We start from the raw sequence: 124,922 nt of genomic DNA, 5'->3' as shown, positions 1-124,922 counted from the left end.
AGGTGGAGGGAGACGCTCTCATCTGGGGACAGGTGTACAGGTGGAGGGAGACGCTCTCATCTGGGGACAGGTGTAGAGGTGGAGGGAGACGCTCTCACCTGGGGACAGGTGTAGAGGTGGAGGGAGATGCTCTCACCTGGGGACAGGTGTAGAGGTGGAGGGAGATGCTCTCACCTGGGGACAGGTGTAGAGGTGTGGAGACCAGCTCTCGCCTGGGGACAGGTGTAGAGGTGGAGGGAGATGCTCTCACCTGGGGACAGGTGTAGAGGTGGAGGGAGATGCTCTCCCCTGTGGACAGGTATAGAGGTGGAGGGAGATGCTCCCACCTGGGGACAGGTGTAGAGGTGGAGAGTCATGCAACTCAGCTGGAGTCAGGCCTCTCCACCTGAATCCAGGTGCGAACAGGTGCGAAGCCCTTCGCCTCAAGCGACATCACGTGGTGTGAGGATATTCAGACGCCCTGCTGGGTGACACCACGTTCTGCTGCACTGGATTGTCAGCATTGCCGTCATAGCTACTCGGGGTGTGACGACGTCATTGTCAAAAGCAGTTGGGAGCAAAATCTGAAAAGGCCGGGAGGTGCTTGCAATCACAGGGACAGGAAGAGGGACACGCGCTAGGGAGAGGCGTCACGTTGACTACATCATCATCGTCGTCGTCGTCATCATCGACGATCATCACAATCAGTGATGATCAATCCACCGCGGGATGAAGGCGTTCCCCGAGAACGTCGTCATCTCTGATGGGGCTCTGCGTCGGTGGCAGTCGACCTGGATCCTGCGCACGAGATGACTCCATCGCACACGTCTCATTGCTTGATCAAGTGATGTCCTCTCAAGACGCGCCTCGCTCCTTGGCTTCCCACTCCATCGCTGTCCATCACCATTCCTGACCGTCATTGATCCCTTTTGGCCACGTGGCCACGTTTATCGACGGCTGTAACTGTCTGTCACTTGCGATTTGTTCTCCCCAGTTTAGCGCGTCGCAGGCTTTCGCGCCCAATATTATTCAAAATAAAGGGGTTTTTTTTGTTTGGGTTAGATCGCGTAAGTATGAATGTGCCGTGACCCTCCACCACCCGACACAACCAATTAGCAAGAGATCTGTCACGTTAACAAAACGCCAATTAGTGACTACTTCAGCCCACCGGTGTGTTGGAGAGCAAATCCACAACATTTACAATCTGAGCACCGTGACGTCTCGCCGGTAATTACATCAACCAGCATCATCGGGCGATTTGCCAGAATAGCGAAGCCGTCCGCCTGCTTCCGGCCTTAAATAGAGCAACAGGAGAAGATCGTCACTGAACCCAATCAGCTGCAGAGATCTCCCCAGTGGCGATGTTGACACGCCGTACCAGATATTAGTGTGAGGTTCAGGACCGATAAAGACAATCGTCACTGGCGTTGGCCGTGAGCGGGAATTTAATTCGGGGCTCCGGGTTCGTAGTGCAGCACAGCTAACCGCTCCACTACCGCTGAAAGCTGATCTCACCTGGGGACAGGTGTAGAAGTGGAGAGACCAGCTCTCACCTGGGGACAGGTGTAGAGGTGGAGAGACCAGCTCTCACCTGGGGACAGGTGTAGAGGTGGAGAGACCAGCTCTCACCTGGGGACAGGTGTAGAGGTGGAGAGACCAGCTCTCACCTGGGGACAGGTGTAGAGGTGGAGAGACCAGCTCTCACCTGGGGACAGGTGTAGAGGTGGAGAGACCAGCTCTCACCTGGAAACAGGTGTAGAGGTGGAGAGACCAGCTCTCACCTGGGGACAGGTGTAGAGGTGGAGAGATCAGCTCTCACCTGGGGACAGGTGTTTGAGAGCTAACCGCTCCACTACCGCCCCCCGACATCACCTACACACACACACAGCCACCACGTGCACCGCTAACGCAAGCAAGACACGTGTTGTGTGTGTGTGTCTACGCGTCGTGTCACTCGGGTAGCGAGTGGCCCAGTCGCTCTGACCCACGTCCCCTGTGGCTGTGCCCCCCCCCCCCCCACCTTGCCGCACGAGGCCAATGAAACTCGTGGGGCAGGGGGCACCGGCGGACACGAGAGGGCTTGGCGCAAAGAAGTTCGGGGGCGAGGCGTCGCTCGCCGCGCAAAGGGCAAGGGGAGAAGACGCCACGCGCATCGCTCTGCACGTAATGCCACGGCGCGCACGAAAACCCAAGACGCGAATATCCCCGCACCCTCCCCCACCCCCCCTTTTGTAGCCTTTCCGGGCAGACTGCTGCCCGGTGGGTGGCCAGCACCACGCCCGTCCGTCCGTCCGCATTTGTCTCCCCCAGCGCCGCCTTCATGCAACACCACAGCGCGTTCCGAGGTCCGAGGCGACCCCCGGGTTACGCGCGCCCAAGGGATCGATTGACAATTCGGCATCGGGTTTTGTCAGCAAGCGGGAATCGAATTCAAATCGCCGGGTTCGTAACGCGGCGCGCGCTGACCACCGCGGTGCACTGCCGATGCCTATAGAGGATATGTAAAGGCAAAGGTCACCCGTGTAGCCTGCGACAGGCTGGTGGGGCAAGTGCTGTTAGCGAGTATAGCACCTATGAAGGCCGGCACGGCACACGAGGGGGTGGGTGGCCAACGCCACGCCCGGCCGCCTTTGTCTCCCCCAGTGGTGATGTTTACACACCGCACCAGGTACTCATTTGAGGCCGAGTCAAGCTTGTATATATAAATACAAAGATCTCCCGTATAGCCTCAACAGACTGTTTGGGCAAGTGCTGTTAGCGAGTAGCACCTATGAAGGCCGGAACGTCACTCGAGGGGGTGGGTGGCCAGCATTGACAACAACAACAACCGCCATTCGCCACTAAGTGGCGGTGACGTCACCACGACGCTTGTGCCAGGCCAAGTGCACCTTGACATCCATATACACACACGTGGAGTGACATCGCGGCCACCACGTGGATGTGGGTGCAGTACCGGCCCTAGAGGGGCTCGGTGAGCGCTGACTGGCAGCGCTGGATGGCACCATGCTCTGCGTGCAGTGCCGACCCCTACAGGATAGGGTGTGAGAGTGCCGGCCACGGGATTGGGGTGACTAAGGGCCATGGCACTCTGGTTGACCCCGAAGAACACGTGACCGGTAAAGTCTACACAGGGCCCCCCAGGTGGGGGCTTGGGGTGGTCACGTGTCAGGGTCGAGATCCTGCTCGAGGGTTCTCGAAGGTGGGCGTGGCTAAGGGCGGAGCCAGCCACGCCGCGGAGGATATAAGCCGGGTCCCCCAGAGGGACCGGCTGATGTTGTTCATCCTGAAGGAATCTTCGTCTACGTCCTACAGAGTCTCCAACACGTGGACCCGGACCCAAGCTGGGGTCCGGGTCCATTGTAGGGAGTCACTGTATAATTGGCGCAGCTCTAGCCTGGTGGTCCACCACCATAGGTGAATGTGTTAAGGGGAAGTTACCCCTTTGTGTTGGTATTAATACATGTGTTGCCTCCAAAGAGTATGTCTGGGACTCCGTTGAACTCACTACACACACACTATACTTGTGATCAAAATAATTCGCGTGGCTATGTATTGGGCCCCTCATGTAACGGGTGTTTTTTTTTGGAGGGGTCCCCTCCAATAGGAATGTTATTGGGGGGGGGGGTATGAGAATCGCACTCTCAAAACTCGGATACAGGGCGCAGTGCAAAGTTGTCAATCGGATATCTCCACGCTGTCCACGTAACGAATGGAACGTGGCCAAGGCAGGCCGAGTTGACGTCTTGTTACAGCGACGATTGTGGGATTCCAGAATGGGCTGGCGTGATTTTCAGTGCATCGTGATGTGTTTGTTTTCTTTTCACGGTAGTTGTCTTTTAAATCGCTTTAATAATGTGGATGTAATACACACGATGCACGATAGAAAGCGCTATACAAATCACATTGCATGCCGTCATTGCCCCAAAATGTGGCCTTCATGGAAATAACGGGGTTTTATTCAAACGTAATGAGGGCGCGTGATGTTAACTACCTCGCCTGGTACACAGTAGGTCGTGGGTTCGATCCCGGTCTTGACGCCTGCTGCTGTATATTTGGAGTTTACGTGTCTCTCTCCCCGTGGTCACGTGGGTATTTCTCCGGGTCCTCCGGGTTCTCTCTCCACGTTTAGAATCAACATCACGCGTTCAGAGTATTCGGCTGCTGCACATTTCCACGCGATATGCCACTTCGTTGAGCCATCATTTGTGGCAAGGTCGTCTCTGAACACAAACTGTATCGCTAAGTGGGCCTCACCTGGTCAAATAACATCGTAAACCAAAATAGAAATCGTAATTACTGGGGCACCCCAAACTCTAAATCAGCCCAATATTTCTAGGAGACACATTGTGTACTCGGATGCACGTGTGCCCACACGCATACTGCCCAAATACGAAGACGCCCCCCCCCCCCGTATAGCCTTCACAAGACTGTTGGGGTAAATGCTGTTGGCAAGCACCTATGAAGGCCGGCACGGCACACGAGAGGGTGGCCGCTTTTGTCTCCTTCGAGGCAATGTTTACACACCGCACTAGGTACTCATTTGAGGCTGAGTCGACCTAGGAGAGGCCCAGGACCGGTTCAGATAATCGCCACTGGTGTTGGCCGTGAGCGGGAATCGAACCCGGGTTGCCAGGTTCATAGCGCAGTGTAGCGCTAACCGCTACACGACAGCAAATCGTCGAATTTCCGTACCGCCAGCACTCACTCACACACACTCACCCGTCGTGAACCGCAGGGACAGAATGCTTTTTGATTCACCCCTCTTCTCCACATTTTATTAGTTTGCATATTTTTTTTTATTGTTGTTGTTGTCGTCGTTTCAAAGTGGCAGGAGCAGATGTCGACATCCACCACAAACCAAACCCGCGCTCGCGCGCACGATCATCACATTCGATCGGAATGCGAATCTAAAACACGTCACAATCATAACATTTCATATATATATAGATTTGATTTTGCTCTCCCTCCCACCCACGCACCGTCACATAACACCTATATGTATATCTATACAGAGGCTAGTCGCGCACACGTTCGATGTTGACGACGAATATCAAAAGACCAGTACTCAACAAACGCCTGCACTCCCCAACAGCGGTGCGTGCATCCCGTGGCTGGCTACACAAGAGGTGGGTGTAATCGAAAAAGCATCGGGGTGTTTTTTTGCGAATAAACCGCGTTCCTTCACGAGAAACGCATCGGTTGTGGTTTCAATGTCAACAGCTCTTCACCGGTGGCGCGAACCGGTGGCTCGAGCGACGACACGTCACTGCAGATTTGTCGAAGTGAACCGATTACAGTACTTTAACAAAAAGGTAACCCTCCCCCCACCACCACCAACATTTGACATGCCATCTTCGCCCCTATTATAGGTATGGCTTGTAAATGTACAAGCTTTTTTTAATAACACGTCCACCTGTCCATGCATGCCCCTTACTCCAGATAATATGCAGTCGACTAAAAAAATACTTCACTGCCCCTTCACCAATTCAGCACTGGCCGAGAGGGCCCCGCCACACCGGACGGAACGTGTGGCACATTTGACAATACTTCACCACGCTGGTCAGTGAAGGTTGGTGAAGGCGGGGGGGAGCATCGCGCAGAAGAATTCTGCTGCACTGCCCTCTGCTGCCCATAACGTAGATTGCAAGTAGCGAGTCAAACATTCTGGTCGGTGAATAGGGTGGGCGGAGGAAAGTCGATTCAGCCATTCATGTGCTTGGCGTGAGGATCAAAACGCCAGGCACCGCCGTTGGAAAGAATACAATGCTCGCCGTTGTACAACGAGATTTGGCCACTGGCAAGAGAATGTGGAATTTCCACCACCGGTCCGGTGAGCCACCTGTGGAAAAGGACAACGCCTCGGTCTACATTGGTTTTGTATCTGCAATGTACGTGAGCAAAGGCGTGGGTGCCACCTACACGGGGTTCACGAAACCAGCCACAGCTAACCCGAATCAACCCGGCGTTTAACGTAGAGAGCGGCCCAGCATCCCAATGTTCTCAGGCGATGCACAGTATCGATGCAACCAAATCACGACTCCTTCACACGTCGGATCCTCCCCGCGTATTGCCTGGCACTGACGGGCGAAACACCGATGGCTCCGCAAACAAAAAAACATTTCTGCAGCCAATCAGAAACGGCGAACAAATAAAATCACCAACACCAAACCTCTACTCTCGCTCGTCTATTTTACGATTTATAAAAGCCCCGTGGGACCCAAACCGATCGCGATTGGCGTCAGCCGTATTTTTCACTGCCGTGCTCGCCGCAACACCCCGGTGGTGGTGCAGCAGTCACTTGAACCACATCCCTTCAGACTTTAGAGGACGAACGCCATTCACGTCCCACAGCCTCCCCTCTCACCACCACCACCCCGAGCAAGAACACCATCGTTGAGGCTGTATCCGCTAACGTGAGCAAAACAAAAAAAAAACCCGAATCCCGACCGGAGCAAAACGCAGTTATGGACTGCCATCAACGGTGAAGTTGAAATACCTCAAAAGATTGGTTGTGTTCCTTGGCATTCCCAGAAATAAAATAAAAAAAATCTGTAAACCCGATGACTGTACTCGAGAAGATAACGCGTGCTTTGCCTCCGATTACACACGCTCTGTGTGACCGCATCAGCGATGCACGATCGACATCCACGAGGGGGCAGGAGTATGGACGGACAACGATTGCGGAGACACTGAGATGACGACAAGGGGACGACAGTGGAAGAGATGCGAAGCGTTGGATACAAACACGTGCGTTTCCAGTTATACCGTTCGACTTTAAACACGACACAAACCTATGGAGTCTTCATATTTTATTCTAGCGAAGCGCAGGAGATGAGAAAAACAAAACAAATTGCAACGCAAATCCGCTGCCGCTATACACACTGGTCTTCGGCACACCCCCCCCCCCCCACAACGTTGTCACAGGAGTTGTTTGACCATACTTCACCATGCCGATACGTGCGGGTTGGTAAAGGGGGGGTGGGAGGGGTGTGCACAAGACCAGTGGCCATATCTCACTCAACACTGGCGTCAGCCATGACTGGGAAGAAGACTCAAGGTCGCTGGTTTCAAAACACAGTAACGAACGTACCATCCGCGCCCTTTATCAAAAAAAATAACTTACATCGTACGTGATGACTTCGTTGAACGCACTTTGGCCGAAGCGAATGAGCAGGATTTGTATGCGTGCAGGTGAAATAATTTCCTCGTACTTCTAACTGTAAACCATGCGAGCAGCAGGTGACGGGACACTACGAAACGATGAATGCAGAGAGAGATAATCGAGACACGCGTACATATGCACGGAGAGAGAGGACCTTGCACGACCACGACCGGTACTCACAGCACCACCACCACCACCACCAATCACGAAGACGACGACACGGCACGACTCACAACCACGCCAGCAAGAACACGGCTCCACGGGGAGGAGACCAGCAAGGGGGGTGGGGGGGGGACTGCCACTGACGGACGAACACCACAACATCACCACACGGGGCAGCCGGTAACGCGCACACCGTGCTACGCAAGTGACCCTGCAAAATTCTGAAATAAGCGGCCAAAAAGACTGAAAAGGTCTTACGCTGCAACGGGGAAGGAAGGGCAATTGGTGTTGGGGCACAGCACTTTAGCCAATCAAACGTTAGGCATACCCACTATCACTAGAACCATCCCTAACCAACCAGCAAATGTAGTAGCTATTACTTACCAAATTCCGACCCAACTCGCTAGGCAATCTCCATTTTATAGTTCTCCCAATTACCACAATCCTACCCAACGACAAGTACTGCACTATTCATCCTCCCAATTACTCCCATCCTACCCAACCAGCCACGAGCACGAGCCCAATCCACCTAGCCAACCATACACCAAGTCGTAATCCTCCAGCTCTACCACACCTTACTCAAGTAGATACTTGTATTAGTGCCTCAACCCCACCCCCCATTAACCACAATCCTACCCAACTAGCTGCTGGTAGTGTGCTCGATCAATCCCTACCCAACTGGCCATCCGGCCACGATCCTCCTCCCCCCCCCCACTGACCCCCAATCTCGGTGCTTCACCAGCAGATCTTTCACATTTTTGTTTTCCGCTTTTCAATTTTGGTGTTCACAACGCCACCTGCATAGCACGTGAGTCCGGGCTGCCGCATTGTACACACAAGAAACTCTTACAACCGCCCGCCTGCACATTCTAAAGTGCACTCACACAAGAAACATTTATACCCACAAAGCAAACCAAAAAAAATGCACTTAAGAGAATAATTCGCACGTACCAGATGTGAGGTTATGCCCCTGGTCGTATTTTAAAGATGGCACGTGGACACACACAGGTTCTACTTCATCAATCTATGGTTTGATTGTGCAGTGAAGTGGACTTTTCTTGAACTTTCAAATCTCGAAGTCTTGGTTAATCCAAGTGGCACCTACCGCTACCGTGTTCCCAGGTGCCGACACTTAACAGAACACGACAACCTTACCAAGTTTACAGAACCTGCATAAACAATCCAAAGTTTGGATGACACACGCAAACCAGACATTGGCAATAATCACAGAGTGCAAATATAAAACGTACATTCAAAATTAAAATGCATATAATTATTGATAATTAAAATGTCATCGTCAAAAGGAAAACAAATATTTTAAGATTTGAAAAAAAAACCGGCACAGGTTTTTGCTGTTGAAACAGAGGATCAAAATGAAAACCATGCTTTGCCAGCAGCCCTTGATAAAGAAAAGGCGAACAAAGTTTGCAAAAAACACAACGAAAATTACCATGAAAAATACATGGCACTGCAACGAAATTCAGCCGCTTATTCTGCGACAACCATAAGAGTGGCCGCGCTGCTGACACAAAGGGGGCCCCTCCCCCACCTTCAGGTTTCCCCGGCTAGAAGGTTGCGACAAAGTCGCATCGCTGCAAGCGGACACTTTCGCTTGGCAGACTTGGAACGCGCATGTCGGTGTACAGAGCTGGCACGGCCGAGATCCTGCGTTGGCATCCGGGTTTCATCCGGCCGTGATTAAACCAGACTGCGAAGCGCAACGAGTTTGAGAATCTTGGTAAAGTCGCCAACGGCAGCAGGAGGGGGAATAATAAAAACACCACCTTGTACAAATTTGGCATTGCGCTTAATTGTTCTGTCCGACCGAGGAACCGACAGGTAATGCGACGGAAATACTCGCTCAATTGCACAGCTGAAGAGAACGGTCTTCACAGCTGCGGCGAGATAGACCCTTGGTGGACAGGTTGGTGTAGAAAACCGACGATGTCATTTTTCTGGGTTGTTGCTCGGCCAGAAGTGCGAATCATCGCGGCGAGTTTTCCGAACTGTGAAACGCTTCACTCGGAGCGCAGATTGGCTTCCCGCTCAATTTTAATGTAACTTGTAAAAAAAAGTAAACTACAGGCAAATAGAATGTATAATTGTGTATATATTTATGGACTCTTTTTATACATCAAAATACTGCCTTGTGCCAGCTCGGAACATTTTTCACCCCCATCTCTGGGTGGTATACGTCATAAGTGATATAGTAAACAGTATTTGGTTTTACTTTCTTTTGTAATTGCTCGCTCACGCCACTGGTGGCAGAAGGGCCTCCCCCCCACTTGAGAGTGCTCTACAGCCCCTCTCGTGCGTATTTGGCCTACTCTTCCACGCTGGCAAAAGTATTACTTTTGTACAGTGGAAAAAAACCACAAAACTCATCCACCCTGTAGTACATTTGGCAAAGAGACTTAACATTGCTTATAGTGGTATAAAGAGTATTTAAACAACCACCAATCCATATAATCTGCTGTGCTGTAAATTCCATGCGTGCATTGGCACCAGAGCCCACATTTGCAATAATGATGTAAGCCAGGGCAAGTTTTTTAAGAGTTGTCGTTGGCTTTTTAAAATAAAGTGTTTAGATTTTTAAGAATCCCGCAGTTTCGATTCATGTTACAATGAAAACCAGTAATCGCACGTTTACTGCAAACAATCACGAAAACTATACACAGTGTTTTGTGTATCACCACATTGTATAAATATCAGATGGGGTTGCTGGACACGAGGCAAAGGTTGTAAAACTACAGCTGGGGTACAATGGGCCGAGCGAGTCCACCAATCGACTAAAAATTGCAGCAGGCTTCTAAAATTTTGCGTTATCCAATTATTCGAGTAATCAAACTGATAATCGGCGGAGTTCTATCAAACACTTGAATGGGATAGTCCAGCTCTCGTGAAAACAACAACTGAGGTGTATTAGGTGATATAAGAAATTCAAGAAGGGCACTGTTTTTCGAGAAAACATCCCCCGGATGGCATAACCAGCACCATCACCACCTTCCACAGCTTCATGGCATGGGAGTGTCTGAGGATCCCCATATATCTTGGACTGCGTCAGTCCTCCATTCACGGCACCGCCACCCCCACGCTGCTGTATTCTGCGTGAGCAAGGCGTGCCCCAGGTGAGGGTCTGACACACCTGACGATGACAACAACAGGGATGACCCCCTTGTGCCATGTTAAAGTTGTGAGCCGAAGAAAGGGGGTGGTGGGGATTGACAGGTAGGCGCGACACCCCAGGGATCAGGTACCCCTTTTCCACTGTACAACCGAGACATGCCGGGGCCATGCCGAGGCAGCCGGACAAGACTCAGAGGAGGTGCCAGATTGCTTTTTCCACTTCAGAATCTGATCCGTGCTGCCGACGTCACACGCAACGCACGAATGCTCACACACAATGTACTGAACAAGACAACGTGTGACAAAACTCATGACCTCCAATCCAGGGGCCTTGCTTGGCTGGTACTCGGGCAGATTCGCACGTCTTGTGAGGCCAGGCTTTTGCAGTTGAGGGCCCTGGCTCAGATGTACCAGTGGAAATGGGGTTAGAGGGTTAGGGAGGGTGGCATGGGTAAGGGGAGTGGCCCGGCCAGCTGGGGGGCCCCGTCAGTACGACGGGTCCTGGTAGCCACGTGCAGTGCCGGCCTCGGTGAAGGGGCCCTGCTGGTAGGAGTCGCGCGAGTCGACGCCGCTGCCGGCCGTGTAGGGCGCGTATGGCGTGCCGCTGGGGTCCGCGTAGGATTGGGAAAACGGGTCGGACAACACCTGGTAGCGTTTGTAGGCGTTGTACGTCAGGGAACCCTGCACACGTTGCAATTGAAAAACACACACGATCGTTTTTCACAATGACATAAAATTTCACGACATTAACATCACTTTATCAGTTTCCCATAATTTTTTTGCCTTTTTACTGGAAAGCTTTTGCAATGTGGAGGTCGCCGGTTCCATCTCCCAGCATGACAGCTGCAACATCTGGGAAGTTTCTTAAATCCCGCCGCCTTTGTCCACTCAGGAGTATAACGGGAAAACTGCAGATAGCGGCACGGGAGACTGCTTGTGGTGGGGTATAACGTGGGGTACTCGTATATTTCCCAATAAGTACAGCCAGCGTCCAAGTGTAGGGTCAAACACCCATTCAATAAATCTCTTGAGCTGCCTCTAGTGGAGGCCCTTCTGCCAGCAGTGGCACGAGTAATTCGTTGCAGGGCTGCACCTTTATCCCTTTTTAAAGATAGTCAATGAACTTTTTTTTTTTACATTGTAACGTCCACTGAGCTATGTAGCTCTTTTTCAGAAGCGACCTGGCCACAAATAATGGCTCAACGAAGTGGCTTATCACGTGGGGAAATGAATAGCAGCCAAATACTCTAAAACGGATGTTTCTAAATCGAGACTTAAAGCCTTCGTGACTACAGGAATTCATACTCTTTGGGTCTTTCGGTAGAGTCACGTAGATTTATTCCTGCTTCAGCAGTCCGCCTGCTGTATTTTTTCACCTGAAGACGATTGCTCGTGTTGCGATCGAAACGTCATGATTTTTTTAAATTATTTTTCCAAAACCACATCGGAAGCGATACCCAGCAGTCTCGAAAACCAAAGCAGCGGCACACTCCCTAGATCGCTCTCGTGTGTCACGCAGTGTTGGGGGGGGGGGGGGGGGGGGGGAGGTCACCGTGGCGGGCTTGAATTTTCGGGAGTAAAAAAAAACACTTTCATCTGGGTCACGGTCATGACTTCTGTGCAGATGTCACGCGTCTGCTCACCCAAATGAAGATGGAGAAGAACGCGAAGCTGATGGATGCACGCGCCGCGTCGCCGTTCTTTTGAGTCGATGTTTTCGACCACTGATTGGTCAAGAAGCAGAAGCCCACGAACCACATGAACGTCCACAGCACTGCACCACACGACAACAACAGCACATGGCCGAGCCGTTAACACCTCTGGCAAGCAACCCCCACTGTTTCCGCGCCTCAGTTTATACTCGCACAGTTGCCACCCGCAAGGCCCCCCCCCCCCCCTTCCTAAGACGAGACAGGTGCCACGGCAAGTGCGCACCGAATCATGCGCGCGTCGTCGTTTCAGATTCATAGATTCCACGTGCACCGCACGAGAAGAAATTAAGTGGCGAACCGTGACCCCCCCCCCCATATATTACGTGACAAATCAAGCGCACAAAAACATGACGTAGATTTACGGCGTCCAAGTGCGACGACATCTTTGCAAGAATGTGCTGCGCAGAGAGTCGGTGTTGGCGGTTCGTGGCCATAAATCTATCACCCTGTAGGACGCAAAGTCGACTAACGCAGCATCTAAATGCGAAGCATTTTAAGAATGGGCCGTGCTAAAGCGGCGGGCGATGAGTGCACAGGTGCCATCGGTAGGGCGTGGGAGCGCTCACCGGAGAAGACGACCTCGACGCGCAGAATGTTTTTGCGGTCCAGCGGGCCCGCCATGCTTGGCACGTACAGGTCCAACACAAGTAGCAGTGTGGCCGCCAGGAAGGCGATGACGCCTATGGCGACGCCGTAGCGGCACGCGTCGCCGTTCATGTTGAAGATGCACTGGGTCGGGGGCCCTTTTGCATCGAAGTTGGCGTAGCCCTCATTAGTGATGCAGGCGAGCACAACCACTGCGAAGATCTGCAACAAGCGGGCGGCCACACGCACGCACACACCAACCAGTGTTAATGTAACCAGCATTTGTTATTTCACTTAGTCTTAGTCTATTTGACAACCTGCGACCGCCCGCACTTCTGATTAGGACGTTGGCTACGTGCGGTACACGAAAGAGGTTCAACATACGTACATACCGTGAAATTTTCGTCAAGTCTTAACCTGTGGCTCTCATGTAGTTATTCTCCTAGTATCGTTGGTAAAGCAGTCAAACATTTAGTAAAACTCTTAGTCATCAAATGTTGGTGTGAGAGGTGAGTAACCCCCCCCCCTTCCCCCATTATTATTAGGTCAGCCAATTATGGAAATATTACATAATCATTTCTACCCAATTCTCGTTTTTTTGTCTTCAGTGTGCTGAATTATCTAATGTTTCGAGATTGTCTGCGTCTTCATTCAGGTTAGTTAATGTCATCTCGCCTTAGTCATGCTTTGTTCTTGAGTGGGTAATCGTAGGTGTGATACCGCCGCAACGAAGCCGTTCGGCAGGCACCCCACCCCCGACCTCGCCACCACCAAGCAACGGAGCCAACCCCTCGTCCCCCTCACCTCACCTCACATGAACACACCCGCACGCATTCCCCCCCCCCCCCATAGAGCTGGAAGGGAAGGTCACCTGATCGACCGGTTTTTATCCGAGAAACCCTTATCGGGATTAACTCTCACGGTTTCCGGCGATCAGGGAATTGGACGGCCTCCCCCGACGCTACGTTGCACCGCGGCGCTGCGACCTGCCTTAAGATGGTATGGCCGCGGCGAGGGGCATTCGGCCACCGCGGTTGAAGCGCATCCCCCACACACACCACCCACGTGTCGACGGGGCAAGCAGGGGAGGGACGGGACAGCATGAGTAGCGGGACCGCAGGGGCTCTTGCGCATAGTCACGGATGGTTGGGATAATTACGCTTGAGCGCGCAGGCACCATTGTTAGGGAGGGAAAGGGATTAATTAGAATGTACGCCGCGCAACGCCGCACATTGATTAGCATATCACAGGCGCCCGGAACCGCGGTGCGCGTGCTAGAGGACGCGAGCCCATTGTTAAGGAAAAGCTGAGGGCCACCGTCCGGCGCGGAGCCGCATCCCTTTGATGTAGGGAGGATAAAGAGGGGGGCAAAGGAGAGATCGGGCTCTCTTACTCCAGCGCCAGGCAACCAGACGCAGCTCCAGCCAGCGACCCGGACGTCCGTGCGACGCACCGAGGTACGCTGTTAGCACAAGGATCAGCGGACCGCCGTGGACACTTAACGGTGAGTAAGGAGGTAAAAGTAGGATCATAGCCGATAAATAGAGAATAGATTCAGGGGTGGTAGAATAGGCTAGCCTCGTCGACTCAAACTGATTTAACATCAATTCGCAGGTAGCAAATAATAAATCATTAATAGCGAAGCGTGGCCTCGCGTGATCTTGTGGAGCAGTGTGAACGTGTGGGTGCGTGTGTGTACACAGTGGTTCGCCACGTGAGTGAGCGCTGCGTAGAGCGGCGCACGAGTGGGTGTCGCGTGTGTGCAGGTGTGTGCGCTCGTAGTGTGGGGGAAGGGGTCGGTGCGTCCGCAGGCCCCCGCTCCGTTTGTCGCCGCCGGGACTCGCGCAGTGTGAGGGCAGCGTCGTTCGCCCTCCGACCCCTGACCCCCGTTTAATAGCGCGTGATCCGTGGAGAGACAACGCAGCGTCTGTAGGTGAACGAGGGCGTGCGGCGAGCTATGCCTCTCACACGAGCTCGCGGAGGGACGGACCAGGGAGGGGAGCCGTCGGGCGATGAGCCCAGCGACGGCAGCAGCTGCTCGCAGAGCAGCGAGGGGTCGGCGCACGGCGGAGCCCCTGCCATAGGCACGGAGCAGGGAGGGACTTCGGGGACCAGCGGCCCCAACATAGGCATCACCATGCCTGACGATTTTTATCCTCCCAAGTCATTGTTGACTAAAGAAAAAAAAACTTTTCGTGTGCACGCTCGTGCAAAACAAAGGTCGCCATATAGCCTTAACAGACATTAGGGGCAAGTGTTGTTACCGAGCACATGTGAAGGTTAACCCGGCACACGAGAGGGCTGGACAGGCCAGCGTCATGCCCGGCAGCCTTTGTCTCCCGAGTGGCAATGTTTACACATCGGATCAGGTACTCATTTGAGACCAATTCGACCCAAGTGATGCCCATGACCGCTCTCACACACACACACGCGCTTCACTAATTAAACAGACTACATGCCGGGTGCGGCGCATGCCACTTCGGAGGTTCGAAATTGTGGAGGACGCGCAAAACATTTTTGAGTGCTAATCTCACCGGGGTCTGCAAGGAGATCATTGAGGTGGCAGTACAGCGAGTGGGGTTAACCTACAATGGTAGAACTTTATCATCTCGTATACGTGGACATCGTCTGGGTTCTCCGAGTTACCTCCCACAAGCAAAATACTCCTAAAATAGAATTGTGCCTAAATACCATAATGTGGCACGATCCAGAAAAAAGTTTTGCGAATCATGTAAGTTTTTTTTTAGATATAAATAGTCACATTATTTACTACTGTTTACAAATGTCAACAAAGCCTCTCCCACAGCATTTGTTTAAACCAAGTATGCAGTTACGCCAAAGGTAAATGTGTGAAATGTACAATGATTGATGGAATTAGATATCCGAGTAGGTGTATGTGTACAAAACCACACCCAAAACAAGCACATGACATTTAACGAGGGTTTGTCGTCAAAATTAAAAGGTTGACTTGAAGGTGAAGGAGAAGATGTGGGTGTTGAGTGTCAGTTGTAAAAGGGTCCCCCTCCCACCGATTACCAAATCACCCTGAGTGCATCTCGTCATATCTTAGAAGCGAAGCAGGGATACGCTTAGCTGGTACTTGGATGCATAACCCCCATGCAGCCTACAACAACCGGACGTGTTGTCGCAGACTGCCGTGCTACGCGGTGGGCAGCTAAGGAGAGCGCAGAAATGTCCATCGCTGTATCGTACTTCTATGCTCCCACATCGACGCTCTCCACCTTCACCAACCCACATCAACCAGCATGGTTAAGGCGTGGTCAAAAGCCCACATTGTGAGCGGGGCAGCCTGTGTTATTGTGGGATTGCATGGTGGGCATCAGAAGGCAGTGCAGCGAAATCAAGTGCTGTACAGCAGAGCTTCTTAACCTTTTTCAATCCAAAGCACACTTTCAAGCTAGCTCAATCTTGGCGGCACAGCGAACCACAACATCACTGTGAGCCCGGGTGGGTCAGTCAGAATGCGTTGTAGTCGCGACAGAATTTACAATCCCCTGGTCGCTTTGCAAGCGTGACACGAATTTGCCCAACTGCACGAGTGTGTTCGTGTCTGCGCGAGTGGCTCTGTCTCCGTGTCCCTGCGTCTCTCTCTCTCCATGTCTGTGTGCGAGTGTATTCTTGTCCGTGTCTCTGCATTCACTGTGTGTTTTCCCAACTGCGCATGCACGACCAAGGGAGTTGAGAGGGCCGGGGGTGGGGGCTGACGTCTGTGTGCCGTGTTGCACCGACCAAGAGAGGGGAGGTGGGACACGAGGGTTGTCTTCTCCTATAATTCCAAATGTAACACGGCACACGTTTGCAAAACACTGCTGCTACACGACTTCACCAACCTACACTGACCAACGTGGAGAAGCGTGGTTCAATAACCCCCACAACACTCGCGGCGTGAATCAGAATCTTGATTTAGACTGGAGGAATCGGATGAGCTATAAAGTAATTTTTTCAGAGATGAGTATGGGGGGGGGGGGTTAGCAAGTCACAACAACAAAAACAATAGCAAGCCCTCATCAGCAGCAACACATTGACGAAAACGTCTGCTCATGGGCACTTTGTACAAAGTGGCCCTCCATTACAGGGAATGAGTCAGGAAAGCCTGTGGCATCATCAGCCTTACGGGAGGCCGAGCTGGTACGGTCACATGAGAACAGGTCACGCGGGACACCCGCAGAGAAGTGGGGGGGGGGAGGGTGCCAGGAACTCACATCACAAGACACTCACATGAGCCACCCTCACTGCTTGTGGCGCAATGCCAGGGTGGTAGTAGCAGCACACACCTCGCCGACACTCTATTGATTTATATATTTTTCTCCTGCAGAACATTCTTGTTCGAAGAGAGGACACCCCCGTCACTAGAGAGTGATGCTGAGAGTTGTGTCTGATAAGCAGTAAGCCCCCCACCTCCACCCCCGAGTCAAGTTTCATCACGGTGGAATTCCTTTTCCTCGTCTGTTTACTTGTGAACCCAAAGCACATGACTTGCCAGCAGCCATATGGCTGCCACTTTCTAGAATTGTCAAACAGAATCCATCCTTGATTTCCCCCACCCTGCAACTCCATTTTAAACGAGTCGGGGACACACCACCTGAGTCTACAGATATTTTCGTCCGGTTTTTAGTCAGTCTGCGGACATCATGTAGTTATTCTCTTCGTATAGGCGACTCAACGCAGTCAAACTTTTAAACCTTTCCCCCTGCTCATTCCCCATCGCATTCGCTCATGGTTTTTTTCCCATATTAAATGTTGCACTCTTGAGACGTGTCGATAGGTTATGGGAACATTACAAATTTAAGTTGCTGATGTTGTTAAATCGAAGGAGGCAGAAGTTGATTTCTCAGTGGAGGTAGAGAGTCGATTTGTTCTATTTGTAGACTCGGAAAGCGATAGCACGGCTCATAGCAGGGTTAAAGGGCTACTGAAGCCGTGCATTAGTACAAGTTGATCAATGTCCTGGGTCTTAGAGCGATGGATATAACCGATGATGAAATATATAAAACACACAAAAAACAGGAAACACATCTTGGTCGTTTTGCAAGCGGAATTATTTTCACGCAATTTCCCTTTTTGAAAAATAACTATGATTCATACTTAATACTATATCAGACAAATATCTGATATAGTAGGAGTAATTATAGTACGAGGGAGGGACGGATACGTCCAAAAGATGCGGGGGCCGATAAATTAATAAAATAATTATGACAAACACGACATTAGTTTTCAAATCAAACTTCAGACCCAGGCGTGTTAGCGGACTTTGACAATGGTCAGATGCACCCAGTGTGCTACCACGTCGACCTTGCTGTGTTATACAGCATGTCTGAAGCAAACAAAACCGGTCCTGGAGACTAATTTGACATTCAGGGGGATAGGATCTGTGCAATTACAACGATGGAGGTGCCACGATCATAATGATGACGTGAACCGTTCGCAAGCAACGTCGAGCGGCGGCGCTCCGGGTTGTTGATTAACGAAAGCAAACACAATTAGTGCGCAGCTTGAGTCGACGTGGCTCTTTCTGGAGGAGATAAAGGCGTCTCTGTCGCGGGCGTGGTGAGCATGGGACGTTCGCAAAAACACTCGACCATTTTATTGGGAGTGAAATTCGAAATAATAATAATTTCAACTTGTAACGCGCACAGTTATTCGTTCACTCCTTTTAGATGCACTGCACTTCCGTGAGGATTCCACGCACACTGACATTCGATAAAAATTAACCCGTAAAAACAAAGTTTTTCACTATAAATCCTTTATATGCGTGGCATCGGTTTTATTTTATTATTCATTTCAGTTTTTCTTGAGTAAGAGTTTCATTTTTATCGCATTGGTATTTTAAATTAAATATGAAAAAAAGTCCTAAAAAGTGGAACATTTTGGAAAAAAATTTTCACGAAAATAAATTGTCACGCACAACGAGTCTGTGTGCAAAATGTCAGCTCGATCGGATCACGGGAAGTGGGTTAAAAAACGACCGAAAGATTTGCACGGTCGTAAGCGCGCAAGCAAGCAAGTGAACTTAATATAAAGGATTTAATAATCCCATCGGGAGAGAGAGAGGAGAAAAAAAACCCAACATAGTGCCTGCCACAGATAACGAAAACCACGGACGGACAGACGCGAAGAGGCCAAGGGGCAGGCCTGACCGGCCGGCCTGGCTGCCACGCCGTACTCTGCCAAAATCACGGCGGTTCCGCGAGATGAAGTATCAATCAAGGCCGTGGGACCGCCGCTTTAACCCACAGCGACCACGTCCTTGTTTGGGTGCAGATTACCCCCTCCCCCCCCCCCCAGAAGAGAAAACATAAAAGGCCAGGCTTTTAATGATGATGGTGGTGTGCCAGAAAATCAGGGAACACGCCCGGGTTATGTTACGCCGCCAAGATGGAGCGATGAAATCGGATCGTGCGATGGTACGACGGTATCTTGGGGTGGGGCCTTCATCCAGCAGTGGATCGATAATGAACGACGATGACCGGTAACCCACACCGACACGTTCCTCATAACCATCAACCATTGTCGTCAGCACAACCCACGGGCACTCTCGTCCATGAATGATCACTCCACACGACCTTCAACGTCGTTCGTTAATCATCCAACGTCCACGAAGTTGTGCATCAGCCATTATCACCAGCCTCACGCGACACGATAATCACAACCAGCAACAGTGACTCATCAACACAAACGTGCCAACATGTCCATCATCCGCAACAGCTGCCGACATTAAAAAGGAAATCATCCGCCCCGCTTTTATGCCGTGATGCCTACAGATCGAGAAACGCAGGCTCGTCGCCAAAACACCAAGTCAATCAACAACACAAACATGCCCACAAGTGAGAATAAGTTTTTCCCTTTTTCTGGCAACAAAACAGGTGTTGAGATGTTAAAGCACCAAACTGAAACCTTTTACGAGGAATCATATCTGAAATTAACCACAATATTTGTGGTCAGAATGCAAAAAACACGGATAATAGGGGTTTTCCCTTTATTCTGGCAACAAAACAGGTTATAAGATGTTAAAACACCAAACTGAAATCTTTTACAAGGAATCGTGCCTGCATTAACCACAATAATTGTGATCAGAACGCAAAAACACACTGGTAATATATGCATTGTCCTTGAAACCGATTGGTCCACACCAGAGAGCTTTCTTTTGAGTCTCGTCTCAAACACCGAGTAAAAAAAACGTAACATAGTGCCTGCCACGGATAACGAAAAACTGGGACGGACAGACGCGAACAGGCCAAGGCAGGCCCGCCCGGCCTGGCTGCCCGCATCAAGAACGCGCCGCTGCCACGTTTCAGTTTCTTTTATTTATTAGGTATAACCCTGTGAGCCATGCGGCTCTTGACTCAGGTGCAACAAAACAAAAACATGAACAAGAAACATCTTAAAGTGACTACACGCAACAGAAAAAAAATCCTGGAAAAACAGCAAAGTCTTCCAGAAAAAAACACCGCATTTCAACGCTGTGTGCAAAAATCCCAGTGGGATGCAAGTCAAAGAGTAACAACCATAAGACAATGTAGATTAAAGTTATCAGGCCAACTCTGTACTACAACAAACAAGCATGGCCAGACCAAACCGTCCTCAAAATCACCAAAATAAAGCCACAAAAACAATGGAACAGTGATCATAGGAACTGTGATTGAAATCCAACAACAAACGATATACATAACATGTACGACCAAACCCCGCAGCCATAGCTGGCTGCCTGAGTCACTCCATAACACGTACTCTGCCAAAATCACGGCGGTCCCGCGAGATTAATGATCAATTAAGGCCGTGGGACCGCCGCTTTAACCCACAACGACTGCGTCCTTCTTTGGGTGCAGATTTCCACCACCCCCCCACCCCCAAGACGAGGCTCAAAAGAAAGCTGTCTATGGTGTGGACCAATCAGTTTCAAGGACAATGGCAATATATTATCAGAGTTTTTTGTTTCAATTCTGACCACAAGCATTGTGGTTCATGCAGACATGATTACTTGGTGTTTTAACATCTCAGCACCTGTTTTGTGGCCAGAGAAAAAGGGGAAAACGTATTCTCATATTTTGGTACTGGCAAAGGAGGTCCCATGATATACCCACAACAAGTGCATCATCATAATCCACCATGACCAACCATGATCACCGCCATCATAACAAACAAAAATGCTCACCACCCTGCCCCGGATATCGCCACTATTTAAAGCCATGGCCTCGCAACATCATCTTTGCTGTAATTACACACGGGCCCTTCGAAAACGCCACGGGGTTGTTGTGGTTGTTGACAAGCGTAAACGCGCTCGACTTAGCCGCGTGACAGCGGGCCATGGAGGCAACGTGCAAAACCACGCTGACAAATGTGGGCCGTTGCAGAGAAGCGTGTAACGAAAGTAGCGTTAACAGCCGCCAAATGTAATAAACATCACAGGGCAATACACTGAGTACAGCACTTATAACGTTATGTATAAACGTGATAACATCTTCAGGGATTCTATATATTTTTGACACTTTTTTTTTACTGTAAAATGACAATATACGACTAAATGTGACGATATTTTTGCTTTAAAACGCTGTAAAAAAATCGGGCGGTGTACAATTGACGAGACATCTTCAGCGCTCCGGGTCTCCGGGATTAAGGGAAATGTTTTCCGGCTTAAGATGCCTTCACAGAGCCTCGCCATCGCTTCCTTCAATCCTTTAAAGACTTTCTGAAGCAGTGGTTGGAAGGCTACGTTCGTGACCCGAATCAAAGCTACGCTGGAAAATACCACGATAAAACCATTAACACCCGAGGTGGCGATTTTGCAGTGTTAGAAAATAAAAATCCGTACAAGCAGGACGGGTGACCCCCACCCCCCTCGTGCGCGCACCGTGAGCCGACCCAGAGAGCCACCTTCCGGGCAGTCACTCAGGCTAGACCGAGGCGCCGGCCTAAGCACTCGGTCTTTCCCCTCGCACCGCTACGCCGCCGTGTCAACGCCATCCCCTCTCCTCTCTTCATGCATCTACCGCGCTCACCCAGCTCAGCAGCCTGAGGATGGTGAGCGGCTTTTTCAAGAAGGCCACGATGTCGAAGACGCCACCCGCTCTGCCCGCGCCGAAACCGCTCTCCTCCGCTCCCTCCATTTTAAGTCAAACGACGTCTCTGGGCTCTGTGGCGTGACGTCACGACGTCGCTGCGCGTGGGCTCGTGACGTCACCGCGCAACGCCGTCTCGTCGGCGCGTGGGTTTGCGACGTCATCACGCAACGGCTCGTAATATTTATTTATATCTGGAGGAATCCGATGAGCTATAAAACTCTTACTCTTAGGTTTTTTTCGGTAGTCACGTAGGTAAAAATAAATAATGAAAATAAAAATAATATAAATAATAATAGAAATACAATTACTATAACAAATAATATTATTTATTATAATATACAAATATAATAGGTGGCAGGTCAGAACGTTACAACAACAAACACTAAAAAAAGCACGATAGGAGTGCAAAAGTATAGGAAAGGTAAATAAATCACTTAAAAATGAATATAAACAAAACTAAACAATGTGTTTTTTTTCATTCTTACCTGGTTAAGCTCACTGCGCTCTTAGGGGCCGTCCATAAATGACGTCACGCACCTAGGGGGGGGGGGGGGGTCAGACATTTGTGACGATGTGTGACGAGGGGGGTAGGGGGGGTTGAGAAATGTGACGTCACATCAAAATGCGCAACTTTAAATAAATATAGAGAACACGTTCTACTTAATTGAATATATTTTTTCATAAATGTTTTCTCCCACAACATCAAAGTGCAGCGGCACATTAAATACGCACTACAATGACAATAGTTTTAATCGATTTGAAGCATGTTTTTTTGGGGGGAAGGGGGGGCAGAGCTTTATGACGTCATAAACTGAGTTTTCAGGTCCATACGGCGTACAGCCGTTTCAATACGGGCAACAAACATTGTTCTGTCTATTTGTTTGTGTTTCTCCCTTGTGGTGATGGGACTTTTGAGGATGAACGTTGAGATGTTTAAGGGGCACGGGATGACCAAAAAGGTCTGAATTGGTCTGTAACCAGGTAGGGCGCTGATAAGGGGTTGACAGGTATGTGCTCTGGATGACCGCAGTCCCACACTGGACAATTTACATTTTCCATTTTGTGCGTCAGGTACCCGCATCTGCCATGATCACGAAGGTAAAGATGATTTTTTTTTATAACCCAACTCCAGCGAATTTCCATGGCGCGGGGCTTTAAAACGGCTTCACGCCACTCACCGCAAAATCTACAAACACTCTTAACACCACAAGCATCGCAAACAGCCCCACAATCGATTCGAAGCTTTCGTCACTGCAGGAATTACTCTTTGGTTCTTTCGGTAAAGGTACGTACACATTTAAATAAATAAATAATAGAATACGACGTTTCTACTGCAACACAAGCAACCGTCATCAGGTAAGAATGAATGAGAAAAAAACCCACAGTAAACTTACGAATACAATGCAACACAACACAGAGAGCCGGCCAACACAACAGCCAACACCCCACCAGGCCGACCAACGGCGCCTCCAAAGAATGACAAACAGAAAGACAGCGACACTGTGTTCCACTATAAGATAAATACGGCCCCACGAGGGGGTAGTATGGCTATCAGCACGCCCGACCGCCTTTGTCTCCCCCAGTGGCGATGTTTATACACACCGCACCAGGTGCGAATTTGAGGCTGAGTCGACCTAGAGGAGGCCCATAACCGGTTCAGATAATCGCCACCGGTGTTGGCCGTGAGCGGGAATCGAACTCCGATCGCCGGGTTCGTAGCGCAGCGTAGCGCTGACCGACTGTGGCACCGATACCTGCAACAGCGACCCACAACAACAGCCGTCATTCGCCACGTCGTGGAGGTGACGTCAACCACGTCGCATGTGCCAGGTTAGGTGCACCTCGAGGCCACGTGAAGTGTCGAAGGCTCGCTGGCAGGAGGTCACGGGACAGACCCTGCAGGTGCCACGGGTCGACTGAATTCGGTGACTGGCAGATACGCCAGCTGTGCTCCCCACGACCTTGCTGCGTTTTATCCGCCTGGCGCTCCGCACATTGTTGTGAGCGTCGCTTCTCCGGCCTCCGCTGTGTTGTTTGGAGGGCGACTGCCTCCAACTGTCCAGTAACGTCCTTCACGGACCTCCTCCATAGAGGCCGATCTTGACATGGCACCACTGGTATCAGTATAGCGGCAAGTCCACGCAGCTTCGCATCCTCCTGTATCACATCAGCCCATCTCTTTTCTAGCCCGTGCCGTGCCCGTCAAGCCCCCTCTATTCATCCAAAACAGAAGCTGCTTGGATATGCGTTTGGCTGGGCATGTGTTGCTGTGACGGTTTCACCTGAAGACGGAAGCTTGTGTTGTCTCCGAAGCGTCGTGATTTTATTGTTTTATTTTTATTAATTTAAATTTAAAATTTTACCTAAGTGACTTTACCGAAATAACTAAGAGTATGGGCATGTGTTGGCTGGGCATGCGGGCTACGTGACCCAGCCAACGCAGCCTTGTCTGTAGAAAGAGCTCACCGATGGGAATGTGTCCAGATCTCTCAAGGATTTGCGAGCTCCTGACACAACCCAGCCCGGTTAAATCCAGGATGGTTCGCAGGTAGGCCACCCTGAATGTTTTAAACCGGCACGGATGTTCCTTCAGAAGGCTCCACGTATCGCAAGCATAGATAAGGGAAGGGTATAACTGTGCTCTTTGGTTATTTCGGTAAAGTCACGTCGGTATAAAATAAAATAAATTAAATCACGACGTTTCGGGCGCAACACAAGCGTGATGACGGACGCTTGTGTTGCGCCCGAAACGTCGTGATTGAATTTATTTTATTTTGTACCTACGTGACTTTACCGAAAGAACCAAAGAGTACGGATCTCTGCAGTCACAAAAACTTCAAAGGTATAACTGTGACCGAGAAGAAATGAAACCACCGTTGCTACCTAACCACACCGCTTCCCACACACACGCGCGCGCGCACACACACACAGACAGATGTTCGGTCGGCTCAACACGACCGCATCTGTCGCACAAATCTCGGCTTTATTTTGCTGTGAAAGCTCTCGGCGCGTTATCAGATTTGGGTTTCGTCTTGTATTCCGCAGGCCCATAATCCGTGCATTACGAATATTGTTGTCATAATTCCCCCCCTCCCCCCCCAAAAAAAAAAGAAATCCACATCAAAAACGCCACCTCTCGGCAACCAACGAGCGATCGTCCATCCATCCGCCTGACTCCGCCCCGGACCACGAATCGTGATAAAAGCCAGCAGTGGAGAATTAACATCGCATAGCAGCACACCTGGGCTACAAGTGAGTTGACTGTGTTGTGAGTGTGCGCTACGTGGTGCGGTTTTTTCTTTCTTCCACTCGTGCGCCGCGCCACCCTTCTTAATAGGTGCTCACTGACAAGCCCTTGTTCACACCTGTGCGCGTAGGCTTTACGCGGGGACCTCTCTGTCTTCTGTGTGCTATGTGATCACACGCATCCATCAAACTCGCGTCTCGCCACTCAGACACGTGGACGAGACCGCGTCGTGCAGGTAAGTCTCGATGAACACGTGGAGTTGCGCGCGCGCGCACGCACGACTTCCGCGATATACAAGCGCCGACGTTAATATCGTTCACGATATATGGTTCACGATAATCGTTTCGTTAGTTCGACAAAACGGTATCGTTACATCGTGATTGTCGTTGCTCGTTTCATGAAAACGAATATGTTTCATTTACTGGACAAGATACGCATTTGAAAAATATGATTCCACTTTTCAATGTGATAGTTATGGCCCCGTGAAATGAGTGCCTCGTTAAACATAGTCCAGAGTTAGTGACGGCATGGTGGTTATTATTATTATAAGACGTCATCGTATTCGCAGTCGGGATACTCTAATTGCTTAAATATATACTCTTTGGTTCTTTCGGTAAAGTCACGTGGGTAGAAAAATAAAACAAAATACAAAATAATATTTAACGACGTTTCGATCGCAACACAAGCGGCCGTCCTCAGGCGGAAAATAATAATCCAGCAGTGGAACTGCTGAACCAGCGAGAGAGCTGTTTCAACACGAGGTTTTATATACATTTTGATTTAAAGCTTTCGTGACTGCAGGGATTCATATTCTTGGTTCTTTCGGTAAAGTCACGTAGAAGGGAAACACTAAAATAATAAAACATATAAAACAATAAAATTCTCACGACGTTTAGACTGCAACACAAGCAATCATCATCATGTTATATATACTTAAAGATAACGGTCTTCTGTGTCACGGTGGCGTAGTGGTTAGAGCGCCACGCTACGAACCTGGAGTGACATCGCGGATGTCACTGTGCAATGCCGACCCCTACAGGATAGGGTGCGAGAGTGCCGGCCAAGGGAATGGGGTTACTAAGGGCCATGGCACTCTGGTTGACCCCAAAGGAAACGTGACCGCTAAAGTCTACACAGGGCCCCTCAGGTGGGGGCTTGGGGTGGTCACGTGTCAGGGTCGAGATCCTGCTCGAGTGTTCTCGAATGTGGGCGTGGCTAAGGGCGGAGCCAGCCACACCACAGAGGATACAAGCCGGGTCCCCCAGAGGGTCCGGCTGATGTGGTTATCACAATCTACGTGGCTTTACCGAAAGATCCAAATAATATCCTGAAGAATCTACGTTCTACGTCCGAGAAGAGTCACACCTGGACCCAAGCTGGGTGGTCCATAAATGACGTCACGCACCTGGGGGGGGGGGGGGGTCAGACATTTGTGACAATGTGTGACGAGGGGGGGGGGGGTGAGAAATGTGACGTCACATCAAAATGCGCAACTTTAAATAAATATAAACAACACGTTCTACTTAATTAAATAGACTTTTTTAAATAAATGTTTTCTCCTACAACATCAGAGTGCAGCGGCAATTGAAATACGCACTCATTTATGGACGGCCCCCTACTCCCAGTGTAACTATAGTGTAGTTAGCCTGGTGGTCAGAACCGGCCCTAGACCTTTGGGGGCCCTAAGCAAAATTTGGTTGGAGGCCCCTTTGATGTATGATTTGTTTCACCCACTAGCTAGCAGTGACTCTAGGGGGCCCTCTGCTGGCCACGGGGCCCTTTGCAATTGCAAGGGTCGCTTAGTGGCTGGGCCGGCTCTGCTGGTGGTCCACCACCATAGGTTCTTATCTGGTGAAGGGGCAGTTACCCCTTTGTGTTGGTATCAATAAATGTGTTGGCTCCAAAGAGTACGTCTGTGACTCAGTTGAACCCACTACAAGCCCAACCGACCCGAGTTTGATTCCCACTCGCAGCCAACACCAGTGACGGGTAACTGAACGAGTCCTGGGATTAGTCCTGGGATACACCTAGGTCGACTTAGCCCCCAATGAGTACCCGATACGATGCGTACAAATCTACACCAGGGAGACAAAGGCGGCCGGGCGTGGTGTTGGCCAGATTACTCTTCGTGTGACGTCCCGGCCTTCATCGGTGCTCGTTAACAGCACTTGCCCCAACAGTCTGTTGAGGCTGCACGTGGGATCTTTTGTCTTTGTCTTTGATTTGTGCATGTGAGCGCGTCTTTGTGTCACACTGACAGCTCTGTGCGTCACAAGGCAGTAACATATTGTAAAGTTGCAATGATTCTAGATTTGAAGCTTTCGTGACTGCAAGGATTCATGTTCTTAGGTTTTTTCGGTAAAGTCACGTAGGTAAAAACATGAAAATTAATAAAAGTAAAATAAAATAAAAATCACGACGTTTCGGAGGCAACACAAGCTTCCGTCTTCAGGTGGAACCGTCACAGCCACGACAGCTGTATCAAGTAAATGAGAGATTGCAGGAGCTACCACTCCGTTTATATAATGGTTGGAGAAAGTTGCAATGGTTAGGGAAATAACTCATGGCAGACTTGGAATGTAGTCGGGTGAAGTGCAGTTAAAAAAATACCTGAGCTTTTAAGTCTGCCATGCCTACTGGAGGCACTAAACCCATAAACATTACGACCGCAATGCACAATTACAAAGCAACGCGCATCTCATATCGCGAAATTTGACATCATCACCCGAGTCGATCACGTGCTAAAAAAAATTCCAAAGGTAGTGGCGATTCCACGTGGCTGGATGCCCGCTTCTCTGCAGAACCTAATGCACAGCGCGTGATCGGAGCGAGACACGTGGAAGCCAACTTGTGAACGATACCCTTGTGAACGGCACGTTTATTTAGCACAGCGTTCACGTGCTATGAAATAGGTAACATTGCTCGAAACGTCGCCTATGATGTACGGTTCTTCTTTTAAGGCCACAGTGTTATTGACGAACGTGTTGAGTTGTTTTTACATTTAGTTCGGATCTATTTGGAGACGATGTGGAACTGCTGTTGTTGGGGTCGAGAGGTGTGGCGCAGTGGTTAGCGCACGGCATCGTGAATTACCGCATAGGACCATTGGAACCTTATTTGCCAGTAAAAAATATGATAATTGTTTTTTTACCCTTCTATCTGGCAACAAAACTGACACCTTTTGGCGTCATCTGGTCCAACCCATGTGAGACTAGGCTCTAAGGAAAGCTGTCTCGGGTGTGGACCAATCAACTTCAAGGACAGTGCATACATTATTAGAGTTATGTTTTTTGTTTGCATTATGATTGCAGGTATTGTGGTCTATGCAAACATGACTCCTTGTAAAAAAGGTGTCAGTTTTGTTGCCAGATAGAAGGGTAAAAAAACAATTTAATACCGCATAGGACACAAGCAATTCGAAAACTTGGGGATGCGTCTTATAATGTGGAGAATACGTGGGAGACAAGCGTTTAACACGCGCCCATTATTGTTTCAGCTCACCTGTAAGTTGAAGAATAATACCGAAACAAGCCTTTCTCCCGTTAAACGCTTGTACGCGCGACAAATAGTTACTTTGGCTGTGTCGTGTGGTGGAGGAGGGGCTTCACCAGTGCCGGATTATCTTATAGTAGCAAAAGTAGCTACTACATATGCTACGGGCCCCGCACTTTCAAAGGACCCGCGCTAAATGCTTTCAAGCTATCAATTCCGGTGCAGTGATTCTGCACTTGCTCTATTACTATAGTACTATACCGCCTTCAACTTTTACAAACGACTGGGTGTTTAAGGTTAGCGATTTGTCGTATTATCTGGCTGTATAGCAAATACAATAATACAATTACTTTACTATGCAAGTTAAAAATGTATGTGTTTTCATGTTTTTTTTCCGGGCCCCTTTATAACATATGCTACAGGCCCCGCACTAGCTCAATCCAACACTGGTCTTCACAACAACTCACATTTGAACCAGAACGTTACGTGGCCCGTCCTAAAATTCAAAATACGAATCATAACATTGGCTGCGAAAACCAAACGTCTCTCGCGTCTCTCCCAGTGCCGCAAACTCCTCCTCCTCTTGCGCGTGCAACTCTCTTGCCCGGCTGAAAGCGCGAGCACAGAGGTCCGTGAGCTCCACCTGGAGCCACCATGGAAGACGAAGACGATGACGAGATGGACGAGCCGCGGATGCAGTTGGAGGTGGAGAGCCTCCAGTATCAGCTCGAGTACGCGCGGGAGCTCTCGTCCGTCACCATCCCCGCGTGCGTTTTCCTTCACTCCCGCGCGCACACACACACACAACAAAGATAAACAAAGATCCCCCGTATAGCCTTAACAGACTGTAGGGGCAAGTGCTGTTTGCGAGCACCTATGAAGGCCAGAACGGTACACGAGGGGGTTGGGTGGCCAGCACCACGCCCGACCGCCTTTGTCTCCCCAGTGGCGATGTTTACACACCGCACCAGGTACTCATTTAAGGCTGAGTCGACCTAGGGGAGGCCCAGGACCGGGACCGGTTCAGATAATCGTCACTGGTGTTAGCCGTGAGCGGGAATCGAACCCTGGTCGCCAGGTTCATAGCGCAGCGCGCTAACCGCTACACTACCGCGCACACACACACACGCTCACCTGAGCATTCAGTTGCATTACAACCGACTGGTTTACGCGTAGACGTCTCTAACCAGACGCGCAACCGGCTGCCTACGGTCTTGGCAACACTTGGCTTGCTCCGGATTGCTGAAAAAGCCAAATCGATTGGCGTGACAACTTGATTTGATTTTTCGATTTAAAGCTTTCGTGGCTGCAGGGATTCATGTTCTTGGTTCTTTCGGTAAAGTCACGTAGAAGGGAAATAATAAAATATTAAAGCAATACAATTCTCACGTTTCGATTGCAACACAAGCAATCATCATCAAGTGTGAAAACCACAGCAAGAAAATTTGAAAAAAGTGGCGGTTTTTTCTTCTTAACGTTAGCACCCTTCTACGTGACTTTACCGAAAGAACCAACAATATTTGATTTGTTCGGCCGGATGGTGGAGGGTGTAGCTGACAATGTATTATCGTGAAAACGAAAAGCTATCAAGTGAATTCAGTTTTTATTTGCGAATAATTCAGATAAGTTCATACACGAGACAATTAAAGTCACACGTTTTTTTTTATTGACGCGTTACAAGATGTGTCACGAATATGGATACAAACGTCTGATCAAGTTACTTAAGTATAATCGTTGTCAATGCCTGTTCTCCAACACAAGGTGCTGTTGCACTGTTAGCTACATCGCTTCTCAAATGACATTTTTTCCATTCACCACAGCACCATAGTGATATATTTTTTTTACAAAGGTACTATTGCTCCTTTAAGTCACCAAGGTGGAAGAGTAGTACAGCGATTTGAGCACTGCACACCGAGACCCGAGTTTGATTCCCGTTAAACAATCCACACAACCAACAGTGGCGAGGTCTGTGAATTGACAAAAGTTGAGCAAATTATCATTTAAATCACATACAGCAATTGCATTTGTTTGAAAATTAAGGATGTTGCCAGTGTTTGCCCGGCAAAGGCAGTACAGGAGTTGGGACGCTACACCCATCAGTCAGCCACGGTTTATCCACTGCTGGAGGTATATTGTTTAATCTATTTTTCCAAACTTGTTCTGTTCTAACTGCAAACATCCCAAGCAGAAAGCCAAAAATAACTGACACATTTCAGGGACGGACTCCTTATATACAACGACATAAGGGCCAGGGCCTGCATGCCATAGGAGTGGCAGTTGGTGCAAAATAAAATACAGCCCTTTGTTAATCTACTGCTAGAAGGCCTCCTCCTCCCCATGTCGTGTCGGTCATGCAGCTTGAATGACCATACTTCATCACGCCGGTCAACGCAGGTTGGTGACGGTGGCACCCAGGACCTTGCCCACTGATGTTAACCGTGACCGGGAACTGAACTCGGGTCACAGAGTTCACAGTGCACTTGTTTTTCTTTTAATGAAAAACCAAGGGAAAAGAAAGCCCCTCAAGGGGGTGCATGTCACATCACGTTGGATTGAAGTTTTCGGCTCGGAGGAGGGCTGCCTTGACGGAGCCAGCTGGATAACATACAGAAGAGTGTTTCACGAGGATTCTAAATGTCCTGCAAATACGTAAATTCCACACGGTGTTCTACGCAATCAGCCACTGGCCAGTGAGCTGAACGAGCAAGAGTGCTTTTTCTGCAAAGATTAATCGCAATCTGGTATTACCGGCCGGCTCTTTCCCTATGAACCCCTTCCACAACAGCGTTCATTGTTTGCAACTGGAAGGCCCTTTTGTGAACAGTACACAAAAAAATTGAGCTCATTGATTGCGCTCGCAGAGTGAAACGTCAGACATCAAACCGAACGGCACCCGGTAAAGACAAAAAAAAACAAGTCGGAGAGCGACACGGAACGACCACGAAAAACTACGCAAGCATTTGAACACAGAGCAGTTGGTTTAGCGATAGAACCAATACAAACTTTTATTGTGAAGATCTCGGCTTACACACACACAAAAAATCAAATACCAGATGTACACGTACACACATACACTATGTACAGCATGTTGCATGCATGTGTTGTATGCAAGTAACGCGGGGGCGCGTACGTATGTGTTGAACCTTCTTTCGCAGTGTATGTAGCAGACCGTGGTCATCGGAGGGGTGTGCTGTGTGGGTGTGCTGCGTGGGGACAGTCTGGTGGGCTGGGTGCAGGAGGGGGAAAAAACGGACCCCATCCTCAACGCCGAGCTCATGAAGGAAAACCCCTGGGTGGACAAGGGCAAGTGCGTCATCCTGTGACCCCGGAAACCCGGGGGCTCGTGTCGCTCAACCGTTTCACAATGACCCCTTCGCTTTCCCTCGTGGGAATCGCTGTTAAGAGTCATGTCAGTCACCCGTCCCTGTGAATTTTTATAACTGTGAAGATTAAACAAGGTGATGGCTGTCAGTATTTTACCCGTGAAATACACCCGTTGTATTGCATACGTTCTCTTTCCAAATAAAAAGTTCACATCTCGTTCCCACACGGTAACGCAGAGCACTTTCATCCGGGCATCGTTTGCTTCGACCTTTGGAGAACAAGATGAGATGCGCGCACGGATCGGTCCTCGTTGTGTTACGAAGGTGATGATATTTTACGAGTTCCACGTCAAACGGTGCTCATCGGTTGTTCAAGTCTTCGCCGAGTCCTGGAGAATCACGCCCGCCGACGCTTGCGATAGGCAAAACGTTCACAGGAGGTCCTTCACGTGCAGGTTGCGGCGCACGGCGTTGGAGAAGCCCTCGTTGAAGCGGAACCACACGTCACTGGCACCCACCGCCCTCCCAATGCGCCGCTCGATGGACTCCGGCTCCGGCACGCCGTCCACTGCGCCAGCCACGTGAATGGGTGGCACAGTGAGGATGGTGGGGGGGGGGAAGTGGGGGTGGGGTAGCGGCATCGTTAATTAAACGACTGAGGGTCAATAGCCAAAATAACCCAAAAATCCGTTCTATGCCTCCAAACAACATTTAATTAGTCTATCGGGCCCATTGGCATTCCAGTTAAATATCCATCCCAGGAGCATTTTTTTAACCAAGTAAACTTTGGGCTGGTTTCAGCCTTCTGGGTCTCATCAGCAAAGTCATTATTTTTATTTATATGTTGAGACACGGAACAGATACTTGCTTATATATGCTTATACCGATAATCCTCCAACAACACCGCAATATACTTTTTGTGTTGCATAGGGCTGTAGTTTAGTTGCGAGCCCACTGGCCAATGACATCTGCTAATCACCATCAAGCAGCATTTGTTTAACAAGCCTGACTGCACACGTATAATGCTCCACAACAACAACGCATTACGAGTTTGAAAAATAAATACAATGGCTAGACAGCAAGCGGCACCCTCGTCATGTGTGGATTCTAGATTTGAAGCTTTCGTGGTTTTTTTGGTAAATGTCACGTAGGTAAAAAAAAGTAAAATAAAATAACAACTAAATTAAATCACGACGTTTCGGGCGCAACACAAGCATCCTTCAGGTGGGGACAACGTAGCGAAAGCGCAACCGCTTAAGTGTGTCTCAGAGATGGCCATGTATGGATGTTGCACTTTTGTTGCACCTTTGTTGCACTGTGTGTAGCCAACTGTGCTAATCGTCATGTGCAGCTTGCAACGAGTGAGCGAGGCGGTATAGGTGTGGAGCTGCGGATGCAGTGTGAGGTCGGGAACTACCTGAAACTGCCAGCGCTGGCTCCCGTCGTACCACAGGGCGGCCGAAGAAATCTGTCTCGGGCTGGGGTGGGAGCGGGGAACAACGCACGCACGTCCAGGAAAGGGTTAACTCAAAAATGTGTGGGTGGAATGTCATCCAGCAGTGCAGTGACATGCAAAGTAAAAATGAGTCCGGCTCGGACCATCATCACCGCAATCCCTCTAGGGTTGACAGAAACAGGTACCAATTTGTGAGACTTCAATAGTGTTTCACTTATGGAGAGACTGTCGGATTGTGACCACTGGCTTGGAACTGCCAATAGTGATGACTTTCACCACATTATAAATTGAGCAGGGAGACACTTGATTTTTTTAATCAATCTGTTGCTGCAGGTTTGAAATATACCATGTGCCCTCCTCCGATTCTGCCCTTACGTTCCCCCAGATCCCCCCCCCCCCCCTTTGCAAAGCAGCAACACCCGTGAATAAGTCAGAGGCAACGATTGATTGGGAATGCTGCCGTGGTGTAACAGTTAACACACTGCACTTGTAATCTAGAGGTCGCCAGTTCAATCGATTTCTCTGTGTGGCAGTTGAAACAATGGTGCAAATTTCTTAAATCACCCCCCCCTCGCTTCTGTCCACCCAGCAGTATGACACCACCGTCGATTGGCAGGTGGTGTGCGGTGGGTAACGGCTAATTCCACCTCTTCCCAGATGTCTCGCCAGCCCGGTAGCGTAGGCCAAACACTCTCTCGAGGGAATCTCTAGAACTCCCTCAAGTGGAGGTGGTTCCGACAGCAGCGGCGTGAGCGAGCAATCGAAGGGCTGCACTGCACGGGCGACCGGTTGCCTTACCGGCGCCAACTTGTCGTTGACGACGATACTGCGAAGCGAGTGCTCCAAGCGCTTCTGGTGGTTCTTGGGTCCCGCTGTTTGTGCCCTGGCGGCGCCTGCTGCACCGGTCCCGTCCCGGCGCTGGGCAGAGGGGGGGGGGGGGGGGAAGGACGAAGTATGAGTTCCGTTGAACAAGGGCAGCACACGTAGACGGGCGAGGAACACTGGTGCTCAGCAGAACCGCTCGGAAAAAGATTACTTTGTGCCGCGTAGCTTATCGCGGTTGCGCTGTGTATCTTTCCGATGCGTTTTCGAGTTGTACCCATTGTTGTTCGGCTTGTCCGACGTTTCGCTTCACGTGTTGTTCGGCATGATGTCGGACAGCAACACACGGTACAATCCAAAAAAATAAACACACTTTGGAGAGCTAAACAGTGGTTTGGCCGATCAGTAGCCCTAACCCTCTTCCCCAACCACAACCCAATCTTTGCAATATACAATTGCTATAAAGCATTAGGCATCAAACGCTACATGAATTGTAATCGATTACAGTATTTAGGATCTGTGCTAATTATTTGGTTACTCAATGTAATATCTATGCTTTGGGGTGAATAAAACCACGCAAAACGAGACAGTAAGCGATATACAAAGAAGACGGGAAATATTCCATTAAAAAAAATAATCGGTTCTTGACGTAAATCACGACCCAGAATTACATTCCACCAAGTCAACTTGCAGGGTGGCGAGTTACATGGCTATTGAGTATTAATGGTTCATTGGATCACTGATTAGGATCAACCTGTGTGCATAACAATCAATGATTTATGACTTCAAGATATAATATGCAAATGTGCGATTAGGCTATTGGAAATAAAAAGAGCAAACGAGATAGAAAATACAAACGAGACGCACAATACAAACGAGAGAGGAAATACAAACGAGACAGATAATAGAAACGAGACAGACAATACAAAAGAGACAATACAAACGAGACGGACAATACAAACGAGACAATGCAAACGAGACAATACAAACGAGGCAGACAATACAAACGAGACAGACAATACAAACGAGACAATACAAACGAGACAAATACAAACGAGGCAATACAAACGAGGCAGACAATACAAACGAGACGGACAATACAAACGAGACAAATACAAACGAGACAATACAAACGAGGCAGACAATACAAACGAGACAGACAATACAAACGAGAAGGACAATACAAACGAGATGGACAATACAAACGAGACAGACAATACAAACGAGACAATACAAACGAGACTGACAATACAAACGAGACAGACAATACAAACGAGACAATAGAAACGAGACAGACAATAGAAACGAGAAGGACAATACAAACGAGAAGGACAATACAAACGAGACAGACAATACAAACGAGACTGACAATACAAACGAGACAGACAATACAAACGAGACAATAGAAACGAGACAGACAATAGAAACGAGACAGACAATAGAAACGAGGAGGACAATAGAAACGAGAAGGACAATACAAACGAGACAGACAATACAAACGAGACGGACAATACAAACGAGACAGTGCCAACTGGGTACTTAATAACCACTCTGAAATCTAATCGTGACCCACGCACATTACCAGACCCCCTAGGGCCCCCAAATCAGTTCTGATTAACGGACGCAAATTAGTTGGTTTTCAATGCAGTCGCTCTCTCTCAACGTAATCGATTGTATCATTGGGGAGATCTCTGTCAGAGGGACACAACTGGAAATCAAACTATCAGAATGTGTATACAAGGTACAGCTATTCAAATGGAAACGGAAGAAACAGCATGATGATGTGTTTATGGAAAATGAACTTGATAACAAAAACATAGCACTGGGCCAAATGTAGAACTCTTTTAAAAAATGTTTTTTTTACCGGGTAAGTCTCACTGAGCTATTAGTGCTCTTTCAGAAGTGATAGCTCCACAAAGTGGAAATGTATAGCAGCCAAGTACTCTGCAACCTCTTACCGCTAATCCATAACTAATACTTTAATCAATGCATGCCACCACCTGCTGTCACATATGATGGAATGGCAGCCCAACGAGCGAATGCGTCCAAGAGCACGTCGACTGTGGAACCGGAGGGACGCAATTGGCTTGTGCGGAGGCGCTCAGGGCGATTGTAACATTGCGTCAACGTGAGGAATGGCGACGGCTTGGCGATTCTTTCATTCAGCAGTGGACAGACCGTGGCTGATGATGAAGAGTGTGTAAGAGGCCCAACTCTCCAACTAGCTTTGTGGGGCAAATGTTCAATTGCTCAATTGCCAATTATAATTGCAACTGGGACTTACCCGGCGCTGGCTTTGGTTGACATCACGGATTAAGGGTTATGTTTAGAGATAAAAGCCAAGCTGAAGTGATTACATTAAAAGTTATGGATTAGGGGTTAGAGGTTGTAGAAGGGAGGTTAGGGGTTAGTAAATGGAGTGCTGGAGGTGGGGATTATGGGCCAGTGGCCAGGATTAGGAGGCGGGGGGGGAGCGGGGATCGCGGTCGAGGATCAGGACTCGAGCGAGGAGGAGTGAACGAGGGGCAGCAGGGATGTATGTATGTACTTTGAACTTTTTTGGCACGGACGAGACTTATGGCAGAGATGTGATGGTGGCCGGGATGCGACAGTGGCCGGGATGCAACGGTGGCAGAGATGCGACGGTAGCAGGGATTTCGATTTAAAGCTTTCGTGACTGCAGGGATTCATCTTCTTGGTCACGTAGAATGGAAATAATAAAAATAAACCAATAAAATAATTCTCACGACGTTTCGACCACAACGCAAGCAGCCGTCCTCAGGTGAAGACCAGGTCTGTCGGAGAGACAGCGTCTGGTGGTGGTGTTTCATTCAGACGCTGTCTCCCCGACAGACCTGTTCTTCACCTGAGGACGGCTGCTTGCGTTGTGGCCGAAACGTCGTGAGAATTATTTTATGTTTTATTTTTATTATTTTGTTATTTCCCTTCTACGTGACTTTACCGAAAGAACCAAGAAGATGGTAGCAGGGATGCGACGGTTGGAAAGGATGCGACAGTGGCAGACATATAAGAGTGACAGTGTCAGAAAAACGTGAGCAGGCAGTGGCGGAGATGGGCGTGCGCCCCTCACCTCAGTCGAGTTGCGTGCGATCGCCGCGGCCTCTGTGCGCCGCATCCGCTCCAACTCCACCTCGCGCGCTATCAGCTGCCGCATCTGGTATGACAGCTGCTTGCGCTGGGGCAGGCTCGGGTAGCGTGCCACCGCCTCCATGTTGCTGCGCACGCACCGACAGGCATGGCGATAAATCGATGGAATCGGTGTGAGCTTGTCGGCACGTGGTAACAAGTCGGTAAAAACAAGGCGTGCGTGCGGCGTCAAAAGAAAGCCGAAAATTAACGAACCGTTTTGGAAATTGGCAAAGATAACAAAAATTTGAAATATTTCAAAAATAAATAAAAATGTTATTTAGTTATCTGGGTAAGCATCGCTGAACACCCTTTACAGCAGTGGTCAGGAGGCCCAGAGATCCTGGGTTCGAATCCAGGCGGTCGCCTGTGATTTTTACCATATTCTCAAGTGGAGCGAGTTGATGGTTACAGGCCCAGGACCAATTACTTCAGAAACCAATCCATTAAGCTAAATTTGTTCTGCACATAATTTGGCTGAATGTCAGCTCTGAAAATTAAATATTAGCTTGACCGTCATGTCACAAACAAATGGGTAACGGCTTCCCTCAACTGTGTGGACCAGAGGTCACGTGAAAGGGTCTTTGAGGCAGCTCTGATATCCGCTTCAGTGGGATGCTCTCTAATACTAAGGGTTGCACTGCTCTGAGAAATATCCAAGTGTTTCATATTCCTGGTTCTTTCGGTAAAGTCACGTAGAAGGGCAATAATAAAATAATATAAATATAAAACAATAAAAATTCTCACGACGTTTCGACTGCCACACAAGCAATCATCATCAGGTGTTAAATCCACAGCAAGAAAATTTGAAAAAAGTGGCGGTTTTTAGGAAAAACCGCCACTTTTTTTCCTAACGTTAGGAAAATCGCCACTTTTTTCAAAATTTCTTGCTGTGGATTTCACACCTGATGTGGATTGCTTGTGTTGCAGTCGAAACGTAGTGAGAATTGTTATTGTTTTATATATATATTATTTTGTTATTTCCCTTCTACGTGACTTTACCGAAAGAACCAAGAATATGAATCCCTGCTGCAGTCACGAAAGCTTTAAATCAAAATCCGAGTGTTGATCAAGGTGAGAACTCAAGTGATCAGGGTGAGTCTCATTTTCAAGAGTGACCTGGTCTCATGATGTGACGCCAAAAAGCACAATCAGTATAAAATTAGGGGAAAAAGACAAAACTCTTCTATACGATGGGTTCTGCGGAAAGATGACTGGCTAATCCATTTTAAGAAATGTTCCGTATCTGGAAGGACTCTTAATAAAGAGTTCCCAGACCCCCAACTCTAGCGCTACGCACACACAAAAAAAAACACCACACCACTGAGCACAATAAGACGTTCCTCAATTATCCCAACAAAACCCTGTGAGGGTGAAAACGCCACATTCTCGCTAGCAGGACAACGCCACCGCCTGCGAGTCCCGACGAGCAAGAGTAATTGTCCCAGCCCAACGGGTTCCCGTACGCCGGACGCGCCGTCACCTCACCGCTTCGGTTTTGTTTAAATTCACAGTTGCCGAGCACGGGCCCAAATGGCCACAAAAATTCCAAGCGGTCAGCAACAGAGAGCACCGTTGGCGGCGTAATAGACGAAGAGCGAATGCATTTCTTGATATCGGCAAGGGAATAAGGACTTGGGTAAAGAGACGATGGGGGGGGGGAATTAAAATTCGAGCAGTTCGAGGGAAGAAGAAGCAGACAGAAGAAACAACACCGTAGACCGGATCCTCAGGAGAGAAGTTCACGGGAATGGTAACCAGAGTTGTAGTGATACGTAGACGACTGACTGCAGGTGAGCGAGTGACGGCAGTGAGAATGAGCGAGCGGTGAACCTTCAACGAACCCGATCGCCTCACGGCGTTCCGGGTACGGCGCCAGCATCGATGCCACCAGCGCGGCTCCCGTTGGCCAGCTTGGCCCCCTCGTTGAGCATGAGCTGCTGCATGTGCGCCGGCATGTAGAGGAAGGCGTAGATGAGCAACAGCACCAGCAGTGCAGCGGCGAGCGGCAGGCCCCAGTCCGTGATGACAATGGGCTCCTGGCACCGTGCTTGGAACATTCCGCGGCGTGTGCGGCCCCGCGCGCCACGGATACTTTGCCGAGAATGCGTCTCCAGTCGCCGACTCTTCGGGGGGTTTAGCTAAACGCACCAGCGGCTCGGATTGGATCGAGCGGTAAACGAGCGCTTGCAGGAAAATGCAAAACGGCGGCACGGTTTTCCGAGAGCGGGCCACGGTTTTCTAAGACAAAAAGATTTTTTGTTTCTCGATTGCTGCCGCCGCTGCCATTTTTCGCTGCTCTTCGTGAACTTGTGACGAACCGACTTGACGAGGATGAATAGCGGAAAGTAACAATCCGCAAGCACGAACGCCGACTTCACCTGATGGGCAAAGTGAGAGCTGCCTCAATTCGTGACTCTGGCTGCGCTTTTAAGTCAGAACAGCACACGCACCGACACAACTATACACGCACACCTTCTTCATACACACTGCCACAGCATTACGACGGAAAGTCCCACGCGAAATGAAGCATCTGAGCAGCCCCGCCGTGAACAACGTCTTTTCTCTTCTCCTGAAGACAAAGGTTGAGCTGTCAGGAGGGACGGAAGGCTGCTGGCTGGACCCAAGTCTTCACACACTTGAAGATTAATCCAACGTGCTGGGGCCACGGTCGCATGAGACAACGAAGAGTCAGGATATCTCGGCTTCAAATGAAACAACATCGATGAATTTTAGTAGAAATATATTTGCCGGTGTCGGTTTAGCTGCTCTTTCCCGCTCTCCATCTGATGCGCTAAGATCCCTCGTCCCGTCCGACGGATTAACACTGCTCGTGAAAATGTCCTTTATGTAAGGTATTCCCTCTCCCTCCCGTCGTCTCTCTCCGTCAGTCGTACACACACGTGCACATACACGCGCGGGTACCGCGAGTGTAATCTGGTACATGTGAGTGCGCGTACGCACGCACATGCTTTTCCGTGACGTGCCGTCGTCGAAACAATCTGTTGGTGCGCACGTGGCGCCAGCTTGTGTCCTACATAAACCCAAATGACATCCACGGGACAGACCGTGGGGCCCGCGCTCGACTTCCGCCGTCACGCCAACGGTGCCGCTTGTGTCATGTACGCGAAGACCAGGGTGGCAAAGACGGAAAGGGGACATGACACCATTTTTAAGTGACTGGAAGACGGGAGGAGTGGTGAGAGGACAAGAAGAATTGACACTTCAAAGTTAGGGTCAAGGGCATATCCCTTCAGCGGCAATCTCTGCAGAGGGCGGCCCCAATGGTGAGTGACCTTCCATTGCCACGGCCGTTCCTTTCACACTCGCATGGTTAATTCCACACCAAGGTGACGACCGCCAGAGGGAAAGGTTTGCTCGTGTAATTTTTATGGCACGTAAACCGCCAAATTATTCGTAAGAGAGGGCCCCCGTATATAGCTCGCAATACCCCACACACATTTTGCCGCCACCTGCCGCTCCCTCCTGCCTCCCATCCTAATCCTCTTCCATTTCCCCCCGCAGACTTGAGCGTTTAAACGCTGTATTTCCTTTAGCGAATCAACGGTGGGATTAAGCGGGTGCGTTTCGCTGTTTGCGATCACTCTCTGCATGAGTCATGGCTTGGCAGGTCACAACAAACGCAGCCCCCCTCCCCACTCAAATGTTGCTGCCACTATCTGCTTCAAGCAACCTGTGGTCTGGATTAACATCAAATTCCCAGAGCCCAGGATTCAAGAACAAAAATAACCTTTTAGGGAAATTGCTTGGATCACAGCAGCCAGAGGGGAGCCTGTGAGCCAATGGGTTGGGCTCCACATTGGAGAGGAATGAGGGGGACAGCAAAGCATGGTGACTTCCCTCGACGCTCCCGCCCTCCCAGCTATAGCTGGGGAAAATCAGTCGTTTAATTAACGATAAACTTTAATAGATGCCTTTTATTGTTGTCGATTACACGGGCCCTGCCTCTGGAAGGCAGGAAACGCCCTACGAGCCACGCCCAGCGTAACAACGCCGATGGTGTCAACAGGGACCACCCATCACCTCCAGTTCCGCAATACACATGGGAACAGAGACTTATAATTGTCAGAGCAATTGTTTACTTAAATAATAATCGGAGGGCCCAGTTCTACTTCCACCGGTACGCTCCACGTATGTACGTTGCACACCTTATAACCGCAGACCACACCGTCCACAACCTCATGCACGTGGTTTCGATACAAGAGCCCTCTCCGTCTCAATCGATATCGACAATCTTTGCTGCCAACAGCAGGATCCAGCGGACTCTTGCGTTGGGTCCTCCCGACATTCGTAGAAGACGATGTGGGGACAGGTAGCGGCTTCCCACTTCTCGCCGACGGGCGCCGCATATGGCACGACCTGTCCCTTGCCTCCACCGTGATCGCGGCAGGCAGCACCTCACACAGAGGCGGTGGGGTGCTTGATTTCGTGACAATTAAAAGCTTACTCTCAAGATGCAGATGTCGCAGATATGGAAGGGTTTATCCAAATGAAATGGAAATTTGTTCATCACTGTTTTTTTTATTTTGGTGGTAGGGGAAGGGGGGGGTGGCTGAAGAGAGGCAGGCCCACTCAAGAATTTGGGTAAAAAGGGGCTTAACGTTTACCAGAGACAGCAGGGACAGATTATGAGCGTTGGAAAGTACGAGGGGGGTTCATGTTGCATCCCCCAGCCCGTGCGATTATTGCTGCTTTGGAAAGTCCATCCGCTTAGCGTTAATTTTGAATGTATTTAGAGCGGGGTCCGAAAAACAACCATAAAGTTAAATCCGTGAAATATGCATCACGCCACTGTGTTTAAAAAAAAGCAGTGCCACTCTATAAGTTTTCGCGCGTTGTGCTGTACAGCTCTCCGATGGGTGTTTTATTTTTTTCCCGGCTGTACCCGTGCGTTGTTTGAAATGATGTCCGATGTTTTTGCCCTACATTCTGGGGGCCTCTTCAGGAAGCAAAATGAGCGGTGCTATCTAGGAAGGATATGAGCTCCTTGATCCAGTTCCTAAAGTAGCTCCCAGAAAGTTCAGCAAAAAGTCGGACATCATGCCGAACAACACGTTACAATCCGAAAACACATGCGAGAGATGTTATATAACGGTTTTCATCAATCTGAGCCGGCCTTCATCGCCTACACACGGAGCTCTCTCCCTCCTCTAACCCCCTGCAGCATAACAAAAGGAGGCTTAACTTAACCCTCCCCACGTCCCATCCTGGCTCCTCCCCCCCCCCCTTAACCTGTATAGTCTCGTGTCTCTTAGAGTTCTCTCCACTTGATACAGTAATTTTGCTGTGACGGTGCCACCTGAAGACGGAAGCTTGTGTTGCCTCCGAAACGTCGTGATTTAATTTATTTTTATTTGATTTTTTACCTACATGACTTTACCGAAAAAACCAAAGAGTATGGACCCTTGCAGTCACGAAAACTTCAAATCTAGTGCGTGTTGTGGTTCGCGCGTAGCGCTACAAATCCGGCGACCCGAGTTCGATTCCCGCTCACAGCCAACACCAGTAATGATTAATTATCTGAACCGGTAACGGGCCTCCCCTAGGACGACTCAGTCTCCAAATTAGTACCTGGTGTGGTATGTAAACATCGCCACTGGGGAGACGAAGGCTGTCGGGCGTGATGCTGGCCAACCACCTCTTGGTGTGCCGTGCCGGCCTTCATAGGTATTTGCTAGCAGCACTTGGCCCAAATGTCTGTTGAGGCTATATGGGGGATCTTTGTATTTGTCTGTGTGCCACTGGGAAGCGGGGTGGTCGCCGCACTGCAATACAAACTTGGCAACCCGAGTTTGATTCTCGCTCACGACCAACATCCGTTACAAATATCCAAACTGGTCTTGGGCCTCCCTTCAATCGACTCGGCCTTAAATGGGGAGACAAAAGCGCCCGGGCGTTGTGCTGGCCACCCACCCCCACCCCCCCTCCGTGTGCCGTGCTGGCCTTCACAGGTGCCCGCTAACAGCACTTGCCCCCCCCCAACAGTCTGTTCAGGCTATATGGGGGGGGATCTTTGACTCTTTTGTGTACCGCGCGCCACTCACGGGTCGAGCAGGTAGGTGTACTGTCCGTCCTGCGTGCGCTCCTGCCGGTAAGTGAGGTTGTATGCGAGCATGGTGGCCACCAACTCGGACAGCTGCTGCTTCTCCCGAGCACTGTACAGCTGCGTGTTCACCTGCAAGGGAGCGCGGCGACAACAACAACAGTGAAGATGGCAGAATGACGCTGGAGTTTTATAACCGTGGCCGTTTGCTATTAACAGTCACAAAACTGTGACGTCTTAAGATTTTGTCCCAGCCAAGACGAGGGCAGAGTAGAAAATATATATATACATTTACAGTCACCTGTCAATCCACTGCTAGATGAAGCCCCCCACTCCCACACACCATGTTGAGCGTAGTTCTTTGATCCCCTTTCCACTGGTCAGTGCGGTGCCCTCACAATACAGGTGGTTTTCCACTGGCTCTCAACCGAGCCAGGTCCAAACCGTGCTATGCTGGCCTCACGAGATGACGTATGACTCTGGCTCAGGGCCAGGCATGGCCAGGTGGGCAGGCCTAATGACGGCGTTGATTGCATTGCGTGTTACGTCACCGCATCATCTACATCCGTCTCGAGTTCTGCAGCGGAAACAACAGCACGGCAACTCGGCACGGCTGCGGCGTGGCTTGGTCGTGCGTGGGGACTATTCGGTTGCGGTGACTCACGGGCCGCATTTTGGGCGAGACGATGTCGAGGATGAGGCAGAGGGAGTCGAGAATGAGGGCGAGGGCTGGCACGTGGGTTCTGATGTGTGCCGACGCCTCCCCGATCATGCTCGTCACCAGGTTCTGCGACTGCGCCAGCTTGCTCTGCATCTACTCCACCAGACACGTGCCACACATTAATTTGTATGCAAACGTGCATACACATGCACCACACATTCATACGTATGCTTATATATAAGGTCAACAAGACAAGAATAGCTGTTCCCCACGTTTTACTAAAACAGGCATAGGCGATATCAGATATCATTAAAATGACGCCAACGTTATGACACTTTCGATGGAAGTAATGTCACTTCCTGTGACATCACACTTTCGGATGAACACCACTGCTTGGGGCCTCTGCACCGAGCAGCCACCGCTTATCCACACTCCTCTCTAAACTCCGGTCACCGCAGCTCCCCCCAGCCAACAGACACGGCACAAGACTGCACTGTCGGCAGTTGTGCGTCGTATGCGCAAATGACGAAGCTGATGAACAACATCGACTGGCCCACGTCACACACCAGCAGCGGTCGGCAACATTATATAATCGAGGGAGAACGCGAGCTGCTCCATTCGTTACCCTGAAGAATCTCTCAGCAAGTGGAGTAAAACGTTGGGACATCACGCCAAAACAACAAATCCGAGCGCTGTTCCCCACCTCCCTCTCTCTCTTGGCTAACGATGGCTATGGGGCGGCTGCGCACCTCGAAGTTGCTGTTGGGGTAGTTGAGGCGTGGCGGCGAGTTGGTGGAAAACAGGAAGTGGAATGCGACGGCCACGAAGGGCAGGTAGCGCATAAGCACGTAGTTCTGGCCACGGGCGATGGAGCAGCTTGCCAGGTCCTGGAAGCAGAGCCACTCGGTGCCCAGGCACACGAGCTCCATGCGAGGGTCCTTGACGCGCGCGGCCAGGTAGTTCTCAAACAGGCCCTGCACGCGCGCAAAACGGCGTACGACGCCGGGTTTAAGGGGAGCCCGCCAAGGATGCCTTCTGCTTGGACTCGTCGGTGGACGGGCGTAGGTCCCGCTAAGGGGCGAGTTTTACCGTCGCTCACCTGCGTCAGCTTCTCGTACTCTCCGTTGGCGGAGACGAGGTGAAGCAAGCTGTGGAATCGGGCGGCGCCCGTGCTCATTGTGGCGCGCCCCTCTGTGGGGCCCACGTCGACCTCCCAGGGCGCCGTGGGGAACAGCTCACCGGCAGCGTCGCGACTCACCCGCTTTCTGTACATCACGCCACCACCGCCGCCACCATACGAACGTCGTCAACAACAATTTAACCCGTAGGCTTTAGCGACCAATATTATTAATAATAAAGGCTTTTGTTGTTTAAGATCGCGTAAACATAAATGTGTCATTATCGCAACCACCACCCGATACAACTAATTAGTGAGGTTTCTCACAAACTATTTTTTGATACCAGGTAAGGCCCACTAAACTATTTAGCTCTTTTTCAGAAGTGACCTGGCTATCACAAATGACAGCTCAACAAAGTGGCTTATCACGTGCAAATTTATAGCAGCCAAATACTCTAAAACATGTTTCTAAATGTGGAGGGAAAAACCGGAGATACCTGGATAAAAATCCACTTGACTACGGGAAGAACACATACAAGCGTCATGGATGGGACCAAACCCACGACTTCCTGTATACCAGGCGAGGTAGTTAACATCTCGCCACAGTGGCGTCCATGTGCCAATAAGTTACTACTTCAGCATACTTGTTTGTTGGACAATAAACCCGAAACATTTACAATTTGAGTACGACGTTTCGCTAGTAATTACAACCAGCTTCATCAGGCGATTTTGCAGGTTATCTGGCTTGACCACCTGAATGTGAAATTGTAGTTGTTGCTCTGCACCTACATCAGCAGCCATATTAAAGAAGAAAAAGAAGAAAACTGAGGCCAGGTCTGGTCCCGGTGGGGGTGTGTGAGAGGAGCACACCGCTGTGGTCGAGGCAGCCGGAAGATCTCCTGCCACACTGGGAAGAGCCCCTTGGTCTGGTCTTTGAGGCCGATGCTCAGGGACTGCACCGTGTGAATGTTCAGCTCACTCTGTCCCCGGCCCTGCAGGAACTGCACACGCAAAGACAAAGCTATAGGAGGGAAGGGCAGGCAAGGGCGGGGAGCAGGAGGGAAGGGCAGTGAGGTAGAGGCAAGTACGGCAAGCCAGTCAGGATCACCTGCAGGGTGTTGATGCATGAGCGGATGTCGTTCTCGGTTTTCTCACAGAGAGCCAGGAGCACGCCCGTGTCCACGTGGAGGCCCTGCAGGCTCGAGATCTGGCCTCGCCCAGACAAACGCAACATAAAGCAGGAGGCACACAGAGGCAGTTGGACTACCATGGCGTGCTGCACAGGGACAGCTCCCCAACGGAAGTCCCCTGCCGCCTGGTGCCTCGGGGTGTAACGCATGGGAGTCGTAGCGTAAGCATTAAGCGATGACGACGATGACCAGAGCGGGTGTCTGTCATGGCGCTATGTTGCCGGGCACCTCGAGGAGTCTCTGTGCGAGTCGCGATGGCATGGTGGGCGGGAAGGCGAGCGTGAACGCCTGCTGCCTGAGCGGCCTCAATGCAGGAGTATACCTGGGTGACAAAAACACAATGATCCCCCACAGACACACAGACCATTGGGGCTCGTGCTGTAGGCAAGCACCTATGAAGGATGGCACGGCGATGCAGAATCACAATGACAAAGATCCCCCGCATGTATTAATTCAGACTTTATTAGCGATCGCACGTTAAGGCCAGAATGGCACATGAAGAGCAGAGGTCGCAACCGGGTACCCGATACCCGTACCCTACCTGATACCCGGTTACCCGTACCCTACCCAATACCCGGCTACCCGTACCCGGCCGGGTACGGGTAGGCCGTGAGTCACTGGTGAGTAACCGTTTGTCACTCATTTCGGGTAGGGTACGGGTAGGGAACGTACCCGGCCGGGTACGGGTACCCATTTGCGACCCTGGTGCGGCCGGGTACGGGTAAGGAATCAAAACCCGTTTGCGACCTCTGATGAGGAGGTACTGTGGTTCAATCAAGCACCACACCAAACCGTCTTTGTCTCCCCCACTGTGTGGATGTTCAAAACCCCGACAACGCAAGTCGTGTGGGCGGGACATGTGACTGCCGTCCACTCACAGATCGTTGCAGATGCAGATGATGGGCCTGAGCAAGAGGCCTCCATCTTTCTTGCGCCGTCGGCCCCCTGGTGCTGCCCCACCGGTCTCCTTGGTGTCCTTCCGGTTCACGAGGGTCAGGAGAGTGGTGATGGCCGCCTGAAATAGCGTGCAAAGGAGCGGAGGTTCTTTAAGCTCACTTTGCCACGTTGGAGCATTTTATTTGGGCAAATAAGGGAATATGTACTGATTTTAAACCAGCCTATGATTTGTTCTGTAACGATTCTGAGGTCGCGACTAGATTCCAGCGTAACACTTACAAATAATTTGATTGATACATACGATCAACGCGTTGACACCTGCCTAATAAAGAAACGAATGGCAATGCTCTCAAGTTTGCATCTTATCCTCACGACCAGGAAAATGAATCCAAGGAAAAATAATTTCGACGCACAGCGCAGAAACGTCGTGTGCGACAGAACGCGGGATATCCCCTTCCCCGAGCTGTCAAACCCTGCAGTGTCTCCCAGTGTGCGTGCGTGCAATTGAGCGGGCAAGGTGAGTACGGTGCTCACCAAGGGCGCCCCGTCCACCTCGTCGATGACGAGGCAGTTAGGCCGCTCACTCGCACCCAGCACCGACTTCATCTGCGTGGCTGCCTCAATGCGCGTGCGGAACACCTCGGGGCTCCGGTCGTCGCTGGGAACGGCGCGCAAAGCAAACTCACCCTCAGGGATGTACACTAAAGTCATTGATTAATTACACCAACGCACGCGAAAAGCTGTTAACTTATCGCAAGCGTCGTTAATCTGCAACCCAGATTAGTCTGTCCACGTGTAATCAAATTAACCATAACAGTGATATTCACACATTTCGGTCCTCAAACGTTGGTACCACAAGGGAGACGGACTCACACGAGACACGTGCGAGGAGCGGCGCTAGGACACGGCATGCGCAAGTGGTGCTGCGTGCATACCTGGCGTTCATTTCCACGACGTTGTAGCCGGCGTGATGCGCCACCACGTGCGCCAGCGTTGTCTTACCCAGCCCGGGAGGCCCACACAGCAGCACCACCTGGCAAGCGGTGGGAGCATAAAATCCGGACAAGTCGAAAAGAAAACATTTTTTTTTTTTACAAATTAGTATAAAACGTGTTTTTCAACAAAATCAGGTGACAACTTAATTTGATTGGTTCTGTTGGGAGGTGGAGTGTTAAGTTAAAATGTGATCTAACCAAAATTTTGGAACAGCCTTCTTTCTAGAACTGAAATTTGTCAAGATCACATCACTTGTTATATGTTTTTTTACTCTTCAGGCAGTATTAAACTAAACAATTTGTATTTTACCAGGTAAGACCCACTGAACTATTAGCTCTTTTTCAGAAGTGACCTGGCCACAAGTGACAGCTCAACGAAGTGGCCTATCATGTGGAAATTTACAACAGGCAAATACTCTAAACGCATGTTTCTAAACGCGTAGGGAAAAAATGGAGGACCCGGAGAAAAATCCACGCGACCACGGGGTGCACATGCAAGCTCCAAATATACAGCAGGCGTCTTCAGGGTCGGGATCGAACACATGAACCTCTTGTACACCAAGCCCAACGACGTTACCGACGGACATGTTGGGTTTTGTCATTGGTACTCTTGGCCCACCGCTCACGCGGTACGATATCGTACACGGGTGCGTTTGTCTGACCTTGTACTTGGGACGATTGTGTGCATCCAGCTCATCCTCCAGGATGTCCTCCGTGATCTGAGCTTTGCTCTTCCAGTTCTAACGAGACACAACAATCACTCCTGATAATTAAGTACATCTGGTATTTACGCCATTCTTATGGCACATGGATATTGTCAAAGCCCTGTAGTCTGCAGCAGTTGCAAAGTCTCAGGCAATGTTGCTGTGCATAATTCCAAGAATAATTTGCGAGTACTTAATAAGAATTTGTTGTTGTTACAGCATAAAGGCCAAAATGTGAAATATAATACATTTTAATACATTAGTGTCCATTTATAAATTAAAATTGGAATGTGTCGTACGTGTCTTGCAAAAGACACATTGCATCTCAAGGTGTTATTCAATTTACCCAGGAAATCCTCACCGAGTCTCACAACTCTTTTTTAGGAGCGTCCTGCCTTGGAATGCTTGGCAAAATTCCATTGAATGACACGGCAGGGGGCGCAGTGTGCTGCGGTACCACCACACAATACGAGACCCAGGCAGCACGGCAATGAACACACCTTGTTGGTGCCGCCACCCCTGCGAGTCCAGCCCTGTTTCTTCTCCCACTCATCCCTCGGCAGCCACTCGCCCTTCTTTTTTTTCTGCCCCCACTGCTGCCTGCTGTCGCCCTGTTTCTTCTGTTGCTGCTGCTCCTGCGGCTGCTCCTCGTTTGCCGTCACGGGCGGTGGCTTCTTCTTCCTCTCGCGGCCGAACACGACCATGTCCCACAGCTTGAGCCACTTGAGGAGGCAGCGGTTCATGTACTGAAGCACGGCAGGGTCAGGGGTGAGAACAGAGGGGTCAGGCACTAGGAGCGTACCGACGCGTTTGTTCATAAACTACCGTATTTTCTCGATTGAAAGACGCCCCAGAAAGTAACACGCACCCCAAAGTCCCATGCCCATTGACAATAAAGTTAGCCTGAGTTATGCAGGATGCTGGTTGTGCAGGGTATGATGGGTTGTGCATGGTGTTGGTTGATATGGTGCTGGTTGACAAGGTGCTGCCTGTGGAGGGTGCAGGGAGAGCAGGGGAATTCACATCGTCGCTGAGCAGCTCCGTGTAGTGCCGTGGGGTGAAACGATCGACCCAGAGCCCCTTGCTCTTTGTCCCATCGTCACCATCCACCTCGTCTCCGCCTCCATCATCATCACCGCCGCCACCGCCCTCACCACCCAACTCCTCCGAGTCCTCGATCTCCTGAGCCACTCGGCTGTCATCCGAACCGCCAGGGTCAGGGGTCAAGCGTCGTCGCGGTGAAACGTTAACATATTTAAAACATCCATGAAAATGCAGGCTTAGTGACGCCACTTAAATACTCTGCAATTGTCAGTGCTTTTAAAACATACGTTCACATTTTTAGTGTATTCATGATAAGCGTTACTTGCGTCCATACCTGCTCGTTAATGAAATTGATGCATAAAGACAAGCGATTGCTTTATTCAAAGTGTAAATTAAGCAAGTCCGTGTACGCACCTGTTAAGCAAAGTGACGAATCTCTCAGCCTCTTCCAGAACCTTTGCGTGCCTCTGCACATTTCAGACGGCACAAGGCACGTAAACGATGAAATGCAACTATTTTAATTTCATCAAGGCCCACTGAGCTATATAGCTCTTTTTCAGAAGCGACTTGGGCTCTCACAAATGATTACTAAACATCACTTGGAAATGTATAGCAACCAAATGGTTTGAAGATGGAGCCGCGACCTTGAGATTCATCACAGATTCATGCTCATCAGAGAATTCTAGAGCTGAGCTCTCCGATTACACTGGTCTACAATGTTTTAGACGTCATCTGCTTCAGAGATGAAATGTGCTGTTTATTATGGTTTTTGATGTGCTGAATTGAAATATGATAATTAGAACAACTGATGGGCTACTGTTCCCAAGATATACCATTTTTTACATTTTACGTCTATGTATATTGTGTAGATAGTAGAGTTTTACTCATACATTTTAAACCTACGTCTTTTCATGTGTTTATGGTTGCTTTACATGATAACATGTCACCTGTCCTGTTCATGTAACACTTAAAAAAATCAGCTAAATGGTTATATACATATAATGTATTATGAAACAAAAGGCAAACAACTTATGTATAAATAAGCAGAGTTTAGTCCTTATTCAGTGTCTACTCGGCGCTTCTTGGCTTGTCTCTTGTACCTACAGAGGGAGAGTACAATTTTCAGTTGTTCAATTGACTCATTGTTCCAACTCTAGGAAAAGTCCACATTTTCACCAGGTGACTGCCCGAAAGAGGAGCCTTCTCCAACGACCCTGGAGAAGGCTGTTGTCCTTTCCCCACATCTCCAAATAGCACGGTTGGCTACGTACGGCACGAAAGATGGTCAACATACGAATATACATACAGATCGCAGCCGATAAGAGCAAGGTGCGTTGGACAACTCACCTCCCTAACTACTTGGTCTTTGAGCATCGCGAACGGCACGCTCAAAAGCTGCAGCGACATTTGGCTCCGAAAGCTCAAGTCTGGATTCTGTCGAAATACAAAAAAGTGCGTAGCTGCACACGATGACGAAGTTGACGAGAACATGAGATGGAAGCATTTTGCAGCCTGCAAAGCAAAACGGCTCTACTCTTGTAAATGTGCACCCAGACCAGTGATGGGCAACCTAGAGTGAGCCATGTGAGTGGCCTTCCTTCACCTCAGTGGGCTGCAAGCTTAAAATTGTGCGTGTGCACTAATCGTGACCCCACGCATACACGTGGAAACGGGACGCATTTATCAAAACTGTACAAAATAATCACATCGTATATTGTACAATATCATGCCGGTACTACTAATTTCGAGAATGAATTCGGATCTTTTTTCACATTTTGGGATCGTCACATGACACCGGGTGTCATGTGACACTGCTTTTCGCAGTAAAAGCACGGATGTGACATTGGTCACGTAACGTCAGAGGTCAAAATGGACCAGTACTTGACGGTACGCCACACCGGCACTACTAAACACCAAACGTGTATCACGTCATCATTCCTGACAAATCCAAACCGATCTTTTGTTGTTGCTCAGAATGGTCCGAAATCTTGCATCGGAATAATCTTTATAATAACAAATCCCTGCTAGACTAGGTAAGCCATCTACAAACTCAACAGCTGCGCGTCGTCGCGCGCACCATGGGAGCCGCGTGGCTGCTGCTGTCCGCGCCCAGCGCCAAGTAGTAGCGGTCGCCACCCGGCACCGTCACGTTCACAAAGTCGTCCGTCAGAGGCGGCCGCTTCAGGACCCGCTTCCTCTCCACGTCAGCAGCCACCGCGGCGGTCGCCACGGCTTCCGCGGAGGCCATCGATACCGCCCGCTTGGGTTGGCCGCCGCGTCTACTGCAGCACAAGTAATGCTTATTCCAGTTCATGGTATGGCAAGGTGAAATTTGCAGCTTTATTGGTGTATATTCTAAGGTTCTTTCGGTAAAGTCACGTAGGTAAAAAATATTAAAATTAATAAAAGTAAAATAAAATAAAAATCACGACGTTTCGGAGGCAACACAAGCTTCCGTCTTCAAGTGGAACCGTCACAGCACGATAGCTGTATTTACTTGATACAGCTATCGTGACTTTACCGAAAGACCAAAAGAATATGAATTCCTGCAGTCACAAAAGCTTTAAGTCGAGTATATAACGCGTGTGGAAGTTTCAGAGACCTCTGTTTGATCTACTAACCCTCACCTCCAAAACGCTGGGATTCACAGGCCTTCGCCACTGCGCCTGGCTCACGGGGCCAAATGCGAGCGGTTTATTTTAAAGGTCCACCAGCATACTACTACTGGGCACCATGTCCTTGCGTGTCCGTGTGTGTATGTGTGCGCATATAAAGCACAGCAAGTTGGCACAGTAGGGGGCACAGGTGGTGCAACAGCCAGTCGTCTCAGTCAGTCGACCTATGGCATCTGGGTCTGCCCCGTGACCTCCAGCCAGCGGGCGTTTGACACTTCACGTGGCCTCAATGTGCACATAGCCTGGCACAAGTGTCGTGGTAACGTCACCGCCACTTAGTGGCGAATGGCGGTTGTTGTTGTTGTGTGCGCATGTGCGAAAGTGTAGCGGTTAGCAAACCGGGCGGCCCGAGTTCGATTCCCGCTCACGGTCAACACCAGTGACGATTATCTGAACTGGTTCTGGGCCTCCCCAAGATCGACTCAGCCTCAAATGAGAACTTAGTGCGATGTGTAAACATTGCCACTGGGGAGACCAAGGCGACCGGGCATGGTGCTGGCCACCCCACCCCCTTGTATGCCATTTTGGCCTTAATAGGTGCTCGCTAACTACACTATAGTAGGGCATTTTTGCCTTTGTTTCGTGTGCACAAACGAACGCGGACGCACTCTGCCGGTACGTCGGGCGGGGAGGCGTCGAGGTCGTGGAAGCCGCTGAGGTCGTTGTCGTGGCTCCCGCTTGACTCATCCCCGGGTTGGGAGGCCACCGGTTCGGTGGGCGCAGGTTTGGGCAGGAGATCGGCCGTAAATTCCAGCCGCTTGATGGCATCCAGTCGGGGCCTCTTGCGCTTGGGCGCTGCACAAAGGCAACCACGGGGCGGATTAGTCTTGGGGCCTACTTGCTGCAGCACTGCATCTGGGTTTTCCCTCCATATATAAAGAAACATGTGTTTCGAGTATTTGGCTGCGATAAATTTGCACATGATGATGAGCCACTTCGTTGCACTATCATCTGTGGCCAGGTCGCTTCTGAAAAACAGCTGAATAGCTCGGCAGGTCTTACCAGGTAAAATAAAATATAGGTTATAGTTTATAGTATCGACATGGACATGCTGTCCTGGAGGTGAATATCTGATGCAAAAGCTCCACCACAGACGTGGCCACGCCCAGTGATAATTCACAGCAGGGACTCTGGTGAATATCGCCAACTTTATTCCAGGCGCACTTGTACAGGTCTCGACACCTAATCTCCGAAAACGCGTTTTTATGTTCAGTTCAGGCTGCTTTGCAAGGCAGGTCTTTGGAATACCTTAGAACAGATAAGCCTAGAAATAAATAAAAAATACAGAACAATAAAAAGGGAAAGTGCAGGCCCAAAAACCCAAAATGTCAAGTGGCCAGTAACACAGTACTATTGAAGGTATAACATATCAAAGTTAATGGATTTCTTGAATGAGCAATAATAATAATTTACATCTGTAAGGCATAGTTCATCCGTAGATCTCAATACGCCATGTAAGGAAAGCAGGAAACCAACATAACCAGGGTAAACGGCGAGAACTAGGTGGTTAAAGGCCAGTTTAAATAGGTGAGTTTTCAAGACACCAAGGAAGTAAGAACGTGCGAAAATAAACTATTGGACCTGAATTCGACCGTCAAACAGTCTGAAGCAGTCTGAAGGAAGAAGCCGAAAGAGAAGTGTCTGTGACCTGCAGTGTGCTGGTTGAACAGAGTGTGGACGAGACGAAACGGTCAGTCGGATAGATCAAGCCCTCAGCATTGAGCGTGGCCTGCGTTCAGTTGGTTGGTGGTGGGTGGGTCGGTGCGTTCTTACTGGTAGGGGCTCTGACCGCGCTCGCCAGCATGTCTTCCGCGTCCCTCTTGCTGGGGTGGTTCTCTCCGGATCCGGGAGGATTCGTGGATGCAGCGCTGGGCCTCCCGGCCCCGAAGTCCCCCGATTGGAGGGCCTCCTCGAAGGACGTGGGCTGCACATTGCGACGAGCGACCCGAGGCTCTTCCTTTTTTCGGTTCGACTCTGCGAGCATAAATGGCAGCAATTCATCAGACAGGACTGGAGAGCAATGACCAACAAGACACGTGGCCCAGCGACCTCCATCTGACGGGAAGAGAATATGATTGCGATGGTAAATGGCACGTTCTAACAGAAGATAGCTCTTATTAGCACTTCCCAATAAAAGTTGAAAGTCCATAAAACTTTTTTTTTGGGTTAGATCGCGTAAATATACGTGTCGTTTACCTGCCACCACCCGATGCAGCCAATTAGTAAGGTTTGTCACGTAATAAAAACGTGCCAATTACTGACTAGTTCAGCACATCGGCGTGTTAATAGAGAAAACTCACAACATTTACAATGTTAATGCATTCGCTGTCTGCAGAGGGGGTTGGGGTCACAATATCTCTCGTATAGATCACCCAACATAAATTAGTTTCATATTCTCAGGTTTTTTCGGTAAAGTCACCGAAAAAACCTGAGAATATGAATCATTGCAGTCACGAAAGCTTCAAATCTAGAAATAAATTAGTTTCAAGTTGTGATGTAATTAGGGACTTACCCTATAGAAACCAGATAGGGTGGAAATCCAGATTTAATTTGTGTGCGGAGACAGAATGGAGTTCTGCTTAGGTAGAACTGTGTACGCTTAATCCAGAATGCTCCATAATGCACAAGCCAGTACGTTTGTATACCTGTCAACCCCTTATCAGTGCCGCCTACCTTATTACAGACCAATTCAGACCTTATTGGTCACCCCGTTGTCCTTATAAGTCACCCGTTGTCCTTATAAATATCAACGTTCAACCTACAAAGTCCCATCACAAGGGAGAAACACCGCCAGATTTTTTTAAAAATGGCCCTATTAAAACTGCTGAACGCAGCATGGACCTGCAAACTCAATGTACCTGCACAAGAATACGGGGTAAACAGTGATGGGATGACACGGTTATTATGCGTTTGGGTCGATTCAGCCCATCATCACCCCCTCTTCACGAGTTCAAATGTGCGGGTCAACTCAGCAGTGCTTGCCCGATGGATAGCCCTCGCCATAGGAATGCGAGATCTCCACCACTGGTTCTGCAGGGCTCAACGTTCGCTCGTGACCTCTGTGGGTCTGGGGCAGGCCACGTGGCGAGAAGGGAATGATACAGGAGATTGCCCAGAACAAACGACGTGGTTCAATGTGGATTAGAAGTTTTCGTGACTGCAGAGATCCATACTCTTTGGTTCTTTCGGTAAAGTCACGTGGGTAGAAAATAAAGTAAATCACGACGTTTCGATTGCAACACAAGCAATCAAAAACATGTTCTTGCTGTGGGTTTCCCACCTGATGGTGATTGCTGCTTGTGTTGCAATCGAAACGTCGTGATTTAATTTAAACATCCGTGACTTTACCGAAAGAACGAAGTGGTGTCAATTCTAATTACGATAGCGCCATTATAATTATTATTCCATCGTCTAATCAAGAATCGTCACTTTCTCTCTCTCCCAACGTGCTATGAAGGGGCCATTGCCAGAAACGTCGTCTATTATACAGCAAATATATATATGCCTTGGAAGGCCACATAACTGTGTTAGTGATGGAGTCTATTTTGTATTTCACTTTGGTTAAGAACAGTGGTAGCCGAGGGCCAAGCAAACATCAGAGGGTGACGTCCAACGCGAGGAGATGGAGCAACGAAATCATCTGGCGTTGCAGTTGGGTGGCTTGGGGGCAGGGAAGGCCTTCATCCAGCAGCAGATAGAGCACGCACCGTGGTCGCGTTCCATCAAAACTTCCAACTCGTCCGCGAACTCGTCCTCGAACCCGTCGAAGTCGTCCCATTCGGCCATGGCGAGAGAGTTGCTTTCCTTTTACGAGGCTCGTGTACGCGTAAATGTGAAATGTTGCGATGTTTATAAACGACAACGTTCTACGGAGGCTGCTGCTTGCTGCTGCGGCCGCCGCCGCCGTCACCGCGAATTTGGCGGGAAAAACTTTGCGCGCGAAGTCTCCGCCCACGGCGCGCCTGCTGATTGGCTCGTGGCTCGCCGTGAGCGTCTGGATTGGCTGCGACGAAAGTCACGTGGGCGCGACGGATGAGCCTTTGGGAAGTAGCAAGATGGCGTCGCCACCCCCCCGCCAACACCCCCCCCCCCGTCATCCCCCCCCCCCGTCATCCCCCCCCCGCCAACAACCCCCCCGTTCACCCCCCCCCCGCCAACAACCCTCCCCCCGTCATCCCCCCCGCCAACAACCCCCCCGTTCACTCCCCCCCCCCGTCAACAAACCCCCCGTCATCACCCACCCGTCAACAACCGCCCCCTCCTGTCATCCCCCCCGCCAACACACCCCCCCCTGTCATCCCCTCCCCCGCCAACAAACCCCCCGTGACGTCAGTGCCGGCACGTCATTGGCGCGCGACCACTCGGCCGGGACCATGTGGGCTGATCGGTGGCGTGTTGGGGTCTCAGTTGCTTTGCCCGATTATAAGACGCACCACTGTCGCCGGCGCTGCGGTTTCATTTTACACGCTTTTATTTAACTCATTTAAATTAAAAACATTGTGGGGCGAGTCTCGTAGTTTGGCCAGTGTGCGAGCGAGCGTGTGTGTGTGTGTCGCCGGACAGATTTGTACAACTGCATTGACACCCAACACACACACACGAGTTCGGGTTGCGGCTCTTACTTTCCGGAGCTCCGGAGAATGCATTCGTGCTTCTAGAGTGGACCGATCCATTCATGGATATTTTACGTCCAGCCCTGGTTGCTGCGGCTCTCTGAAGGGCTCTGGACCAGCCCTACATTGCTTGTTGATTTCTCAACTGGCCCGACTTTTACGTTGGAGGTCCCTGGTCTAAGTTCCTGGATGCTGGGGCTTCCGTGATCCCAACGCCGATTGCTGGAGGAGCACCCCTCCTGCTCCAATGTCTTGATGCTGGAAGAGGTCCCTGTCCCCCTCCAAATCCCTTGATGCTGGAGGAGCCCCGGCTTACGCATGGAGGCGGCGCGACTTGAGCATCTGTCCGTGCTGCTGGAGGACGCCGACTATCTGGTGCTGGACAAGCACTGGGACCTGCGCATCGACAGCACGAGGCGCCGCGAGACGCTGACCGTGCAGCAGCAGCTGCGCCACCGCTACCCGCAGCTCCTCGACCCCAGCACCCGGCACGGATTCAGGTGTCGCCTGCTGCACAACGCCCCCCACAACCCACCAACCCTTGTCGCTTCGACGACGTCGCCAGAGACACCCAAAGTCCACTAAATCGAGTCACAGAATTGCCAAATGGACAACATTGGGGGATTGGCAAGCGGTGCAGTGTTTTTTTTCACGCAAATGTTATAAAGGTGCAGCCCTGCAATTCCTTGCTCACACCAGGGTCTCCCGCTCTCTAGAACTCGCTCTCGTGGGCATTCTTAGGAAGACGGATGCTTGTGTTGCCTCCGAAACGTCGTGATTTAATTTATTTGTTTTCTTTTAACTTACGTGACTTTACCGAAAAAACCAAAGAGTATGAATCCTTGCAGTCACGAAAGCTTCAAATCTAGAATTCTTGGCCTACTCCACGCAGGCCACCTTTGAAGAGGTGGAAGATGCCCACACTTTACACCATCACCACCACAACCTGCCCCATTGACCGACTGTTGATGGACAGTACTCGTGCATACTGCCGGGTGACCAGAGGCGGGGATTTTGAAGAAACTTGCCTCGTTGTTTCCACTGCCACACCAGAAGAACGAAACGGTGGACCTCTGGATTGCAAGTCCAGTGTGCCAACCATTGGCACCACGCGTATGAGATTATAATGCACCCATGCTATTTCCATCCACATTTAGAAACATGCGTTTAGATTTTGAGTTGAAACTTTCGTGACTGCAGCAATCCACACTCTTTGGTTCTTTCGGTAAAGTCACGTAGGTAGAAAAAAAAATAGATCACGACGTTTCGACCGCAACACAAGCAATCGTCATCAGGCGAGACAACCACAGCAAGAAAACAGCAGTTTTATTTTACCGAAAGAACCAAAGAGTATGCATTTAGATTATACTGGTAGGAACGAAGTGAACCAGCCTACAATAGATTATATCGTCCGTCCGATGTCCGATTAGGTGTAGCAACATCGCCCCCTACTGCAAACACTTGGCAGGACCCTACAAAACCTTTACACTCAGTGAGGCTTTCCTGGCTAAACAAGTGTAATAAATACATTATGTTTATATTCTTTGGTTATTCGTTCCTACCAGCCCACCCCGCACGGACCTGTTTTGGCTGCTATACATTTCCACGTGAAAAAGCCACTTCGTTGAGCCATCATGTGGCCAGCCAGGTCGCTTCTGAAAAAGAAGCTAATTGCCCAGTTGCCTTTACCTGGTCAAAATAGACTTTTGTGTGTGTGATTTGCCTACATTTCCTAAGACTTTGCACTCCAATCGTGTTTTCGTATCATTTGCTGCAACCCTCTCTGGCAGCACCATTGGAACCTCCTTTGCCAGTAGCAAAATATAATTGTTTTTTTACCCATTTTATCTGGCAACAAAACTGACACCTTTTTTTACCACCTCTGTGGCAGGTTCTGCCACCAGCTGGACTACGCCACGAGTGGAGCCCTCTGCGTGGCCCTGAGCCGCCAGGCTGCTGGAGGGGCCTTCCGGGCCTTCAGTCAGCGGCGAGTCGCCAAGGCGTACCTCGCTCTGGTGAGCCGGCAAAGGGCTTGCCTGTGGCTCGTTTGTGTTACATCCCATACCTTACCAGTGCCCTACCTTATTACAGACCAATTCGGACCTCATTGGTCACCCCCCCGTGCCCTTATACATCTCAATGTTCATCCTACAAAGTCCGTATTTAAGCGGCTGTATGCAATATGGACGTGAAAACTCAATTTCTCTGTGCAAGAATACGGGTAAACCGTATAGCTATGCGCACCATAGGTAGCCAACCGTGCTAATCGGAGGTCGGGGGACGGATAATTAGATACAAAAAAAACATTTTCAAAGTGTGTAGCTTCCAGTGGCTTTTTAATGTCGGAAGAGCGTTACAGTCGGTCGCAGAAGCGCATCTGAAAGCGCGCGATGCGGTGACCGTCTTTGTTCGATGGCCAGCCAAAAAGCCGTGGGCTCAGACCCCTCAACCCTTACCCTCACTTTAAAGTGGAAAAGGAGTTGAATTAAGAGTTGGGTATCGCAGCCTTTCCTCGTATGCAGTATATCGTAAACATAGGGCAGCGATTCTCAACCTGTGAATGGCCACCCCTACCCGACATGGCATTTAACTCACAGAGGTCTATACTGGTATAAAGACCCACCAGACTTGCATAGAAATTCATGGAATTACGGACCCATGAACTCGCATGATTGAATTATTTTAAAAAAACTGGTTTCTCAAGTATGGTCACCATTGACTGTCACGTAAAATGTTGTTCTGCACTTAATTTGGCCTTATTTCAGCTTTTGAGAATTATCCTGTAAAATATTCATTTTGTCACGTGATGTACGTAAACTTAGGTGTGAACTCCCGTTTCTGACGTGTGCAGGTGAGGGGACACGTTAAAGAGGAGCACATGACCATTGACTATGCAATTGGAAAGGACACCAGGGAGGGACAGACACACATGATGTGCGTGGAGGCCACCCCAGGTGAGAAGTGGGGCATGGTGCCCGAAATGATCCGGTTTCATCGGACTGGAGGTCTTTGCCAGGTTTTACAAATAACCCTCAACAAGCTCTCTGTCAGGCGAATCACAGGCGTGTGATCCAGCCCTTTGAAGTTCAGGGTTAGTGGATCATATAGATTTTGGAAATAACCAAATCTGGTGAGCTGCAAGGTGATAAGGGTTTCAGTTAAAAAAAGGGCATAACCTTCCCCAGGTACTTTAATTTTATTCCCACAAGTCAAACATTTGTATCACACTATTTTAGTGTATCAGCCTAATGAGTTTTCGGGCCCAATCAAACAAAGCAATTCTGGACCTATTTTCACCACCTGGGTCAGACTGATTATTCAAACATTACTGGGCAAGAGCACTCTATCTAAGCCATGTGGCCGCGTTGACCGCAAATAGCCACATTTGTGGAAACGTGTAGAAGGGGCCTTTGTGCCACGACCTTTCTGCCGCATGCTCCCACAGGCTGCGACAACCCCAAGCCATGTCTCACGGAGCTCACGGTGCTACAGACCGGTCGCTACGGCGACGACCCCGCCACCAAGGTGCTGCTGCAGCCCATAACAGGTGTGCGACTGCATGGTGCCAACAGAGACACCGCCACCGCTCGCTCGCGTGATTTCTCTCTCGCACACGATGGGCAAAGTTGGCAAGTCGGTCACTCGCCAGGGGATGTGCCAAATATTCCGGATCGACGCACTTTCCCTGCTGTATTTTAAAGAAAAAGTTGGGGCAGTGTTTTATTCTCGCAGTCGTGTGTGACCAGATTTATATAACTTTAATTACACCGGGTACACGTTTGGGGTGTGTCTTAATTTCTAGAGTGTCTTATAATCCAGAGAATATGCTAATCTGAGAACGGGTCCTTGTCATGTCGACTGAGACAATAAAAACCAATGCAGAAGACAGAGCACACAGATGAGACAATTGTACACGGTACAGACGAGATAGACAATGCACTGTTCAGACGAGACGTAGTACGGATGAGACGGACAATACAAAGGAGACTGATCATACAGAACATGTAAGACAATAAGCAACGATTGTTTGAATAAACTCAAGACCCCAGATATTTACAATTCCTAGATTTTACTCATTACACGCCAGTGAGATTCTGCACACTACGGGCTATCATCGGTGGTGATAGGCTTGCAATTGTGGGTGTACAGACACGTTTGGGCATGTGTATTTATGCTCGCATCTATACGCACGTGTCCGCGTTCCTGTTGGGGCTGGGCGTGGCGCTGGCCACCCACCCCTGCGTGCGCCATAGGTGCTCGCTAACAGCACTTGTCCAAGCAGTCACAGTTAAGGCTATACTGGGGATCTTTCTCTTTGTTGCGTCCTTGTGCATGGCCGCCGCGCGCAGGCCGCACGCACCAGTTGCGTGTGCACTGCGACGCCGTGGGCCACGCGATCGTCGGGGACTACACGTACAGCCTGCGCGCCGACACGGCGCCCTACCGCACCATGCTGCACGCCGCGCTGCTCCGCATGCCGCTCGGAGAACGCACGGTGCAGGCGCGTCGACGACTTTGACGACCGCACCCCACCGCGCACCACAGCACACGGCCGACTGCGACGAATGATTCTGTACACAGACTAAGATAATAACAAAAAATATTAAGAGACTGCAGGATACCGAGGAAGACCAAAAATTGGAATTGGCTGTGTCGTATGTAAAAAAGATCGGCCGATGTCACCGATTGGATGACGAGATATTCAAATTATTTGGCGATGCTGCGTTGCCAATGCTTTGAAGGGCCATTCCCTAAAACGTCATATATTTTAAGGTATTGTTATCAACGAATATGTTGTTGTTTTATAAAGGGGGGGGGGGGGATAAATTGCAGACCTCTCACACCAAGTGTTTCACCGCTTTGGTCAACTAGACTGAGAGTAGGGGTCGGCACGGTTTGAACCGACTCAAACTGGTTTCAAATTGAGCAATCCAAACCAAACCAGCGACGACTGAACCAAACCAAACCAAAACCAAACCAAACTAAGCTAAACCAAACCTCTTAAGTTGGCTTGAACCAAACTAGTTTGAGCCGGTTCCACCCTGTCCGAGCCAAACCGAGTCGGTTTTCGTAGCCCCAAACCAAACCGAACCAGTTCAAACAGAGCCAAACCAAACCGATTTGGTTCGGTTCAAACCGCGGTTTGGTGGTTTGAGCCAAACCGTGCCGACCCCTAACTGAGAGCGACTACATTTAATGCGCAGGCCGAGACCAAAATAAAAACAAATGCTGACTCGAACTGTGCCGCTGCTCTCGGTACCGGCAGGCGGAGGCGCCCGACCCATTCGTGCCAGACGTTGACCCGAGCTGGTGCCCCGAGCAGACGCTGCGGAGCGTCGACGAGGCGCTTGCTGAGGTGGTGAGGAAGGCCGTCGCCACGGAGGCGAGGCTAGCCGCGGAGGAGGCGGAGTTGGCACGGCGACTCATGGCAAGTACGAGGAGCACCAGGCCGGTCAGCGAGGCGACGACGGAGGGTCTGCGGCGCTGGCTGCAGGAGTGGCCAGCCGACCTCTAGCCCCAGGCGTGCGACCTCTAATTCGGGTCGGGTCAAGTTGGCGCCAGCACCACCATCGTGCTGGGGTGGTTTGGAAGCACGCTCCCAAGAGAATGCTGCCATGCACGCCTTGTTTTGCGAGTGTACAGCAACCGACTGTTCTTCTGGAGAGGCCGAATGCACCTTACCTTCACAGGTGTGTGTGGGGGCGTCCATCACGTGCTCGAGACTTCACTGCAAACTATAGTCTCCGTTAGCCATTCTCAACACACTGCGGGGCGACCTCTCCCAAGTGACTCCACTAACCTTTTGCCACTCCTGACCGCTCCAGTACTGCCGATGTTCTCTGGATCTCCTTCCTCCCAATGTATCGTTGGTTTCCTTCAACACAACTAGAAACTGGAAAGCATCCGACCGTTTCCTGCGTATAAACAACCCCCATCGTCCTTTAAAAATACAAGCACCTCCCCCCCTCTAGATCCCGAGGTGCTTGTCATGCTCTCTGTGCAGTGCCTTTAGATGCTAAACAAATCAAACTGCTTTGCAATATACAACCTTTATTAATCCGGGCCTGTATAACTCATCTGTGGGCCTATATTCATCCACGTTTTGTGCTACTTTATAACAACAGTCATGAATAGCCTTCAGTTCCTTTGACACTGCCAGAACGAGGTCTCTTTCCTCCCCCATACTTCGCCACGCTTGTCAGTGCGGGTCGGTGAAGTGAGGGGAGCGCAGCCAGGACTGGGTTTAGATATCGCTCGCCACCGATGCTGTCCGTCCTACGTGAGAGTCAAACCTCGGGTCGCCCGGTTCGTTGAGTGGGGCGCGCGCTGACCATTGCGCCGCCGACTCGCCGTTAATAAAGCGTTGAACAAGTTAAGAAGCTTTTTAAATTATTATTTTTAATATAGTTTTTATGTTGCAATCCAGTGGTGATAACAATGTGTGGCGAGGGTATTGTTTTAAATAGAGAAAGCTGTATGGATGACTAATTCACAATGAACTTGCACACAAGCTGCAGTCTACCGATTTCACGATTGGAAACCACCACGATGGGACAAACCGGATTTTATTTTGCAGGTTTGCAGGAAAAAAACTAAAACAATTTTAACTCAGAACCAATATTTTGTCATTTGTCTTTTATTTATTGAAGAATAAAGTTTTTTTTGGGTTTTATTCAATGGCCGTATTTTTTACGCTGTTCTTAAATAGTAAGCCATTCATTTAAACACCCTGTGTTTACGCACTCCTGACATCGCCTCTTAACCATTGAACCCTGACCCTTGCCCCTCCTCCCGGGCAGGATGTAAATTCTCACCTGGCAGAGGATGTGGCATCTCAAAAGAAATAAACGTAAAATAAAGAATTCCATTCTTTTCTCACCAAATCACATGGGCGAGTTGGGTAATGACTTTGGGAGAAATTCGCGACAAAGGCATGAGCAGCAAGGCGAGTCTGACTGTCCGACTCTTGTTCAGACCGGCCAGCCACCCCACCCCTCCCCCCAAAGCCTGTTCAAGTAAGCGACTACACTGCCCGGTGGTGTAACATCTACGTCTTGAGGGTGTATCCCTCACGGAGATGCCTCATCACTGCAAGGCACCATGGGGAGCAGGGAAGTGCTGCTTGATAAAAGGCGTCCTGCACTGCTACTTGAAGCTCTGTAGAAGCGCAAGAGTGCCTGTAACACCAAGTTGCACCCTCTTGTCGGGCACAATAAATAACAGAAATTTAATCTGCCGTTCTTGTTTTAACATACCTTTCTGTGGCGATTCTCAGCAAGCTAAACTCTGAGCTTTGTACTTTTGTCGCATTGTGTCGTTGGCTTATTGGCTTGTAACGAGGCATCTTAATTGGCAACATTCGTGGAAACATGCGACCGCCCCTCCAACCCGGCCCCTCTGCAGTCGCCACTTCGTGCCTCTACCCAACGTTATCGCTCGGCCTTCCTCGCTCTCCCAATATATTTATTTACCTTGAGCGCATAAATAAGAGCACTGCTGCCTTCGCAACAAATTACCGTTTCAGCATTATACATTTTCCTGTCCCTTTCTCCAATTAATATAATGGAACTGCACACTGTGGGGGTGGAGACGTGGGGTTACCGTGACAGCACCTCCACCAGCAACTCCAGTACAGTTCGCGATTGTAGGGCTGCACCCGCAGCAACGTTGGCACGGGCAGCCACATGGGACGGCCGGTGGGGCTGGAGGGGCCCGGGTTGAGTGACAAACAGTTAGAGGGTTGACCGGGCAGCCGATGGCAGTGCTGGGAACTCGTCCTCCCCTCCGTGCCTTGCCGTGTGCCAAGACCAGTCTGCAGGGCCGACGACCTGACGACGATGAAAATGACAATCGCACACAGAGCCCATCAGCCGGCTTGGATACACAGCGAGCGTCTTTGAAGGCTGATGTGGCCTCAACACAGTGTTTGTGCCACGCTAGGTGCACTCTAAGGCCATGTGAAATGCCCCAGGTTTGCTGGCAAACCCAGATGCCATGGGTTGAATGACTGAGATGACTGAAGATGCACCACCTGTGCTCTCCACGGTCCCATTTTGCTGCGTTTTAGGCACCCAGAGCTCTGCTGGTTGTGAGCGTCGCTCCTATGCCCTCCACAATATTGAATGGTGACTGCCTCCAACTCTCCAATATCAAGTTTTACGAGCCTCCTCCACAGAGGTCGAAGTCATTGCCGAGTCCAAAACAGGAAGATTTGTTACCCTGGACAAACTGTTGGGGCAAGTGCTGTTAGCAAGCACCTATGAAGGCCGGCACGGTACACGAAGGGGTGGGTGGCCAGCACCACGCCCGAGCGCCTTCGTCTCCCTAGTGGCGATGTTTACACCTCGCGCCAGGTATTCATTCGAGGCCGAGTCGACTTAGGGGAGGCCCAGGACCGGTTCGGATAATTGTCACTGGTGTTGGCCATGAACGGGAATCGAACTCGGGTTGCCGGGTTCATAACGCAGCGTGCTAACCGCTACACTACCGCGACCCACGTACACACATGTGCGCACACGTACACACACGTGCGCACACGTACACACACGTGCGCACACGTACACACACGTGCGCACACGTACACACGTGCGCACACGTACACACACACGTGCACACACACGTGCACACACACACACGTTCACAGGACCGCGTTCATAACGAGCGTGGCGGAGCGTGGACGTCGCTCACCTGCTGGCAGGACGGGCAGCAGCGGCAGTCAAGCTCACTCCCGGAGTCCGCGACTTTTGCCCCCTGCCCCTTCTTCTTCCGGGCCGCCCCTACTGCACCTGGCGGTGGCAGCGAAGCGTGAACGACTGCGGCGGCAACGAGCGCTCTGCACGCCGTTGTTGACGCGGCGGCGCCACGTCTCTCGCGAGGCTTTCGCGAGACGTTCACAGATACTCTATGCCACAGGAATAATCACTGCATCGTCAGCCGTGCCTTGTGTCACCTGATTAGCGATGCTGGGAGCTGAATAACATCACTGCAATGGTTCCCTTTCTTTAGCCAGGATCTCCACTTTGTTCAATCATGATCCTTTCTCTGTTTGTTTCATAGTTTGGGATACTGTACGAGCTTGTTATCGTAACGTGTTCCGAACCATTGTGGGGTCTCCTTGTCTTGACTTTGTGTACAGAGGGGGGGGGAGGAGGGGCGGTAAACTTCCAGGCCAGGAGAGTGACGATACATCGATCGCTTCGCGCGTCAAACCGCGTGCGATTTTTACGATTTTGACACGGGACGATTGCTTATGGCAACATGTTGGCTTATCAATGTAAATGCGACTGTAAAAACCGAGGCAAAAATAATGAAATTGTCGAATGAGAATCATGACCCAGGGAGGACGGATGGCGGCGTGAATCTCTACAGGCCGGACTACGATGATGATGGAGAGCAGTTTGCTGCTCTCTCTCGCTAAACATAAATTACCCACAAAATTACTTTATTGGGTAAAAGCGCACGGCAAACAATAACTTTGCCGTACGTGCAAAGTTATTGTTGTTACCTGTACCTGGTTGCTGCTGCTGCCGCCGCCGCCTCTGCCCATGGGCGTCCAAGAGCTGCCGCTGCCTCTCCGTGTCGGGCAGCAGCACCAGCAGCTCCGGCAGCACGACGCCGAGGCCTACGGGGCCCAGCAGGGCCTCGCAGCGCGCGTGGTAGTCTATCGCTGACAGCGAGCCCTGGGCGACGCCACGGTGGGGATGGGGGGCGGGGAGGGGGGCCGGCAGGGCAAGGGGGTGACAGGTAAGTTCATGGGCGAGGTCATGGGCGAGTTCACAGGGACGTCTGGGACGTTCAAAGATATTTGTGAAGCCACAGAGAATCGATTTGATTTGTCCAGACCCACGATCAATGAATATTACAACGCACCAGCACCATTAGCTGCAATTACAATTACACTGTGATTACAGTTCATTGTGAATGACACAGTCGTAGCAAAACTGCGCTGCGTATACCTTGTGCCGCACAGTGATAGCTGCCATTGGGGAGGGGGGGGTTCCGCTTTGGCTGCAGCGGAGCATTGTATTAGTTGAGATATGAGATTACGATCGTGATTGACCCCAGGTCTGTCTGGGTTTGTGCCCCCACCTGGCGGAACTGGCCCGAGAGCTTCTTGAAGTCGGTGAACTTATCTTCGTCCTCCCCCAGGATCCCGCGCACGCGATCGATCAGGGAGCGGTTTCGCTGCACAAAGTTTTCCGGGGCTATGTAGCCAGTGCCGGCGCCGCCACCTCCAGCTACCTCCCCCTCTCTGCAAGCACGCACACACACAAAAGGCACACGACACATTAACGTACAAAGACCTCTTCTGTTGCCTTAACAGATTGTTGGGGACAGCAAGCACCTATGAAGGCCGGCACAGCAGAAGAGGGGGTGGATGACCATAGTTACACATCGCACCAGGTACTTGTTTGAGACTGAGTCGACCTAGGGGAGGCCCAGGACCGGTTCAGATAATTACCACTGGTTGGCCAAGAGCGGGAATCCAACTCGGGTTGCTGGGTTCGTAGTACCGTGCGCTAGCAGCTCCCCATAAGCATGCGGATACACAGACATGCACATATGAACATACTGCGTTGGGGTTAGATCGTGGCTGACGATTGCCTGGAGTGCCAGAATCACCTGCAGTCGCCGAATGCGGCCGGCACGGCCACGAGCCCGGGCGGGGCCCCTTTCGGCACGGCCACGGCCACCACCGCGGCCAGGCCCGGGGGGGCGATGCTCGTTGTGGACCCCCCAAAGCCTGGGGGAGCCGTGGCCGGTGCTCCCAGGCCGGGCGGGGGCTGCTTCACCACAGCGGCGGCGGTGGCGACAGGGCCAGACTTAACGAAACCTGGCACGGAGGGAGAAGGAAGCGATAGACGGTTAAAATCCAAAAACACGGAATTAGACTTCGCACAGCTCTGTTCTGGTTGAATATCACCGAATATCCGTACAATCATCATCAGTTCAATTTTAGAATAAAGTTGTATTCCTAGGAGGGATTTACCCAAAAGAAACCTGGCTAAATTGACGAACGGTGAAAGGGGAGGGTGTGTGGAGGTGGGGCTCACCGGGCGGTGGCTTGCGGGGCACAGCAGGCGCAGTCAGCGCCGGAAAGTCATCTTCAAGGCTCAGGAAACCACTGACTGCTTGCACCGGCGGCGGCAGCAGCAGGGACGGCGGGCCAGGAGGGGCGGCCAGGCCCGGGGGTGGTCGAGGGACGCCGTTAGCCAGGGTTCGCCGCTCGGTGCCGTTCGTCTGGTCAGCGCCGGAGGCTGGAGCCGGGGGGAAAGAGATGACGGTGACGAGAGTGGAGGAGCGAGCGGTCGGGGAGCGGAGGAGGACAATCGTCAGAGAGCAGTATCGATGGAGACAAACGCCTCCCGAAGGCGGGAAACCCCCTACGAGCCCCTCTCCCCGTGTGGCGCGCGTCGACACATCGCGTTGCTGATCAACGTCGCCCGCGATACACGCGTCAAACTGCGTGTTTACCAAGCAATTCACATCCATGCAAATGTACATGCTAATGTTCTATAGGCCAATGGAGCGGACGAACCTATAAACCAGAAACAATACAAAGGGGACTGCACAAACAAGAGTACGGAAAATCAACACCGAAGCAAATTGCGACTGAACGACATCAATTTATTGAAGCGCTTCTCACCTGGCTCTTCCCACTCCTTCTCCCACCAGCAATCGCTCTCCGAGCCACTGCTCCTCCCCGCCTCCTCCGCGGCCTGCCCGCCGGCGTCCTTCGCATCGTCCACTCCCACCTTCCGCCTCTCGCTTCTGGCCGCCCCTTTCTCGTCCGCCGCTGTACCCGCCCCGGCCTTCCCCTTGCCCTTGTTCCGCTTAGCCTTTGCTCGCGACGCCTCGTCCGCGGCGGGCTGGGCCTCGGGCGCGACCGCTTTAGTTTCGCCGACGGTGGCTGCTCTCACCGGAGCCGCCGCGGTCGTGGTCGCGGCCCTCTTCTCATCCGCCCGCTCCCCGCCCAGTTGCTTCTTCCCGCCGCCCTTGCCCGAAACCTTGGGTGCGGCGAGTAGCGACGAAAGGTCGAAAAGCGTGGGCGCCGATCGGAACTCCAGCGAGGTCACAGCGGGGCTGGCGTCCTCCTCGTCGTCGTCATCGCGGTCCAGGCCCTTCATCACCGCGATTGCCGCGCTCCGGTTCTTGCGAGCGGCTACTTTGCTGCTCTTCTCCCCCTTGGCGCTTGCGGCCACGTTTGCCGCGGTGGCGGCGGCGCCGGAAGAAGAAGTGGGAAAGCACGGCGGCTCCAATTTTAACGTTTGGTCCGACAGTGCCGGGGGAACCGGGGCGGCGGTGGCGGCCGCGGTAACACCAGAGCTGCCCCACGCGGAGGCGCCGCCTGTGCCGCGCTGCTGCTGGCGCCCCCCCACCAGACCTGGCCGCGTCGGGACCTTCCCAATGAGCACTGGGAAATCGTCCTCCTTGAACGCCCGTGCGGCCACCGTGGACTGCCGGGCTGCGCCGCCACCGCCGCTCCCGCCGCCGGGCAAGCCCCCGCCGATACGCTCTGCCCGGCTCAGCGTCGGCAGGCTCGGAAAGTCCTCGTCCAGCGGCGCTTGTGGACGGGACCCAATCTGGACCCCTGAGAGATAGGGACGCTCCTCATGGGAAGAACTGGGCTGGGGGGTCTTGCGAGGCTCCTGCTGTTGCAGTTGCTGCGCTTGCGTTGGTGCCAGCGCCCTGGAGACCAGCGCCTTCCCAAGCGATGCCAGGGTGCTGGGCTCGTCGTCTCGGCTCAAGGTCGCCGGCTTCTGCTGTGGTTTCTGTGGCTCCGCTTGCGCCTGTGACCTGGCCGTCTCCCGCACCGGCGCCGAGCCGATCGGCCCAGTCCTGAGCGCCTTGGCGCTCGCGCGGTCCTCGGCGATGCCGGCCGTCCTCTCCTCCCGCTTGGGTGGCCGTTTCTGTGGGTCCGGGGTCGGCAGCAATCCCTTGCGGAGCGACTGCAGGCTCGGGAACGCCTCCTCTTCCTCATCTCCCTCCTCCACCCTCGCGTTCCCCCGAGCCTTGGCCTGCAGCTTCATGCGCTGTGGTGGCGCGCGTCCCGAGCCCAACTTCGTCAGGCTCGGGAAGTCTTCCAGTTCCAGCTTGGGCTGCGGCCTCGGCTGCTGGGCCTGTGGCGGCGGGCCTTGTGGTGGCGGGCCCTGTGTTCTCACCGGCGGGCCCTGAGGCGGCGGGCCCTGAGGCGGCGGGCCCTGTGTTCTCAGCGGCGGGCCCTTCTGCCGTTTCGTGAGGCTAGGGAACTCTTCCTCCCTGGACTTAGGCTGGGGCTTCGACTGTGGCTGAGACTGCGTGGGGGCGAATGTTCGGCAGGGTTGCCCGGCGAAGCCCGGCACGAAGGCCGGCGTGGAACCCGTCAGGCTCGGGAACTCCTCATCAAACACCCGGATGTGAGACTGGTGCATTTTGGCCGCCATGTTGGAACGCGCGTGCGCGCTCTCCGACGCCGAGCTGAAATTCAAACAAACCCCCCCCAATGATCAGCAACGCGGAACAAAAAAGGATCGAGCACCCGTCACCGGGAAGGAGACAGTGGCCCGTTAAGTGGCTGTGGCAGCAGCGTGCGGGCCCACCTGGTGGAGGTGGCGACAGCGCCCAGGGCTGGGAACTCGTCGTGGGCGAGCGGCCCGTTGGACACCGTCTGACCGGCCGCCAGCGCCACCCGCTTGGCTGCCGTGTCACCCGTCACTGCCACCCTCGTGCCCACTGGTGGCGAGACAGGGTGTGGGGATGGCTCGTTAGAGCGCATGATGGCTCGTGATAAAGAGGATGTTGGCTCATAAACAGTGAACAGCTCGGCGGGATGAGCAGGAAAATGTGGACAGCAACGGGGACGGCACGTTGGGCAGCGCGACACAGAGCATGACACTGACCAAGTGTCAGAGATGGACCTGGTATGAACATTTTCAACTGTGAAATGTTTGACCAAATACTGTGTTATCTCGGCCAAAGATGCCGTCAGGCATTATAATTGATCCCCAGGCCTGATCAGAGGGAGAGCGGTGCTGTTCGTTGCGCGATGCAGTGTGGTTGCACTCCGGGACCTCACCCTCGGCCTCCATTTGGGCCCGCTCCGGACTGTCCCCGTCGCCTGAAGGAGAGTATCGTTTCGCTGTCTGCTCCGCTCCGCTTCCTGCAGCAGCTGCTGCCGCAGCCGCCACGGCCGACTGCTGCTGCTGATGTTGCAGCTGGGCACCCAGCGACTCCCGCAGCGCCATCACCAACTCCCGGCCCTCGTCCCTGGTCGTGACGGCACTCACAGACACCCGGCACGGTTAGTCGTAGTTCGCGTGCGTTACCTAGGGGCGCCGCGGTATGACGACACCACGGTACGTCGTACGGTACAAGACCCACGATAATCGCATCGTACGTTTTGAAAAACATAGGCATATCGTAATTGTCGTGTGCGCGTGTGTGAGCAGGTGTGAGCAGGTGTGTGTGTGTGTAGGTGGGGAGCGGTGAAGTCACCGCCACTGAGTGGCGAACGGCGGTTGTTGTTATAAGTATGTGTCTGCAGGTGTGAGTATCTATGTGTGAGCAGGTGTGAACAGGTATGTGTGCGAGCCTTTGTCTCTGTGCGTGAGCAGGTGTGTGAGTTGGTGTGTGCGTGTGAGATCCGGTGTCCGTGTGAGCATGTGAGCAGGTCAGTCTGTGAGCAGGTGACTCTCTGAGCAGTTGAGTGCGAGAGTCTGTGATAGTGCGAGCAGGTGAGCGTGTGAGCAGGTGAGCGTGTGAGCAGGTGAGCATGTGAGTAGGTGAGCGTGTGAGCAGGTGAGCGTGTGAGCGTGTGAGCAGGTGAGCGTGTGAGCAGGTGAGCGTGTGAGCAGGTGAGCGTGTGAGCAGGTGAGCGTGTGAGCAGGTGAGCGTGTGAGCAGGTGAGCGTGTGAGTGTGTGAGCGTGAGATCAGGTGAGCGTGTGAGCGTGTGAGCGTGTGAGCAGGTGAGCGTGTGAGCAGGTGAGCGTGTGAGCAGGTGAGCGTGTGAGCGTGTGAGCAGGTGAGCGTGTGAGCAGGTGAGCGTGTGAGCAGGTGAGCGTGTGAGCGTGTGAGCAGGTGAGCGTGTGAGCAGGTGAGCGTGTGAGCAGGTGAGCGTGTGAGTGTGTGAGCGTGTGATCAGGTGAGCGTGTGATCAGGTGAGCGTGTGATCAGGTGAGCGTGTGAGCGTGTGAGCATGTGAGCGTGTGAGCAGGTGAGCGTGTGAGCAGGTGAGCGTGTGAGCAGGTGAGCGTGTGAGCAGGTGAGCGTGTGAGCGTGTGAGCAGGTGAGCGTGTGAGCGTGTGAGCGTGTGAGCAGGTGAGCGTGTGAGCAGGTGAGCGTGTGAGCAGGTGAGCGTGTGAGCAGGTGAGCGTGTACCGGTTTTCCCTGGGTCTCGGTCGTCGCGGTGGACCCCTGTTCCTCGTATCTCGCTCCACGTCTTCAAAGTCCGCATTTGTCACCACACCTGCTGACCACACACCGCAAACCACACCTGCTCGCCACACACCGCATCTGGCCACCACAGACCACACACTACCCCTGGCCACCACACACCAACACCTGCTCACTACACACCACACAGCACCCACCACGCACCAGACCTGGTTGCCACAAACCACACCTGCTCACCAAAAACCGAACACCACAACTGGTCACCACGTGACCGAAACACACCCCACCGCATGTAACACCCCCGCTACCACCCCCCTCACCATCTGCCCCCCCACCGCCAACCCCCCCCCCCATCCCCGCTTCTGGGCGTGCGACGGCACCCACCGTCGTTGCGGAGGTGCCGGCGGAGCGGGCACGTGAACTGCAGCTCCAGCTGCCGTGTCTGGCGGGCCTCGGCGCGGTTGCGGCTGTGCACGCTGGCGCGGTGGGCGCGCAGGTCGATGTCGGTGCGGAAGGCGTTGACGAACTCCTGGCCCTGGCAGGGGCCCTCCTCGCACAGGAAGTGCTCCGCCCGGAAGTGCTCCCGAAGGAAATTGTAGTCGCTGAAATTCGGGGGGGTCAGTGGGGGGGGGACGAGGGTCAAGGGGTTGAAAGCAATGGCGCGGTCTGGGGTTATGGAGTGAAGAGAAGATGCGGCCCCAAAAACGATACACACACCGAGAGTGCTTATACTGGTATGGGTAAACAGTTGGTAGGGCTGATAGGAGGGTACAGGAGGTAGGGCTGGTAGGGGTTGGTATGGGTACACAGTATAGTTGGTAAGGGTACGCAGTTTGTAGGGCTGGTAGGGGTTGATATGGGTACACAGGCGGTAGGGGCGGGGGGGGGTACAGGCAGTAGGGCTGGTAGGGTTACACAATTGGTAAGGCTGGTAGGTGGGTACAAGCAGTAGGGGTGGTTGGGTTGCAATTAGTAGGGCTGGTAGGGGTTGGCATGGGTACAGTCGGCAGGGCTGATGGGGGCGGCTGGCCCAGAGGCCACTGGGCCTGGCCCCCTCACCTGTAGTACTCGTTGGTGCCCTCGGCGTCGCAGAAGTGGCAGTAGAAGTGGTCGCGCCGCAGGTGCTTGAGCAGCTCGTCGTTGTCAAGGTAGCGTTGGTCGCAGAACTGGCAGAGCGGGTGGCCACGGTGCGAGCGGTCGTCCGGGTCACCCGTGCGCCGGTGATGCGCCAACTCCTTCCGCGTGTACCAGCGCCGCTCCCTTGAGAAGATCTGAGCAGCACGCACGCACGCAAGCGCACAAACGCATGAACAAGATCTCCCGTTTGAAATTGAATCGTAATGTGTGACACACATGTACACACACAAACGGAAGATTCCCCCCCCCCCCTCCTTGGAGCGGTGAACAGACTGTTGGGACGGAAGTTGTAAGGTAACAACGATTAGCTCACAGCTTTATGGTATTTAGCACGCACACGCAATAAAGAGAAAGACATACATGCACAAGCAGATACACATAGAATCGGAATCTTTATTTAGAGTGGAAGAATCTGATGAGCTATGAAGCTCTTTTTCACAGATGTCCAGTAGGGGCGAGTCAGAAAGTTGCAACAAAAAACAACACAAAACCTGATGGGAGTACAGAGGAGAGGAAAGCTTGCGTGAACTGACAGATGAATCACCTGAAGTGAACACCAATCGTGAAGAGAACGCCCTCCATCTCTCGCTCTCTCTCTCCTTGGGAGCAATCCACGTCTCACCGCAATGTACGTCTCCACTCACCTTGAGGTGGCGCAGGCAGAGGTCGCACGGGAAGCGCTCGTGCTGCTGCTTCATGTGCTTCTGCAGCTCCTGCAGTGTGGAGAACGGCGGCAGCGCGGGGCAGCGCGGGCACGCGTGCAGCAGCAGCTTCCTGCACGTGACGGAAACCGGGCGGTGATGTGACGGGTCAGGACAAAATATCTGTTTTGTCTTTTTACTCCCCCCCCCCCCCAAATCTCCATTGTGCAGTCTTGCTGCCAGTGGTGTAACTGCGTTATCCGTGGTAACAGGCGAGCCCCGACAGTGATTTAAAATTGCCCGGTTACTGTTCCCATAAACTTCACCATCAACTCCTCCACCCATGTTGACTTGACTGTTTAGTCTCAACCATACTGCGTTCTACCAGCACCACACTTGCAGCAGGTCACAACGCTTCTCTTTTCCGCTTCTTCTCTCGCGCTGCTCGGCAACTGTGACTTAAAAACACTACTAAACAAAATAACAACAAAAAGCCCACCAACGGCGTCACTCGTGGCAAGCATCAGCGAGGTCGGCGGTGCGAACGCCCCTACGAGGCGCGGCGCTGATGAGTTCCAAGATGGACAAGGTCTGCGGGAGCCGGGCGGGGGGCTGGGGACCGACTAGGGAGAGGTAAGAGCCGCAACCCGCCAACGGTGTACGTTGAACTTCTTTCACACAGTATGTAGGCAACCATGCGAATCGGAGGTGTGGGGGAAGAACAGCAAACTAAACACAAAAAAGCAGTTCTAAAGAAATGAGTTTTCAACCTAGAGTTAAAAGTGCATATCTGCAGTGGCTTCCTAATATCGGAAGAGCATTCTAGACAAATGCAGAAGTACATCTGGAAAGCGTGCGATGCGGTGATCGTCTTTGTTTGATGGCCAGCCAAAAGCCGCTGTGAGGATGACCGGAGTTCGCGTGAGGGTTTATGCTCCTTGACGAGATCAGCAAGTTATTGTGGTTCATTTGTGGAAATAGCTTTGTGTGTGTAATGAGTGCGACCTTAAATGTATTCGTTCGACAACCCGACGCCAATGCAGCTTGGCGAGCACCGGACGGACACGGTCAGATCTTGCGGTACCCTCCCCCCCCACCTCCGTCACGACACGTGCCGGAGAATATTGTACACAAGCTGCAGTTTGGCACCGACCTGTACTTGTCGCGCGTGCCCTCGCAGTCGAAGCAGATGCCGTGCTCCCGGTCGATAGTCATGCGGCTCGTGTCGAAGGACGCGAAGGGGGCGAACGTGTGCGTGAACACCACCTGCCGGACGGCGCGCACGGCATTGGCAGGTCCCACGGGCAGGGCAGGGCAGGAGTGAGCTTAAGACACCCATTTGACCGATGGAAAATTGCCTTCGGTGGCTTTAGGCCATCACCAACGAGGCAATGTAAGACGCATGGACCACCGACTCTCAAGTACTGTACTGCCTTCAACACAATCTCCCTATAAATAATCTCCGCTCCTGGCCAATAACAAGCTGACATTCGTAGTCCGTCTGCGTAAATCACAATTTGTGTGAAGAGTTAATGGCTTGGGAAGCCCTTCTTCTAGCTGTGGAATAATCGTGGCTGTTGATGTCCTTTGATGGAAATACTGCAGTCCGCCGTGGGCATGTGGAACTTCCACTAATGGTTGCAAGGCATCTGTGCATTGGCATATGTTGCTTAGAGTTTGTCTAAACCACTACCTGTCAGTCTACATTTTTTCATGCTGACTAAATGAATAGACCAACACAGTGTGACATTATACGTATCAGAAATATTGACGTCGACAAAGACGAAACCTAATCTCTCGGGAGGTGCTCGTGATGAAACGGACAAGAAGAACACGTGTTGGAAGTGAGGACATATTTAATCAAGGCAAATGTAAACGTAAAGACACGTCAGTGGGTGGCCGCGCCTTGGTTAGAATGTTGATTCGGCAGAGTGCACGGGGAACGCATCAGTCTTTTCTTGGATTTTCTGTTTGCACATAGTCACTTTAAGATGTATTCTTGTTCATGTTTTTGTTTATGTTGTTGTTGCGGTTGCACCCGATTCAAGAGCCGAATGGCTCACAGGGCTATACCTAATAAATGAACTTGAAATCAGAAAGTCGCTCACCACTGAGATGTAGCAACGAAATGTGCCCGCGTACAGGGCGGCTCTCTCGCTAACTACACATCACAGGTAACCGTGAGAGATTGGTGACCGCTTGGGGGAGGGGCAAGTGTTATGGCCGATGTGTGAGTCAACTAATACCTGTACAGTGTACACTAAACTTCAAATCTAGTGTACACTAACTTTATGATGGTTCAAGGCCATGAACGCCTTGGTGATAAAGGGGTGGGGAACCTTTTTTTCTGCCAAGGGCCATTTGGATATTTATAACATCATTCGCGGGCCATACAAAATTATCAACTTAAAAATTCGCCTGTCATATTTGGTCAAACATTTAATTAACCCACCCCTAATGCGATGGCTGGGACTGCTTCTCTTTGGGCGAGGCGTGTGATGTTAGCTGCTGGTATTGATGTTGCTGCTACTCGCAACTGCTTTGCCAGGTTTGCTCCTAGATTTATTGAATTTCGAGTCCCGCCTGCGATTGTCTTGGCAGGGCCACACCAAATGATTTCGTGGGCCTTATACGGCCCCGCAGGGCCAGACGTCCCCCACCACCCCTGTGATAAAGGATGGCTCAATTACCCGTGTCTCATCACAGTGAGCCTCCCCACCCCATTCAAGTTAGGCCGCTGTTATCGTTCAATGTCGCCACGCGGGGTTACGCAATTAGTCCGATTACAGGCCAAGAGACGTGAACTATCATCGGCAACCACCTTCACCTGAACGATTGGCACCCGATGTGCACTGTGGACCTGGTTGGGTTCGAGGGGGGGGGGCCGAGCAAAAGACTCTGGACCTGACTGGGTTGCTGCCCACCCAGCCACCCGCCTGGGCCAGGTGGAAGACGCCGCAGATTTTGAAGGTGGCCCAGCCGAGGCTGGCCGGCCTAGTGGAGGCATTCGGGGTGCCTCAGGGAGAGGGCCGTGGGGTGTATGGGAGAGAGAGGCGCGATCGGTCAACAAACCGAGGCTGGGCCCGGGCAAGGCCAGACAGGAACCAGCGCCTCGAGAAGGGAACGAGGTCGGGAGGGTGCGAGCGAGCGGGGGAGGTTGTGGGTGGTCAAACGAAGGCAGTGGGGAAGATCGGGCAGTGGGGGGGGGGGGGGGGGGCACCGTGTGTGTGGGGGGCACCGTGTGTGTGTGTGGGCAAGGCAGCAAATGGGTAGTGGACAAGCGACCAAGGCAGCGGTTAAGCCGAATAGACAAGGCCAGACATGAACCACGGCCTCGGCTAGAGAACGCGCATAGGCCCAACTGGGACGGGCGCATGGGCCCGACTTGGGTGGGCGGGTGAAGGCCGTGGTGGTGGGGGGGGGGACAAGGCGAGTGTAAGTGTCGTCACCTCTGCGAGCTCCAGGCGGCACACGGCGCAGTAGGGTTGCTCGCTGAGCACCCGCATCTTGGTGGAGCACAGGAAGCACACAGGGTGGTCACACTTGCCCAACGCGAACACGTCCACCTCCTGGCAGCACAGCACGCACGGCCCGTGCGCCGCGGCCGGCTTGTTCGTGCTGGCCATGGCGACGATGCGGTGATGGGGGGTGGGTGATGTTGGTGTTGGCGGTGTTGGTGTTGGCGGTGATGAGCGTTAGCGATGAGGCGACGGAGGTGGCGGTGATGATGATGGTGGTGGTGGCGGTGTTGGGAGGGTGGTAGCCGGGGAGGGGGGGGGCCTGGCTCGCTGGGCGGAGTGACCGCACGGCACCGCGTCTGCGCCTGCGTGTCAAGCGCCGCGCCGCGCGACTCGACCGGCGGCCACGTTGCTCAGGGAGGGGCGGGCGGGCGGGAGGGGAGGAGAGCGAAGCGCGCCGCCCTCTGTTGGGCGAGGCCGCGCGGGCAGTGACGTCATGTCGCGCGCGCGAAGTCGTTACGTCATGGCAGCGCGCGCGCGAAGTCGCAACTTCATCGCGGCGCGCGCGAGCGAAGTCGCTACGTCATGGCAGCGCCCGCAGCGAAGTCGTTACGTCATGGCCGCGCGCGCAATGACGTCACGTTCGCGCGCCACGACGTCACGGCGCATGGGGTGGGGGAGGGGCTCCTCTCTTCTCCCCTCACCCAAGATGGTCGCGAGCCCGGCGGTGGTGGTAGGGGGCGGGGCACTGCCACGTGACGCGACGGCTACGGCGAGCGGCGAGGAGAAATGCGATTTCCCATTGAACAACAACAACAACAGCAGCACGGCCGCAGCATCAGTAGCAGCAGGCATCGGCTGTTGTTGTTCGCCGCCGTCGTCGCTTCCACGGCCGCTCGAGTCACCGCCGCGGCCGTTCCCACTGCCGCCGTGAAGCGGGTTCCCGGCAGGGCGCGGGTGCGAAGCGGCCTCGCAATGTTGGTGGCGCCGGCTGCCGAGCGCAACAAGGAGCCGATTCTCGAGGTGCTGCGGCAGTGGGTGCCGGCAGACCGGGCCGGGTTTGCGCTGGAGGTGGCCTCGGGCTCCGGGCAGCATGTGGTGCACCTCGCCCGGGCCTTCCCGCACCTCACGTGGCAGCCCAGCGAGCTGGAGGCGGCCTCCTTCCAAAGGTCTGAGGCGCGTCAGGAGAGTCTCACGCATCGATGGGCACCGTGGGCTGTCACGGTGGCTATGAGATGTTAACTACCTCGCCAGGTATGCAGGAGGTCGTGGGCTCGATCCCGACGCCTGCTGCTGTATATTTGGAGTTTGCGTCTCATCATCATAACGATGGCTATGAGATGTTAACTACCTCGCTAGGTATACAGGAGGTCGTGGGCTCGATCCCCACGCCTGCTGCTGTATAATTTGAGTTTGCGTCTCATCATCATCATCACGGTGGCTATGAGATGTTAACTACCTCGCCTGGTATACAGGAGGTTGTGGGTTCGATCCCAACGCCTGCTGCTGTATATTTTGAGTTTGCGTCTCATCATCATCATTATCACGGTGGCTAGGAGATGTTAACTACCTCGCCAGGTATACAGGAGGTCGTGGGTTCGATCCTGACCCTGAGCCCTGTTGGACGTCTCTCTCCTCTTGGTCGCGTGGATTCTTTCCCCGGGTTTCCCCCTCCGAATTTAGAATCAACGTCACGCGTTTGGAGCCGTGTTTTACAATTCGGTCAACAGCAAATAAAACCCCCGAAATATTCCAACAGCCGCAATGCACGGGAATACGGAGACGATCCTTAATAAATTAACGTCACTAAGCAGTCCTTAAAGAGCCACAGGTTGCGAACTCCTCCTGCTTTCGAGTAATTCGGCTGCTATAAATGTCCACACGATAGATAAGCCACTTCGCTGAGCATTCGTGTGTGGCTGGGGCCGCTTCTGAAAAGGAGCTGCATCGCTCAGTGGTACAAAAACTAAACTCGCGAATTTTACATTTGTGTTTTTCATCAACAACCTGCACTGATCAGCGTATGGTCAAATAGCCCCACCCACCCATCTCTTTCCTTACCCCTATCTACAACCCTAACCATATCCATAACTCTCACATCAATAATAACCTTGACCCTCGTAATTCATCTTGATTTTAAGCTTTCGTTACTGCAGGAATCCATACTATTTGGTTCTATCGGTAAAGTCACGTGGGTAGAAAAAATAATAGATCACGACGTTTCGATCGCCACACAAGCAATCGTCTTCAGGTGGACATAAACCCTCATCCCCTAACCATTATCATGACCCACCATAACCCTCACCTTGGTCAAGATCATGGCCCGCAAAATCATTTGGTCTAGCCCTGCCAAGGCAACCGCAGGTGGGACTTGAAATTCAATAAATCTAGGAGCAAACCTGGAAAAGCAGTTGCGAGTAGCAGCAACATCATTACTACCAGCTAACATCACACGCCTCGCCAAAGAGAAGCAGTTCCAGCCATCACATTAGGGGCGAGTTAATTAAATGTTTGACCAAATATAACAGGCTAATTTTTAAATTGATAATGTTGTATGGCCCGCAAATGATGTTATAGATATCCAAATGGCCCTTGGCAGAAAAAAGTTTCCCCACCCCTGTCCTAACCCATAGGCTACACATTGGACCCTCAGTTAATGAGTTCCCATGTTGATGCATGTGGCCACCTCCTCACCTGTGCCTCTACCCCCCTGTCACACCCTCCACCACCACCACCACCACCACCCCCTCCCGGCACAGCATCTCGGCGTACGCGAGGGCAACGCAGGTACAGAACGTGCTGCCCCCGATACATCTGGACGTGCGGGAGCCATGCGAGACCTGGCCCGGTCGCTGGCCCTCGTCCTCATGCGACCTTCTCCTCAACGTCAACATGATCCACATCAGCGAGATGCGCTGCACAGAGGTGAGGCCATGCCCACCCCCACCTATCCCCCAGGGAGAGGTTTTCGGGGGTTATTCTATGGGCGGGGTGGAATCGAGGGAGGCGGGCAGCAGTGGTCTTTCTCTCACCTCTCGCCTGAACACCTGACTGGTGTAATGGGGTGACCCCTAACCAGTATGTGTGGGTGGTGGCGTGAAGCGAGTGGTGAAACACTTGTGCCTCGCAACAAGAAGAGCTCGAGTTAGATTCCCGGAGTTTGGATGTTCTCACCCTGTTGTTCTGCGTGGGTTTCCTCCGGGTATTTTGGTTTTATCCCAAAGCTGACACTTCCCCCCCCCTTCCATAATGTTGCTTTAATTGGCCAAACATCTGAACGCTTAAAAATACCAGCAAATTTAACAAAATTACCGGATAATTACTCAATTGCACATAATGATAGCATCGTTCTCTACTGTGCGAAACTTGGCAGGGCCTTCCTGAAAAAGTCTTCATACTCAAGTTATACGTACGCTCCTGGGTAAACAAGCGTGAAGTAAAAATAAATACATAGGTATTCAGATCTGTAAGACACTCAAGCTTATTTGCGTCCGGCAAGGCAGTGTGCTCTTTTTTACGATGAGTGCAGATACTGGGTGGCACATCGCAGGGAAGCCTTGATCCAACTATGCATTGAACGTGGCAGACGGATGACAATACCACGTAACATTTTGTGATAACGATTTTCGCAATATCAGTTTTTTACGTAGCTTCGTTGATTGCGTTTCACATTTATATTGCACCTTTTTAAAATTAGTTTTAGTCTCTCTGCAAATAAAGATTGCACAATAGTGATTCAACTACAGTTCACTCAACTTAAGCCTGCCATAATGCTGAAACGCATGCTGCCAGTTACACGGAAAGTAATCAAATAAGTCAATTAACCACTGAATTTGATTGCATAATAGAATCGCCACGTCATATACCCATGAAAACATTTTACACAGCATTAATTTAATGGATAATAGAATATGTTTGTTTGATTCATGAATCATTGGGTTTGTTATTTCATAAACATTTCGTCAGGAAATGTGCTGTTTTAGAACAAAATATATGTGCAAGCATAATCACCATATGACTACGGTCATTAAAACGGAGGATAGTATTATCATCATGGAACTTATATTGTACGATACATCGCAGCATTGCCAGGTCACGGCGACTCTAGGTTTGACCAAAAGAGCAGCTCGTCGTTTGCATGACTTGCATTTGAATTGCCCTGTGCCTGGAGGTCCAGTGATTAGTTTGGAAATATCCACCCTGCTCACTGCTCTGATTGTGTGTGTGTATTGATGAATGTGTCCATGACTACGTATATATGGCTGTCGCTTATGGCCAACATCAGTGGTCCTAGGCCTCCCCTGGATCTACTCGGCCTTGAACGAAGTGCCTGGTCCTTTGTGTATGCATCGGCACTGGGGAGACAAAGGCTGCCAGCTGTTGTCTTAGCTGCATTACTCCCTCGTGCACCGTGCCGGCCTCCGTAGGTGCTAGTTAACAGCACTTGCCCCCAACAGTCTGTTAAAGACCTTATAGGGAGGGTCTTTGTGCATAATTCTACAGTGATCAGTCTGAAAATAATCTGCCCGAGCCAACTTATGTTACAACTTATTACTTAACTTAAGATTTACGTGCGTGCAATATTTTCCATTTATCACGTGAAAGTTATCTCTCCGATTTCTATTTGTTTCCAAGCTGTAGTTTATTTTATTTTAGCTTTTGTCACTTTTGCGACGCAGGTCAACTTGCAAATGAGACTGTATCCTGGTCTCGTGAGTTCTCATTTGGTTAAATGAAGTAAACTTTGTGTGCATGCATGTGTTTATGTGCACGCACGCACGCACAAGCGTGTATGTGCGTATTGCGCGTGCCATGCATGCAAGCGCGTGCATGTACGTGTGCGGTGCTGGCCACACCACCTCCCCCGTGGGCCGTGCCCAACTTTATTGTTGTTCTCCAGCAGCACTTGCCTTAACAGTCCATGTCGAATACATGGGGAATATATTTGTCTTCGTGTGTCCTCCAGGGTCTGTTCAGAAATGCTGGTGTTCTGCTCAAACCCAGTGGCCTCTTGGTGACGTATGGGGTAAGTTCACTACCGAGTGTGACCGAGCGCTACCACATTTGCTGTTTTTGTTGCAGAGGTTTATCGTTAAACCCCCCCCCCCCCTCCCATGCAGCCACCCTGGTTAATACTGCGAGTGTATATACATGTGCCACCGTCTGCTTCAGTGGAAGGCAAAGATCCCGTGACGTCGTTCTAAAAAAAAGTAGGGCCACGTGCTTGCTGCACGGGACAAATCAGAAAATGACCGGCAAATTACTCAAATTAGGATTATACAGAGCAGTCATTGCTATACTGGCAGGCGAATGCCACAGTTCACCCGTGCAAACGAGACTTATCCAGATCGCTTGACTTCTCATCAGGTTAAACAAAAATAAACTCACTAACAGCTGTTTCACTCCTCACGCAGCCTGAGTTCTCATCGGGTTAATCAAAATAAAGGTGCTAACGGCTGTTTTAACTCCTCCTCACACAGCCTTACGCTGTGAACGGGATCATCTTCCCGCAAAGCAACGTGGATTTTGACGCCGTCTTGCGCGAGAGGTGAGCCCCGCATTTCCTCACCGAGTCCCGCTCCGTCGCACTTTATTTCTACCAATTCTGCTTCCGGTTCAGCAAAGCTTTCATTCACCCAGCAGAGCCCACCGTGTGTTGCATCTCGTGTGCCCTCTGCTCCATCAGCATCCTAACCAACGCTATGGCTGGTGGGTTCTCAGAGCTTCCTGGGTACCAGGGTTGTTGTTTGACCGTACGTCACCATGCTGGTCGGTGATTGATAAGGGAGCATTGTCTTGCCTCTGGCCGAGTACGTGACTGGTATGGGTGCTCCTATCCGGTATATACCGTCGATGATCGGCTCTTGGCCACGTCAAGGCTGTGCTACATTGAAGATAACATTTTATTTATTTATGCAGAATGGATCTTTAAAAAAAAATGGGGTTAAAATTGTACTCCACTATTCAATTGACGAGTGGATTGATGGGCACAGCGGTCGACCCGAGCTCCTTTCCAGGCCATGGCTAAAATCGGTGATATCAGAACCGGTCCTGTGCCTCCCTCAGTCAATCCAGCACTGGCCCCAGTAGTGTGAAGATGGGCAAACAACCAAAATACACCTATTGTGGCAATGGCTTCGTCTAGCAGTGGCTTTAAATGACCATAGTTATTGAATAAAATATCTGAACAATGTCAAACATTCCACTGCATCGTGATTAGCAGCCTCATTTGCTCAAGTTTATAGGCCTTTCCCATAGTTAACCAATCCATGCGAGTGATGCGTTTGGAGGTGGTAGCGATGGGCTTGGTGGTTGCCCCATGGGGTCTTCTAGCTGGTCATGGTGCTTGTGTTCAGAGCTAGCTTCATGCTGGCCACATTGCCGGCGGGATGGGTAGATGGGTGTTTACGGCATGAGAGCCAGGCGAGGAGTGCAAGCCCCTGTGGTTGTCGTGCCAGGAACCCGGAGTGGGGACTGCGGGATGTCAGCATGCTCCAGCAGCTGGCGCTCACCAATGGCATGCGACTCCAGAGGATGGTGAGTCCGGGTTCAGCGACTCACCCAACCCCTCGTACCTTGGGCAGTTTGATCAATTGTTGCAATTCGTGGCTCCGATTCAATTTCAAAAGCATATTTTCTATCTTTTTAAATCTGTATTATTTTCACCCCCCCCCAGCTTGTACGTGTTCATTTGTTTGCTCCATCTGAAATGTAACATTAGAATATTAATATAGGTGACATACATCAGATATGGTGTGTGCACTGACCAGTACGAACGAGGTCCATTTAAAAAAAATGTACTTTAACTTTTTCTTACCCCATTCCATTCAGGTGGAAATGCCAGCCAACAACAAGTGCCTGGTCTTCCAGAAGACAGGGTAGAGATGGAGTCCCTCATTTGTGTTTTGCAAATCATTTTTTTGCAAACTAGCACAGCTTTAGATAATGTAATTTTATCTCGTTTTCGATCGGTGTCGTGAGACTTAAATATTCCAATGACTCGCAAAGCAGTGCAACCTTTCGTTTTCATGTTGAATGGCCCACGGAATTGGATACCAGAGCTACTTCTGACATCCCTTGCATTGACCTCTGGTCCAAAGAGGCAAGGGCAGCAGCACTGTTCAACCCCGCTCTGCGGCCAGTAATATTGTTTACATGACGGTGACATCGATAATTAATTATTAATGTGGACCCGCATGTTGTGTTTTTGTGCAGCCATTGGTGACCTGGGCAGCGTTTAAAATAAAAATGAAACGGACCAGCAAGTGTTTATAGTCGACTTTATTGCAGGACAAGGCTCTTACACGCAGCCACACAGACTGGCGGGCAACGGCATTGTGCACTGGTTATTCTAAATTCTCCACCCCTCTGCCACGATGTTGCTAGATCAGAGGTTTTCCCCTTCTATATCTATAAGCTTCTGTATCACATTCGGAGAAACCTTCAGAATGGGCGCAGCATCGGTGTTATTCAACCCTCGTATATCAACCTCCAATGTGGACTGCTGTGACGTTGGAATTTCAGCCACGGTCCACACGACTCGAAAGCTTTGCGTGTGCAGTCACCGCCACAGGACGTCACCTATTCGGCGTGGTGACCTCGTGGTGGACAACGCGACCGTTACAGCAGACACATTTGGGGAAATCAAGAGTTTGGCCTTCAAGATGGTGCCATTGTCATGGGCTTCGTCAGAATGTTGGGAATAAATTATAAGAAGCATTTTCAACAAATTGTGCGGTTCTTTTAAGCAAATTCACATTGACCATATAAAAAAAAAAATCAGTGTGGGTACATACCCACCGAATCCCAAGACATCCTCTAGAAAGGGCTCTAATGGAAGCTCTTCTGCCAGCAGTGACATGAGCAAGTAATTGCAGGACTGCACCTTTGTTTTGAATAATTGAAGCTAGGGGGGAAAAGGCTGAATATATAGGAGCAGGAGCAGTCCCGAGGCCCCATCGATGGGTTCCAGACTTCACCTGACCAGGCTGCAGCTGAGGCCCTGGACTGCGATGCTTCAGAGTACGCTTCATATTTACAGGCAGCGTTACCAATGACAAGGATGCACACACGCATGACTAGGCCACGCCAGAAATCGCGGTAAGTCATTTCAGTTCAAAAACCTCATTTGTTTCATATTAATTCGTTAAAAGGAAAGGTTAATGGAGGAATGAGCCTCAATGGCTTGACACGCCCGTGTCCCTCTGCGGCGCGACGAACACACGCTTACTACCTTAAGCTTATTTCCTTTATACGTTTCTTAAGTTTACCAACACCGTTCATGATCGTGCACGGCAAATTGCGAATGGCAACACCGTTGGGGGGAGCGGGGGGGCCGTGCGGCCGATACTGGACGCGGTGCACGTTGGCAGACGGCCGTGTCGTGCGGTCATCGCGGCAACTCCGAGCGTTTACTTCGACAAAAATATTAAGAGATTCAAACACAGCGTGGCACCCACCCAAACAGCTGCGGGGGGACACCGCTGGTGCAGCAGGGGGTCACAATCCATTACCAACTTAGCGAGCGATGGACGGGGAAGAGATAAAAGGATGCAGGGGTTGAAAATGAAGATGACAGCCCCGTGGATCGGTGCCTGCCCAGCGGCACGCACGGCGCTGCATACATCGCTCGCCAATCGGCGGGAGCGTAGGTGAAACCTCGCTGCTCTGTGTGCGAGACTCCCGAGCCTCACAAACCTCGTGCCCGCCACCTCTGCCATTGGCGCATTGACAACTCTTTTCGCAGGTGAATCACACTGCTGTCTCAGGCAAAACTAGTTAAAATGCGATACTGGCAGCGGTTACACGCAAAACTTTACTCCAAACCAGCACAGTGCACAGGGACACCATTTAAACCAGACCCAGAAGATTACACGTTCCTGGAAGCAGACTTAAGAAGGTTTAGCAACACGACAAACTGGCTGAACGCCGCTCACCAACAGCACAAGGGCATCAATCGTCAGCGAATCAACGACCACCCCCCCCAGGCAATAACGTGCCAGCTCGACACTCAATTTAAAAGTTCAATTTAAAAGTGACTCTCGCTACAACTGTTTCTCACCGCCTCTCTTCGGCCCACTTCAGACACGCGCGGCGTGGCGTCTCTAGCTGAAGAATTCCTCCAGGTGTCATTACCGTGGAGCCGGGCGCTACCGATCCGGCCTGCAACTGTAGAGGGGCGCCGGCGGTGGGCATTGCTGCCGAGCGAGCCCTTGACAGGCGAAGTCCATGGAGGGTGAGCAGCGAGGGACGAGCAGGGGTTGAGGATGAAGAGGAGCAGATCGAGCTACATGAGAAGCTCAGATAGGAACAGGACAAGCAGCAGCAACAGGCAGAGAAAGGTGATGAGGTGGGGGGGGGGCAAGAAAGGGTGGGAAAAAGCGGTCCACAGCAGGAGAAGAGGGATGTAGTGTGAAAGGGAAAGAGTGGGGTGGGAGAGGAGGGTGTCGTCTCAGTCAAAGGAGATAAGCTGAGCGACGGACGCGGGGCCTGGTGCTGCCAATGGTTGCTGGGGTGCCTGCATGACACACGCATAAACGATAAAATCCACTGTCGTTCACAGCAACGAGGTGGCGGCGATGGTTGTGACGATGCCTCGACCCGTCTCACGCTCAAATGGGACTAGTCTTGTTCATTTTCGATATTTAGCAGCATCGATAACCGCGTGTTAACGTTGACCAACCCGCACTGACCAGTGTGAAGAATGGGCCAATGACCAACCTGGCGTGACGAAGCTGTCATCCAGTAGTGGCCTGACCTGAATGCGAGCATTGATTCCACGACTTTTGGAATAGATAGCTGATTATTTCTTGAGAACAGCTTTTTGCGTTTCGTTTGTTGTACTTTCCCCAACACCTACGAATTAGCACGGTTGGCTATGTACGGTGCGAAAGAAGTTCAACATACGTACATTTACAACCCCAGTTGGGAGCTAGGTACATGGTTGGTTGCACAGTTGTGTACTTGTGTACAGGCACATGACCGCAGACGCATCTGTATGATGCTCGAGCTTAATTAAATTCCTGAGGAAGCGCCCAACATGTGGAACAAAACGCGGCACAACCCCGGAAACACATCCGAGAGCCACACGGCACGCCCGTGAAAACCTACACAGTAGTACGGGTGCATTAACAAGCGAGTGGACATGCAGGTGTGCGTTTGCATCGGTGTGGGTGTGTGGCCTCAACGTGCACATAGCCTGGCACAAGCGCCGTGGTGACGTCACCACCACTGAGTGGCGAATGGCGGTTGTTGTTGTTGTGTGGGCAAGGGGCGTACGGGTTGGTAGGCGGGCTGCTGGTAGCCGGGCTGGGCGGGCGGTGCCTGCCCTTGCGGGAAGCCTCCCTGCTGCCCCTGCACTTGCTCCTGCCCGGGCAGTGCCACCCCCATCCCCTGTGACGATCACAACAACGGCAACCGTTCCATTAATCCACGACGACCGCAATTGTTATTTAAAAAAAAACACCCTCATTTATGAAGCTTGGGAGTAGCCACTGATTTACACAATGTAAATGGCATACAAAAATAAACAATTAATGCTTACATCAGCAACCCAGAATACATTCCCCATGGCTAACAGAACTGATCATTTGCTCTGTAACACAGCTGTTAAGCCACTAGTCTGAAAGTCATAATCCCTGGAGATTCATCAGGACAAAGCAGAGACCGGTGATGTGTACGTTCGAGTGGGGATCTATCTAATGGCTCAAAGCAAATTAATTTGGAAGTCAGTGCAAATAAGCGACTGGCGCACGAGGACAAACAGCTGTGGCAAGAGGTGCACATGGCAAAAACGAGACGCGGCCCTCATTGACGGGGAGAGGGCGGCTGCGTGTCTGCAGCCACGGTGAAGCCACCCCCGTCGTACCTGCATGCCGTACGGCGCATAGCCCACCGAGGCCGGCGGGTAGGACAGCACGCCAGGCGCTGGCGCGGCCGGCAGAGACTGCGGCTGGCTCACTGCCTCCTGCAAAAGGCAGTCGCAGAGTTAACCGCGTTTCTCCGCCTCGGTGCGGACGGCTAACGCACGCAATGCTGAGGAACCAAAGATGGTCTCTACTCAAAAGGCGGGCTCACATGGTCCGATGTAATGGAGGTGGCATCGCTAAAATGTTTCAGTAAAGATGCGGAACTGCGATTGCTTGCCCTAAGCTGCCGCTGACCGAAGAGGGCCCTGCACGATGGAGTTCTGGAGAATCAATCTAGAAGGTTATTTTGGCCTACTTTTCCAAGCTGGCCGGATGTCTTAAAAAGAAGTTGGAATACCCACACATTAACCCCACCACACGTGACCTGTCGTACGACTGCGGTGTACCCATTGATGCTGCCGAGTAGACGGGGGGGGCAGTTTAAGAAACTTGGCCCATCAACTGCAGTTAATAAAATAAAAATATTAATTAAAGTTATGCTAAAGTGCATCATTATGGCCACTTAAGATGTCACTCCAAACGCAATGACATCACTCGAGGCGTACGTGACCAGACGCCTTACTGCATCCTATTAAACATTTCATTGTTCTCATTTACAAAGCTTCAAACGCTCATGCCAGGACAGAGCCTCGGTACTGCATGACTAAAGTAGTTTCGCTGGCTGCGTCTTCCTCCAGCAAGAGGCAGCAGCGGGTGAGTGGGTGTGTGGGTGAGTGGGTGTGCGGGCGAGCGGGTGTGCGGGCGAGCGGGTGTGCGGGCGAGCGGGCGAGTGGGTGTGTGGGCGAGTGGGTGTGCGGGCCAGCGGGTGTGCGGGCGAGCGGGTGTGCGGGCGAGTGGGTGAGCGGGTGAGTAGGTGTGCCGCAGGGTGTGCACCTGGTACTGCTGTGGCTGCTGGTAGGGGTAGGGCCCTTGGGGGTTGGGCCCTCCAGGCTGTGGGCCTCCAACCCCCGCCGGGTACATGTACTGCCCTCCGTAGTTTGCATCTGAACACACACACACACAACAGAGATCAACCCCCGCCCCCAGTATTACCTGAGTTTAGTCCAATGTGCAAGAGTGGCTTTAACAGGCGGTTGGAGCAAATCCTGTTAAAGAGTGCCTATTAAGGCGGGCACGGCGCACGAGGGGGGTGTTCCGGCAATCACCACACCTGGCCCCCCTCTGCTCAACCTCGCTTAGCTTCTAAGATCAAATTAGATCAAAATCAGAGTATAAGTGCATAAAAGCATAATTATTCATTTCTTTTAAAACTCATCATGGATCGTGCTCGTTTAGCGTGACTTAACACGCACTACTCTTCCTGACGAGCGCTCGATGAAGCGGAAAAACTTGCAAGCCCAGCGCCGGCGCACAACCCGTGCCCCCCACCTGTGGTCTGTGGCTGCGTGGGGTTGAATGGGGCAGGGGCGGTGGTGTAGGGAGGAGCGACGCCGCCCTGGCCCGGCGGGAGGCTGCCCGGGTAGGCCGTGCCGTGCATGGGGGAGCCCTCGAGCGAGCTGGGAGGGCTGAACGCCTGCTTGAGGCTGCCGGGGGGCCCTTGGGGCGGCGCTTGGTACACGCCGCCAGGGCCCGGTTGAGGCACGCCCTGGGAGAGGCACGAGACGCGGACACGGACAGGCGGCACCTTTTAGCTCATCAGGCGAAGGTAAAGGCGCGGCCCTGCAATTGCTCAGGCCACTGCTCGCGGAAGAACGCCCCTCTGGAGAGAATTGTGCTCTGCCATGCAGGTCATAAATCTTGGAATAGGGAGTACCCACATTTTACCCCACCACGTGCAACCTGCCGAACGACTAACCGTGGCGTACCCATTTATACTGCTGGGTGGAAAGAGGCGGGTAGGGGGATTTAAGATACTTGCAACCGTTGTTTCAGCCGCCGTACCGGCAGATCGGAAAACGAACCAGCACCCTCTGGATTTGCAAGTCCAGGGTGAAAACCATGAAACCACGGCAGCATCCCCAGCTTTAAAAAACACAAGACATGGCCAAAAAACAAATGCCTCTCGTGGACACGAACCCAGCGGGTATGAAGAAATCAGTCATCGCACTCCCCGCCCTCTCCCCCCAGAGATTCAATGAGACGGTCGCGATTCAAGGCCGCGATTCAAGGCCGTGATGAAGAATCGATTCTTTTCACAAATTTTAGTTTGGTGTGTAATGGTTCTCAGTTGTTTTCGGTCTTGTTGATACACTTACACAAGCCCAAATCTAACCTTTTCATATAATTTGTAGAAATCCTATATAATGCATGCGTTGAGTGCATAATAAATTACATTATGGCTACCTTTGGTTACACTTTGCACCAAATACTCATTTAAGGCCGAGGTAACCTGAGAGAGGGAGGCCCATGACATGTTCAGATGCCGTATGGTACTGGCAGGAGTTGAACCCAGTTTAGTCTCAATCGCAGCACTGAGCAAACCAAGCATCATCGCTCCCCACTCACATACACACCACATTTCTTACATGGCCCACATCATGAATGGCTGAATTCAGAACCAGAGCTATGGCTAGGGTTAGGGCAACGGACACCATGCTAAGGCTAAGATTAGAAGCAGGGCTGGAATAAATTGGTGCTATGGCTGGGGACATAGGCTAGACAATGCTCACCGATGCGTACTGCAGGGAGAAGGCAGGCATGTGCGCGCGCATCTGTATTGTCTGCTTCTGCTGCTCCAGCCTCATCTGCCGCTCCCTCTCCTGGTCCTGCAGCCGCCGCAGCGCCAGCTGCCGTTGCATCTCCAGGTACTCCTGCACGCAAACATGGACGCATTCATTCGTTTACACACACTCACTGGATCAATACAATCGCCGGCAAGAAGCACAGATACCGGCAGCGTCTTCAAGGAAGTTGACGGCCCAACGAAAGATTGGAAACAGGAGAAAATGGAATAAACACAACGGCGGTGCAGAAACCTTTCTCACAGGTGGGTCGCCAGCAGTGGCTTTGGAATGGTGCAGGAGGAGTTACTGATGGAGCTCAGTACCCTCCTGCAGGCTAACGGCGTGTGTAACCGCACATCTACACTCAATCAAGACTGAGCTGCACATGCAGTTGATCAGAGAGACATCCCAACATTCGTGGTCTCAAACGGGGGTTGGAGTGGGGAAAGGGTGGGGGGCGGGAGGGACATACCACAAAGGTCGAGTACTGCTGGCCTAACTGTAACATTGGGCATGCACCAGCTTAATTTCTCTCCCTCATTTTCTGTCGCACCCTCCTCGAATGCCGGTGGCCTCGCCCTCCCTCCCCCTCCCCCGCTCGTTCACCTGCTTCTTCTGGCGCATGATGTGCAGCTTCTGCGCCAGCTGCAGCTGCCGCTGGTGCTCTGCTTCCTGGGCGGCGCGCTGCAGCTTCTCGCGGTGGTCTTCGCGCAGCGCGTTGAGCGCCTCGCGCGCGTCCCGGATCTGCGCCAGCTTGTCCTGCAGGCTCTCGTAGTGTACTGCCGGCGCCACGCGCAAACAAAACGAAATCCGCGCGTACCATTTAACAGACTGTTGCTCGGGCAAGTGCCGTTAGCACTTTTGCGGCCATCTGGAACGCTCTTCCTTTCGATATTAGAAAGCCACTGGGAGCTATGCACTTTGAAATCTAGAGTGAAAACTCATTTCTATCCAACTGATTTTTGTGTTTAGTTTGTTATCCTTCCCCTGCACCTCCGTTGGGCACGTTTGGCTATGTACGGTGAAAAAGAAGTTCAACGTACATACATATGTACCGGTGGCCAGGACCATGCCCAGCTGCCTTTGTCTCCCCAGTGCTGATGTTTACACACTACACCAGGTAGTCATTTGAGGCCAAGTCGATCTAGGGGAGGCCCAAGATCGGTTCAGATATTCATCACCCCTCTTCTGTAGCCCTAGTATTGTACTGTAGATATATTATCTCATATATTTATTTATATAGTGCCTTAACTCAAGGTGCTTTACAATAATTACAAATATTAAATTGTACATAACATAATATCGTCCGTGATGCAGTCATTTTTAGTCTGTTGATGGTCGGCGATGCGGCAATTGACTCATCTCGACGAGCTGCACACGATGCACTATTCAACGTTGAATTTTTCGATAACGGATTTTTTTCTGTTTGGCGTTTCGACATCGCGGAGTGGCACTGATTTCGGATTGCACTATTCAACGTTGAATTTTTCGATAACGGATTTTTTTCTGTTTGGCGTTTCGACATCGCGGAGTGGCACTGATTTCGGATTGATTGGTACCCCAGTCGCAGAGTTAAGTACACCCCTGGGAAAAAATAGTGTCCCAAAAATAAAATATTTAATTGCCTCGGCCATTTTGTATTATTTGGTACCCGGGGTACCGCCATAAGGATCAATTGTGGGGGGGGGGAGGAAGGGGGGGGGGGGGGCTACAAATGATACATTGTAGTCTCGCGGTGTCGCAAACGAGTGCGGTGAGCACGCACGGCGCTTCTCGTCCAGCTCGTTGAGCAGCTGCAGCAGCTGCGGGTGCATGTTGCTGATGGCCTGGAAGAGCGACTGCACCGCCGTGTCGGTGGTGATGCTGCGTCCGCGCGCGTGGTTGCTCTTCATGCGGTTAGCGAAGGTGGAGATGGCGTTGTTGAGCGTGCGCAGGAACTGCTCGTTGTTTTCCTCTGTCTCGCCGTTCTGGTACTGCTGCAGCGAGGAGGAGGGTGGGTGGCAGCGGACGACAAGTCAGGGGTTGGGGGAGGGTGCGCGCGCTCCAAATCAAAATGAGCGCAGGGCATTGGCAAGGGGAGAGACCGGCAGGACGTTGAACGAAGAGATCCAAAACACAAAAAGTTCGAAAGTTGTTGTCGATTTGCACCTACAGTGTCCTACGCTGTCGAACACAAAGCTTTGTTAATCAAAAGATCGCCTTTAAAGTTACCGTCAACTATGTATTGCCACAGCAGCTCTAAAATGACAATAAATTGACTGATATTCGAGTGCATGCTCATAACCTTCAAGGGTGTTTTGTCCTGAAGGACTCTTCACACTCGTGTCCGACAGCCAGGAACACACGCCCCAAGCGTGTATCCATGAGACAAGAGCTGCTCGTGTCTGGGGTTAAACCTTTGCCTCCTCACCTCCGCCACCTTGATGGGCGACACGTGCCCTTCGACCGCGACCGGATTGGTTGCGGCGACCGGGGAAGGCTCAGGAGCGGACGGGGTGGGGCTGCGGCGTGTGGTGGGCACCACCACACCCTCTTCCTGCTTGCGCTCCCAATACTGCCGGTTCAGGTAGCGCGCCAGCTGTACACACGCACAGACCGTGAGAAAGCTTGGTAGCCAACAATGAAACGGCACTTGCTCCGGTTCAACCAAATAGCGGCACAGCAACACGTGATGCGTATTAAATCTCGGGATCCTTTGGACCTCACCTCTGGATCGTGTTCTTCAGCTGGGGGAGCAGATGACACCTGTAAAACAAAAAGAGAAGGTCCTGGTGTTCATGGGATAAAAGGATGTGCACAGGAGCACCAGATGCGTTCGCTGGATTGCTGGCTTCTTACCATGGCCGGCCCCTACACTTTGACCCCACACATTTGCTGCCCCCTACACTTTGCGGACCCTTAAATCTAGATTTGAAGCTTTCGTGACTGTATTTAAGAGCTTGTCTCTTGGAATTTTGCCTCACTTGATGCAGTAAATTTAGCTGTGACGGTCCCACCTGACGACGGAGACTTGTGTTGCCTCCGAAACGTCGTGATTTATTATTTTATTTCTATTATTACTTCAATTTTTATTTTTTACCTACGTGACTTTACCGGAAAAACCCATAAATCTGCCAATTCCTATATTGGCCATTCCCTACATTCGCTGGCCTCCTCGCTTTACCCCACCCTGAGAAGGTGGCGGGTCGTAGGGGTCACCACAGCGGCACGAGGGGGTGGCCATGGATGGCTGGTGGCCGGCTGTGGCGCGAGCAGCAGCAGCGGTACGCACCGTGGTGGGCGTGTAGAGCGTGTTGGCGGGAGAGGACGAGGACGCCACGACGGGGGAGCCCGAGCGGGTGTAGGCCGACATCGCTGCCTTCTGCCGCTGAAACGCACGAGTCCACACAAAACAAGTCGTCACTTATGCGTAGGCTTGTGCTGTACAGCGCTCTCCTCCGCTGTTGTTTCAGGTTGTGCCGCGTGTTGTTTCAGCATTACGTCCAAAACTCGCCGGCCTTCGTCAGGGAGCCGAACCAATAGAAGTCAACAACCGGAAACGATCTATTATCGAGGTATAATGTTAAGTGTCTCAGTTCGGTTCCTGAAAAAGTTCCCAGCATGCGGAGCGAAATATCGGACAATATGCTGAATCACACTTGGCACTACCCAACTGCCCAAACGCCTAACGGACTAGAAGATGACAGATATACCAAACTCTTGGAAAGAGCATGAACACTTGCTCATGAGAGGCATTACTTCTTATTAGGTGATGTTCATCATGCTTGGATTTACATTGACGGATAGAAAGTGGAACATTTAGATTAGAGAACGGATCCAGGTTAACGACATCATATTGACTGAAGTAAAAGAAAAGTCAGTGGGCCCGAGCAGGACACGTCTCTAATAGATGATGGCTTGTGATCGACGAATGATGGAGTGGTAACCCGAGGAGGTAACACGCCAGAGAGCATGCCCACCGTGGAGATGGAGCGAGGCAATAGATTTGTGTGCAGGTGCCAGGTGGAACGTGACATCACAGGACCGCGGGAGACAGTGATAGCTTGGCGAGGCCTTCATCCCAGAGTGGAATGATGAAGGCCGACGATGGTGATGACAAATCTCGTGTGGTATGAACGTGTGTGTGCGCGACGTCATGGCGGCGATGGGTGCTTCCTCCCCCACTCACCTGCCGTTCCTTCTCTTCGGCCTCGGACTGCGACAGCGCCAGGGCGAGCTGCAGCTCCTCCTCCTCCTGGGAGAGAGTCTCGTCGCGCTTCGGAGGAACCTGACGGTGTGAGCGCGCAGCACCGTTAATTTCTGTTCGCGATATTGGGCGACGGAAATTCTCAACGTCATCGAATATCGATGCCAACGATGACTATTAAACGACCGAAGATCATCAAGCATGACCATTTTCTGGGGAAGTCAAAAGTGGTTGCACGAATGGTAAGGTTGGAGGTAATCATTCTCCCTGAACACGGATTGACGAAATTGCACGATTCAATCCACGAAACGATAATTATTAAAATGTTTGGCTATTGTGGTGTATACAGAACCTAGAGAATTCATAGCGATGAGAATCCACGTAAACTTAGTTTTGTCAAAATACCAAACATCTGAGTAGAGAACGAGCGATTTGGCAAACGCATTGCGAGCCTAGGTTTCTATTTCGCAGGCTGGAATCGATGAATCACCACATCGAGTGCCTCATGAGCATAGGGGTGGTGCAGTTCATGATTAACTTATCGACCTTTGAAAACTCCGCCCCTATTTACGCAATGCAGGATTTCATGGTTTGTTGACGTGCGGCAACGTGTGGCGGAAGTGTTGGCAGATGTGTCAAACACTGACTTGCAGGATCCGTATCTCATCTTACACAGATTTATCTAGCGCCTTGGTCAAAAGGCGCTTTAAAATAATGATAAATTAGCACATTAGATGACAGTGGTAAGAATAAAGTGGGCTTATTTTAAAGTGCTGGTGTAGCCATGGTGACAGTAAGTAGGACAGGTTGGGGAGTGGTCAAGGAGGGGTTAGTGACAGGGGTTAGGGGTAGGCCTGGGTCACGTGAAGATGACATCTTGCGTTCACAGGAAAACATCTGAAAGCTGGACACGAGTAAGCTGGAAGGAGGCCTCTCGAAATCCCCTCCCCACCACTGTTCACGCAATAATTAAGCTGCATGTGGTAGGAGACGATGTGTGCATGTGCACTACACTTTCCAATGTACGACACACGTGGTGCACTTCACGAGTACAAAAATAAACATTCCACACATTCGTTAATGACACTGTGGGGGGGCCTTAAAAAGGGAAACGACGTAATATGCGACATTTCTGGGCAATGGCCTTTCTTTACGGCACGCAAATCCATTTATTTCACCTGGGTTGTGCGCCATGAAGGATCGTTGCGCGATACGTCACCGATTCATTATAGATATATTTTTTTATATTCAGGCCGCAGTGTCATTGAGGAATGCGTTGTTTTGCTCTCCGTGATTGCCCACCACTGCCAAATAATCGGTTGTGTTATCAGTTTTTATGCAGTTCAGGAATCTGTTCCCTGCATCAGTGCTCCCCTCCTATCACTGTTTTCACATCCATATTTTACTTTCAATGTACAACAAAATAAATGCTCCAAGCGTGTGTCTGAAAATCCATTCCAGCCTTCCACGTCCCGTGAACCTCAAGCCTTCAACTCCGGAAAGTGACTCGGGTTCAACGGTATGGCAGTGATATTTTGTTATTAAAATTGTAACTGTAGGATGGGCAGCCCACGACTTCACGTGGGCTTGAAATGAATCCCCTGGCTCTCAAACATCTTCCTCTTGGCCTTGCGTTTACCACATCTACGCCACCACCCCCCTCTGAAATATCCCCCTCAACAGCCAACGTTAAAGTGCGCAACTTTCTCAATTGGTGAATTATTAACAGTTTGTCCGGCTTACACCAAAACTGGAAAGGCTCTCCCAACCAACCACCTCAACGAGTCTGGCTACGACAGGTTTCACCGCATCGCGAGTACAAACGCAGTTCAACCCACAATTGTATCCACACGCACGGCCACTCACCTGTGGCTGCTGCGCGAGGGAGCTGGCCAGGTACTCCGGGGGGAGTTCCCCTTCTGCCGGCTTGGCGTTGGGGTCCTTCCTAAGTCCCCGACAATAACGCACATCGTCGTCGTAGTCATCAACAACGGTGTCTCCATTGTAGGACAAAGAGGCCTCTCCAAGCCTTTGAGTGGTGTGTGTGTCTGTGCATAGAGGTAGGTGAATGTTTGTACACCTGTGCAATTGTGCCTGTGCAAATATGTACATGTTAATGTGTGCGTGTGCACACGCGTGTGTGTGCTGGTGTACGTGCGTGTGTACAGGTGTACGTGCGTGTGCAGGTGTGCGTGTGCAGGTGTGCGTGTACAGGTGTGCATGAGCGAGTGTGCAGGCATGCGCTCGCACATACATGCGAGTGTGTTTGGGATCTTTGCTTTTCGTGTACGAGTTTAAATACATGTCGCGAAATAAACACGCACACTCCCATTATTCTTGCTATACCCAGGAAGGCCTCAGTGTCACTTTTCAGTCGGGTCCTGCCAAATTTTCGCAGGAGGGGGCGATGATTGATTGCTTTGTATATTCCAATTAAATAATTTACAGGGGCACTTTTTTTATTTACCAAATATGGACCGCTTACTCTTGTGAGCGATATCACGAGATCTTCAACAGATGGCGCGCAGTATTTGTTACGGTTAATACACCCGCAGAATTCATCTGGCTGTCCCTGGATTAAATCCGTGAACCTCCGCAACAACAAGGCAAACGCGTGACCGCTAGGCCATGCTACGACCCCAGGTAGACAGGTAGGTGCCAGGTGGGAGGCCATGTGGAAGGTAGGCGGTACTCACTTGTTGAGCTGCTCGTAGCAAGGCTCGCACACGCGCACCTCCCGCTCGATGCCGTACTTCGGGATGGTGGAGGCACGCGACGAGCACTTGCTGCAGAAGATCTGTCCACATGCTCGGCAGTGGTGCTGCGAGGTTAGAACAGCAGATGGAGGAACTGCGGTCAATCACTGCCTGCGGAGCGATGGTTAGTACAAGCTTACGGACGCATGCGCGGTGGTGGGGGGGGGGGGGCGGGGGATGGAAAATCACCTTGCGAGTTGTCATGGAAAACATCACGCGGCATCTGTGACACTCCTCCGCGTCCACCCACTCAGGGGCCTGCCACACCGTCACCACGGGAACAAGCAGCACTCAACGTAAGATCCAGCGCGCGAAACCGCAAACACACAACGCAGCGCACACCACCGTAAACGCAAGGCAAACCACCATACACGCAAAGCACACCACCACACATAAAACAACAACCGCCATTCGCCGCTAAGTGGCGGTGACGTCACCACGGCGCTTGTGCCAGGCTATGTTCACGTTTAGGCCATACAAGGCATGCCTACACAAACAACACACAATACACTACAGCACACAATGTACATCAAAACACACACAAAACAAACCACAAACCGCAATATGCACCACAACTCACTTCACAACGCACACCAAAAACACACAAGGCACAACTGCACCGTAACACATACAAAACATCACACACAATTCAAAACACCATGTACACATGACAGCACCCAACCACAACACATTCCAACAAGAAACAATGACCACAAACGCAACACTCGCCATGCAATGCGAATCTCAGCACAGCATGTGCACAAGGCCCCCGACACGCATGCACCACAGACAATTCCACGACAGCTTACAACACAACACCACCCTGTGCCGCTCCATCTATCAAGGGAGCTACACACCATCCCGTAAAAAACACAAGCAGGACAAAGTTGTACGATTTGACACAGAATGTGACCCCCATCGCAGATTATTCCACCCACTAAGCCTTACCTTCTCTGCCGAAAACATAGCGTCACTTTCCTTGAACTCTGGAAATGTAAATCCTGGAACACACAACATCGTTCGCGCGCACACACACACACACACGTCAACTCATGCACCTGAGCATACCTTATTTACAATGTATTTCAATTATTTCCTTGATGAGGCTGGTGGTAATTACCGGCGAAAGGTAATACTCGAATTGTAAATGTTGTGGGTTACTCTCCAACACACCGGTGTTCTGAAATAATAACTAATTGGCATGTTTCATATAAGTGGCAAACCTTACTAATTGGCTGTGTTGAGTGGTGGGCGGGTTTAACGACACATTTATATCTAAGCGATCGAAACGAAAAAAACCTCTATAATAGACGAGACGAATGAGACTGTAAAAACAACGCAGAACAAAAATACATTCTTACACCGAATCCCAAATTCTAATACGATATCGAAACACCAGTTGTCGGCTTCACGCCGCCAGCTCAATAAAAACACATCTCCTGTTGCTCCCAACCGATTGGATCCATCGCTGTCATCCCTGAACGAGCCAGACCCCTGAACGTGCGCGACTTCAGCACTGTGGTTCAAGCGCCATTTTGACAGAGCTTTCGCAACTTTAAAGTTATCGCCAATTCCTTTCCGAGAACTAAACGCACATCAGCGAAACGTTTACACGAGCCATGCTGTGCGCGTGACTTTTCTTTCTTTTTATCTTCTTATTGAACAGTCTCCCATTTCTCTCTGTCTCAGGTTCTACAATTTTGTTCACTCCATTCGACTAATATGTAGCGTATCATATGGCATACCATTCTAGAACATCACGTGACGCTTTTGGGCCTGTGCTCAGCAACTGTGGTTTATCTTCTTGGTTCTTTCGGTAAAGTCACGTAGAAGGGAAGTAATAAAATAATAAAAATAAAACATAATAAAATAATTCTCACGACGTTTCGGCCACAACGCAAGCAGCCGTCCTCGAAACGTCGTGAGAATTATTTTATGATGTTCTATCGCAATTATTTAATTATTTTATTACTTCCCTTCTACGTGACTTTACCGAAAAAACCAAGAAGATGAATCCCTGCAGTCACGAAAGCTTTAAATAGAAATTCAACTGTGGTTTAAACACAAATAATCCATTCTAACGGGCGCAAATCGACGCACGCAACGCGAGCTTTTAACTTTGCGAGCGTCAAAGCCAAACGCGAGAGCGTGCAAACTTCTCACCCTCCATCTTCATAATCTGGTAAGTGTCCTGCACCACGCGGTATTTGGGCTCGTGGCGAAAGGCTTGCGACCAGGCCTGAATGAGACCCAGCAGCCTCGACTTCACTGGGTCCGAATACTTCTGCGGTGGAGAGTCACACACGTGTGGCGAGAGAGAGAGGGGCACATGGTTAAAAATAAACAAGCCTAAAAACACATACATCGAAGAATTAAAATGTATTTTTGTTAAATTATTAACCAATCTTAACTGCTTCACAATTTGGTGCATCCTAGCTCTGAAGGTGTACGCATACCCTTACACATTCATAACCCATGACGCATTCGTAGATACCTCACGAAGATATGTATTGCTGTTAGCAAATCAGACCAGATTTATTTGGACAAAGCGTATTAGGAGAGTGTTAAAATACGTCACAAGCGTGTTGAAATCAGAGGCAGACAATGTAGAGGCTGTGATTAAATATAAGTTCTCTCCATAATTTCTTCACATTATTCTAGTGCTGTATCTATTATCCGACCAGGTAGCTAGGCGGTAGAGCGAGTGGCTCACAATAACTACCGTAGTTCAAACCATCCATAAGAGTGTTTTTGTGGGTTAGATCGCCTAAATATGTCGTTAAAACCCGCCACCACCCGACAGCCAACTGAGTACTCAGATTGTAAATGTTGTGGCTTGGCTCTCCAACACACCGGCGTGCTGTACTAGTGACGAATTGTCACGTTCTGTTTACGTGACACATTTATATATTTACGCTAACCCCCCAAAAAAACCCCCTCTATTATGGATGACATTGGTCGCGAAAGCCTACGTGTTAAACTGAGTTCAAACCATGTTTGGGGTTTGACTCGGCCAATCATCACTCCAGGGCAGATACAATCTGTACCACTTTGTGGAGAGGTCAACGGTGGTTTCCCTGTGGATTCCCGTCCCCGCCGCTGACACGAGGAAATATCCACCACTGGGTCAAGGCTGTAAACAGGGAGATGACCGCCAATGCTCATTTGAGCAAAAATGTACCGACGTTTTGCTTTCATATCCATAAATATATGACCCTGTATGATATACACACGCACAATAAGACGATGAACGTAAGCTGTATTATAAATCAACGCAGGCTAAACGCGCAGTCATGCCGTCAAGGACTTCACAATTTCTCAACAATAAAAAACCCCCACAGCGAACAGACCACGAAGAACGGCGAGCGCTCAGCCGCCGCGACCGTGAACGACATCCCGTGAGTTGCACGCATGGTAATAACAATTTACATTGATTTGTAAGGCGCCTTCCACCGATGTCCAAGGAAACTTACCGGTGCTCACGGCGTAATAAGTCCAAATTGCGAGACTTTGCGTCTCGTGCGAGGTGCGCGGGCTCTCTAAAGGTTGCTCCCAGCGGAGGCCCCCCTCACTTCCTGGTGAGGCATTACCCAAGACGCCAGACGCGCCCAAGCCAATCGCGGGGCTCTCAAACAAGCACGTGGGTATTTCCATTCTCGAGTCACCGCTCACGTGAAAGGCTGACACCATCAACCCCCCCCCCACCACCACCGCCGGGGGTCTGGCCACACTCCGCCCCACACAGCTGCGCCCCTCCCACCCCCTCCACGTCTCGCGAACCCCTCTCGCCGAGAACACAGCGACACGCCTCCCACCGCCCACCCACCCCACCCTACCCCCTCTCACCGAGAACATAGCGACACGCCTCCCACCACTCACCCACCCCACCCTACCCCCTCTCACCGAGAACATAGCGACACGCCTCCCACCACTCACCCACCCACCCCACCACTCACCCACTCCACCACTCACTCACCCACCCACCCCACCACTCACCCACTCCACCACTCACTCACCCACCCACCCCACCACTCACTCACCCACCCCACCACCCACCCCACCACTCCCCATCCACCCATCCAACCACTCACCCACCCACACCACCACTCACTCACCCAGCCAGCCACCCACCCCACCACCCACCCCACCACTCACCCATCCACCCATCCAACCACTCACCCACCCACCCCACCACTCACTCACCCAGCCAGCCACCCCACAACCCACCCACCCCACCACTCACCCACTCCACCACTCACTCACCCACCCACCCCACCACTCACTCACCCACCCCACCACCCACCCCACCACTCCCCATCCACCCATCCAACCACTCACCCACCCACACCACCACTCACTCACCCAGCCAGCCACCCACCCCACCACCCACCCCACCACTCACCCATCCACCCATCCAACCACTCACCCACCCACCCCACCACTCACTCACCCAGCCAGCCACCCCACAACTCACTCACCCAGACACCCACCCACCCCACCACTCACTCACCCAGCCACCCCACCACTCACTCACCCAGACACACACTCACCCCACCACTCACTCACCCAGCCAGCCACCCCACCACTCACTCACCCAGACACCCACCCCACCACTCACTCACCCAGACACCCACCCACCCCACCACATCTCCCCAACCCCTCTCACCGAGAACACAGCTCCCGTCAACAACAATAAAAGTCCCCCGTGTAGCCTTAGCAGACTCTGAGGGGCAAGTGCTGTTGGCGAGCACTGATGAAAGCCAGAACGGCACACGAGGGGGTGGGTGGCCAGCACCACGCCCGGCCGCCTTTGTATCCCTAGTGGCGATGTTTACACATCACACCAACTAATAATTTGACGCCGAGTCGAGCGAGTGGAGGCCCAGGACCGGTTCACAATCGTCACTGGTGCTGGTAGTGAACGGGAATCGAAGTCGGGTTGCCGGATTCGTAGCGCAGCATGCTAACCACTACACTACCCCACCCATCACCCCCCCACCACTGTCGAGAGAACACAGCGCCACCCACTGAACGTGACACGCCACCCCCAATCCCAGCTCCCCCACCCCCCCCTCTGTTTGTATGTTTTAAATTGGTAAGAATTTACATTGACGGACAACATTTTAAAACACCCCCTGTTGGACTAGTTTAGCAGGTTTTAGCCACAGGCCCGCATCGGAAGACAACGGCACAAATGCAATGAGTGGAATCCAAAGTTAGTTGTGCACGAATGTCCGCATAATACTAACATGGCCACTCGCCTAAGAGATTATTTGTTGAATTATTGTTGTTTTGAACCGCCCGACCCGAACCAGCGTGCACTGTGGCCACCTTTTCTTTCCACCAATGCTGCACGCAAAGCTCGGCAACGCATATCCATTCCGCACGCAGGTTGCATCCTGCCTGGGAGAGTTTAAGGAGGGCACACCGGGGCACCACGCTCCAGCGAACATGATGTGACAAACAGCACCGCTGGTCGCGACTGCACAGCAAGTCGGCCGTGCGAGTGAGGCGCATGGGTAGCGCAACGTATTTTATATTGCTACCAACATTGTGTTGTATTGCTACCAACATTGTGTTGTATTGCTACCAACATTATTGGCACGTTTTGATTACGTGACAAAACTTAATAATTGGCTGCGTCGGGTGGTGGCGGGTTTAACGCCACATTTATATTTACGTGATCCAACCCATTTTTTTATTATGGATATTGGTCACAAAAGCCTACGTGTTAAACTGTTCGTGTAAAAGCAGATGAAAACCATTCAACTCACATTATAAACTGTCCAACTACAAGGGGTAGTCTGAGTCAACCTGTTCAATGCGGTGCACGAATGCTCCCAAAGACTAAAGTAAATCAATGTTGAGCGTTTTCATTAAGAGAATGAGTGTTGGATTTGAGCTTAAGAGGATAAAGGTCATCAGACAGGACCCCGATGTGAATGGAAGGATAGGCTCAGGGTTAGGCCCAACAAATACCTCTTTCTACGAGCACATTCGAGTCGAGCCGAGGCAGCATGGGGCCATCACTGTACAGGCGGTTTTCCACTGGCTATTTGACGAGCCAAGCTGGAACCAAACCCCTTATATGCCGACCTCACAAGACACCAGAACCTTGCTCAGGGACAAGCAGGGTTTGGAACAGGGCTAATGGGCTAATTGTGCGTTCAACGCGTGTCACATGATCACACCAGAACATAACAAAAATGGTGCCCAGTGTGCCCGCAGCTTTGGGGTGCCGAGGAAGTGTGTACGTATGTGAGTGTGCGTCAATGTGGCATAGGAGTTTGTGCGCACGTGCATGTATGCGTCATTGCATCATCTGCATGCGTCTCAACATCACACATGGTGTGTCATCAGTGGCAAGGCTCTGGATCTGCAGTGGAAAAGCAACCCGCGCCTCCTGATCCGCGACAGGCCGGACAGACAGGGCTCGGATGAAGCAATGGGAAAGAAAAAAACGATGTAGATGGGTCAACCACCTTGCACAGCTCCTTGAACTCTTCCATTGTTTGCTTGGTGGCCAACTCATCATGCACCAGCTGCCCACAGTTCTTCACCACAGACTCCAGCACCTGACCACACACACAAAAAAACGAAGATGTCGCGTGGAGCCTTTAACGAGACTGTCCGGGGCAGGTGCTGTTAGTGAGCACCTATGCGCACGAGGTTAAATACGTCACCGGAAATCGCCGAGATAATCGCTCGACTGTTGGGTGTTTCTTGTAAAAACTGGTTGCGCAAGTATTTGCTCTCTCATAGTCACGGTTCGTCGGCTGCCCTCCGGAGAGGCGCAGTACCCACCTGGAGGGCGAACATGGCAACGTGTGGGTTCTTCTCGCTGACCCTCCTCTTGATGGCCGGCATGGCGTATTTGACCCTGCGTGGTGAACCGCAAGTTCCGTCGTAGATGGGGGGGGGGGGTGGTTGGAGGGGAGAAACACATTCATTGTCGAGGACAAATGGAGGATTCTCCGTGTATCCGCGAGCATTGCACATCCACGACGTGCATTGCGACAATAAAAACTGCACTCTCAAGATTACGTAACCATTTCGTAAATTCAGGAGCACCTCTAACTTGTGCCGAGCTTCAATAAAGTTATACAAATCTGGTCACACACACACACTTGTGTCATCCACCAACCCTCACCAGGTGTGCGCCACCACCGCCAGGCAAACGTGGCGAGTTGAACATTTGTCAAGAACGTTCACCAACTTCTCCATAATCCGGTCCTTAACGCTGCCTTTGTTATCATCATCAGCCACTTGTCTATCCACTGTTGGATGAGCGTTCCTCCAAAACAATGCAAACCCTCACCGCCCTGCATTGCTGGAATTATTTGAGGCCTACACATGAACTGACCTCATTCTTCCATCTCCACAGTCGTAATTCCCTTGGGCATTTTCCTTTGGATACCGTTGTCACCAGTCTGGTATATCAGCCATAATTTCTATTATAATTTCTATTGACCATATGTCCTGCCCTAGGCCACTTAATTTTCTTAACGGTCAACGCATTCTCCGATCCACATGTTCCTTTTTTTTCCCCAGTACCCTTCTCTGAAAAAAGTTCGGTTTTGTTGTAAAATTTTCGTTGTCACTCTCCATGCGTCTGTTGCGTGCCACTATGAGGAAAGGGGGCAATGTCGAAAACATTTGTTGACCTATTATACACTTCTCTGTCATGAGGCAGTTATCGACAAACATCGAATTGCGTTTTTCACTTGTGCTTCTGCATCACTGCCAAAGCAGTCCCGTAAAATATTATTCTTCCAGCACGCTGCCCACGAAACATTCCTTTCACCCCCCCACGATTGTCATCATCCACACTCAATGAGGTGGAGCGGATCTCACAGAAACTGGTGAAAGAAAGGGTTAGGCATGCAGACAGTGTGGCGAGTCATTTGAGCTGATGAGGAGAGTAAGTCACTCACGGGACATCACCCTGACGAATCTGGTCACAGATCTGCAGGATGGAGTCCCAGTCTGTCTCCAGCAGCAGCTGGCTCGTGGCTTTGTCTGCGGAAGACATGGTTTGATGAATTTGAGACCCCGATTCTTGACAAATGACCAAGGGATAGAAATCATTGTTACATATCTAGGACTGAGCTGTGTGTACAGGGCTATCTGACATGGGCTTCAAGCTGTGTTAAATGAGAAAAAAGATTAAAGTCACGTGTGTGCATGTTGCATGTAACGTCGAGTGACCTCACTGTGTCGTGCCTACCGTACACTTAAAAAATGTCACTTCAGCGAGGTCACGGACACGAGGGCAGTGATTCTCAAACGCCACTCGAATCTAGATTTAAAGCTTTAGTAACTGCAGGGATTCATCTTCTTGGTTCTTTCGGTAAAGTCACGTGACTTTACCGAAAGAACCAAGAAGATGGGCCACTCGAATCAATCGTCCTTCACGAATGAGGCTTCAAACGCATGTCAGACAGACAGGGCCACATGCCCATAGCATCTACAAGAGCTGTATTTTTGGTTGTGTCTTCCTTAAAGCTATTTAGACTGCTGCAGAACACAGTGAGTGAACAACTATTATGACTGTACTCAGTCACTGGTAACATTAAATGGCAAGTTATATGTGAATTGGTCCTCGGCAACCAAGTCACTCTTCACGTATCTACACTCACCACCATGGTTAGATGCTATTTATAATTGGTTAATGTTGGGTTAGGTCGTGCAAAAATGTGGTAATCTCCATTATCACTCTCCAACTCATTGGTGTAAGTAATTTGGTAAGTTAGATTCAAATATTTTTTACTTAAATCTAACCCAAAATAATCCAATTAAGAATAATAATATTGGTCGTGAAAGCCTACATGTAAACAAGTGTGAGATGTGGTTACTCCCCGCCCCTGCCACGTTTGCAATGTGCAGCAGGGTGGGATAAATCCAGTCGTGGACTGACATCGTTGTTTGTAATGTAAACACACGACGTCAAAGTACACCGAAAACCAGGACGGCAAACAAGTCAAGTGTTTAACGATTAACGCCACACATATATGCAATGCGCATGTGTGCGCGTGGTCTGAATTCGAATGCAGAGCGAGTTCATAACCAAGTCACAAAGAGACAAAGATCCCCCGTATAGCCTTAACATACTGTAGGGGCAAGTGCTGTTAGCGAGCACCTATGAAGGCCGGAACGGTACACGAGGGGGTGGGTGGCCAGCACCACGCCCGACCGCCTTTGTCTCCCCAGTGGCGATGTTTACACACGGAACCAGGTACTCATTTAAGGCCGAGTCGACCTAGGGGAGGCCCAGGACCGGTTCAGATAATCGTCACTGGTGTTGGCCGTGAGCGGGAATCGAACCCGGGTCGACAGGTTCATAGCGCAGCGCGCTAACCGCTACACTACCGCTCCCCATAAACCAAGTCACACACACAGTCACACACACAACAGGCACTGGATTATTACTTGCTAACGTGGGCTTAGCGAGCATGACACGACAACACAGCCGGGTCGTAATGACGTCCAGTACGGTCCGACCCGCCCATACAGGACATCTGTGGAAAAGAGCCGAGCAGCTCATTGGATTGCTCCGGTAGTCTAAATACAGATTTAAGATTTGGATGGGAGGGTCGGTCCCTCTGTGCCGTCAGTCCTGTTGTCTAGAATTCCCTCTCCACGTGTGCAAATTCTGTACGGCGTCGTGGCAAACACCACAACCACGGCACAAACACCACCGGGACCACACCGTACAACCACAAAAGCACGATACTGTACACAAATCACACCGTGACCACATAACTCCCAATACCACGACCACCACCAGTTCGATCACGACATCCATATCTTAATGACACTCCAGCAACGTTGGCCAACTCCCAGACCTCTCTAAACGACACCTGCACCCTGGCTCTGACAACGACAATCCGTTCCGAAATAACCACACCGCTAAACAAAGACGCCACTGTAGATGCCGACTGAACACAACATGACAACGACATCCTCAGGGCTCCTCCAAAACTCCTAATTCCCCTCCCACCAAAACGATTCCAACCACACCCTCGTCTCTAACCCCGAACCAATGCTGCCACCACCACCAACACGATTCCCCATTACCGTCACCACGACATCCACCCCCAACCCTGCACCACTACTCCCAGTACAGCCATTCCGACAGCAACACGTCCGGCAGTTCTCACCGCGATCCCGACATCACAACCACCACCACCCACCCAGCGAGGGAAGGCCGCAACCTCGTTCAGTGTGTCAATCTTCCGTATGGCATTAAACACGGGCAGTAGAAACACCACGAACGAAACTGCAATCACTACGACTGCCATTTCGAACAACAACAACAACTATTCGAGACAAATACAACCACCTCCATATCAAACATCATCACGTCAATCACAATTACCATCACGGCACCGACTACAACCGCATCAAGCGCAATCACCGCCTCTTCGGCCACACCTACCACGTCCAAGAAAATCACCACGAGTACAACCCCATTAGCTACAACCGCAACGATCACAAAATGAAGCATAACCACCAAAAACCGAAATCACAACCACCAACACTTAAACTAGAACTACTTATCGCAGCACTATCCCTTACAACCGCACCAATCACAACTACCGCAAACACAACTACCACCATAATCCCATCAACCACACCAGTCACAACAACCAATACCACCACCGCCGCCGCAGCCACAAAGTCCACAAACTACCACCGCGTCAGCCACCACTGCAGCCACAACAACCACGACTGCAGCCACAACATCAATCAGTACCGCCTCAACCACAACAGCCACCACCGCAGCCACATCAACCACCACCATCGCAACTACAACAGCCACCATCGCAAACACAACAACCGCATCATTAACCACCACCGCATCCAACAATAACCACATCAACCACCACCGCAGCCACAACCACCACAACAAACCACCACATCAACCACCACCGCAGCCACAACCACCACATCAACCACCACCGCAGCCAACAAACCACCACATCAACCACCACATCAACCACCATCGCAGCCACAACCACCACATCAACACCATCGCAGCCACAACCACCACATCAACACCACCGCAGCCACAACCACCACAACAACCACCACATCAACCACCACCACCGCCACAACTAACACATCAACCACCACAACAACCACCACCGCATCCGCGGAACTGGCCTCACCCAGCAGCCGGTCGAAGGAGCCGGTGCTGCGAAACATCGCGGCCAGTGCTGCGCCTCCCCCCGCTGTTGATGCTGCTGCTGTTGCTGGTGGTGTTGTTGTTGCTGGTGTTGTTGTTGTTGATGTTGTTGTTGATGATGACGACTAAGCTTGCCTGCTTCTCCCCCGACTGCTGTCCGCTTCTATTTACCAAGATGGCTGGCGGAACATCTGGAGCGCGCGCAGTGCACGCCGGGAAAGAGGTTTCCACGTTTACCACGTGACTGGCTCTCACCCCGCCCCTCCCCCCAAAACAAACCCCGCCCCTCCCTTCGGGATGATGTCACCAAGGAATCACGTGACTGGGTCTACCCCCCTCCACCACTAGCGTCCTCCCCTCGCCCCCTCCCTCTCACCACCCTGCAAACCTCACCAGCCCCCACCCCTCCCCTCCCCCACCAGCCCCACCCCTTTCCCACTGACCCCGCCCTTTCCCCACCAGCCCCGCCCCTCCCCCACCAGCCCCGCCCCTCCCACCTGCCCCACCCCTTTCGATTGAGTTTGGGGTTCGATTTAAAAAAAAAAAATTTCTTCTTGGTTCTTTCGGTAAAGTCACGTAGAAGGGAAATAATAAAATAATAAAAATTAAACATAATAAAATACAATTCTCACGACGTTTCGGCCACAACGCAAGCAGCCGTCCTCAGGTGAAGAACAGGGCTGTCGGAAAGACAGCGTCCGAATGAACACCACCAAGCTTGGCAGCGTATATTATTTAAGCAGGGGTTAGAGGAGGAGAGCGCCTTGACAAAGGAATTTACATATCAACAGAGGAATTTAGCATATTTATTTTTATTATTGTATTATTTCCCTTTTCGTGACTTTACCGAAAGAACCAAGAAGATGAATCCCTGCAGTCACGAAAGCTTGAAATCGAAATTTAACTGTTTTTTTTTATCTCGCTTGCTCGATTATGTCGCCTCGTTCCCACCGTTTCATCTCGCGGTGAGATTATAATTCAGTAATGAGTTTGCACCCATGCACGCGTACCCACGGTGACTAATCGAAATGTCACAATATAGGGCCACAGAGCTGGGGCAATTGCGATTTCACGCGCCGAGAAAAAAATATTCTCTCGACGATCAACGAAACCTTTCGCAAGTAAAACATTTTTGTAAATGACGATAATTATTTCATGGGACCTCCTTTGCCAGTACCAACATATACTAATAGGGTTTTTCCCCTTTTTCTGGCAACAAAAACTGACACCTTTTGTAAGGAATCATGCTTACATTAACCACAATACTTGCAGTCAAATGCAAACAAAAAACAATACTCTGATAAATTTATGCATTGTCTTTGAAACTGGTGTGGACCAATCAGAAAAAGGGGAAAACCCCTATTAGTATTACGATAATTATTGCTATGGTGATGATGGACTGAGCCGAACCCTGACATTTTCGGACAGCGAGCGCTCTGGCAGCATCTGATTATCAAATCTAGAATGGCGAAGTATGGTCAAATCACACTACGCCTGCAGTAACGCACGTGGCCCTGCAGAGGACGCCAGCAGCTCGCAAATGCGCCGACCGTGCATTCGGATTACACTGGTCAAGACACTTTTTCTGGCATAAGGTATTCCAACGGTTCAAATGTAATTCTGGGGTGCTGATTAGAAATCTAGCATCAGTTTTTGTCTATCACATCAGGTTTTTGAGATATCAAATATTGCATTTTCAATAAAAACTGCAGAAGAAAAATATTAAATAAATGTGGATATCTACATACAATGATATTATAAACACACTATCCTAAAAATACAGCACCATATTTTAACACTAAAGCAGTCACTGACTCGCAACAACTTGCAATCATAAGTGACAGAGTTAATTTCGGGTAAAATCAATGAAAATGGGGTATGCCGATAGCATAAAAATGAGATGTGATAGAGCAAATCTGAGATCAGTTTTGGAATCAGCACCCTGAAATTAGTCTAAAACAGCTGCAAAAGTCCAGGCCAGAAAAACATGTTTTTTTGTTGTTGACCAGTGCTATAGGACGCACCTCCTCCCCCCCGTATTGTAAAGCAAGAGTTGGGGGTGCGTCATATAATCCGGTATGTGTGTGTGTGTGCGTGTGAGACCCGATTTGTACACTTTTATTAACACAAGTCTCGGGTGCGTCTTACTTTCCGGAGCGTCTTATAATACGGAACATACGGTACAGCAGCAAGGATGGTACTGTGTTAATAGGTGCTCGCCAGCTTTCGTTTCTGAAGTGCTGATGTTCACGCATACACATTCACCAAAGGCAAAGGTTCCCCCAATAGCCTTCGCAGACTGTTGGGGCAAGTGCTGTTGGCAAGCACCTATGAAGGCCGGAACGTCACACGAGGGGGGTGGGTGGCCGGCACCACGCCCGACCGCCTTTGTCTCTCCCAGTGGCGATGTTAATACATCGCCACCAGGTACTCATTTGAGGCTGAGTCGACCTGAGGGAGGCCTCGGACCGATTCAGATAATCGTCACCTGTGTTTGTGGCCGTGAGCGAGAATCGAACTCGGGTCACCGGGTTCGTAGTGCAGCGCGCTAACCACTGCACGACCGCCCCCCTACTCTCTCACACGCGCACACGTAACAAAGACAAAGATCCCTGTAGAGTATAGCATTTGATTGACTACTGGGGCAAGTGCTGTTGGCGAGCACCTATTAAGGCCGGTACAACTTATGAAGGGGTGGAATAACCTGTTGTGTCCTGATGTTTGGGCCACCCTGTACAGAGTTGCTTTATATTCCCAGGGGGGGGGGGGGGGTTGGAGGTGGCCGAGTGTCGCAGAGGTCAGAGAATGGAGTGCCACCGCTGAGATTCTGAATTTCAATCCGAGTTTCGTTCGCCCGCTAACTAATTCCGGATTCACAAGCGTAGAATGCATGACATTCCGTTTCACAATTGACGAAATGTTACAGCTGAAACCCCTCCCTAAAAAATAATGACAAGAGACTCAAGACATTCGTCAATAACGCTGTGGCGTTGAAGGGAAAATTATATAATAGGCGACGTTTAGGGCAATGAGCCTTTTTCAGAGCACTTAGGCCAAATATATAGTGGACAATAAGAACTGGAGCCCGCACATTACACTCTTGACCTGATGATAATTACATTTTTTTACATTTCTGGTGACCAATAATAAACATATGAATAGTTACACGAAAAATAATCACAAAGCCTCGCTAAATAAACGAATTTATATGATAAAGTAAACATGCGCAAACATGTCGCTGGCACATTGCGGCGTGGGAAGATATATTCTTGTGAGCACAATCCACTTAGCAATGCATTCCCAGGGCCTAGATACCACTTCAGTAGAAAAAAAAATTGCTCGGCTGCCATGCAACGTACATTTCACCCGAGCAGGGCGTGTGCGAAAAGTTCAGCACTCACCAGGATGCGGACAAAACAATATCACAGAATTACTCTTTGGTTCTTTCGGTAAAGTCACGTATAAAGAGAAAATAATAAATTAAATACTAGCATACGACGTTTCGATTGCAACACGAGCAATCATCATCAGGTATAAATGAAATAGAAACACAAATCTAGTATACTTAGAAATGTAATGTAATACAACAGAGAGTCGGATAACATAACAGTCAACACCCTACCTGGTTGATTACGCTCTTCCTGAGAATGCTAAATTTTGTTGTATTACATTACATTTCTAAGTATACTAGATTTGTGTTTCTATTTCATTTATACCTGATGAGGATTGCTTGTGTTGCAATCGAAACGTCGTATGCTAGTATTAAATTGATTATTTTATCTTTATACGTGACTTTACCGAAAGAACCAAAGGGTAATTCCTGCAGTCACGAAAGCTCCAAATTATGTTTAATATCACAGAAGTGCTTCTGTGACACCTCGTTCCGCGGGCCGTTCTCTGGCACGGGGAGATGCACGCCGCTCGCTGCTTGAGGAGTTCCGGATGGACGCGCCGTCTCGTGGCATGACATCGACGGGACAAATGCAATGAAATTGTGAAAGATGCAGAAAAATTGTTCCGCGTGCACCAGGGTGGAGAATGAGGTCATCACGGCCTCGTCGCGCACCGTCAGATGGAATTAAAGCGAAGCCGACTTAGATGAGTCATACACCTCTAACCTTTACACCTGTTGTTGGGGGGGAGGGAGAGCGGGGGGGGGGTATTACTTGCACCTGATGCTCCCACCAAGGAACGCACACACACACCACGCGTCATCACACCGTGCTGTCATCACACATACACATCGTTTTCATGACGCACCAAGACTCTCGCCAAACGCCACTCGCTCATCACACCCCCTCGACTCTCATCGCACACCACACATTCATCATCACACACCACGCACTCATCACATCGTGAACTCATCACACACACACATCACACACTATCATCACATCGGAAACTCATCACACACACGCGCCACCCGTTCATCACATACCGCTATGTGCACACACACGCACACAATAACGTATTCACCACCACACATCACGCTCTCATCACACCACGCTGTGATCACCACGGCCCCAGCCACGAATCACACCCCACATTCTTATCATATAGCGCTATCCCAATCCACACATCGCACTCAATCATCACACACACACACCATAATATCATTACACATTCATTACATCTCGATCATTTTCATCGCACACCAAAAGTAAAGACCCCCCGTATAGCCTGAACAGACTTTTGGGGCAACCGCTGTTAGCGAGCATCTTTAGAGGCCGGCACGACACACGAGGGGTGGGTGGCCAGGACCACGTCCGGCCGCCTTTGTCTCACTAGTGGCGACGTTTACTACACACCGCACAAGGTACTCATTTGAGGTCGAGTTGACCCAGGACCAGTTCAGATAATCGTCACCGGTGTTGGCCGTGAGCGGGAAAATCGAACTCGGGTCGCCGGGGTTCGTAGCGCAGCACCACCAAGACAAAGACAAAGACCCCCCGTATCTCCTTAACAGACTGTTGGGGCAAGTGCTGTTAGCGAGCACCTACACCACCACAACCACCACCGCAACTCTCATCACACTCCAATCCTTCCCATCCCCGCCTTCCCTCTCTCTCGGACAGGGGCACCGCACGCATCTCCGGTGGCAGGGCGCTCACTGTGCCGACACAGGTAGGGAGGGAGGAGGAGGAGGTCGGCAGGCAGGCTAGGGCCAGACTCGCGTGCTGCCGGAGTTAACGGAGCGTGGCCGTGGCCGCCCGCGGCACCCCCCCCCACCTCCCCCCCCCCCCCCCACAGACTCGCGCGCGGCTTCTGTCATCCTCGATCCTCATCCTGTTCGCTCTCAGTCTCCGCGCAAGCGCCGTTCCGAGCTTCACCGCGCGCGGCTTTGTTTGCGACGCACGCGCGCGACGCTCCGTTGGCGTTCAATCGCGCAGCAAAAAACAACCCACGCATAGGGCAGAGGTCCGACGTCGTGGCAATTTGGGGCGAGTGCTGCGAGCGAGCGCCCAAAACGGCGCGCGCGAAGCGGTGGTTGGACAGAGGCACGCCCGCCTGCATTTGTCTCCGCCGTGCGCGAATGTTTGCACCCCGCATAAAGGTGTTGATTTGAGGCCGAGTCGACCTAGGGGAGTCCCAGGACCGATCGAGATGTGTTCGTCACCGATGTTGGACGTGAGTTGCGAAACAAACTCGGGTCGCCGGTTGCATAGCGTGTAGTGCGCTAAGCGATGCACCACCGCTCCCCATATACAAACGCACGCACGGACACCCCAGAAACCCTTAGAGACTATGAACGAACACCTATTAAGGTGGAACGGTGCACGAGAGGGTGATATGGCCAGCACCACGCTCGGACGCCTTTGTCTCCCCAGTGGATGCCTGGAACGCTCTCCCTTCCGATATTAGGAAGCTACTGGAGCTATGCACTTTCGCATCTCGATAAAAAAACTAATTTCTTCAGAGCTGCTAGTTTGTTTCGTTTGTTGTCCTTCCCCCGCGCCTCCAATTATCACGGTTGGCTACGTACGGTGCGAAAGAAAGTTCATCGTACATACATCTACGGAGAGCAGTGCGGTCGTTGTTGTGAGCGCACTGCTCTCTACGAAGTACGGACCCGGCGACCTGAGTCAGAGTCCCGATGAGTTCAGAGTCCCGATTCACGGGGCAACAGCAAGCGGTGAACATTTCTCAGCCGGTCGCGGAAGAGCGCTCGTGGAACAAACGCGGACGTCCGGAATCACCGCCTCATTGGAGCCCCACACCATGATCGCTCCTCCTGGCTCTGGCCATCCTTCCTCGAAGACACTCGCTGGCGCGGCGAGAATCAGAATGCGTAAATATATAAATGCGTCGTTGAAACCCACCACTACCCGAACACAGCCAACTAGCAAGGGTTCATATTATTTGGGTCTTTCGGTGGAGTCACGTAGATTCAAAGAAAAATAACAAAAAACTACGTCGTTTCGATCGCAACACAAGCGGTCGTCATCAGAAAAAAGTAAGGGTTGTCACGTTAATAAAACGTGGCTAATTCGTCCCTAGTACAGCACACCAGTTGTGTGTTGGAGAGCCAAGCCACAACTTTTACGTTTCGCCAGTAATTACAACTAGCTTCATCAGGCGATATACATTTTTTTAACGACACATTTATATATTTACGCGATTTAACCCCAGAAAAAAACCCTCTAGTATGGATGATATTGGTCGCGAAAACCTACGTGTTAAGCTGAGAATCTGAATCTTTATTTCTACTTGAGAGGAATCCGATGAGCCACAAAGCTCTATTTTTTCCACAGACGTCCGGTCGTTCAGTCGTTCACAGACGTCCAGCCATGCACCGCATCGGAGCATCAAGAGGCCGATGCGCTCTTCTCCTCCGTGGATGGATCATCGCGAGCACGTGGCCGCAGTGGCGCGCGCGACTGTGGCCACGTGACCCAGACGATGGGCCCCACGGCCACTTGAGTCACCCGCCGTCGTCTGCGCTCCATCAACGTGGGAGGCGCACCGGGAAAACAACAACACGCGGACCCTCTCCTGAAGCCCCCTCGTCATGGCCAGCGGACCTCGATAATGGCATTCGGCTCCAGCACATATTGCCATCATACGCAAGAGTGAAATTAGCGGTGAATATTTCGAACCGGTCCAAGGCCTTTCCGTAGGTGCGGAGCGTGCAAACATCGATGGGGCCATTGACCGTGGAGACGGAGCGATGGAATCAACTCGTGGGGCAGTTACTGGGTGGATTAGCGCATCGCGTGATGGTGAGCGACGGCGACTTCGAGGGGAGGGAGGCCTTCGTCCAGCGGTGGATTGACCGTGGCCGATGATGATAACGCAGAAGAGTCAATGACACGGTCAATATATTCACTTTTATTGGACACACACACACAAAGGTTATACTTATAACGTACACCAACAATAACTGTACTCGGTTCCTTCGGTAAAGTAACGGAAATAAATATACTCGCTTGTGTTGCGATCGAAACGTCGTGGGTATTTTGCTTTTATTATAAAAAAAAATATTTCTAATTTTATTTTACTATTTTAATTGTGGGTGTTTTTTGCTCTTATTATTATAAAAATTTTTTATTTTTATTATTGTAATGTTTAATTAAATTGTATTATTTTTATTTAATTTTTATTTTGTTTGTTTATTATTTTGTTTTCTATTTACGTGACTTTACCGAAAGAACCAAGATTATTAATTCCTGCAGTCACGAAAGTTTGAAGTCAAAATGTATACTCGGTTACAGCGCTGACGATCCACTGCTGGATGGACGCCTCTCCACGCCGTGTCGGCCGTTGGGGTTTGACCATACTTCACCACGCTGGTCTAGAATCGAACTGACGTCGCTGGGTTCATAGCGCAAGTTGCGCTCACCACTGCGCAAAGCCACCGCTCACTCCCCATCCCCCACTGCCCCTCCCCTCACCTTCATCCCCCCCACACTGCCCCTCCCCCCTTCCCCCCTCCCTCCTCCCCCCTCGGTCAATAAGTTGCCTATGGTCGATAAACTCACTTTTATTACCCATAAAAGGAGATCTGTATTTGGGTAATGTTTCCATCTCACTCCAATTATCTCGATGAACCCAATTTCTGTTCTAAGCCATGCGTGCCCTATGACGTTTCGAGAAATGGCCCTTTTGCAGAGCAGTCGTAACTCATATAGCAGAAACATTATTATCACACGGAAAAAAAAAACTCACCACGGTCAGAGCGGAGCGCTGGTGCAGTGGAACCTTACAATGCGCTATGACCCTGGCCACCTCAGTTCGATTCCTGAGCAGGGCTAACATCTGAACAGGCGCTGTACACCGCTTCACCAACTCGCCCTGATCAGCGTGGTGAAGTATGGTCAATACACCCCCCCACGACATAAATGCACACGGAGGCCTTCATCCAGCAGTGGACTGACACATTACTGGACATAATGGCTGATACCAGCACTGCTTTGTAGAGTTGGCTGACGTTTCGGGCTATAACCTACGGCCAGATCACCCTGAACGCGGCCGACCTCGTCGGATTTTGTACTTGGGCTGCGACGTGGCCGGGAAATGGCAGTTCAGAAATTGGATTATTGAATCCATCTGTGCAGAGTTTTCAGCATTTACTCCCCCCCCCCCACCCCTCGTAAGTGTGGCGTGTTTTCTCCAAGCTCTCCGATTTTCTCCCCAACACGAAGCCAAATGTCTCATTAATGGAATTGGCCAAATTTCCCAACATAGGGCGCTGCTGAAAATGAGTCTTGAGACTCAGTTCGGCTCTTCTGGGTACATAAAGAGAGCATTATCATCATCGTCATCCTCGTCGTCATCATTATCTTCTTCTTTCGCGTTGCAAGGTGAAATGTGCAAAGGTCATCGGTGGATATCGAGGTTATTAAGCCATTCTGTGTAGGCCCCCGTGAAGGCTTGGCACGCATACGTCCAGCAGTGGATTGACAAAACACGAGCCATCATTTAATTCATGTTTCATTTTTGCCACTGAACAATCGTCGTTCGTTCTCTCTCACACTCAATCCGTCGGTCACGCACTTGTACAGCTATCCATGCACGTGGCCTTGGACCGGAGCTGACGAGAGACGGCGCGTGGCCTGTGTATAACCGTTTGGAAGGAGTGGGGATATCAAGTAATCCACCCTTGTTATAGCTGTATAAATAAATGGGCACCACTAAAGATGTGCACCCACACACTCGCACAGAGACCCATTAACTCACACACAGAGACTCATGAACTCACGCAGAGACCCACAGACTCACACAGGGAGAAGTAGTCTCACACAGACACCCATAGACTCACACAGATACCCATAGACTCATCACACAGGGACCCATAGACTCGCACGGAAAACCCATTAACTCACATAGAGACCCATATAACGGCACACTCACACGGAGACTCAGGCTCAGAGAGAGAGAGAGCCTTAGACTCAGTATCCCCCACCACCAACTATTTGGTCTTCTCTTCCCCCCGCCCTTGCACTCGCTCACTCACTCAGTAACAGCGCAGTAATACAGCACAGAGCTTTCTTTTCATTTTAATGGGGAACAAAGTCGTAGCATCAGACGGACGAACAGAGCGAGAGAGAGAGAGAGCGCGCGATATTTTCCCGTCTGGTTGCATGTAGTCATGTAAACACATAGACAGACACTCACACACATTTATACAGCAACACACACACACGCACGTGCGCACACATACAGACACACGAAGATCTTTAAGACACGCGCGCACACGTATACACAAGCAAAAACACACACAAGCAAACACACACATACACACAAGCAAACACATACACACGTACTCACAATCACACACACAGGCACAGATGGGCGCACAACGCGCACAACGTGGTTATAGGTGAAGGAAACACAAACACGGCATGTGTTTATGGCGTCTGCATGTGTGTGTGTGTTGCCTTTGTTTGCCTGCCTTTGTCTTTGTGTGTTTGCGTTTGTCCGGGTGTACGTATGTACTTAGTCGTGTGTGCACGCCTGTGTGTCTGTATATATATGTGTCTCTGTGTTTATGTATGTGTATCTGCATGTGTCGTTAATGTGCTCCTTTGTGTACGCGCGCGTGTGTGTGTGTGCATCTCTATCAGCACGTGTGCATCTACGGGGTGTTTAGTTTGTGAGTGTGTCTGTGTGTAGGACTGTGTTTGGTTTGTAGGTTTAGGGGGTATGTATGTGTCTGTATGTATGTATCGGCATGTGTGCGTGTGTGTGTGTCGACACACCAGTGACGATTATCTGAACTGGGGCTGGGCCTCCCCTAGGTCGACTCAGTCGGAAAAATTAGTACCCGGTACGGTGTGTAAACATCGCAACTGGGGAGACAAATGCGGCCGGGCGTGGTGCTGGCCACCCACCCCCTCGTGTGCCGTGCCGGCCTTTACAGGTGCTCGCTCACAGCACTTACCCCCAACAGTCTGTTAAGCCTATACGGGGGATCTTTGTCTTTGTGTACACACGTATATGACTGTGTGGAGTCCAGTGGTTCGATTCCCACTCACGACCAATAACAGCTACAGCGAATATCTGAACCGGTCCTGTATTCGAGTTGCCGTCTATGTAAGTAGGTATACGAATTCAATGTGGAATAACGACTAATTTTGCGTTTTATTTACAACCTTCAATGTTGAGTGTGTTATTTAATACATATTTTGTCTGGAAATAAAATTATTAAGAGAGATATACTCAGCATCAATAATCACGACGTTACGATGTTTTTTTTGCAACAAAAAAAAAACGGACGATACGATTATCGGTAAACATGTTTTTATTTATCGTGCCATATATCGTAGTCGTGGAGTTCTTTCGCGGCCACCCGAGCCGTCTCCGCGAGTGTCGTGTATGAGTGGTGTAGCGATGGAGTGCGCAGGCGGTGCAACTGCACCCAGGGGCCCGTGGGTTGGGGAAGCCGAGGCGCGTGTGTGTGTTTGTCTTTGTTGAGTCCGTGGGGAGCGGTGGTGGAGCGGTTAGCGCGACGCTGCGCGACGAACCCGGCGAACCAGAGTTCGATTCTCGCTCACGGCCAACGACACCGGTGGCGATTATCTGAACGGGTCCTGGGCCTCCCCTAGGTCGACTCAGCCTCAAATGTGTACCACTAGAGACAAAGGCGGCCGGGCGTGGTGCAGGATACCCACCCCCTCGTGTGCCGTGTCCGCCTTCGTAGGTGCTCGCTAACGGCACTTGCCCCAATAGTCTGTCCAGGCTATACGGGAGGACCTTTGTCTTTGTATTTATCACAATTCGCCATTAACTCAAATCATGAACGAATCATGAACGTCTTCACTCTATGTCTCTGAAATCGGGTGGTAAATCTGGTGATGATACTGATGGTGGTGCTGGTAGTGATGGTATTGGTGACTGTGATGGTGGTGGTGATTTGCGATGGTCATGTTTGTGGTGCTGGTAGTGATGGGGATGCTGATGGTGGTGGTAATTGTGGTGATAATCGCGGTAAAGTATCATTAGCGTGAATGCTGGTGATGTCCGTGTTGACCGTGGTGCCGTTGGTATAGCATGGGTATTGATGACAGTGAAGATGGCGACGACGATGATGATGAGACGGGGGACATGGGGAGGAAGGGAGACGTGATTAGGAGGGAAGGGGGGTCTCAGAAAGGGGGACTGAGCGGGCTCTAACGGAGAGCAGGAGGGAGACAGATGAGTAGGGCGTGGGGCGTGGTGGTGTGGACTCATCTGACGAACAGAATTGACGCGTGTGTGTGTGTGTGTGTACACGCACACACGTGCACGTGTGTGTGTATGCTCGTGTGTCTTTGCGCGTGCGTGCGCGTGCGCGCGCTCAAGGGTAGAGGCAGTCTCGTGTGTCGAGGGTCAGGTAGACCTCCGCCTTGCACTGCAGAGTGGCCGGGAGCTCGGACAGGGGCTCGCAGCTCTGCAGGTACGGGGTCACGTCCTTCACGCAGATGCCCTGCGCGGAGGGAGCGGCACGGGCACACGCACAGGCACACACGCGGTACATACACGTGCAAACAAAGATCCCCCCCGCGATAGTCTTAACGGACTGTTGGGGAAAGTGCTGTCAGCGAGGCCGACGCGACACGCGAGAGGGTGGTTGGCCGGCACCACCGCTCCCCAGGGGCGATGTGGACACTCATTTGAGGCTGAGTCGACCTAGGACCGTTTCAGATTATTGGGATCGTGTAGCACAGCGCACTGAGCGCTACACTACCGCTCCTCACCATGTCCATATATAGCCACACTGGTATATATAAGTCCAGTATATGCACGAGGTATACGGGCGTATATACATACAGGTACACACTCACACGGGTACATGGGTGCACACGCACACGGGTACATATATGACGACATATGCTTATATGTACCCCCGTGTAGCTTTAACAGACTATAGGGTCAAGTGCTGTTAGCGAGCACCTATGAAGGCCGGCACGGCACACGATGGGGGTGGGTGGCCAACACCACGCCCGACCGCCTTTGTCTTCCCAGTGGCGATGTTTGCATATCGCACCAAGGTACTCATTCTGAGGCTGAGTCGACCTAGGGGAGGCCCAGGACCGGTTCAGATAATCATCACCGGTGTTGGCCGTGAGCGGGAATCAAACCCGGGTCGCCAGGTCTGTAGCGCACCGCGTTAACCGCTGCACTACCGCTCCCAATATATATACACACGGACACATACAGGGACGTACACGGGCACACGTATACACACACGGCTACGTACACAGACGCATGTACGTATACACACAGGCACAAGCAGACATCCATTCGGCTCTGTGTTTTCACATGCCAGTCAATTAAATACATCAATATACACGTTTAGCCCATGGGCCTATTGGCTCTGCAGACGTGTGTATGTTGAACTTCTTTCGCACCGTACGTAGGCAACGGCGCTGATCGGAGGCCAACATTAACCGGCAGCGCGGTTTGTTTAACCCGAAACCAAACCCGGGACCGCTTTTAAGCCTCTGGGTCTCATCAGACTTGTGGAATTGCCTGCCAGCGGATCTGAGGGCTTCACAATCATTAAGCAAGCTTAAGTGAAATCTAAAAAGTTACCTTTTTAAACTTGCTTTTACTTCTGATTATTTTATAGTGTTAGATTTTTTTTGAAATGCCTTCGATAGCAATTTATTATAATGCAATTTAGTTTTGTATGGAAATAGCTTTTATTGTTCTTGCGATTTCGTCTTTTTACAATAATTTCGCTTATCTGCAGAGCATTTTGAATGGCATCCTTTGCACGAAATAGTGCTCTAGAAATAAAGACACCTGTGACACACCTGCATGAACCGACCCACGCCTGCACACACCGACGCACATATGTGCACACATTTGTACACACCTATCCACACCTGTACCCACACCTGTACAAACCGTTCCACGGCTGCACGTATGCCTGTTGAACTTCTTTCGCGCCGTACGTAGCCAACCGTGCTAATCGGAGGTGCGGGGGAAGGATAACGAGCTAAACATAAAAGGCAGATATTTTTTTACACACACCTGTTCACACCAACCCACGCCTGTCAACACACGTGTAAACAGCGAGCCATGCCTGCATGCACACACACACTCGCACACACACACTCGCACACACACACTCGCACACACACATTCGCACACACACACTCGCACACACACCTGTACAATCGACCCACGCCTGCACACACACCTGTACACACACTCCTGTACACACCGACCAACGCCTGTACACACACACCTGTACACACACACACCTGCACACACACTCCTGTACACACCGACCCATACCTGCACACACACTCCTGTACACACCAACCCATACCTGCACACACACACACCTGCACACACACACACCTGTACACACACACACACCTGCACACACCCTCCTGTACACACCGACCCACGTCCTGCACACACACACACCTGTACACAACTCACACACACACGCCTGTACACACCGACCCACACCTGTACACACACACCTGTACACACACACCTGCACACACACACACACACCTGCACACACACTCACGCCTGCACACACACACACACACACACCTGCACACACACTCACACACACACACACCTGCACACACACACACCTGTACACACACTCTCACAAACACACACGCACCGTGCCGCGCCCAGCGCTGCCCACGCGCTTCGGATGCTGCTGCTGCTGCTGCATCAGCACGGGCAGCAGGAGGTTGCGCATCAGCTCCACGCCGTCAGCGTCCGCGATGCCCCGAGCCGCCACCGCCGCCGCCGCCGTCTCCTCGTCATCGTCGGGCACCGCAGCCGCCGCCTGCCCCGCCGCGAGACCCGCTCCGTCTCTCGCTTCGCCGTCCGCGGGGAGCAGCGAGCGGCGCGCGAACGGCGAGCGGCGGATGCCGGAGAGAAGCCCAGAGGCGCGTCCCACCGAGTAGTAGCTGGGACCCGTGGCCTGCTTGTACCACGCCTCGGTCGGGTCGGCCACCAGCGTGGCCAGCACCATGCAGGCGAGAGTGGCCGCTGCGCTAGCAGGCTTCATGGTGTTTCTAGAGATGATGCCGATGGTGGTGGTGGTGGTGCTGGTGGTGGTTGATGATGCGGCTGCTGCTGCTGCTTGGTGGTGGAGGTGATAGCGTCTGCTCGTGGTGGTGGTTGGTGATGGTGGTGGTGGTGCTGATCTCTGTCAGTGGTTGGTGCGAAGTGCTGTGAGCCCCGTGCCTTATAAAGGAGGATTTGAGAAGGGGGGTTGACGTCATGGGCGAGATTGTGAGGGGGGCACCGTGCTCGGCCGCCTACCGCCTCCTCATCCTCCTACTCATCTTCCTACATTGCTCATCATCATCATCCTCCTACCTCCTCATCCTACCTCAAAGCCCCCCCTCCCCTCTCCCACGCTCCCAATCACTTTAACTTAATTCTCAACATCGTCAGACTCATCCAAGTTACTGCATCGTCGCCCTCCTCACCATCATCATCATCGGCATCATTTCCTGCTCATACCTCGCTACTTTCTTTCTCAACCCTCATCCTCCTACTCGTACACCAACCTCCACCTCCTCCACCTCCTCCTCATCATCATCATCAACTTCATCTCCGTCAGCTCCCCCATCAACTTCGTCTCGAGCTTTGCACCTTGCACGCAGCTTTAGTGGACAGCGGGATACGTTTGACTCGCTTCAATCATTCAATTACCCCGTCGTTTAAAAAACACACAACAGACCATACGCTTAGGTTTTTTTTGGTAAAGTCACGTAGGTAAAAATTAAAATAAATAATAAAGGATAATAGAAAAAAAATAAAAATAAATAATTAGTATTCTTTTATTTCTATAAAAAAAAATTCATTTTAATAAAATATAAAAATAATAATATTTAGTTTATTTTTATTATCATTTTTTATCTTTTTTTTTAT

General features: G+C 51.1%; 8 protein-coding genes across 16 annotated transcripts; 3 read left to right on the top strand and 5 right to left on the bottom strand.

Moving 5' to 3' along the window:
* Nucleotides 1–9,395: 9,395 nt before the first annotated feature.
* On the bottom strand, nucleotides 9,396–21,888 carry LOC144726405 (synaptogyrin-2-like). Its single transcript, XM_078605090.1, has 4 exons — nucleotides 21,744–21,888; nucleotides 12,708–12,948; nucleotides 12,073–12,203; nucleotides 9,396–11,110 (listed from the first exon to the last, which is right to left on the bottom strand). The coding sequence occupies exons 1-4, from the start codon at nucleotides 21,849–21,851 to the stop codon at nucleotides 10,916–10,918; spliced, it is 675 nt and encodes a 224-aa protein (XP_078461216.1). The 5' UTR covers nucleotides 21,852–21,888; the 3' UTR covers nucleotides 9,396–10,915.
* Nucleotides 21,889–29,166: 7,278 nt separating this feature from the next.
* GNG13 (G protein subunit gamma 13) lies at nucleotides 29,167–32,092 on the top strand. Its single transcript, XM_078605089.1, has 2 exons — nucleotides 29,167–29,312; nucleotides 31,763–32,092. The coding sequence occupies exons 1-2, from the start codon at nucleotides 29,200–29,202 to the stop codon at nucleotides 31,866–31,868; spliced, it is 219 nt and encodes a 72-aa protein (XP_078461215.1). The 5' UTR covers nucleotides 29,167–29,199; the 3' UTR covers nucleotides 31,869–32,092.
* On the bottom strand, nucleotides 30,189–56,637 carry CHTF18 (chromosome transmission fidelity factor 18). Of its 2 annotated transcripts, none has more exons than XM_078605087.1 (23): nucleotides 56,348–56,637; nucleotides 54,414–54,614; nucleotides 53,249–53,435; nucleotides 52,043–52,247; nucleotides 51,313–51,399; nucleotides 50,380–50,432; nucleotides 49,945–50,116; nucleotides 49,422–49,667; nucleotides 48,880–48,957; nucleotides 48,158–48,255; nucleotides 47,757–47,880; nucleotides 47,204–47,340; nucleotides 46,554–46,647; nucleotides 46,244–46,342; nucleotides 46,006–46,136; nucleotides 45,118–45,283; nucleotides 44,768–44,992; nucleotides 44,022–44,171; nucleotides 43,359–43,489; nucleotides 37,238–37,382; nucleotides 34,123–34,242; nucleotides 33,286–33,346; nucleotides 30,189–32,436 (listed from the first exon to the last, which is right to left on the bottom strand). In XM_078605087.1, exons 1-23 carry the CDS (start codon nucleotides 56,424–56,426, stop codon nucleotides 32,300–32,302), a joined length of 3,126 nt encoding a protein of 1,041 aa, XP_078461213.1. In that variant the 5' UTR covers nucleotides 56,427–56,637; the 3' UTR covers nucleotides 30,189–32,299. The 2 variants fall into 2 exon arrangements, with proteins under 2 accessions (XP_078461213.1, XP_078461214.1); XM_078605088.1 differs by having other exon boundaries at nucleotides 52,043–52,244.
* Nucleotides 56,638–56,986: 349 nt separating this feature from the next.
* On the top strand, nucleotides 56,987–63,926 carry RPUSD1 (RNA pseudouridine synthase domain containing 1). Its single transcript, XM_078605084.1, has 6 exons — nucleotides 56,987–57,753; nucleotides 59,145–59,268; nucleotides 60,105–60,207; nucleotides 60,699–60,800; nucleotides 61,603–61,754; nucleotides 62,520–63,926. The coding sequence occupies exons 1-6, from the start codon at nucleotides 57,572–57,574 to the stop codon at nucleotides 62,766–62,768; spliced, it is 912 nt and encodes a 303-aa protein (XP_078461210.1). The 5' UTR covers nucleotides 56,987–57,571; the 3' UTR covers nucleotides 62,769–63,926.
* Nucleotides 63,633–78,278, bottom strand: ZNF598 (zinc finger protein 598, E3 ubiquitin ligase). 2 transcript variants are annotated; one of them, XM_078605072.1, is made up of 15 exons: nucleotides 77,854–78,278; nucleotides 75,558–75,670; nucleotides 74,408–74,537; nucleotides 73,686–73,897; nucleotides 73,011–73,228; nucleotides 72,612–72,699; nucleotides 71,310–71,515; nucleotides 70,834–70,966; nucleotides 68,901–70,711; nucleotides 68,308–68,511; nucleotides 67,877–68,087; nucleotides 67,343–67,505; nucleotides 66,765–66,933; nucleotides 65,942–66,039; nucleotides 63,633–65,082 (listed from the first exon to the last, which is right to left on the bottom strand). In XM_078605072.1, exons 1-15 carry the CDS (start codon nucleotides 78,028–78,030, stop codon nucleotides 64,987–64,989), a joined length of 4,029 nt encoding a protein of 1,342 aa, XP_078461198.1. In that variant the 5' UTR covers nucleotides 78,031–78,278; the 3' UTR covers nucleotides 63,633–64,986. The 2 variants fall into 2 exon arrangements, with proteins under 2 accessions (XP_078461198.1, XP_078461199.1); XM_078605073.1 differs by having other exon boundaries at nucleotides 71,310–71,500.
* A 343-nt stretch (nucleotides 78,279–78,621) lies between these two features.
* METTL26 (methyltransferase like 26) lies at nucleotides 78,622–85,123 on the top strand. The gene is made up of 7 exons (XM_078605085.1): nucleotides 78,622–79,031; nucleotides 80,622–80,787; nucleotides 82,829–82,888; nucleotides 83,343–83,410; nucleotides 84,321–84,399; nucleotides 84,694–84,740; nucleotides 85,078–85,123. Exons 1-7 carry the CDS (start codon nucleotides 78,652–78,654, stop codon nucleotides 85,085–85,087), a joined length of 810 nt encoding a protein of 269 aa, XP_078461211.1. The 5' UTR covers nucleotides 78,622–78,651; the 3' UTR covers nucleotides 85,088–85,123.
* A 5-nt stretch (nucleotides 85,124–85,128) lies between these two features.
* HGS (hepatocyte growth factor-regulated tyrosine kinase substrate) lies at nucleotides 85,129–109,808 on the bottom strand. 7 transcript variants are annotated; one of them, XM_078605076.1, is made up of 21 exons: nucleotides 109,567–109,808; nucleotides 106,330–106,414; nucleotides 105,200–105,275; nucleotides 104,878–104,970; nucleotides 100,559–100,679; nucleotides 99,345–99,396; nucleotides 98,585–98,663; nucleotides 98,336–98,460; nucleotides 97,506–97,584; nucleotides 95,622–95,720; nucleotides 94,725–94,820; nucleotides 94,160–94,198; nucleotides 93,864–94,031; nucleotides 93,219–93,426; nucleotides 92,060–92,232; nucleotides 91,400–91,540; nucleotides 90,159–90,375; nucleotides 89,664–89,773; nucleotides 88,730–88,828; nucleotides 88,141–88,254; nucleotides 85,129–87,379 (listed from the first exon to the last, which is right to left on the bottom strand). In XM_078605076.1, exons 1-21 carry the CDS (start codon nucleotides 109,601–109,603, stop codon nucleotides 87,314–87,316), a joined length of 2,277 nt encoding a protein of 758 aa, XP_078461202.1. In that variant the 5' UTR covers nucleotides 109,604–109,808; the 3' UTR covers nucleotides 85,129–87,313. The 7 variants fall into 7 exon arrangements, with proteins under 7 accessions (XP_078461202.1, XP_078461204.1, XP_078461201.1 ...); XM_078605078.1 differs by having other exon boundaries at nucleotides 93,219–93,429; nucleotides 98,585–98,653; nucleotides 99,344–99,396; nucleotides 100,559–100,676; nucleotides 109,567–109,807; XM_078605075.1 differs by having other exon boundaries at nucleotides 93,219–93,429; nucleotides 100,559–100,676; nucleotides 109,567–109,807.
* A 10,442-nt stretch (nucleotides 109,809–120,250) lies between these two features.
* On the bottom strand, nucleotides 120,251–124,184 carry LOC144726520 (neuropeptide B-like). The gene is made up of 2 exons (XM_078605316.1): nucleotides 123,655–124,184; nucleotides 120,251–121,488 (listed from the first exon to the last, which is right to left on the bottom strand). Exons 1-2 carry the CDS (start codon nucleotides 124,048–124,050, stop codon nucleotides 121,360–121,362), a joined length of 525 nt encoding a protein of 174 aa, XP_078461442.1. The 5' UTR covers nucleotides 124,051–124,184; the 3' UTR covers nucleotides 120,251–121,359.
* Nucleotides 124,185–124,922: the final 738 nt, after the last annotated feature.

The sequence above is a fragment of the Lampetra planeri genome, chromosome 23 (assembly GCF_965212315.1).
Source record: "Lampetra planeri chromosome 23, kcLamPlan1.2.h2, whole genome shotgun sequence".
Lineage (NCBI taxonomy): Eukaryota > Metazoa > Chordata > Hyperoartia > Petromyzontiformes > Petromyzontidae > Lampetra > Lampetra planeri.
Note: the sequence above shows the minus strand (reverse complement) of the source record. Positions and strands in the feature narration are given on the sequence as shown.

Bases quoted from the DNA above. Each gene is read 5' to 3' on its own strand.
- LOC144726405 (XM_078605090.1), bottom strand. From the start codon at position 21,851: ATGGAGGGAGCGGAGGAGAGCGGTTTCGGCGCGGGCAGAGCGGGTGGC. The intron at 12,949-21,743 runs GTGAGCGCGGTA...CGCTTGTTGCAG, and splicing joins TCCTCAGGCTGCTGAGCTGG to ATCTTCGCAGTGGTTGTGCT. The intron at 11,111-12,072 runs GTGAGCAGACGC...CAACGTGTGCAG, and splicing joins TCTTCTCCATCTTCATTTGG to GGTTCCCTGACGTACAACGC.
- GNG13 (XM_078605089.1), top strand. From the start codon at position 29,200: ATGGAAGACGAAGACGATGACGAGATGGACGAGCCGCGGATGCAGTTG. The intron at 29,313-31,762 runs GTGCGTTTTCCT...GCGTGGGGACAG, and splicing joins TCGTCCGTCACCATCCCCGC to TCTGGTGGGCTGGGTGCAGG.
- CHTF18 (XM_078605087.1), bottom strand. From the start codon at position 56,426: ATGGCCGAATGGGACGACTTCGACGGGTTCGAGGACGAGTTCGCGGAC. The intron at 47,341-47,756 runs GTGAGCACCGTA...ACGCTATTTCAG, and splicing joins AGGTGGACGGGGCGCCCTTG to GCGGCCATCACCACTCTCCT. The intron at 44,993-45,117 runs GTGAGCGACGGT...GCGCGCGTGCAG, and splicing joins AGTACGAGAAGCTGACGCAG to GGCCTGTTTGAGAACTACCT.
- RPUSD1 (XM_078605084.1), top strand. From the start codon at position 57,572: ATGGAGGCGGCGCGACTTGAGCATCTGTCCGTGCTGCTGGAGGACGCC. The intron at 59,269-60,104 runs GTGAGCCGGCAA...TGACGTGTGCAG, and splicing joins CCAAGGCGTACCTCGCTCTG to GTGAGGGGACACGTTAAAGA. The intron at 60,801-61,602 runs GTGTGCGACTGC...CGCCGCGCGCAG, and splicing joins GCTGCTGCAGCCCATAACAG to GCCGCACGCACCAGTTGCGT.
- ZNF598 (XM_078605072.1), bottom strand. From the start codon at position 78,030: ATGGCCAGCACGAACAAGCCGGCCGCGGCGCACGGGCCGTGCGTGCTG. The intron at 74,538-75,557 runs GTCGGTGCCAAA...CGTCACGTGCAG, and splicing joins GGCACGCGCGACAAGTACAG to GAAGCTGCTGCTGCACGCGT. The intron at 72,700-73,010 runs GTGGGTGCCGTC...TGTGGTCAGCAG, and splicing joins CCGGCACCTCCGCAACGACG to GTGTGGTGACAAATGCGGAC.
- METTL26 (XM_078605085.1), top strand. From the start codon at position 78,652: ATGCGATTTCCCATTGAACAACAACAACAACAGCAGCACGGCCGCAGC. The intron at 80,788-82,828 runs GTGAGGCCATGC...TGTGTCCTCCAG, and splicing joins GCGAGATGCGCTGCACAGAG to GGTCTGTTCAGAAATGCTGG. The intron at 83,411-84,320 runs GTGAGCCCCGCA...TTGTCGTGCCAG, and splicing joins GACGCCGTCTTGCGCGAGAG to GAACCCGGAGTGGGGACTGC.
- HGS (XM_078605074.1), bottom strand. From the start codon at position 109,603: ATGTTTCGCAGCACCGGCTCCTTCGACCGGCTGCTGG. The intron at 92,233-93,218 runs GTGCGTGCTCAC...TGGCGCCGGCAG, and splicing joins CGAGCTGGACGAGAAGCGCC to TACACTACGAGAGCCTGCAG. The intron at 91,541-92,059 runs GTGAACGAGCGG...GTTTGCGTGCAG, and splicing joins TCATGCGCCAGAAGAAGCAG to GAGTACCTGGAGATGCAACG.
- LOC144726520 (XM_078605316.1), bottom strand. From the start codon at position 124,050: ATGAAGCCTGCTAGCGCAGCGGCCACTCTCGCCTGCATGGTGCTGGCC. The intron at 121,489-123,654 runs GTGCGTGTGTGT...CCCTCCGCGCAG, and splicing joins GCAGCGCTGGGCGCGGCACG to GGCATCTGCGTGAAGGACGT.